The 107,425-nt window shown below is 40.0% G+C and overlaps 8 protein-coding genes, 2 long non-coding RNA genes and 2 pseudogenes across 12 annotated transcripts; 7 read left to right on the forward strand and 5 right to left on the reverse strand.

Moving 5' to 3' along the window:
- The first annotated feature begins 1,114 nt into the window (after positions 1 to 1,114).
- LOC137139645 (aerolysin-like protein) lies at positions 1,115 to 3,274 on the forward strand (annotated as a pseudogene).
- A 7,373-nt stretch (positions 3,275 to 10,647) lies between these two features.
- On the forward strand, positions 10,648 to 11,796 carry LOC137140256 (aerolysin-like protein). The gene has a single exon (XM_067528494.1). The coding sequence runs from the start codon at positions 10,663 to 10,665 to the stop codon at positions 11,602 to 11,604; it is 942 nt and encodes a 313-aa protein (XP_067384595.1). The 5' UTR covers positions 10,648 to 10,662; the 3' UTR covers positions 11,605 to 11,796.
- A 478-nt stretch (positions 11,797 to 12,274) lies between these two features.
- LOC137139319 (uncharacterized) lies at positions 12,275 to 14,975 on the forward strand (annotated as a pseudogene).
- Positions 14,976 to 16,566: 1,591 nt separating this feature from the next.
- Positions 16,567 to 19,356, reverse strand: LOC137140240 (endonuclease domain-containing 1 protein-like). Its single transcript, XM_067528471.1, has 2 exons — positions 19,011 to 19,356; positions 16,567 to 18,358 (listed from the first exon to the last, which is right to left on the reverse strand). Exons 1-2 carry the CDS (start codon positions 19,302 to 19,304, stop codon positions 16,937 to 16,939), a joined length of 1,716 nt encoding a protein of 571 aa, XP_067384572.1. The 5' UTR covers positions 19,305 to 19,356; the 3' UTR covers positions 16,567 to 16,936.
- Positions 19,357 to 28,077: 8,721 nt separating this feature from the next.
- LOC137139535 (vitelline membrane outer layer protein 1-like) lies at positions 28,078 to 30,132 on the forward strand. Its single transcript, XM_067526920.1, has 4 exons — positions 28,078 to 28,355; positions 28,706 to 28,821; positions 29,109 to 29,222; positions 29,834 to 30,132. The coding sequence occupies exons 1-4, from the start codon at positions 28,179 to 28,181 to the stop codon at positions 30,015 to 30,017; spliced, it is 591 nt and encodes a 196-aa protein (XP_067383021.1). The 5' UTR covers positions 28,078 to 28,178; the 3' UTR covers positions 30,018 to 30,132.
- Positions 30,133 to 31,913: 1,781 nt separating this feature from the next.
- LOC137139533 (uncharacterized) lies at positions 31,914 to 35,422 on the reverse strand. The gene is made up of 2 exons (XM_067526918.1): positions 35,015 to 35,422; positions 31,914 to 33,541 (listed from the first exon to the last, which is right to left on the reverse strand). Exons 1-2 carry the CDS (start codon positions 35,306 to 35,308, stop codon positions 32,162 to 32,164), a joined length of 1,674 nt encoding a protein of 557 aa, XP_067383019.1. The 5' UTR covers positions 35,309 to 35,422; the 3' UTR covers positions 31,914 to 32,161.
- Positions 35,423 to 36,058: 636 nt separating this feature from the next.
- LOC137139536 (uncharacterized) lies at positions 36,059 to 74,723 on the forward strand. 2 transcript variants are annotated; one of them, XR_010916335.1, is made up of 3 exons: positions 36,059 to 36,328; positions 49,793 to 50,544; positions 73,560 to 74,723. It is a non-coding gene; the product is annotated as an uncharacterized lncRNA (long non-coding RNA). The 2 variants fall into 2 exon arrangements; XR_010916334.1 differs by lacking the exon at positions 36,059 to 36,328 and adding an exon at positions 49,243 to 49,254.
- On the reverse strand, positions 51,873 to 55,340 carry LOC137139534 (uncharacterized). The gene is made up of 2 exons (XM_067526919.1): positions 54,968 to 55,340; positions 51,873 to 53,494 (listed from the first exon to the last, which is right to left on the reverse strand). The coding sequence occupies exons 1-2, from the start codon at positions 55,259 to 55,261 to the stop codon at positions 52,121 to 52,123; spliced, it is 1,668 nt and encodes a 555-aa protein (XP_067383020.1). The 5' UTR covers positions 55,262 to 55,340; the 3' UTR covers positions 51,873 to 52,120.
- A 7,614-nt stretch (positions 74,724 to 82,337) lies between the features above and the next one.
- LOC137140246 (vitelline membrane outer layer protein 1-like) lies at positions 82,338 to 84,474 on the reverse strand. The gene is made up of 4 exons (XM_067528482.1): positions 84,282 to 84,474; positions 84,040 to 84,158; positions 82,991 to 83,104; positions 82,338 to 82,865 (listed from the first exon to the last, which is right to left on the reverse strand). Exons 1-4 carry the CDS (start codon positions 84,447 to 84,449, stop codon positions 82,682 to 82,684), a joined length of 585 nt encoding a protein of 194 aa, XP_067384583.1. The 5' UTR covers positions 84,450 to 84,474; the 3' UTR covers positions 82,338 to 82,681.
- A 1,581-nt stretch (positions 84,475 to 86,055) lies between these two features.
- LOC137139928 (uncharacterized) lies at positions 86,056 to 87,732 on the reverse strand. Its single transcript, XR_010916410.1, has 3 exons — positions 87,387 to 87,732; positions 86,902 to 87,237; positions 86,056 to 86,805 (listed from the first exon to the last, which is right to left on the reverse strand). It is a non-coding gene; the product is annotated as an uncharacterized lncRNA (long non-coding RNA).
- Positions 87,733 to 95,570: 7,838 nt separating this feature from the next.
- LOC137140173 (vitelline membrane outer layer protein 1 homolog) lies at positions 95,571 to 98,297 on the forward strand. Of its 2 annotated transcripts, none has more exons than XM_067528341.1 (4): positions 95,571 to 95,783; positions 96,748 to 96,863; positions 97,466 to 97,585; positions 97,908 to 98,297. In XM_067528341.1, exons 1-4 carry the CDS (start codon positions 95,691 to 95,693, stop codon positions 98,137 to 98,139), a joined length of 561 nt encoding a protein of 186 aa, XP_067384442.1. In that variant the 5' UTR covers positions 95,571 to 95,690; the 3' UTR covers positions 98,140 to 98,297. The 2 variants fall into 2 exon arrangements, with proteins under 2 accessions (XP_067384442.1, XP_067384443.1); XM_067528342.1 differs by having other exon boundaries at positions 95,573 to 95,867.
- Positions 98,298 to 102,074: 3,777 nt separating this feature from the next.
- Positions 102,075 to 103,410, forward strand: LOC137140172 (vitelline membrane outer layer protein 1-like). Its single transcript, XM_067528339.1, has 4 exons — positions 102,075 to 102,312; positions 102,454 to 102,569; positions 102,765 to 102,878; positions 103,115 to 103,410. Exons 1-4 carry the CDS (start codon positions 102,145 to 102,147, stop codon positions 103,296 to 103,298), a joined length of 582 nt encoding a protein of 193 aa, XP_067384440.1. The 5' UTR covers positions 102,075 to 102,144; the 3' UTR covers positions 103,299 to 103,410.
- The last annotated feature ends 4,015 nt before the right edge of the window (positions 103,411 to 107,425 follow it).

Below are 107,425 nucleotides of genomic sequence, written 5' to 3' on the forward strand. Positions count from 1 at the left end.
TGCTGACAGCAGGCCAGTGACAGAATGTCTGCGTGTGTCCTAATTGTAACATAAGGACTCAATGACTTTGTCTCCCACCATAGTAACACATTGAATTGTCATTTATGAAACACCATGCACATGCAAAACCATCAACAACAACTCAAAGCATAATATCTAATTCATGTTTAAGTTGAGTTTAAGTAAAGATAAACCACACACACTGCATATACCTGCAGTCTTAGTATCTTCTGCACTAAACTTTTACTTTGAAACAAAGTAGTAAGTCTAAGCATGAAGCTTCATACCCAGAACTTTAAGGAGCTCTGCACCATCAACATCACCAGTGTAAATTTTGGCTCCTGATTCTAGCTTTGTTTTAACAAAGATGTATATTAGTTTTAATCCAAGTTTTAAAATTTTAGTCAAAAACACAAAGTGCACTTTAGCCCAGTTTTTGTCTGTGATGGTATCATTTTCGTCCTGTATTTAAATATTCCTAATTTCTCTTCATTTGGGGGCAATTACCCAACTTTGTAGTGCACAGTTACTATGGTTACATTTGTGGTTGTAGTCTATTACAAAAGTAGTTCAAAAGTTTTTTTTTCCAAATGCAGTATTAGATATACTGCATGTTAAACTTCCTTGCATTTCCATGTTGTCTTGCTGCTACATTTTTGTTACATAAAAAACTAAAAACTATTAAAAAATATTATTAATAGTAAAAAACTATTAAAACTTGACACAAACATAAGCAGTGGGCCCAGACTTCTGCCTCTTTTTAACTAAAACTAAGCGAAAAAAGCTCCTTCAAGGTGACTGACGTAGCCAGAGCGACTCTGCAGCGCATTACACAATATAAGCATCTTTTTTTGTCCTTATCAAAATGTTTATGGTGCAAGTGACCAACATTATGGTTTTAAACAAATCCTTTGTCTGTGACCTTTAAGAGGAAAATGCCATTTACAGACTATCCAGAAAAACTGTTGAATATGGAAAATTACTGTATATGGAGAAGGTAGTACTAAAAATGTTCAAGGTACTCTATTTATTTCTATCTATTTATTAGTTTTGCCTAAGTGGGATATTTAGTATTGTTGTTCTTTTTTCAGATTCACATCACACCAGAAAGATCATGTCTTACCTGACACCTGTGCAATTTATTGGTGGACAGGAGGCAGATACTTTAATTTCACTGGTGAATCCACTGGAGCCACGCTGAAAAAGATATGGGTGTGGGTTGGAGGGTGGCAGGTGAGGGCTATCCAGGTTTGGCTGACCGATGGTCAAAGTCAGCAGTTTGGACAGCCTGCTGGGAATCCTGCTCAGTTTGAGTTTGGAGATGGAGAGCAGATTTCCTCACTCTCACTGTGGGGCAACGGAGCTGGAACCCGTCTAGGTGCCATCAAATTCAAGACAAATCGCTCCCGTGAATTCTTCGCACATATGACAGATTGGGGACTGAAAACCGAGTACCCAGCAGACGTCGGTTCTGGAATTTGCTTGGGAGTTCTGGGCAGGGGAGGGTCAGACATAGATAGTTTAGGGTTTGTCTTCATCAACACCATCAAGTCTACTGTGCTGACCAATGTCAACTATCCCACCCTGCATCAAGTCATTCCACAGGTCGCTACCGAAGAGATCAAATCTCTTAGTTACACAAACAAGTCTGATGTCACTCAGTCGTACACAGTAGAAACCTCTAAAACAATAACCAAGAAATCATCATGGTCTGTGACTAACAAGTTGGAAGCCACCTTCAGTTTAGGGGTGAAAGCAGGAATTCCAGAGGTTGTGGAAGTTTCTGCAGAGTTTAGCTTAACAATGGGAGTAGAAAGCTCCTATGGGTTAGAGAATTCAGAAGAGAAAACAGAGCGCTTGTCTTTTCCAGTTCAAGTTCCTCCGAGGAAAACTGTGGTTGTCGATGTCACCATTGGTAGAGCCACCGTGGATCTCCCCTACACTGGCACAGTGGAAATAACCTGCTACAATGACAGTGTTCTGAGGTTCGACACCAAAGGGACCTACAAGGGCCTCAGCTACACCAGTGCTAAAACAGTGGTGACCGAAAAATGAATCCTCCAACATCAAGCAATTGACCAAAGATCAACTTTGAAGAGAAAATGAGTTTGTGTGTCCACGTCTTTTTCCCCACAGCAAAAATTCTCCCTGGTGTTACGTGGTATTTTCTGTTTCATTTATTTCTGAAACCAGAACTGAACATTAAGTGTTGTGCCAGGACATGTAAGTGACCTTGATGAGAACTGTACTCATAGCTTTGTATTGTCTTCAATAAATCCAGCTTTGTCCTGCAAAGTGAAAAGCAGATCAGAGGTGATCATCAGTGATTATCAGCCACAACTGCCATGATAATAACATATTTTGGCTTCGTCCCAGGTGATATCATTTTCTGTTGAGCCTCTCACTGCATTGAACTCATAGAAAAGTTTTTTTTTTAACAACAGGGGATCATGGTCCATTTCATTTGGCTTCTTTTGACTACAGTTTACAAAAAATGACTCATGTCAAAGTGAAAATAGAGCCGTGCAAAGTAATCTAAATGATAAAAAAAATCTAAAACTGAAAATAATTTATTGCATAAAGATTCATCACTGTTAAAGTAACTCCCCTAAATCACAAAACTACTTAAACAGAGAGATCAGAGATCAGAGCAGTAAATGTGTTTAAAGGACTGTAGTATTAATTGAACTGTATCTGTATAGTACTTTGCACTATTGTGTGAATTAGATTGTTCATTGTTGGTGTGGCAAGTTATATTAGCTAGTGACCCTGCTGAACATCGGGTTGGGTTTCGTCTTTTTCAGTCTGCTTTTGGTAATTTAACATATAGTTGTTGGGGTTGTTTTGTTTTTTGTCGTTTTGTATTGTTGGTCATTCATTTAGATGAATAACATGAAATAAATAACATGAGTTTGGAAGATACATTTAGTAACCCATCCATTGGCAGTTGGTTGACAGTCTGTGGAATTAATTAGTTGGTAAATAATTGTTTAGGGTCTTTTTTTTTTTTTTTTTCCTGTGAGTTCAGGGTCACCAAGAACCACATTTACAGGAGATGGAAACCCACTGTTCCTTTATGAAGCTTAATAGATTCCAATAAACAACTAGTAAACAAGCTGATCTCTACCAAATATTGAGATGATGAAGACTTATTGGGTTTGAACACATATGGCTTCAATGTGTTTGGCTGTACCTGGCGAACCTGCAGTTCTGTGGGTTTGTTGTAATGATTATTTACTCTTCTTCGACTAGCACTTGTTTTCTAGTTGCCACGATTAAATACTTACAACTATGTTGAATTGTTTTATTATTTTCTTTTTTTTTTTATCCTGATAACTTATGGTAACTTTTTTTCACCTACTAATTCCTCTATATTTGATAGTAAACTGACTGTTTTGGTTTCTACTGGAGTAAAAATGCTCCTGATTGGCTCTGTAGCTGTGGTTGAACTGTCACACAGCTGAGCTGCTGTTGCTCCTGAAGAGCACAGAGGCTGATGTTCAGCAGCATTTCTGGCTTATTAAATGTGCAGCTGAAATGTGTGAACGTCCAGTTACAGACTGTTACAAGTGAGAGGAAAAATGTTTTGATATTTAATGACAAGTACAATATTTTACTTTTATATGATACCAGATTTTGAATTGAACATTATCTTTCTCAATACTAGCAACATTGTACACGGAAGAAGTGAAATGACTGTGTCATTCATCTAAGCAATGTTTCTATATTGGATCGATCCAAATTTTAGATTTTCCATCAGAGGCTGTTTTTAGTTTGCTTTAAAGTAAAAAGCACCACTTCTGGTAACATGGGATCCGTTCACTAACCGGATGTTCCTGCTTCAGACCAGATGACAGGGTTTTGGCTGGGATTATTTTTTCCTTGCGTTGAAAGAATAGTGCGCACCGCAAAAGACAGCTCCTTTTCACAAGTGTTACGATTAGAAATGTTAATTTTGCACTGACAGCTTTATGATTAGTGTCATGGACACTAGCTGTACTGACTGGTGCCAATGTTAACTAGATAAGCTAACATACATTTTTTCACAAACTTGTAACAGAAGTTGCCAAGACTGTCACATCAAATTGAAATTTTATAAACGGCTACATTTAAGTAACGCAGGCCAAAGATATTGAAATGGGCCTCGTCAGAGTGTAACATTGAGACTAATGCTGTCGTGGCCATTATATTACTATTTCTTACTGTAAAAATGTTTTTAGGGTGAGCAATTATCAAAACATTGAAAAGTGGCTCAGTTTTTCAAAATACAGCAAAGGCTGGATTTCAAGTTTATTGGAAGTCCACTAGAGATCATCAGAGAAGTGGGTGCCCAGAAATCTGAAGGTGACAGTTTCCACAGGTTCTCTGTCATTGAGGAGGGGGGTGTGGTGTTGCCTGTGTCACCTGAAGTCCATGATGAGTTCCTCTGTTTAGTGGAAATTTGGTGTCAGGTTATTTTCTGAACACCAGACAGATAGTTACCCTATCTCAGCCTACTGGAGACCTGTCCAGGGCCTACACCCAATGACAGCTGGGACAGGCTCCAGGCCCCCTGTGACCTTGAACAGGATACATGGTTAAGAAAATAGATGTTTAACCATTGGTAACTATTATTTTTGTAATAAAAACATGATCCTTAAATTATCTTAATGTAAATAGGAGCTGTTAAAGTTTCTGGGTTTCACCTTCTGACCAGTCAGTGAAGAGTTGTGATTTCCTGAAGAAGACTGCCTGAAGGCTGAAGGGCCGTGCAGGGTGTGCTACAGCATAAATAGCAAAGCAAAGCTGTTTACAGGTTGAAACTGTCAGAAAGTTGATAATTCTACTATGTGTTTTTTATTGAGGTCAAAGTTGGTAGTGGAGTCGTACTGGAGTCCTTTATAAGAACAGATGGTTCTTATGGTGGCCAAAGTTCTAGGTCATTTTCTAAACAAGTAAAAACACAGAAAGTTGCTCAGCTGTGGAGAACTTTGCGCCTCTGTGTTATGTGCACTTCAAGACAGGTCTTGGGTAAAAAAGAAATGAGATACTAACCTTCTTTCTCTTAATAAAAACTTCAGAAAATTCAGAAGAAGTTGAAGTGTCATTATTTAAAAAATATAACTGTTCTGACTTTTGCTCTTAAAATTCTGACAGTAAAGACAGAATTAAAGAAACTTTAATTAAGTCTGACTTTAAATTCAAAATTTTTACTTTAAATTGAGAAAAAAGTCCGAATTCATGAACACCATCCAGTAACAATGACTCAACTTAAAAAGAAATCTACGTGAGAAAATAGCTGTGGGGCTGAGGTGCCGTTTGGAAAACTGTGTGTGGTGGATATGTCAGAACATGTTGGAAAATTAATCGGTCTTCAATTAAAAATATTCTTGCCAAGATAATAAATGACTTTCACACTGTGCTGCTCATCTTGAGAACACTATTTACACAGCTAACAGCGTTACATACAGGGCCTTGCAAAAGTTTCATACCCCTTGAACTTTTCCACATTTTTTCACGTTACAATCACAAACTTAATTACATTTTATTGAGAGTTTATGTCATAGACCAACACAAAGTGGTGCATAATTGTTAAGTGGAAGGAAAATGAAAAATGGGTTTTCAAAATCTTTTAACAAATAAATATCTGAAAAGTGTGGTCTGCCCCACATATTCAGCCCCCTTTTCTCCAATAGCCCCCCAACTAAAATGCTAAACTAACTAAAAAGCTATCGGTTCCACTGTAAATTTGGAACCATTAGGTGACTTCTGAAGGCATTCGTTCCAATGTAAGCAGTTGCCTCCAGGAGTCTAATCAGTAAATAGAGTCCACCTGTGTGTCCTTTAATCTCATATTGAAGATACCTGCTCTGTGAAGCCCTCAGAGGTTTGTTGGAGAACATCAGTGAACAAACAGCATCATGAAGTTCAAGGAACACACCAGACAGGTCACGGATAAAGTTGTGGAGAAGTTTAACGCAGGATTAGATTATAAGAAAATATCCAAAGCTTTGAACGTCTCACAGAGCATTTTAAAATCTGTCATCCAAAAATGGAAACAGTGTGGCACAACTGCAAACCTACCAAGACGTGTGTCACGGTCTCGTTTCCAGTTTTACTTCAGGTATTCATTTTGTTATCCCTCAGCACCACTTCCTATTGTTAGTCACTTTAGCTTCTTTCCTCTCCTTGTTAACCCTGATTGTGTTAACCTGTGCCCCTGTGTATTTATAGCCAGCGCTCCCCACTGTTCCTTGTTGTCTGTCCTCCTCTGTAAACATTCCTTTGGACATTCTGTGCCTTTGGACATTTTTCCCCTGCTTTTGGGTCCTAATACTAATTTAAATATACACGTAAGTAGGACAACATGAATTCCACTTAAACTGACAGGCTGGGGAAGCAGAGCATTAATCAGAGAAGCAGCCAAGAGGCTCATGTTAACTCTGGAGGAGCTGCAGAGATCCACAGCTCAGGTGGGAGAATCTGTCCAAGATTGGAAGAGTGGCAAGAACAAAACCATTGTTGAAAGAAAGACATAAGAAGTCCCCATAAGCCATGTGAGGGACACAGCAAACATGTGGATGAAGGTGCTCTGGTCAGATCAAAATGGAAGTTTGTGGCCTAAATGCAAAATGTTATATGTGGCAGAAACCTCACCCTGCACATCACCCTGAACACACCACCCCCACCGTGAAACATGGTGGTGGCAGCATCGTCTTGTGGGGATGTTTTTCTTTAGCAGGGACAGGGGAGCTGGTCAGAGTTGATGGGAAGATGGATGGACCCAAATACAGGATGATCTTAGAAGAAAACCTGTTAGTCTGCGAAAGACTTGAGACTGGGGAGGAGGTTCACCTTTCAGCAGGACAACAACCCTAAACATAAAAGAATTGTAAAGGATTTTGGTAACCATTTATAGTTTTCCTTCCACTTCAGAATTATGTAAATAATCCCACTCACTGTTTTAGACAAACCCTAAACCTTGTCCTTACGTACAGCATGGATACTGATAATTTAACAGTATTTCCTCATAACTCTCTTCTGTCTGACCATTTTCTAATAACATTTAAATTTACAATAATGGACTATACAGCAATTAGGGGAAAATTCCACTACAGCAGATGCTTAAGTGACATAGGACATAAAATAAGAATAGACCAAAATAGAACACATCAAATAATGACAACAGACAAAGATAAATGTACATCAGTCAGAGTAACCAATTATCCACAGTTCAGGCAGTCTCGTTCAATTTATGGTCAGAGTTGGGAAAAGCCTGTCTATACCTCATCTAAACCAACAACCTGTCTGCTGGACCCTATTCCAACTAGACTCCTCAAGAATCTGTTCTTTCTCTTAAATAGAGCTCAAGTTGGCCAGGAGGTCGGGGAGGTTCCAAGATAAGACTTTGTTGATCCCTGGGGGGTTTAGATGTGTCAAGTGTTACATTTCAGATTCCAACTAGACTGCTCAAGGAAGCTTTACCATTAATAGACACGTTCGTATTAGATATCATCAATCTATCTTTAGAAACAGGCTATGTACCACAGGCCTATAAGGAAGCTGTAATTAAACCACTACTTAAAAAACCCTGTCTTGACCCAGGTGTTTTAGCTAGTTACAGACCAATATCTAATCTCCCCTTTATTTCTAAAATAATTGAAAAAGTAGTTGCAAAACAATTATGTACATTGCTTGTTTTTTTTCTACAAAATGATGGCATCATCTATTAGTCATTCATATAAAATTTGTCTTTGTCTGTAAGTCAAACATCCTCGTCCTTTATTGCATCTCTGATGATGTGCTTTGAAGCTGAACTGCAGATTGATCGTGAGAAAGTGTACGTTTCAAACTTTTAAATAACACCTTTCAAGCTCTGGCTCTGACTTTGCAAATTGCCGGGGAAGTAAAGATTGCTGAAGAAGTAAAGGAGTTTAAGAAGAAACCACTGAAATAGATTTAAAGGAAGACAGAAAAAGGCTTTATACATGTCATCTTTATTTATACCTCCCTATTCTGGTATTTCAGGTTTTTCCTTTCCAAAGAAACAACACTGGGTTTACTGTCACTGAGCAGAGGACAAATACAAAAAATGTGCCAGAACCTCGCATGATTAAGCCGCGAAGTATCAAGATAGAAAACGGTTGCATAAGTTGTCCATATCTCCTATTATCAAAATTTAAAGCCAGTTCATAACTATTGGAAAAGTGCTGTGCAATCATTTTTGAATAGATTTAACAATGGACACAACTCTTTTGCAACAGTTAACTTGACGTGTGACCCAGCTTTTTATCATTACCGGTTACATATGCAGCAGTTTTTACTATGTATGTTCAATCAAAGCTTCAGACCTTATTTTTCCTTTATCACCCTCACACTGTTGGTCACTGTACCACATTTAACTCTTGTGAAATTTCAGACGAGCCTGATCCTGTCACAACTTGATTACATGTCTTAATTCTTCACCAACTGTATCAGTGCCAAAGTAGTAATCGTTCGACGGCATACTTGGTCTGTTTTATTGACTCCTGTCTAAGTTTTTTGTCAGTTTTTGTGTATTGATTCCCAACTTCTATTACCTGATTACATCAGTGTTGGAAAGACAGAAAAGCGAGATTATCAAAAACACTGACATCAATATACAGTAACTTGCAAAAGTATAAAATTTACAAAGTCATCTGAAGGCACTTCACTCAATAATGACAAGACTATAATGATGTATAGAGAGAACTTAACAAATACTATGACTTCAATTTTCAGAAATTTATGGAGTGTTTTCTAACAATGTTGCCTAAAGGAGACATATATAAAGTAAAAAGTATTGGTCCTGACACAGAACCTTGTGGAACTCCATAGCTAACCTTTGTGTGCATGGAGGATTCATCATTAACATGAAAAAATTGAAATCTATCAGATAACATTTAAACCAACCTAGTGCAGTTCCTTTAATCCCAATTTCATGTTCCAGTCTCTGTAATAAAATGTTATGATCAATGGTATCGAATGCAGCACTAAGATCTAACAGAACAAGTATAGAGATGAGTCCAGTATCTGAGGCCATGAGAAGATCGTTGGTGACTTTTACCAGTGCTGTTTCTGTACTATGATGAACTCTAAATCCTGACTGAAAGTCTTCATACAAATTATTCCTATGAAGGTGATCACATAATTGTTTTGCAACTACTTTTTCAATTATTTTAGAAATAAAGGGGAGATTAGATATTGGTCTGTAATTGGCTAAAACACCTGGATCAAGACAGGGTTTTTTAAGTAGTGGTTTAATTACAGCTACCTTATAGGCCTGTGGTACATAGCCTGTTTCTAAAGATAGATTGATGATATCTAATATGAACATGTCTATTAAGGGTAAAGCTTCCTTGACCAGGGTACTAATCTTGAGCTCTATGTAAGAGAGAGAACAGATTTTTCTGCTGGTTCACAGGGAGACACCCTTTTTACTGCTGGAAGTTCACAGCTGCCCAGCTGCTTACAACTTTGCTGTAAGTATCTCTAATATCTGAAAATTTCAATCTGTATATGAAGTTTTTGTGTTATCGTTCCCTAAACATTGCCAGGATTATGCTTGATTAGATTCGATGTTGTGATAACGGACTCAAACTTTCTGCCAAGATCATTGCACATGACACCTGTCACCTCGTGGAAGACCGACAGTTTATTGTGTGCAGTTAACTCAGCTAAACCCAATGGTTGGTATTTCTTTATTAGGACTGTCACAAACTGTCCCTGTGAACCAACAATTAATAAAAACATTAATTTACCAGTAATTTATCAGACAGTTGTTTTGAAATATTCTCTTAGTATCAAGGTTTAAATGTCTTATATAAGTGTATATATACCTTAAAATATTTGTTGAAACAATGATTGCTAGAGAGCCCTGTTTTTTCCATGCAGTAATACCTGCATGAAGCAGAATGGCAATAAAATAACTAGTACAAACTAAATCCTATGAGAAAAGAGATATTTAAACTAGTAGTGTTGACACAATTATTATTTATGAAAATACTCGTTACCGTCCATTGGTATAACTTCATATTTGTTTCTAATTTGAGTTTTTTTCTGCCAGATAGTCTACTGGGTCTTGTGTTCAATGAAACTTGGTTTTCACCTGAATGTAGTGCATTCATCACACAACACATTGTTTAGCATTTGTTTCTTAAGGATACTTTGTATTTAGTTTTAGCCTTGTTAGTTTCAATTCCCAAAATTAGAACTTGACACAAGCCTAAGCAACTGGTTCCAATTATTTTCACCTGACCTGGTCGATCTGACGCGCTTTTTGATGACCACAAGAGTATGTGAAAGGTAAAATGGCAACCGACATAGCCAGAGCGTTACCACTTTATCAGAGAATATCTACATTATTATTTCAAACAAATGCTTTGTCTATGGCGTTTAAGATCAAAATGTCCTAATGTCCTAAGGACTATGACAATTTGCAAAAAACTGTTCAACGTGGAAAATTACTGTATATGGAGAAGCTAGTACAAAGAAATTGTTGTTTTAACTCATGAACCATTACAAAGTTTTATATACATTTTTATATTTTCAAAGTAAAATTCATGAAACACTAACTCATATAAATCTTGATATTAAAAATATAAAATTATTCGTTTCATTTGTTGAGTAAAGTGTTTATTCTTTTTCTTTTTTAGATTAAAGATCATGTGTTACCTGACACCTGTGTTAATTATTGGTGGACAAGGAGGCAGTTACTTTGATTTCACTGGTGAAGCCACTGGAGCCACGCTGAAAAAGATATGGGTGTGGGTTGGAGGGTGGCAGGTGAAGGCTATCCAGGTTTGGCTGACTGATGGTCAAAGTCAGCAGTTTGGACAGCCTGCTGGGAATCCTGCTCAGTTTGAGTTTGAAGATGGAGAGCAGATTTCCTCACTCTCACTGTGGGGCAACGGAGCTGGAACCCGTCTAGGTGCCATCAAATTCAAGACAAATCGCTGCCGTGAATTCTTCGCATATATGACAGATTGGGGACTGAAAACCGAGTACCCAATAGACGTAGGTTCTGGAATTTGCTTAGGATTCATGGGCTGGTCAGGCGCAGACATTGATAGTTTGGGGTTTGTATTCATCAACACCATCAAGTCTACTGTGCTGACCAATGTCAACTATCCCACCCTGCATCAAGTCATTCCACAGGTCGCTACCGAAGAGATCAAATCTCTTAGTTACACAAACAATTCTGATGTCACTCAGTCGTACACAGTAGAAACCTCTAAAACAGTAACCAAGAAATCATCATGGTCTGTGACTAACAAGTTGGAAACAACCTTCAGTTTAGGGGTGAAAGCAGGAATTCCAGAGGTTGTGGAAGTTTCTGCAGGGTTTAGCTTAACAATGGGCGTAGAAAGCTCCTATGGGTTAGAGAATTCAGAAGAGAGGAGGGAGACCTTTTTTTTTCCAGTTCAAGTTCCTCCGAGGAAAACTGTGGTTGTCGATGTCACCATTGGTAGAGCCACCGTGGATCTCCCCTACACTGGCACAGTGGAAATAACCTGCTACAATGACAGTGTTCTGAGGTTCAACACCAAAGGGACCTACAAGGGCCTCAGCTACACCAGTGCTAAAACAGTGGTGACCGAAAAATGAATCCTCCAACATCAAGCAATCGACCAAAGATCAACTTTTTAAGAGAAAATGTGTTTGTGTGTGTCCAGGCTTTGAACCTATCCATAAACCATTTTCCCCTGAAATTAATTAATTTGAATCTTGCACCTAAAGCTTATTTTCTGTCTCAAACCATGAAAATAAACTGCCAAACAGATAATACCACTTTATAAACAGGAGGTGACGGCTGCTTCAATGATTATTACATTTTTTAATTGTTAATTTTTCAGTTATCTATGTCTTTCTTCGTATTTTACCTTCTCATTCTTTGCATACTATTATATCATTTACCTTATGAATTGTTTAGAGAGGTTCATTATTGTACTTTACTGATGGTTTGGTGAATACATCTTACATTAAATTTGCTTATCATGAACTATGAGGTCTTCTATATATCCACCAAGCTAGACAACAAGTGAAATTCAGACTTTCTGAAAGAACAGTATAACTGAATATCATCACCATATAAGTGATAAGACACATACTTAACACGCTGAATAATCCGAGAAAAAGGTGTCATATTCAATAAAAACAGCAAGGGACCTAAAACTGATCCCTGTGGTACTACACATGACAGAGGCATAGTGTCAGACATGATCAGGTTTATCACAACAGAAAAAGTGATATCAGTAAGATAGGAAGAAAACCACTCATGTGTAGAGCCAGACAAACCAATAAGATTTGGAGACAAGTTTCATGTTCAATTGTATCCAGTAAAACCAACACTGTGTACTGGCCTGAGTCCGTCACCATCAAAGTGTCACATGACACTTTAAGAAGGGCTGACTCTGTTGAGTGCATTTTCCGGAAACCTGCTTGAAATTTGTCCAAGAGCCTCTAGTTTAGGTGCACTAGGAAGGATAAATACTGTCTCTGATGTCCTGCACTTTACTGAAGAAAAAAAAAATCTGATACAGTACACAGACATTTGTGCAACTGAGGGCGAGACAATATTTGTAATGGTATCAAACAGGACTTTAGGATTTTTTTTAAGCATTTTTCACAAGGCGAGCCCTGCGGCTCGGACCCAGCGCTCAGCGCACTGTGACGTGCAACGACTTCTTAAACTCGTACGAGCTCGCGCTGAATCCACGCGACAGGGGCCTGGGCCTCGTGGGCACAGTCCAGAGCAGCAGGCCCAAGGCTTCCTCGGCAGTTCCTGGAGCTCCCGGGCCGCTGAGCTTCTCGGGGTTCGTTACCCTGGTGTCCTGCGTCAAAAGACGCAAGAACGTGCTGATCATGAGAACGTGCCACCGAGGGCCCGACGTGTGCGACGAGGAAGGCGAGAGGAGGAGGCTTCGCGCTGTGCTCGATTACAACGCGTGCTAGGGCGGCGTGGACAACTTGGACAAGCTCATCGCGACGTACAGCTGTCGGAGGGCCACCGCGCCGTGGCCGTCTAACACAACATGCTGGACGTGTCCGCTTACAACGCCTGCGTGTTGTGGCGCGAAACCCGCCCCGAGTGGATGGCCGGCAAGCGACACAAGAGGCGCCTCTTCCTCGAAGCTCTAAGCAAGGCCCTCGTGGAGCTGCACGTCCGCGCCAGGACCGCGCTCCCCAGAGCTCCCGCTGCCGCCGCGCTCATGTCCTCGCTCAGGCGACGAAGCTACTTAAAAAGCGAAAGAGGTGTCGGAGCTGTCCCAGAGTGAGGGACAGGAAAACCTGCACGCTCCGCGTCGCCTTTCGCAGCCACGTGTGAAGCTCCTGCGCTCGCCTGCACTCCGGGTCCCCTGTGATGCGCGCGTGTACGCGAGAGGCTCTGCTCTCGCTCGGGAGACGCCTTCATTGAGTTCATCCTTCTGTCTACAGTCTGGACTCCGCTACATTTATTGACCTGACTCTGCCCGACACTCTGGTTTTGTGAGTAACTGTAACTACCCATGAAGAATCAAGATGATCACAGGTCCTTGTAAACATTTCATTGTAAAGAGATGGTTTACTACACTATGTCTCTTCACTGAAGGGATTTTCATATGTATCAAATTCATGTGATTCATGTGTGAATCACGTTAATGTCACCAAAGGAGATTATGGGAGTCCAGAATTAAGGGACAATTCTTGGATTTATGCACTTTTTGTCATTGGAGTTTGATCTACAGTAGTGTCACTTAAGGGATTTTGGACTTCATGTCAGGGATTGGAGATTCACCACTAAAGAATTCTACACACTCACTGCCAGGCCTGTCTCTATTATGGATACAGACCCCTACATGTTCCCCAGCGGCCCCCTTTCCCATCGTTTCCTACCCTCTCATAAAATTACTTATCCTCGTACATCATAGAATCTAGACCCCTGCCTCTCCTCCAGACTCCACTCTCCTCTTCGCTCACTCTAGTAAGTCCTCTTTCTTTTAGACTCCATATCCCACAAGTCATTGCTGATTTATTAGACTTCGTGTTCTCACTCCTAGACTGGAGTTCAGTAAAAGTTATGATAAATGGGTAACATGTGTTTAATTGTGCAAATATTTAGCTGGAACACTAAGTCCCACCCACCGCGTGGCAAATCTGCTGATGTCAACCTCAGCAGGAAGAACATTTCAATGTGTTATTACACTGTCACTATGTACACTAACTAATGACATCATAAAGGCCACATCGAAAGTATTAAAAATGACCAGATATAACCTAGACTCCTAAGGGTTCAAAAAGTCAGCAGACTCAAGACAAAAGATCCACAGCTTTCGGTTTGTTCCTTCAGTGGTCGCCACGGCGAAAGGTGTTCCGCATGTTGATTTGGCATGAGTTTTTACGCCAAAACCCTTCCTGCTGCAGGCCTCCAGTTTTGTCTGGGTTCGGGACCGACACCAAGGTTGCCCTTGATGAAAGGTGAAATTCATTCTTGCGGCCTTCTGTATCCCAACCCAATGCTCTACTCATTGAGCCACCAGGCCCCTGAGTCAGACTCTACAAATGACAGAAACACAGCTACCTTTGAAACCAACAACAGTTCAGTAGATCTCCTGTCCTGGTTTAGTGCTTGTCCTAGCTCATCAAGTGAACATCTGGGTTTTAAATAGTCATTCCACTTAAAATACTGCCCCCTTGTTGAAACTGAACTACATGTCTATCTTTGTTAGGTCAAAGATGTGACCCATTAGGTAATCCATCCTTAATGTCAACCAACTATGCTTAATTGATTAATGAATTCATTGTTTAAAGTCTTGAAGAATCTCATTTAAGTTTTCAAATGTTTTTTACTTATTAAAGTTATGAAAACTGCCCCTTTTTTATGGCTCTTCTCTCTCGTTTTTTTCCTTCTAACTTCCACTCACTAGCCTCAATGTAGGTACCACATCAGCTCAGGGTCCAAAACTTGCAGATGATGAAAAATGTGTGATTGGCTCAACACATCATGAAGTGTCATGATTAGCTGAACAGCTAACAGATTTTGATTGAACACTCTATATTTAATCAAACGGAAACTTAAAATAAATCAATTATTACTTATATTTTTTTAATTATATTGAAAAATATTTAACTGCACAAGCCCAAGTCTTTGAGCTGTTGTTGTGTATTAGTTTTAATTTATTTTATTTCTTAATATTTTATGTAATTATTTTTACTAATATATTCTTACACCTACCAGATATTTATAATATTTTGAAAATATGTTAAAGCTACATTGATTGTACCTACCACTGATTAACTTGAAAAAGAAAAGAATATAAACTTGTTATCACTTCATATTTCTCTTTAGTGAGTGTACTTATGGAACTTTTTCTGTATTTAGCTTATTGTCTGCTGGTAACGTACAGCTGCAGTTCTAATGATAAAATGATTCATTTTATTTATAAAGCATTTTACATTGTAGGCAAATCTCAAAGTGCTAAACAAGGAGATTAAAAGCAATTATAAAACATGTAAAATGAACAAAAGTAGCCGTCCCATTAATACACTTCTCTGAACAGAAATCTCTTTAACTGCTTTTTGAAACAGTCCAGTCTGTGGCCCCATCAAGTTCTCCGAAAGCGGGTTCCAGAGCCGTGGAGCAGCTGCTGAGAAAGTGTGATCCCCCAATGTGTGGAGTTTGGTCCTGGAGGGGCAGAGACAGTGAGTATCTGTGGAGTGAAGGTGTTTTGGTTGTAGGTTGTGATCTGAGAAGTTCCTTTAGATAAAGTAAAATAGATACAGAGGTGGATCGGGAGCCAGTGAAGTGTCAGGCGGATAGAAGGGATGCGCTCATATTTCTGCAACCTCATAAGGATCCTGGTAGCACTGTTTGTTTTTTTTAAATGTGTTGGGGCTTTGGAGCTCAGAATCTCAGCTTCTAGATAGTGGATCTGGATCTCTTTGTCATATTGTAAAAATGAGACGTCCGACCTAACTGCATAATTGTTTTTACTTGTGAAGCTGTTTAAAATGCCGACAATGCCAGCTACATTAGCGTCCGCAATTTTTTTCAATAAATGCAGCCGATGGTGCACCGGAAGGTAGATGTGTGTGTGATAAAAGCTACTTAACAAGCTATGTTAATTTTGGTGTGCAAATTGACAATTAAGGAGAATTTGATGGTCTAAACAATAATTTAGAAAATGAAAATCCAACTTTGTACATAATGTGTGTAAACAGTGGATGCCTGTTGGAATGTTGAAGCATCTTGTTCTTACAGTAAACCATCACATTGTCTATTACATTTATAAAACCAGTAAATATTTGCTGAAATTTCTGTGGAAGATGATAAAAAGAAGCAGATGTCAATATCCGTGACACAGCCACTTGTGGTGCAGAAAGGAAGCTGGAGGGCGACAAAACGGCTTTGAAGCACTTCCTAGTCGTAAAATCTCAGAAGATCATGATAGTGAACTATGTATGACTTCAAAAGATCAGTGAAAGACCACTGCTCTTTTTGAGGCTTTATTGATAAGAAATAAGGGGATCTTCACCAATTAATGTAAAACGTGATCGGATGAGGACTCAAAGACCGTTGGAGGTCAGAGGGATGTTACAATGTCATGACTTCATTTTATTCATCACAATTTTCACTACACAGGTAACAATGATTGTAAACACATGTTTAAGCTTTGAGTTATCACTTATTTTTTTCACATTTCTTCATTTACAGAATGAACAAAATACAGCTTGTGTAGAACACAGCAAACAGACTGCATTTCTATTTATTTTCCACTGGTAAACACTATTAAGATGTTAACGAGAGGTCATTTATTCATAGATTCTATTCATCATGTTCCTTTCTTTAAACCAAGCTATAACAAGTAGGCTGTCCTTGTCATACTGTAATACTAATGGTGAGCATGGTGGTTGCTTATTTCTGTCTCTAACCAAAACAGAATAAACTGGCCAGAGACCATTATGTGGTACAGCAATAATCCCAGTAACTGTCTGTGGTGTCTGTGGTTTCACACCAAAGATAGCTTTTGCCATAGTAGTCGCATGGACTTTCCTGCTTGCAGGTCCTGCCATTTACAGCAGAGAAGCGATCAGCTCTTCTACAGCAATGTTCCCACTTCCCACCTTCAGGTTCACACCAGAAGTAAGATTCGCTATACTTAGCACAGTTACGTTCAGCACGGCAAGGCTTCCCACTCTTTGTGACTCCAAGTGGTGGTGGAGGGCTGCAATAATCCCAGCTGTGGTCAGTGTTGCACCAGTAGTAATCATAGCCATGTTTGCCGCAGGTGTGGTCACTCTTACACTTCTCTCCACTGACTGTAACATCAGAGTAGGTTGGTGAGCACGGTATCGTTGTGGATCCAGTGGAACAGTAGTAGTCTCCTGCTTCTTCATTGTACAGGCAGGAGGTGCTGCAACCGTCGGAATTCTCAGGAACAAGACTGCAAACCACTTCCTGCGATGTTTGTCTTCTATGTCGCAGCTCGTCATGACCGATCGATATTACAGGTCCATGGAAGGGTGCAGAACGCAAGCAAGCAAATCCAAAGACAAATTTTAATTTCTCCATCCCCCTGAACCATGCATCTATGCTATCATAGATGACATCTATTTTGGCCTCTCTTAGCCTTATTCTTTTTGAAGAATAGGAAGTACCTTCATCATCAGAATGGCTTAAAGCAGTGCGAATAGTGTTCATGACATCTGGAGACATGGTGAGACGATTACTCAATGGCAGCTGAATGTCATTGCGCAGCTTTTTAACAATTTTCTCGGTTTTACGCTTTTGGTTTGGAAATACGCAGTCATCTTCAAAAATTTTCAAATTGTTTCTCCTATAAAGGACAGAGAGACGACGTGCCAGCTCTTCTGGCTTTTTGACTTGAATGCTGCCATGGGGTTGGTTTACCCCTATGTAACCGAAAGAAAAATTTTCCTCTGGATCCCGTGGATGGATGTAACACACAGCTGTCCAAACATACGTAGGAACTGTCACCCTGTTATAATCCCGTGCATTAGGGTCATCAAAAAGCCCCTGCTTTGGTATTCGATTGCTTGAATCAGGTACAGCCCCTGTTACCAGGTAAGCAGTACCTAATGGATCTTGTTCTTTTAAAATCATCTGCAGACCAGCTTCCCACTTACTCCAGTGCACTCTGTTGAAGCAGGCATCCATGGGAGCGCTGTTGGTCAGGGTGAAGGTAGCTACACGTCCGTCATTACACATGAAGCTGTTTGGGTTCAGGTGGCCTCTGTCATATCCAGTGTTGCTGTAATCGGCATTAATGGCTTGACCGACCATTATGAATTGTGACTCCCTTGCTGTATCTGTTTTCATATTATCTGCGTTGGTGTAGGCTGCGTTCTCATCAATTGAGAGCTGAGGGAAAGATACATAATGAATTGGAGTTAGTTTATGTCAAAATTACTTTGTTTACTGACTTAATTTTTCATTGCATAAATATTTTTCTTTACAGCTTTGATCTTCAATGATGAAGCTTTGCTTACAATCAAGGACTGAAATTCATGACACTTTTGTTAAAAAAAAACTTCAGAAAATATAAAATACAAATACACCTGTACTATATTCTACAGTCCAATACAGAAGCTGTGACATGAATTCTACCTTTACAGTGTTATAATTTCTCAGTTTTTAGGTGGAAACTGTCAGAAAGTTGAAAATTCTATGTGCTTATTATTGAGGTCAAAGTGGGTTGTGGAGTTGTACTGGAGTGTGTTATATTAAGAGCTGGTTCTAAAGTTTTAAAGTTTTAATTTCCTAGTTGAAATCTGCTTTCGTCAAAATGTAACATCCTCACCTTCTTATTAGAGGTAAATATATTAAGTTTATAAAGCAAAATCCATTTTATTGAAGTTACCTACACAATTAAACTTAAAAAGTGTAACTGTTTCCTTCCAAATGTTTTAGGAAATAATAGTGTACACGAAGTCTAATGTTGCATAATGATAATTATGCCCAACTTTTAGCAAAGGTTTGAATACAGTTGGGCAGAACATGAGGAAATGTTTACCTGTGGTTCAATGAACCAGTTCGCTGTTTTCCGTTCTTGCTGGTTGGTGCAGCCAGAGTTAAATGTGTAGGCGCTGTACAGAGGGATCCTGTGGTGCTTGGAGTAGAGTGTAGCAAAGAAATAAATGCCATTCATCTTTTGACAAATTTTTTTAGCATTTTGATCAAAATCCCTCGGTTCTTTGCCTTTATAAAAGTACTGGGAACAGCTCTGAAAGCTGCTGACAACCTCTGCCTGTGTGTGAAAGGACAACACACTAAAGAGAGCAACAGTAAGAGAAGCCCAGAGGTTCATGATGAGAGTCTGAGTAGAGAAGGATGAGGGCAGGCAGATGTTTTATACAACTGTCACATGTTCTGCCTCAGTTGCTCCAGTCTTTATTGACAATTAATATCTGGTTGATGTGATGATGTAATTTGGATTTTGTCCCTGAAGAACTTTGCTTCCCCTTTACTACAACAAAACTATGTTGCTTGTGTAACCTGTGCACCTGCCCATTGCTCTAATTTATCAAACATTTAGTTTTTAGAAAATATTTACACAAATAAAACAATAGTTGGGAAATTCACCTGAACCTGGTGTCATTGACTTTTCTGGCACAAAATGAACTTGCAGGTTTGAGAGGCTAATGTAAATCATCATGTAAATCCATATTTATAAATGTGGGCATGTTTCATGTAAAGACACTTTGGTTTCAGACTCCACAGAAAGCACTGTGGCTTAATATTTTTTATATTAATGAATAACAATCACCCCCACAATAAATAACAATTACAGAAAGAATAATTCAGAAAACGGGAATGTGGTGAGTTGCTATAGTAGCAAAGCTTTAGTAAATGCTTGTCCACTACACTTTTGTTCACACTCTTTTTTAAAGCAATAATGATTTAAGACCTTATTGATTTCGTCCATGATATTTCTGTTCAATAACTTATTGAAATTATTTCAAGGCTGTGCCCTAAAAACTGCCTCACTACTAATCTATTGAGTTAAGTTGAGTCTAGACTCAAAGGTTACATGCAATACCAGCGCTACCAGGGCTGGTGTTTGCTCAATATATAACCTTCTTTAGGCCTCTGGGCAAAGTTTTTTGTCGCATAGACACAACTTATAGGGACAAACGCAAAAAATTGCTGCAATTTGTTACATCTAATTTTATTACTTTTTCTCAAAACACATTGCCAATTTTAAAATAAATTTATTTAAATCATAATATTTAATTTCACCCAATGCAAAAACATTACATGCACACAGAAACATAACATAACAGTACAACTTCTTTTTCTATACTATTATATTATAAAAGTATAATTTTTATTTAAAAAAAAAAAAATTATATTGTTGATTTTGTACAAACTAAAAATCAGAGGTTTCCATCAGCTGGTCTACAACTAAATTTCAACTGGAAAAATATAATGCTTAAATACAGGTTGGGATGCTCTTAGTGATTTGTAGGCTGATTGTGAACATGATTTGGTCCTGATGACTGATACGACCATGTAAACCAGGTCTGAGTGGGTCAGTGGGTGCTGAGAGCAGAAAAACCTCTGTGATATGTAAAGATTTTAGTCTTTAGATACAGACACAGCCAGTCGTTCTCATTTGTTTTTAGTTTTTAAACATGCTTCATATTTGTGGCCTCATCGGCGACCGATGACATCACAACAGATGGAGAAATTAAGTTATTTGTAAGCTTAAATCAGAAAGGTACTCAAACCACTTTCAAGCTGTATCTCAGTTGGTAAGACAGTCATCCATAAACCACAGGGACAGTGGTTTGACTCCTGGCTCCTCGTGGTTTTGTGTCAAAGTGTCCTTGGACAAGACAATGAACCCAGTGGGTCAGCTGAGCATTTTGGATGGCAGCCACTGCCATCGGTGTGTGTTCGTGTGTGTAAAAAAATGAATGAAAGCTACATTGTAAAGTGCTTTGGATAAATTTACCTTTCTCAGCCAAAACAACTGACAGTTAAGTAGAATATAAAGAAATCTTAACTGTATAGGCGCTGGGATCCTGTGGTGTGTGGAGTAGAGTTTGGCATAGAAAGACCTGCCACTCGTGCCCAGAGGAAGAGAAGCAGGACAGAACTCTCATTTTCTGTACTTTTTATGGACCTGTACATTGCAGCTTTGTGAGGTTGCTGATAAGTGAAACTGTTTGTCTGAGCCCACATTTAGTGGCAGCCATTTTTGTCCCAGAAAAGTAATTATTTGCCTTGCTCTTCTTAATCTTATCTTGTTTACATGCATGTTTTTGAGTTTAAACCTTGAAGGCTTGAAAGGTTGTTAATGAGTTGCCAGTGTTTGTCCTGATTTATGACCCCATTTACTGGCAGCTGTTTGGCCTGAGTTCAAGACTCTACCGAGAAACAATCCAGTATCTAAACATATTTTGATGAACATAGGCATGTTCCCCTGTAATGCAAATGCTTGCACTGAATGAACTCCATCCTCCCGACTGCTCCGTGTTTGGTACAGGTCGTGGAAGAGGACCTGCCATTGTACAGCGTGGCTATTTCTCCTGCAGGCAATTGAGTCAGGAATCCTTCAGTTCGTTTGAACACCAAATGTCTAAGTTTGGCACTTCTTCTTCTTTTCCTTTGGGCTGTTCCCTTTCAGGAGTCTCCACAGCGAATCATGTGCCTCCATCTAACTCTGTCCTCTGCATCCTCTTCTCTCACACCAACTAACTTCATGTCCTCTCTCACTACATCCATAAATCTCCTCTTTGCTCTTCCTCTAGACCTCCTGCCTGGCAGCTCCAACCTCAGCATCCTTCTACCAATATATTCACAGTTTCTCCTCTGAACATGTCCAAACTCAATCTGGCATCTCTGACTTTATCTCCAACACATCTAACATGATCTGTCCCTCTGATGTCCTCATTCCTGATCCTGTCCATCCTCGTCAAGTTCTGCTACCTCCAGCTCTGCCTCCTGTCTTTTCTTCAGTGCCACTGTCTTTAAGCCGAACAACATCTCTGGTCTCACCACCATCTTGAACATCTTTCCTTTCATTCTCGCACCTTCTTCACCTCTGCTCCCTGTAACCTCACCGTTCCACCTGGGTCCCTCTCATTGACACACATGTATTCTGTCTTGCTGCGGCTAAGCTTCATTCCTCTGTTTTCCAGAGCAGACCTCCAGCTCTCTAGATTTTCCTCCACCTGCTCCCTGCTCTCACTACAAATCACAATGTCATCTGCAAACATCATAGTCCAGGGAGATTCCTGTCTAACCTCATCTGTCAGTCTGTCCATCACCAGAGCAAACAAGAAGGGGCTCAGAGCTGATCCTTGATGCAGACCCACCTCCACCTTGAACTCCTCTGTCACACCTACAGCACCTCACCACGGCCTTACAGCTCTCATACATGTCCTGCACCACTCTAACATACTTCTCTGCCACTCCAGACGTCCTCATACAATACCACAGCTCCTCTCTCGGCACCCTGTCATACGCTTTTTCCAAATCTACGAAGACACAATGCAACTCCCTCTGACCCTCTCTGTACTTCTCCATCAGCATCCTCAAAGCAAATACTGCATCTGTTGGACTCTTTCTAGGCATGAAACCATATTGCTGCTCGCAAATGTTCACCTCTGCCCTTAGCCGAGCTTCCACTACTCTTTCCAACAACTTCATTGTGTGGCTCATGAGCTTTACTCCTCTGTAGTTGCCACAGCTCTGCACATCTCCCTTGTTCTTAAAAATTGGTACCAGTACACTTTTCCTCCAGTCCTCTGGCATCCTCTCACTCTCCAAGATCTTGTTAAACAAACTAGTCAGAAACTCTACTGCCACCTCTCCTAGACACTTCCATACCTCCACAGGTTTGTCATCAGGACCAACTGCCTTTCCGCTCTTCATCCTCTTCAACGTCCTTCTCACTTCACTCTTACTAATCTTTGCTACTTCCTGCTCCACACCAGTCACCTCTTCTACTCTTCGTTCCCTTTCATTTTCCTCGTTCATCAACTCTTCAAAGTTCTCCTTCCATCTTCCCATCACACTCCTGGCACCTGTCAATACATTTCCATCCTTATCTTTAATCACACTAACCTGCTGCACATCCTTCCCATTTCTATCTCTTTGTCTGCCCAACCTGTACAAATCCACTTCTCCCTCCTTAGTGTCCAACCTATCATACAAGTCCTCATATGCTCTTTGTTTGGCCTTTGCCACCTCTACCTTCACCTTACGCTGTATCTCCCTGTACTCCTGTCTACTCTCTTCAGTCCTCTCAGTGTCCCACTTCTTCTTAGCTAACCTCTTTCTCTGTATACAATCCTGAACTTCCTTGTTCCACCACCAAGTCTCCTTGTCCACTTTCCTCATTCCAGATGACACACCGAGTACCCTCCTACCTGTCTCCCTCATCACATTCGCTGTAGTGGTCCAGTCATCTGCAAGCACCTCCAAACCACCCAGAGCCTGTCTCAGCTCCTCCATGAAAACTACACAACATTCTTCCTTTTTCAACTTCCACCACTTCGTCCTCTGCTCTGCCTTCGTTCTCTTCATCTTCCTCACCACCAGCATCATTTTACACACCACCATCCTGTGTTGTCTGCCTCTTCTGGAAGAAAGTGTTCACTAAAGCCATTTCCATCCTCTTTGCAAAGTCTACCACCATCTGACCTTCTGCATTCCTGTCCTGAACACCAAACCTGCCCATCACATTCTCATCACCTCTGTTCCCTTCACCTACATGCCAATTGAAATCTGCACCAATCACCACTCTCTCACCTCTGGAGATGCCTCGCATCACTTCATCTAACTCACTCCAGAATTTCTCCTTCCCTTCTAACTCACATCCTACCTGTGGGGCATAACCACTCACGAAATTGAACATCACCCCTTCAATTTCCAGCTTTAGACTCATCAACCTGTCTGATACCCTAATCATCTTTAGAACATTCCTCACAAACTCCTCTTTCAGGATAACTCCTACTCCATTTCTCCTCCTATCTTCACCTATGGGTGTCGTTGTCACGATTCGCATGTTTGATTTGGCATGTGTTTATGTCGGATGCCGTTCCTGCAACAACCCTCTGCATTTATCCAGACTTCAGACTGGCACAAGAAGACACTGGCTTGTGCCCCCTTGCGGTTGCATTCTAAGGTTGGCACTACAAATTCTTTTTATTGTGTTTAAATCTACAGTCCTCCTGGTCCTGCGCGTGTGTTTTTAGATGAGTTTGCAGAGTTTTTATCCACCATTGTCAAATTGGAGTCTGTGTTAATAGCTGGTGATTTTAACATCCACATTGATGAAGCTTCCTGCAACACGGCATTAGAATTAATATCTTTGACAGAGTCCTTTAACTTCACGCACCATGTCTATGGTCCCACACACAAAGGGCCATACATTGGACTTGGATTTCAGTTTGGGCCTGTGTGTGGATCAAATATCTATGAACGATATTCAGGTGACTGATCACGGTTGTATTTTCTTTAATTTGTCCTTTTATATGGAGTCCCTTCCATCTAAGGTGATCACTCAACGACGTATTATAAATCAAGCTGCTGTTGATAGGTTTTGTTCTTTATTTGATCCAAGTTTTTTTAATGAGTGAACTGATGCTGAGTCATTAGTTCAGTCATTTAATAATCATTGTGTGTCTGTTTTTAATAATGTGGCACCACTTAAACATGGTCTTAATTCTCCTCAAAAACATTGTCCTTGCTAAATGAAAGCATCTTTAGTCTCAGGAGAAGTTGTAGAAGTAGAGAGTTTGTGGAAAACCTCTAATCTTGAATCACACAGATTACACTTTAAGGAGCGGATCACATCTCTCAATGTCACGATTAAACAGGTCAGATCAGATTATTTCTCCAATCTTATATCTACGAATAAGAAAAATCCACATTTCTGTTTGATACCATTAAAAATATTGTCAAGCCCTCAGCTCCACAAATGTCTGTATACTCTTAAGCTGACTGTAACAGATTTTTACATTTCTTTGTCAGTAAAGTGCAGGACATCAGGGACAGTATTTCTCCTTCCTGGCACAACTATACCAGAGGTTCTCCTCTCTACTCTTGCTCCTGTTTTTCTCCTGTCAGCCTACAGGACATTAAGGTTTTATTAAAAAAAGATGAAACCTTCTTCTAGCCCTGTTGACATTGTTCCAACGACTTTACTGCTAAACGCTACTGATTCGTTTGGTCCTTGTCTGGTAAATATGATAAACTTGTCTCTTCTTCTGGAACGGTCCCCTCCTTTTTTAAACAAGCTGCAGTGAACCCCATTGTTAAAAAGCCGAACCTGGATCCTTCTGACCTTATAAACTACAGGCCCATATCTAAACTGCCTTTCATGTCCAAAATTCTAGAAAAAGTGGTAGCCCACCAACTTTCCACTTATCTGCATCATCATCAAATCTTGGACAAGTTTCAATCAGGTTTCGGCAAAATGCACTCAACAGAGACAGCCCTTCTTAAAGTGTCAAGTGACATTTTGATTGCGGCGGACTCTATCTTACTGATAGAACTTTTTCTGTTGCAATAAACCAGATCATGTCTGACATTATGCCTCTGTCATGTGGAGTACCACAGGGATCAGTTTTAGGTCCCTTGCTGTTTTTATTGTATATGACACCTCTTGTTTGCATTATTCAGTGTTTTAACCATGTGTTTTATCACTTATATGCTGATGATATTCAGTAATATTGTTCTTTCAGGAAGACTGAGTTTCACTTGTTGTCTAGCTTGTTGGAATGTCTGTCTTGTATTAAGGAGTGGTTGGGCAGTAACTACCTTCAACTTGTGGAAAATATTATTAATGTTTTGTTTTATTTGTATAAATAATGTAGTTTCATATGTAACATGTGTTGTTATAGCGTAGAGAAGTGTATAGAATGTAACATGAGTAGAATGTTCTATAAACAATAGTAAAACTGAGCATAGTGAGTGGGGGAGTGTGAGAGATAAGGTGAGGAATGTATGGGAGTTGTCTTGCAGATGAAAGACCAGGGGGTTGCTCAAGAACAGAAACAACTTTTAATGTATACATCTCCTGATAAGGAAGACAACCTGGAAAGAGACACTCCCAGCAGGAAGCTGTAAAAACAGCAAAAGAGACTCTCTATATAAGATTGGGTCATGGGAGAGATAGTTAGTCAGACTTCTGCCCTGACACCCTCTGTTGTTGTTAGGGAAGAGAACTCTGACCCAGAGCTCTGTACATTTTGCATTTGTACCTTGTATTAATTAGATTATAGTATTAATTTTGTTATCATAGTATAAAGCATCTTAAAAGACAGTCGTAGTCCTCTCCTGATTTTGACCACGCTACAAACTGAATACAAAAAAGACAGAAACAGCAACATCTTGGTTCTTTGGGCTCCTCTGTTCAGTGAAGCCTCAGGAACCTCGGAGTTGTATTTGATCCATCTATGTCCTTAGATCAACATTCAGGACAGATGGTCAAAAACTGTTTCTATTACTTACAGAATATTTTTTAAATTAGGAAAATGTTGTCCAGTGTATATCTAGAGATGATCACTTAGGCTTTTACCTCATCTTGTTTGGACTATTGTAACTCACTCTTTACTTGTCTTAACAAACATGTTAAGTATTAAGTGTTAAGTATTTTACACTGCTTCTCATTCACACATTCACACTCACAATCACACACTCACACAACAATGGGAGAGCTGCTATGCAGTTGGGGTTCAGTGTCTTGCTCAAGGAACTTCAACATGTGACCAGAGGAGCCTGGGATCAAACCGACAACTGAGGAATTGTGGACGTGGAAGAGATTAAAACGGCTGGACCAATTGAAGACTGGTCTTGATATCACTGATATTGTCAATTGAGGAGCAGTGCCTAAAGACATCGGGGATGATACTGCATGCCCAAGAGGATCAGAGTTCCTGAGGTGGCCAGTTGAGGAGTGGCCAATAAAGACATGAATGTCCGGACTTTCCCAAGCTACCTCAGTGTTGAAACCAGCATAAGCATCTCACAAGGAAAGACATCAAGACTGCCAAGAACATTTCCAAGATTCCTGCCACAATTCTGCATAAAGATGCCAGGCAACTGGTTGTTTTGATTCCTGTAGAAGAGCAATAAAAGAACGTGATCTCCTTGGTTTAAATAACCAGGAGCTCAAGGAATCAGTCTCTAAGATTAAACAGATTAATTAATAATTATTAATGCTTGCAGTAATGTCCACACCATGAATCTAACAAGCAAAACTAAAAACCCTCTTTTTCAACTTGATGAGGCAGAAATAATGGGATTATTAAGGGAAGCAATATGTGGACTGTGCTAAAAATAAAACTAAAAACACCCTTTAAAGGAGCTGCTCCTCCACAGCTTCATCTCGATTTGTGTGCAACAGTTTGCAGTTTGTTGTTCAGAAAAGTCTAGTGCAGTAAGAGGATTCAAGTAATTATTGCCTCCACTGCCATGTGGCCTACATTGAGCACCAATCCTCATTAAGTTTGGAGACGCGTCGTATGCTGGACCTGCTCCATTTTTTTAATAAAGTCAAATAAAGGAGCCACATTGTACCATAGTTTGGTCAGTGAATGCACCAGTCTGTGCAAGTTGTGATCACAGTTGCCCTCATTTTGATGTTAAAGGAAACGGTTCTGATCCAGATTGTGTCCTGTGTCTCACATATCAGAGGACTTTGAGAGGCAGGCAGCCACTCAGAGGACAGCTCTGTCTACTCCATGCTGATGATAAACATGTTTTTAACAAGTTTTTTACTAATGTGACTTCTGTGCAGTCAATTGTTCTTTGATAATCAATTGATTAATGTTGCTTTCATGTTAAATTTATTCTTCTACTTTAGGAGTGATCTCATTCTCTCCTCCATCTAACAATTCACTGTTACCTGAAGTCCCTTTAAATAAAAACAGCCAAACATAAGCATAACCATTTCAGAAACAACCAGAAAAAAGCCACGTGATTTGATCCAGCATACAGAAAACAAATATGATTAAATAATAATATTCCCACTTGAGGTGAGCCACCTCGTGTGCACATGCTTCAGGCCAACTCTGGTTACACATTAATCACACAGAAGATAAAGTATATAATGTTGGTAACCAATGCTGGGCACTGATTTGGGATCCTTCAGTCTTTGCACAGAGTAACAACACTTTCAGCTTTATTTGCTTTTTGGCTGTTTAGCCAAACTTTCCACTAAGAAATGCAGCAGCTCTGTTTAATCATGTCACAAGTGTTCCTGCTGTCATGGATGCCCTGGGTAGGAGGGCAAAGCAGGCACTCCTACCAATTGATAGTGAGATACAGCACTTCCTGGGGGGATTGGGGACATATAGACATGTGTCCTGAAGGTTCCTACGCATCAGGGTTCAGCATCAAGGTGAGTGCGATGTTTGTGGCAGTTAGTTAGTTGGTTATTGTGTAGCTAGTAGAGTGTTTCTCTGAAAGTGGCCAGTTTAAATCAGTTTGGTTTGGTGCCATATCAGCCAGAAAGCAGCTAACAGTTAAAATGCTCAGATGGATTTGGATTTGCAGTAACCACGTTTGTTTAGTGCAGGTAAATGTAGTCAGTCACTGAACCCTTAGTTGCTCTCAGCAGTAGGTACAGCTCTGGCAAGGACGCCTCTAAAAATGCTAAATAAACAACCATTTTGAGATTTCACACACACACACAAACACACACACACACATTGATTGTGAATTGCTGTTCCCTGATTGGTTGTTTCCTAGGTGGAGCGTAACCAGGGTAGTGGAGACGACACAGCATTAAACGGCATCCGCTTGTACTGTGTCAACCCAAACAACAGAGTTGGTCCCTACACCACTGTGGAGTCTTCTGTAGGAAGGTGGGGTTGTCGTTCTCTCCTAGTCTCTCACACACACACACACACACAGACACACAAATGCTGTCATGATAATTGATGAATTTGTTACAACTTAATAAAAGGTTTTGATCACACGAGACACTGGGGAAACCAAGCAAAGCAAACCCACGTATAAACACACAGGGACTGTTACTGCTGAGCAGGCTGTGCAGCTAAAAAGTCATTTGTACTGCACTGACTTGTTCGGTGTGTCTCCTGTCCTAGTCAGATGTTTATGCTAATGCACTTTGTATCCTCTGCTACTCCAGATGGGGAGAATGGACCCCAGTGAAGTCGTGCAGCACTGGGTATCTGGCCTCTTTCATGCTCCGTGTTGAGCCTGCACAAGGAGATGGGGACGACACGTCCGTCAACAACTTAAAGTAAGTTCTCGATATGCTCCTCAGAACTGCATTAATGTCAAGTTATTGACTACATTTGTAACCAAACTGAGTGGGTTGATACTTTAAAGACCAAAGAGCAACCACTAACAATCCAGAGTCCAAGATATTGAGTTGTTTTCTATAAAAGCTTAGGACATAGACCAAAGACAATGTAGATACCTCTGTTTATATTCTGACTGAAAGACTTGAGTAGGAAAAATGCACAGACACAATAGGACACAGACAGATTTAGAGGTTTCTCTACAGCAACAAAACAAAATTCAAAATGGTGTGAAGGGATGGTCAGTCCTCTTACCCCACTGGAATTGCAACTGATAGAGAAAAAACGGGGTAAATTTTTAACCCTTTAAATCCTTTTTCCCCAGCTAAACAAAATAAGTCCACAACATTAGACTGTTGTAATGTTTAGTGCAGTTGTAGTTGTGTATCCAACACCCTAAATTCCCAGGTACAGTATCAGTCTCTGACCCGATTCGAAGTGGTTTATGAAAGGGGACCATATTTCAAAAAAATGTACCTCTTTTTATTGAGAACTTTAACTTTCAGTTGTGATATTGTTGAGTGTGTTACCGTTTGTGTGTGTGATGCAGGTTCATCTGCAGTGGCTCTGGTGCCCAGTTGGAGGGTCATGGAATGGAATGGGGATCGTGGGGCACTTGGAGCAATAAATGTCCTAAAGGTGCCATCTGTGGTTTGCAGACCCGTGTGGAGTCCCCTCAGGGCAACGGAGACGACACCTCCCTGAACGATGTGCAGTTCTTCTGCTGTAAATAACCGTGATTTCCTCAGCATCCAAACATTACTAAATGTATTGTAAAGAAAACTGTGTAAAATGTGCTTTTCTCTTTGTGGATTAACAAATGATGGATTACAGGCATCGTAGAAACTACCTGTTGCTGTTTGCAAGTGTTTTGGTCGGATACAGTTTAATATTGTTGTGGTATTACATAACTTTACCCACATGCTCTGTTTCACCTGAGTTTCGTCACCTCGAAACTCAGCGAAGCCTTTGTAGATCACCAGTCGTCATTACTGACAACATTTTTTCCATGTGATCAGACTCTGGTACGTGGTTCACTCATCAAATGAAACAAGCTTCTGTATCGTTTGACCATCTCTAGAAAAACGAGTGGAGTCTCTAACATCAGTCTCTATCTTTAACTTTAATATCACACTAACTCCATGAAACATTCAGAACATGTAAACACAGCCTCCCATGCTCAGCAAATTATCTTTATTTCCTCTCAGCAGAAAGCAGAATATATCTCACACATCTTTCATATACACAGAACTTTATACGCAAACTATAAACCGTCTCTTACAGCAGTCACAGATTATAAAGGTGACTGATTTATGCACTAACCGCTAACAAAGTCTGTTGTCTTGACTTTCTTTCTTTATTCCCACATCTTTACAGGTGTAAATAACCTTTTAACAGCATAAGGAAACTGTTTTGTCCATGTATATGGACACTGTACCAAAAATACTGACATACTTACAGGACGTTGCTGTAGAGCATTGCACAGTATTTCCAGTGTATATTTAATCACAGTACCTATACTGTAACACAAATTACAGTCAGAATTATGGTTCTATAATTGTCATTAGCATAGTAATAATACTGTAATTATCACAGTAAGAAGATGCTGTATTTTATATCATAGCAACTGCTGTCTGTTTATGGCCATTTTGCAGATTTTTTGGATATTTTCTGGTCGTTCATTTCGAGTTCATTTGCAGCTTTTTGTGATTGTCGTGCATCTCTTTCTGCTCATTTTGTGCCTTTTACCTGAGCTCTTTTAAGCAGAAAATTTGAACTTAACCTCAGAGGCTCTGGGTCATGGGCTCATGGGCCTGTGCCTGGTAGGCCCCTTTATTAATCCATGGCCATATCTGAACGTCCATGGAGCTCATTAGTTGACAGTGAATTAACTGTTTAGGGCATTTGAGAACCTAATTTGCTGTGTTTAAATATGTCTCCTTCTTTACCATATAGTGAGCTATAACTGGCTTGACAAGATTAATGACAAAACCATTGTTCTTTCCGAGGCTTTATTGATAATTAAGTAGATTTTCACTAAATAATGTAAAACGTATGAAGACATACAGACTGTTGGAGATCAGAGGTAAAATGTTATGAGATGAATCACAAGTTCAATGTGGTGTTTTACCACTTTGTTATACAAAAAGTTTAATTTTCAGTATATAGGCAACATTGATTGTATACAGATATCCAAGCTGTGAGAAGTATCAAAGAATCAGTTTTCAGCAAAGAAAAACAGAAACTATCCATGAAAATGTTCTTCTTTGAATCAATTATCTGAATGTTTTATTAAAAGCAAGCTTCAAACATATAGGCTGATTAATTTGGAGCAAACAAACACTTTATTATATGAGCACTGTCATAGAGAACGTGAAGTTGACATTACGCTCATGTTAAACTGTTGTGAGGTTTTCTCTGATTTCTGTTGGAATCTTTGTTTTGACTTTGTGTCATGATTCTGCAAAGAGTCAGAGCTGCTTCCACAGCAGGTCAGTAGAAGACTGCCGCCTTACCTTTGCTACCCAGAAACTGAGACACTTCACTTTGCAGGTAAAACTGTACTTGAATTAGCAGATTCTGCACCAAGCCACTGGAAAACTATTCAATATAAGTTAGTTTTTGTAAATACTGCTGCTTGCTACTGGATTTAATTTCCCTTTGCATGTCTCCATCATATTTTTAAAAATTAAACAACCTTTAAACCACTGTAGAAGTCAACAAGTAACAGGCTGCTTGGCTCACAAGATGGTGCCCACAACTCAGTTAACACGCCGTGTCTTCACATTCTCTATACTAATGCAGATTATGGTAGTTGCTTCTTATATTCTCTAAACAAAACAGATTATGGTTTCTGCATCTGGCGAGCAACAAATCTTCATTTGGTACAACAATACTCCCATTCGTTATCTGTGGTGTAGCACCAAATATAGCTTTTGCCGTAGTAGTCACATGGACTTTCCCTCTTGCAGGTCTTGCCATTAAGAGCAGAGAAGCGATTAGGTTTCCTACAACAATAGTCCCAATTCCCATCTTCACTTTCGCACCAGAAGTAAGATTTACCATAATTAGCACAGTTATGTTTACCACGGCAACGCTTTCCACTGTTTGTGACTCCAAGTGGTGGTGGAGGGCTGCAATAATCCCAGCTGCTATCAGTGTAGCAGGAGTAGTAATCATTGCCATGTTTGCCGCAGGTGTGGTCACTCCTACACTTTTCTCCGCTGACTGTTACATCAGAGTATCTCGGTGAACAAGGTTTTGTTATGCTTCCACTGGAACAGTAGTAGTCTTCAGTGTCGTGGTTGTACAGGCAGGGGGTGCTGCAACTTTCCAAATTATCAGGGACAAGACTGCAAACCACTTCCTGTGATGTTTGTCTTAATTTCTTGCCATGACTGATCGATGTTACAGGTCCAGACAAGGGTGTCGAAAGTGGGCAGGCAAATCCAGACTCCACCTTCATTTTCTCAAAGTCCCTCATCCATGTCTGCATGTCATCGTAGATTAAATCTATTTTGGCCTCTGATAACTTTACTTTGGGACGACCAGATTGGCTTAAACCGATGCGAATAGCATTCGTGATTTCCGGTGGACCACTGATTTTGTCGTACAGTCGGAGATCTATTTTACTGTACAGATTTTCAGTTATTTCCTCAGATCTTGAAAAAAAGCAGTGGTCACTAAAAATCTTCAATTCTTTGCTCCCATACTTTACAGACAGCTCCTGTGTCAGTTGTTCTACTGTTCTGACATAAATGCTGCCATAGTGTTTATTTTCCCCTATGAAAGCAAAAGAGAAAGACTTTTCATTCTGTGGGTGGATGTAACACACAGCTGTCCAAACCTGCGTAGGTACTGTCACCCTGTTAAAATTATTATGATCATCAGCGTTATCATCGTCCAGTTCACCCCTCCTCGGTATTCGATTGTTTGAAGGCACAGTCCCTGTCACCAGGTAGGCAGTACCTGATGGATCTTGGGCTTCTAAAATCTTTATCAATTCATCCTTGCGTTTTTTCCAGTGGACTCTGTAGAAGCAGGGATCCATGGGAGCGCTGTTAGTCAGGGTGAAGGTAGCTTTACGTCCATCTGTACTACAATGGAAGCTGCTGGGGTTCAGGTGGCCTCCATCATATCCAGTGTAACTATAATCTTCATTAGTGGCTTGTTTGACCTTGATGAGTTGTGACTCCTCTGCTGTATATAATTTCATGTTATTCATGTTGGTGTAGTCTCCATTCTCATCCTTCGAGAGCTGAGGGAAAGATACAAAAGTTGGCTTATGTTAAAATTAGATGTTTGTACTTGTAGGTTTACTGGGTTCACTTTTCATTACATAATTATTTTTAGCATTTTTTTGACAGTGGAGTTTTGCCTATAATCAGGGACTAAAACTGACTGAGATTTACTCAGAGATAAAAGTACTTTCATTGGTGGTAATTGCACACTTTTTGGCAAAATGGCAGCTGCCATTTCTTCACAATGGAGCCACAATAGCTCATTAATGCTTCTGAATGCTCAAATATGTAGGATTTATACTGCAGTAGTTTGATTAGGGATAGACACAAAATCATCAGCGGTACAGTGTGTTATGGTAAGTAAAAAAGTTGTCTGCATTAAAATTCAGTATCTCCTTACATATCACATGTATGTGACACATTTCAATACAGAAGAACAGTCTCATGAAATCGTAATGTGACACATGATGTTTTCATGCTTATGTTATTTGTACTGGATCTATGGTTTACAGATGGCCTTTCTGTACTTTCAATTCTTGTTAACACGTCCGCAACCACAACTAAAGGCAACATTTAGGGATCCTTCTTAAATCTGTGTAGCTACAGTACATGTCTCCTTCTATTAGTCTTTCTGCCTCTGTCTGTTTTTAATGAATGTTTCTGTCACACAGTGTATCACATTTTGCTGGATAGCTGGTCCACAAACTAAGTGCTCAAGTTAAAGTGCAACTATTGGCCTAAAACGTTTTCAATACAAGTAATACTTTAAATTTGTTACCTTAGTAAAACAGCTGTGCAGATTATCAAATGTCTACTTAAAATACAGAAGTAAAAGCACATCACTAAGAAAAAATGCAATGAATAAAAAATAAGGGTCAACGGTCAGTGGAGCTAATTTTAACCACTTTATGTGCTGACAGGGGATTAACCCATAATGATAATGATCACTAGTTCAGATTATTTCACGTATCCACATACAAGCCTCTTTACATGGATGCTAACACTACCTCATTTATCTGGTATCTTTAGATATGATTAAAACAGCATAAAGCTTTTGCAGTTACTCAAACTATTTTAAGTAGTGACAACATATGATCATTACTTTAGATTGTGTTTTTAAAATGTAATTGTAGATATCTTAAATGTTCATTCTTACTAGTCAGAATGCAGTTATAGATATCTGAAATGTAATTATGGATATTCAACTGAAAACTGTCAGATATTAAGATTTGCAATAAGTACTGCTAATATGTCAAGTCTTCTAAATAAGACATAAATAAGGAACTGACACTGTGCCTGGTTTAGTGAATAGATTCATGTTTAACTGGTGATTAATTTTCATGAAAAATGGAAAAAGTGGTAAATTATACCATATAATGAAGTTGTATAGAAATTGATGACATATAAAAAGTATAATATTGTTAAGGGAAAATTAATTTCTGCCAAATGTTAAGAACTCACAGTTTTGTAAAATATAAAGAAATATTAACCTGAGGTTCTATGAACCAGTTTCCACTTCTCCATCCCTCCACTTTACTGCAGTTATAATCAAATTTGTAGGCGCTGTACAGAGGGATCCTGTGGTACGTGGAGTAGAGTGTCGCGTACAAATGATTGCCATTCTTCTTCTGACAGATCTTTTTAGCATGTGGATCAAGACCTTTAGGTTCTTCACCTTTATAAAAGTACTGTGAACAGCTCTGAAAGCTGCTGACAACCTCTGCCTGTGTGTGAAAGGACAACACACTAAAGAGAGCAACAGTAAGAGAAGCCCAGAGGTTCATGATGAGAGTCTGAGTAGAGAAGGATGAGGGCAGGCAGATGTTTTATACAACTGTCACATGTTCTGCCTCAGTTGCTCCAGTCTTTATTGACAATTAATATCTGGTTGATGTGATGATGTAATTTGGATTTTGTCCCTGAAGAACTTTGCTTCCCCTTTACTACAACAAAACTATGTTGCTTGTGTAACCTGTGCACCTGCCCATTGCTCTAATTTATCAAACATTTAGTTTTTAGAAAATATTTACACAAATAAAACAATAGTTGGGAAATTCACCTGAACCTGGTGTCATTGACTTTTCTGGCACAAAATGAACTTGCAGGTTTGAGAGGCTAATGTAAATCATCATGTAAATCCATATTTATAAATGTGGGCATGTTTCATGTAAAGACACTTTGGTTTCAGACTCCACAGAAAGCACTGTGGCTTAATATTTTTTATATTAATGAATAACAATCACCCCCACAATAAATAACAATTACAGAAAGAATAATTCAGAAAACGGGGATGTGGTGAGTTGCTATAGTTTTAAAAAGGTAGCAAAGCTTTAGTAAATGCTTGTCCACTACACTTTTGTTCACACTCTTTTTCAAAGCAATAATGATTTAACACCTTATTGATTTTGTCCATCATATTTCTGTTCAATAACTTGTTGGAACTATTTCAAGGCTGTGCCCTAAAAACTGCCTCACTACTATTGTCACACTTGCAAAGTGCAGTCGATGGTAGTGGACCCAGAAAGAGAGACAGAACCAGGTTATTTAGGAAAGTGAGAATGGTTTATTGAGGGGAGGGTAGGTAACACGGGTAGAGACAGGGATAAGGAGAGGGCCGATGGGGAGCGATGTCCGGGGGAGGAGAGCCTGATCGGAGGAGCTTGAACCCAGTGCGGGGAAGAGGCGTAAAGGAAGACCAATGGTGACCGTGGAATTAGGTGCCGTGGAGACGAGGAGTTGAAGGGAATTGTTTGGACGCGGCAGGGCGGCCGGAGGTTCTGGGAGCAGGGAGACACAGAGAGCAGGTTAGTAAAACTATACAGCTTGATTCTTAGGAGCCTAGTGCACTCGAGTACCGTGGCAGTCCAAGTGCACTGGGGAGAAACAAACACACAAAACAGACAGAGAGAGAGAGAAAGAGGGGAGTGGAGGAAGGGAGAGCGGGTGCTGTGACAACTAGTTTATTGAGTTAATGAGTGGCTCGCAGTCTAGACTCAAAGGTTACATGCAATACCAGCGCTACCAGGTCTGGTGTTTGCTCAATATATAACCTTCTTTAGGCCTCTGGGCAAAGTTTTTTGCTGCATAGACAAAACTTATAGGGAGACATTACCAATTTTAAAATAGTTTTATTTTAATAAACCATAATAAATATTTAATTTCACGCAATGCAAAAAATTACATGCACACAGAAACATAAGTTTTAACAGTTCAACGTCTTTTTCACCTTTTTACAACTTAATGTTTTTCACCCTGGAAAAGACTAAAATTGACGATTATACTATTATATTATAAAAGTATAATTTTTATTTCTGAAAAAAAAAATTCTATTGTTGATTTAGTACAAACTAAAAATCTGAGGTTTACATCATCAGCCCGAAGTGATCAGAATGAAAATACAGTCAGCTGATGATTTCAAATACAAATCACCATTTATGTTCTACAGCTAAATTCCAACTGGAAAAATATGAACCCAATTGTAGACAACAAAAATGCTTGAAGAGAATCCAGCACATAAATGAAGGTCTTTTAAATAAGACGTTACATTTATCATTACATTAATAATCTGTCTGCTAAACCTGTTTTACATTTCTTCTAGTTTAAGACATTAGATGTGTAATGTGCTGCCTACAAAGAACTAAAACAAAGAAAAGTGACAGCGAGGGAAACACTACACAATAAGTGTATTCAGTATTATTTATATTTCCATAATCTTGACACGCATTTACATAATCATATGCAATATACAGTTTTCTGTTTTTCATTAGTTATGTTAGTCATTTCAGAGAAACTGAATGTCAAATGTCAAATAGGTTTTTCTTAATTACGATACAATGGTCTCTCTTACTTCACAGTATTTTTTTTTATATTGGCAGAAAATAGAACAAAACCCATGCTGTATTCAAATGAGTGCTTTGAGGTTGGGATGCTCTTAGTGATTTGTAGGCTCATTATGAACATGATTTGGTCCTGATGACTGATAAGACCATGTTAACCCGGTCTGAGTGGGTCAGTTGGTGCTGACAGCAGAAAAACCTCAGTGATATGTAAGGATTTTACTCTTTACATACAGACACAGCCAGTCGTTCTCATTTGTTTTTAGTTTTTTAACATGCTTCATATTTGTGGCCTCATCGGCGACCGATGACATCACAACAGATGGAGAAATTAAGTTATTTGTAAGCTTAAATCAGAAAGGTACTCAAACCACTTTCAAGCTGTATCTCAGTTGGTAAGACAGTCATCCATAAACCACAGGGACAGTGGTTTGACTCCTGGCTCCTCGTGGTTTTGTGTCAAAGTGTCCTTGGACAAGACAATGAACCCAGTGGGTCAGCTGAGCATTTTGGATGGCAGCCACTGCCATCGGTGTGTGTTCGTGTGTGTAAAAAAATGAATGAAAGCTACATTGTAAAGTGCTTTGGATAAATTTACCTTTCTCAGCCAAAACAACTGACAGTTAAGTAAAATATAAAGAAATCTTAACTGTATAGGCGCTGGGATCCTGTGGTGTGTGGAGTAGAGTTTGGCATAGAAAAACCTGCCACTCGTGCCCAGAGGAAGAGAAGCAGGACAGAACTCTCATTTTCTGTACTTCTTATGGACCTGTACATTGCAGCTTTGTTAGGTTGCTGATAAGTGAAACTGTTTGTCTGAGCCCACATTTAGTGGCAGCCATTTTTGTCCCAGAAAAGTAATTATTTGCCTTGCTCTTCTTAATCTTATCTTGTTTACATGCATGTTTTTGAGTTTAAACCTTGAAGGCTTGAAAGGTTGTTAATGAGTTGCCAGTGTTTGTCCTGATTTATGACCCCATTTACTGGCAGCTGTTTGGCCTGAGTTCAAGACTCTACTGACAAACAATCCAGTATCTAAACATATTTTGATGAACATAGGCATGTTCTCCTGTAATGCAAATGCTTGCACTGATTTAAACATTATTTAGTATTTTAAATATCCCTAATGATTCCTTGTTATGCTTATCCCAAAGGTGCTGTTCAGTGGCAACTGGCTAGAAGTTAAAACATTTAACTCTCAACTAAAAGGCTTCATTGGTGTCTGAATTCAGTCAAGCAAGAATTAGTGATTTGCAAACAAATGTGATGTTGTTAACCTAAAATAGAGTAAATAAAACTGATATTGGTTGCTTATCAACGATAATAGGAATGGGAAGTGATGGTTTCCAGGAAAACTGCATCTAGTTTTGCATGGAGTTGGTTGATTGATAACTGTACACTCAAGAAGATATCTCTGATTGATCTTCTCATCAGTCATGGAGAAGGAGGGTTTGCTCCTCAAAGAGTGAAACTTGTTGAAGACCTCCAACTTCCTGTTTGACAAGATCCTTCTCTGCTTTCTCGTACATTTGTGATTGTTCTTGTGTTATTTCTTACTGTATTAGCCCTGTCAGCTAATAATTGTGTGTCGGCTGCTATTAAGTAGGATCTGCACACGTTGTTTCACACCAAAGAGCTTATGGAGGACTATGTTACCTGGACCAGGTACAAACCGTTTTTCCCGCCCGTGCTCGTTGATGTCACCAGAGTAACTCCTGCTGTCTATGGGCCGTGGCAGGAGGAAAAAGGGAGGCTCCAGATCAGGTGTCCAGACGAGTTTGAGGAGATACCGGGCATCTCCGTTTACCCCGAGTGGGACCGGACCAGAACAGGTAGACCTACGGCAGGTTTCAATGCGTCAGGACATGGTGCAGTCATAGCCACTTCACCTCTACGATCTACACTACAGCTGAGCTTTTCCAACTCGACAGGCCCAGACACCGAGCCCACAGGAGCGGGTTCTGCGTCCCGTGTCTCTGTGTGGGGGAAGTAATGGAGCGGAACCTCTGGCCCATATGCTCCAGTCACCTGATTCGTGTTGCTCTGCTCAACGCTTGCTGCATAGAGAATAAAGCTTTTATACCGAATGATGTTTTTATCAAGGAAGGTTTAGACTTTATGTGCCTGACCGAGACCTGGCAGCGTGAGTCGGAATACATCCATCTGAATGAACTCCATCCTCCGGACATCTCCGTGTTTGGTACAGGTCGTGGAGGAGGACTTGCCATTGTACACCATGACTATTTCTCCTGCAGGCAATTGAGTCAGGAATCCTTCAGCTCGTTTGAAAACCAAATGTCTAAGTTTGGCACTACAAAGTGTTTTTATTGTGTTTAAATCTACAGACCTCCTGGTCCTGCGCGTGTGTTTTTAGATGAGTTTGCAGAGTTTTTATCCACTATTATCAAATTAGAGTCTGTGTTAATAGTTGTTGATTTTAACATCTACATAGATGCACCACAGCATTAGAATTAATATCTTTGACCGAGTCCTTTAACTTCACCCAGCATGTCTCCGGGCACATATACACAAAGGTCAAGTGACATTTTGATTGCGGCGGACTCTGGCCAGTACACAGTGTTGGTTTTATTGGATCTAACGTCAGCATTTTAAACAGTTGACCATAAAATTTTGCTAAATTGTCTCCAAAATCTTATTTTTTTGTCTGGCTCTACACAAGTGGATTTCTTCGTATCTTATGGATAGAACTTTTTCTGTTGTGATAAACCAGATCTTGTCTGACATTATGCCTCTGTCATGTCGAGTACCACAGGGGTCAGTTTTAGTTCCCTTGCAGTTTTTATTGTATATGACACCTCTTGCTTGGTTAATTCAGTGTTTTAAGTATGTGTCTTATAACTTATATGCTGATGATATTCAGTTATATTGTTCTTTCAGGGAGTCTGAGTTTCACTTGTTGTGTAGCCTGTTGGAATGTCTGTCTTGTATTAAGGAGTGGTTGGGCAGTAACTACCTTCAACTGAATCCAAAAAAGACAGAAACTTTGATTGTTGCCCCAGATAAGAAAATTCCACAAATCAGGCAACATCTTGATTCTTTGGCCTCCTCTGTTCAGTCAAACCTCAGGAACCTCAGAGTTGTATTTGTATCCATGTCCTTAGATCCACATTCAGGACAGATGGTTAAAAACTGTTTCCATCACTTAAGGAATATTTCTAAAATAAGGAAAATGTTGTCCAGTGTAGATTTAGAGATGATCATACAGGCTTTTATCTCATCTCATTTGGACTATAAGTTTCCAAATTGAAGCCTTAGCTTGACGCTCTCGTGTCACTCAGTCCACATCCACAAATCCACAGGACCACTCGATGAAATTGACATGTTTACTTAGACACACGTATAATGTGTACATAACAGTCTTCAACATGCAGAAATTTCAACAGAACATCATTGGCACGAAACACTCAAAAACAAAAAAAGAGAGAGACGTAAAGAAAGAGAGAGAGAGAGAGAGAGAGGTCAAAAAACTGTATGGCTCCACTGTCCTCTAATTTCCCCAAAAAACCCTGTTTTCGTAACCTGTCACCTGACTTCCCCTCCCTCTATTCTATCAGAATAAAAGTACTTATTTACTCAAAAATAACAATCATAGTTTCTTTCAGATATAAAGCATTTTGAAATCAACCAAACACAATTCCCATCAGAAAAATTAAACAAACTTGCTGAATATGGCAAATATTTCTTTCACTTATTTTAAGACTTTATCTATTAACTTAAATTGCTGTAATCAACCAAACATAAACTGCATTTAGGCTCCTACATTACCGGCCCCTAATTGTTATCAATGTCCTTGAAACAATTACTCAGATGTTTAACTTCAAATTAAACGAGCCTACATACTATGACAAAAAGTTAAATGTCACTTATTCAATCAAGTCTTCACTTTCTTGCCCAGTGTCAAGAGTACTTTCATTGTCCATAGTTTTAGAACTGTACATCAATTAGTTTTACATTCTTGTAGAAGACAAAGCTTTGTCACTGGACGACGAAGCTCATTGGTCTTGGTCTTGACCGTCACTTGACGCACCAGTCCTTTGTTATCTGGGAAAATCTCTACAATTCTTCCCAGTGGCCATGAATTTCTGGGTGCTGTGTCATCACCAATCAGCACCACATCGCCAACACGAAAGTTTCTGCCAGGTGAGCTCCATCGCTGACGTTCTTGTAGCTGCATGAGGTATTCTTTGCACCAACGTTTCCAGAAATTGTCTGCGAGATACTGAATTTGTCTCCACCTGCGTATTGCGTACTGATCATCCTTGTTGAAGACTCCAGGTGGTAACTCAGGCTTCACCTTAAGTAACAGGAGATGGTTGGGTGTTAAGGCCTCTAGGTCATTGAGGTCTGGAGATGCTTTTGTAATAGGCCTGCTGTTTATAATAGCCTCAGCTTCACACAGCAAGGTATGAAGACCTTCTTCATCCAAAGGTTGTTCCTTTACTGTGACATTCAAAATTTTTCTAACTGAGCGGATTAACCTCTCCCAGCTACCTCCATGGTGAGATCCAGCTGGTGGATTGAAATACCACTGAATGCCCCTTTGCTGTAACATTTTTGCGATGTTACTGGTGTTCCATTCCTTGAGTGATTTCTTTAACTCACTGTCAGCTGATCGGAAGTTGGTTCCATTATCAGAATACATCTCTCTTACTTGTCCTCTTCTGGCAAGGAATCTTCTAATGGCATTAAGACACGCATCAGTGTCAAGTGATGATGCTACCTCAAGATGCAAAGCTCGTATAGCAAGACATGTGAAAATAACCCCATATCTTTTTACTTTCCCTCTTCCCCTTTTTACCAGAAATGGACCAAAGTAGTCAACGCCTACTCTGGTGAATGGAGGGTCATCAGGCAAGACTCTGCATTTTGGTAAATCTGCCATAAGTTGCATACCAGTAGTTCCGTGCAGCCTTTTACATGTGACACACTTACTCAAGAATCTTCTTATGGCTCCATTTGCTCTGAGGATCCAGAATCTTTGACGTAGTTGAGCCAACATGTGATTCCGTCCAGAGTGAGCTGTAACATCATGAATGTGTCTCAGCACAAGCTTTGTGATGTGTGAATGCTTTGGCAAGATGGCTTGCTGTTTGGAGTCATCTGGCATTGCTGCTCGACTTAGCCTCCCTCCAACTCTTATGACTCCATCTTGAAGTACTGGGGCCAATTTATAGAGAGAGCTGCTCTTCTTCACCCTTTGATGTTTCTCAAGCATTATCAAGTCTTCTTTGAAACTTTGCCATTGACAGTATTTCAAGATCTCTTTTTCTGCTTCATTCAGATCTTCACAAGTTAGAGGTGTTCCTTTGAAAGTTTTCTTGAACTGTTTCATTCCATTATTTTCACTGGGTATGCCTGGCTTCTTTCCCTTTGCCGTCAGTTTCTTAAGCAAACCCTTCAGTTTCAAAAACCAGGCAACAGCACGCTTTAGTTTTGTCCAGGATGAGTAGTGGTTCATCAACTGGTCTACTGTATCTTTAGACTCCTGTACCTGAATGGCATGCACCTGATCTACCCTTTTGACTTCTAAGTCATCAAAATCCAACATTTTAGGATCTGGATTCTTGGGCCACTGATCTTGTGAGCTGAGCAAGAAATCTGGTCCTAAAAGCCAACTGTCACATTTTAGGAATGCTTCAACGGTTTGTCCTCTAGAGGCATGATCTGCTGGATTCAGAGTTGTATTGACATATCTCCACTGAGAAACCTGAGAGTAGCTCAAGATTACTGAGATCCTATTAGCAACAAATGTTTTGAACCTTGTGCCTTCACTGTTCAAATACTTTAACACAGCCGTGCTATCAGTCCAAAAGATCGATTCGTCAAGTTTTAGCTCAAGCTCTTTCTTCAGAAGCCTATCCATCTTGACTGCAACTGTGGCCGCAACCAATTCCATCCTTGGGATGGTTGGTGATTTTAATGGTGCAACCCTTGCCTTTGCTATCATCAGGTTGCATTCAACTTTACCACTTGCATTACGTAGCAGTAGGTAGCTTGTTGTTCCATAGGCATCCTCACTTGCATCAGCAAAATGATGCAGCTGTGCAGAGACTGGTGAACCAAACTGCCTTGTCTTCACACTTCTGTTGACTTCAAACTTCTCAAGTTGTTGCAAATCTGAAACCCACCTTGTCCAGCTCTTAATGACATCATCAGGTAGTTGTTCATCCCAGCTGAGTTTCCGCCGGCACAAATCTTGCAAGATTTTTTTGGCAGGCAGAACTATTGGTGCTAGAAATCCCAGCGGATCAAAAATAGAACTGACTAGGGAAAGCAAGCCCCTCCTAGTATGTGGTCGATCTTTGAGGTTGATCTTAAACTTGAACTTATCTGATTCCGCACACCACTGTATTCCCAGAGCCCTTTCCATTGGTAAGTTGCCTTCATCCAGATCCAAATTTTTAAACCATTGTGCTCTTTCCTCCTCAGGAATTGAGTTGAGCAACTTCCTGCTGTTACTTGACCATTTTGTTAGTCGAAATCCACCCTTTGCCAATATACTCCTCAAGTTGGAACACAGGGCGATTGCAGTATCTTCATTAGTGACTGACTTAAGACAGTCGTCCACGTAAAAGTTTTTCTTGATTGTCGTGGCAGCTTCTTGACCAAATTCATCCTCAAAATCTGTTGCACATTTCTGAAGTGCAAATGATGCAACACTTGGTGATGATGTAGCGCCAAAGATGTGGACCAGCATTTTGTGTTCAACAAGTTCCTGCTTGTAATTCCCATCAGGCCACCAGAGAAACCTGAAGAGATCTGTGTCTTCACTGCTGACTCTGACTTGGTGGAACATGGCCTCCACATCAGCCATGACCGCCACAATCTCCTGTCGAAACCTTAGGAGGACTCCTACCAATGAACTTGTTAAATCTGGTCCCTGCAGGAGTTGCTGGTTCAATGACCTCCCTTGAAAGCTTGCCCCACAGTCAAAGACAATGCGCAGTTTTTGCTTGACTGGATGTCTGACTCCATGATGAGGCAGATACCAAGTTCTTCCTTCAACTGGTTTACTTTCAGCACTGTTGAGTTTAATTGCATATCCCTTTTTAAGGACATCATCCATATATGCAACATATTCCTCATAAAACTTGACATCTCTTGTGAATCTTTTCCTTAAGTTTAGCGCACGTTGCTCTGCAACTACTCTGTTGTTTGGCATGCACAGTGTCTGGCTTCTCACAGGAAGGCAAACACTGTAATGGCCATCCACTAGCTTTACAGATTGAGACATCATATTAAGAAACTGGTGATCTTCCTTGGACATTTCAAGATCTTCGTTTTGTCCAGCATCAGGAAAATCCTGCTTAAACTGCAGCTGCCAGAGCTCTTCTAGTCTAGCTACTGATATTCGATTTGCAGTCACTTGTGTCAATCTGTTTCCATCCATTATGCCACCTCCACTTCTGAGCGGTCCATTTACTGTCCAACCCAATATTGTTTTCACAGCGTAAGGTCCATTTTCCACACTGCTCACCACTTGTAGTGGCTCCATCGCCTTGGGAACATTTGCTCCTATAAGTAATCCGACCTCTGCTTGAATAGAGGAAAGTTTTACCTCCTTCAGGTGGGGCCACCTGTCAACATCCTCTTGGCAGGGGATATTGTCCTTAGTTACAGGAATGGATTCTTGTGAATACACCTCTGGAAGTCCAAAAAAGTAGTCGCCATCCACGTTACTTACTTCTAGTCCAGTCACAATGCATGTGCTCACAACTGATTCACTTCCCATTGTTCGCAAAGAAATTTTTGTGCTGCGTCCATTCATGTTAAGTTGGTTTAACAGTGCTTCTGTAGCAAAAGTAGCTGAGCTACCTGGATCCAAGAACGCATAGGTCCTCACTGTCTTGGTTCCCTTTTCAGCCTTTACACACACTGGAATGATTGACAGAATACAATCTTCCTTACCGGCCCCAATGACACCAAAAGTTGCTTTCATTTGTACTAAGGCACTTGATACAGACTGTTGAGCACATGTTTCCATTGATGTTTCTTCTTGAGACTCTTTTGTGTTGATGTGCAATAGAGTAGGATGTATCCGGGAGCATTCTTGACATTGAACCTTGTCTTTGCAGCTGCTACTCATGTGACCATGTTTTAGACATGCAAAACACAGGCCTTTACCTTTCAAGAATTCAATTTTGTCCTTATGTGGCTTGCTCTTTAGTTTCTTGCAGACTGTAAGATTATGTTGTTCTCCCTTGCAGTAAATACAGGGCTTACTGATTGCATCCACTGGATTGGTCTGCATTTTCGATGTTGCTTGTTTATCATTTTCAGTCTTAACCTTGTTTTCCACTTTATGATCAACAACGGCTGTTGTGAACACCCTTTTAGGTTTGAATGTTTCTGTATATTGTGGTTTTGCCCTTTGTCTGACTGGGTCTCTAATGCTTGTAGTGGTGTCCTTAATATTTCCATAAAGTGGATGTAATATATACCTCACTTGCTGATTGACAAAGTCTACAAAATTCTTGAACTTCACTCTTTGCCTTGTTTTTTCTTGTAGGTCACAAGCATACTTTCTGAAAGTTTCTTTAAGTTTGTATGGAAGCTTATTAGCTAGTGCCTTTATGTTAGTTGTATTATCCAAGTCTTCCAAGTAATTAATATCTGACATTGCATTGGAACAGCCTGTGAGAAATAATGCAAAAGACTGTAGCGCAGCGCCATCTTCTGGCTTAATTGTCTGCCACTCCAAGGCCTCCTTTATGTAGGCTTCTGCTATCTTGTAGTCATCTCCAAAATACTCTTTCAGCATTTGTTTTGCTTTAGCATAACCTACTAAAGGTTCCATGTGAATGCAGCTCCTAACCAACTCATGTGGTTGTCCACTTGTGTACTGCAACAAAAATTGTAGACGATCACGATTGTCATCAGTACGATTTTCAATTCCATGCTCAATCGATCTGATAAAGGAATTATATTCAAGTGGATCTCCCTTGAACGTTGGAATGTTGATATCTGGGAGTAGAGACGCCTTGTGATTCTTTACAAGGTACTCTGAGACATTGACTTGCTGAGAAATAGCTTGGCACAGACTGTCAAGCACTTGTGCACCATTGTTTACTGTATTTAGTGCAGGCGAAGTCCGCTGAGGCAGTGGTGGATGCACATAACATCTGTTAGGTGTAGGTGAGGCGTACTGTGATGATGGGTGAAACGTAGTTTCCTTCTGAGTTTGACTAACATGATCACCAACTGCAAAACTGCTAACGTCTGTTTGTGCGTCTTCGTATTTTTTCAAAATGCCCATTTTTGCATCTGACTCAGCAAGAGCTGTCTGCATGGCATGCATTTCTTTCTTAGCTTTTATTACAGCTTCTAGTCTTTTTTGCTCAGCCACAAACTCTGCTTCTTCTTTTTCTATTGCCAACTTCTCCTCCAAAGCTGCAGCCTTTGCCTTTAAGGCAGCACGCTCCATTACGATCTTCATTGTGACTGAAGAAGATGTAGAAGAGATGCTTCCATGTTGTGATCTAGTCCTATTTGAGCATTTACTTGTTGACTTTGATGATGTAGATCTATTATCTGCATGTCTTAGTTGTCCTCCAGCTTCTTTGTCCAACTCAGAGCATTTCATCACATCTTTCATCCATCCTTCACATTTCCAAAAAAAATCATTCATGAATTTATTTTTTGGACCAAACCAATAATTCTGATCCTCCAAATATTCATCCTCAACCATAATTTGTTGCAACTGAGAGTTCAGGTCTGTAAATTCTTGCTGCAAAGAAGTAAAGTCAACTCGTAATTTATCTTTAACAATGTCAACATTTGCTTCATCCTCCAAATAATTCCTCAATTTGCTCTACCATTCTTGTTAGTTGAGATAGCTTCTGTCTGCGTGCATTGACTTAACTATTTTTGCGTTCTTCTACAGCCTTCTCAGTCATTCTTACTTTCTGTTTTCCACAATCCTGTTTTTCCATGACCAGCAAAGGTTTCCACACTTAATTAGTAAAAATATGAAGGCTGATTAATGAAGCTTTACATGAGTATTTTCAACTTTGTCTCTCCTGTTCCCCCGTTTTGCTTGCAGGAGTAGCCAGTGCGCACGTTAACACCTTATGTAAGTTAGGTTACGTGATTTACGTAACAGCAATTTGTGGAGAAGCACGGCGAATTAAACTTACAGTTTGTTCTGTGCAAATTGTCCTTCCATCGTTCCATCTTTTCCAAACTCCATTTATCCGTGAAAAGCAAGTTTTTTGACTAATATAAGTTTCCAAATTGAAGCCTTAGCTTGACGCTCTCGTGTCACTCAGTCCACATCCACAAATCCACAGGACCACTCGATGAAATTGACATGTTTACTTAGACACACGTATAATGTGTAAATAACAGTCTTCAACATGCAGAAATTTCAACAGAACATCATTGGCACGAAACACTCAAAAACAAAAAAAGAGAGAGACGTAAAGAAAGAGAGAGAGAGAGAGAGAGAGAGAGAGGTCAAAAAACTGTATGGCTCCACTGTCCTCTAATTTCCCCAAAAACCCTGTTTTCGTAACCTGTCACCTGACTTCCCCTCCCTCTATTCTATCAGAATAAAAGTACTTATTTACTCAAAAATAACAATCATAGTTTCTTTCAGATATAAAGCATTTTGAAATCAACCAAACACAATTCCCATCAGAAAAATTAAACAAACTTGCTGAATATGGCAAATATTTCTTTCACTTATTTTAAGACTTTATCTATTAACTTAAATTGCTGTAATCAACCAAACATAAACTGCATTTAGGCTCCTACATGGACTGTTCACTCCTCAAATGTCTTAACAAACGCGTTATAATTCCTCTTCAGATTGTTGAGAACTCAGCAGCGAGACTTTGAACTGGAACCAGTAGAAGATCCCACATCACACGGGTTTTATTTTCTCTTCACTGGTTACCAATCAAATTTAGAATTGATTTTACAATTTTGGTGCTAACTTATAGAGCCCTTCATGCCAACGCTCCTGAGTACATTTCTGACCTGTTGACCCCTTATGGCTCCTTTCTTTTCAGTCTGTGGCTCCCAGACTGTGGAACGCACTGCCCCAGACTGTCTATGACTGCGTGTGCAACTGAAGACAAGCTTTGTTGTAGTTGTGTTTTAATTTATATTTGAAGTTTTATTACCTGTAATATTTTCTTTTCTCTCTTCTTTTTTTACATTTTGTAAAGCAGTTTGTGATTTTATCTGTGAAAGGTGCTATAGAAATACATTTTACTTAGTTACTTACTTACCTTGTCCTATGGGTCCTATATGATGACCTCAATCAACTTTCAAAGAGGGAAGGGAAGATGCAGACAGGCCAAAACCTGCACCGATAAGACGTAAGACCAAAGACACCAACATAGTGACTAGAAGAGAATTGCTAAACCAAGTAGAGGGGCTCTATGACCCAATAGTTCTAGCCACATCTGCCAATTAGGAAGGAGCTTTTCTTGTCAGGAAAGCCCAAGACACATGCAATAAGCCAAATAAGCCACTCACAGGAGGTCTACTAGAGGAACCCATCAAACTGTTTCAGGAATATGCTGAGCTTATCTCCTTGAGTTAAATAATCAGGAGCTCAAGTTGGAGGTTGAACTTGGAAGGAAGTAATTTTAACCTAAAATGGGATAAATAAAACACCATTTTGTTGCTAAGCAAAGTTATGGGGAAGGGAAAGTGTTGTTAGGATCCCAAATCAGTGCCCAGCATTGGCAGCATTTTTTCCTGTATGCTGAATCAAATCATGTGGCTTGTGCTGCATATGTGCAGAAAGTTTTTTCACTGACCAAACTATGGTATAATGTGGCTCCTTTTATTTAATAAATAAATGGAGCAGGTCCAGGATATGAGCTTACTTTAAGTTGTTAACATGAAGTTAACAACTTAAAGTAAGTTCTCGATTTGCTCCTCAGAGCTGCATTAATGTCAAGTTATTGACTACATTTGTAACCAAACCGAGTGGGTTGATACTTTAAAGACCAAAGAGCAACCAGTAACAATCCAGAGTCCAAGATATTGAGTTGTTTTGTAGAAAAGCTTAGACCAAAGACAATGTAGATACCTCTGTTTATATTCTGACTGAAAGACTTGAGTAGGAAAAATGCACAGATACAATAGGACACAGACAGATTTAGAGGTTTCTCTATAGCAACAAAAAAAAAACGGGGTAAATTTTTAACCCTTTAAATCCTTTTTCCCCAGGTAAACAAAATAAGTCCACAACATTACACTGTTGTAATGTTTAGTGCAGTTGTAGTTGTGTATCCAACACCCTAAATTCCCAGGTACAGTATCAGTCTCTGACCCGATTCGAAGTGGTTTATGAAAGGGGACCATATTTCAAAAAAATGTACCTCTTTTTATTGAGAACTTTAACTTTCAGTTGTGATATTGTTGAGTGTGTTACCGTTTGTGTGTGTGATGCAGGTTCATCTGCAGTGGCTCTGGTGCCCAGTTGGAGGGTCATGGAATGGAATGGGGATCGTGGGGCACTTGGAGCAATAAATGTCCTAAAGGTGCCATCTGTGGTTTGCAGACCCGTGTGGAGTCCCCTCAGGGCAACGGAGACGACACCTCCCTGAACGATGTGCAGTTCTTCTGCTGTAAATAACCGTGATTTCCTCAGCATCCAAACATTACTAAATGTATTGTAAAGAAAACTGTGTAAAATGTGCTTTTCTCTTTGTGGATTAACAAATGATGGATTACAGGCATCGTAGAAACTACCTGTTGCTGTTTGCAAGTGTTTTGGTCGGATACAGTTTAATATTGTTGTGGTATTACATAACTTTACCCACATGCTCTGTTTCACCTGAGTTTCGTCACCTCGAAACTCAGCGAAGCCTTTGTAGATCACCAGTCGTCATTACTGACAACATTTTTTCCATGTGATCAGACTCTGGTACGTGGTTCACTCATCAAATGAAACAAGCTTCTGTATCGTTTGACCATCTCTAGAAAAACGAGTGGAGTCTCTAACATCAGTCTCTATCTTTAACTTTAATATCACACTAACTCCATGAAACATTCAGAACATGTAAACACAGCCTCCCATGCTCAGCAAATTATCTTTATTTCCTCTCAGCAGAAAGCAGAATATATCTCACACATCTTTCATATACACAGAACTTTATACGCAAACTATAAACCGTCTCTTACAGCAGTCACAGATTATAAAGGTGACTGATTTATGCACTAACCGCTAACAAAGTCTGTTGTCTTGACTTTCTTTCTTTATTCCCACATCTTTACAGGTGTAAATAACCTTTTAACAGCATAAGGAAACTGTTTTGTCCATGTATATGGACACTGTACCAAAAATACTGACATACTTACAGGACGTTGCTGTAGAGCATTGCACAGTATTTCCAGTGTATATTTAATCACAGTACCTATACTGTAACACAAATTACAGTCAGAATTATGGTTCTATAATTGTCATTAGCATAGTAATAATACTGTAATTATCACAGTAAGAAGATGCTGTATTTTATATCATAGCAACTGCTGTCTGTTTATGGCCATTTTGCAGATTTTTTGGATATTTTCTGGTCGTTCATTTCGAGTTCATTTGCAGCTTTTTGTGATTGTCGTGCATCTCTTTCTGCTCATTTTGTGCCTTTTACCTGAGCTCTTTTAAGCAGAAAATTTGAACTTAACCTCAGAGGCTCTGGGTCATGGGCTCATGGGCCTGTGCCTGGTAGGCCCCTTTATTAATCCATGGCCATATCTGAACGTCCATGGAGCTCATTAGTTGACAGTGAATTAACTGTTTAGGGCATTTGAGAACCTAATTTGCTGTGTTTAAATATGTCTCCTTCTTTACCATATAGTGAGCTATAACTGGCTTGACAAGATTAATGACAAAACCATTGTTCTTTCCGAGGCTTTATTGATAATTAAGTAGATTTTCACTAAATAATGTAAAACGTATGAAGACATACAGACTGTTGGAGATCAGAGGTAAAATGTTATGAGATGAATCACAAGTTCAATGTGGTGTTTTACCACTTTGTTATACAAAAAGTTTAATTTTCAGTATATAGGCAACATTGATTGTATACAGATATCCAAGCTGTGAGAAGTATCAAAGAATCAGTTTTCAGCAAAGAAAAACAGAAACTATCCATGAAAATGTTCTTCTTTGAATCAATTATCTGAATGTTTTATTAAAAGCAAGCTTCAAACATATAGGCTGATTAATTTGGAGCAAACAAACACTTTATTATATGAGCACTGTCATAGAGAACGTGAAGTTGACATTACGCTCATGTTAAACTGTTGTGAGGTTTTCTCTGATTTCTGTTGGAATCTTTGTTTTGACTTTGTGTCATGATTCTGCAAAGAGTCAGAGCTGCTTCCACAGCAGGTCAGTAGAAGACTGCCGCCTTACCTTTGCTACCCAGAAACTGAGACACTTCACTTTGCAGGTAAAACTGTACTTGAATTAGCAGATTCTGCACCAAGCCACTGGAAAACTATTCAATATAAGTTAGTTTTTGTAAATACTGCTGCTTGCTACTGGATTTAATTTCCCTTTGCATGTCTCCATCATATTTTTAAAAATTAAACAACCTTTAAACCACTGTAGAAGTCAACAAGTAACAGGCTGCTTGGCTCACAAGATGGTGCCCACAACTCAGTTAACACGCCGTGTCTTCACATTCTCTATACTAATGCAGATTATGGTAGTTGCTTCTTATATTCTCTAAACAAAACAGATTATGGTTTCTGCATCTGGCGAGCAACAAATCTTCATTTGGTACAACAATACTCCCATTCGTTATCTGTGGTGTAGCACCAAATATAGCTTTTGCCGTAGTAGTCACATGGACTTTCCCTCTTGCAGGTCTTGCCATTAAGAGCAGAGAAGCGATTAGGTTTCCTACAACAATAGTCCCAATTCCCATCTTCACTTTCGCACCAGAAGTAAGATTTACCATAATTAGCACAGTTATGTTTACCACGGCAACGCTTTCCACTGTTTGTGACTCCAAGTGGTGGTGGAGGGCTGCAATAATCCCAGCTGCTATCAGTGTAGCAGGAGTAGTAATCATTGCCATGTTTGCCGCAGGTGTGGTCACTCCTACACTTTTCTCCGCTGACTGTTACATCAGAGTATCTCGGTGAACAAGGTTTTGTTATGCTTCCACTGGAACAGTAGTAGTCTTCAGTGTCTTGGTTGTACAGGCAGGGGGTGCTGCAACTTTCCAAATTATCAGGGACAAGACTGCAAACCACTTCCTGTGATGTTTGTCTTAATTTCTTGCCATGACTGATCGATGTTACAGGTCCAGACAAGGGTGTCGAAAGTGGGCAGGTAAATCTAGACTCCTCCTTCATTTTGTCAAAGTCCCTCATCCATGTCTGCATGTCATCGTAGATTAAATCTATTTTGGCCTCTGATAACTTTACTTTGGGACGACCAGATTGGCTTAAACCGATGCGAATAGCATTCATGATTTCCGGTGGACCACTGATTTTGTCGTACAGTCGGAGATCTATTTTACTGTACAGATTTTCAGTTATTTCCTCAGATCTTGAAAAAAAGCAGTGGTCACTAAAAATCTTGAAATTGTTGCTCCCATACTTTACAGACAGCTCCTGTGTCAGTTGTTCTACTGTTCTGACATAAATGCTGCCATAGTGTTTATTTTCCCCTATGAAAGCAAAAGAGAAAGACTTTTCATTCTGTGGGTGGATGTAACACACAGCTGTCCAAACCTGCGTAGGTACTGTCACCCTGTTAAAATGATCGTCAGCGTTATCATCATCCAAATCACCCCGCATTGGAATTCGATTGTTTGAAGGCACAGTCCCTGTCACCAGGTAGGCAGTACCTGATGGATCTTGGGCTTCTAAAATCTTTATCAATTCATCCTCGCGTTTTTTCCAGTGGACTCTGTAGAAGCAGGGATCCATGGGAGCGCTGTTAGTCAGGGTGAAGGTAGCTTTACGTCCATCTGTACTACAATGGAAGCTGCTGGGGTTCAGGTGGCCTCCATCATATCCAGTGTAACTATAATCTTCATTAGTGGCTTGTTTGACCTTGATGAGTTGTGACTCCTCTGCTGTATATAATTTCATGTTATTCATGTTGGTGTAGTCTCCATTCTCATCCTTCGAGAGCTGAGGGAAAGATACAAAAGTTGGCTTATGTTAAAATTAGATGTTTGTACTTGTAGGTTTACTGGGTTCACTTTTCATTACATAATTATTTTTAGCATTTTTTTGACAGTGGAGTTTTGCCTATAATCAGGGACTAAAACTGACTGAGATTTACTCAGAGATAAAAGTACTTTCATTGGTGGTAATTGCACACTTTTTGGCAAAATGGCAGCTGCCATTTCTTCACAATGGAGCCACAATAGCTCATTAATGCTTCTGAATGCTCAAATATGTAGGATTTATACTGCAGTAGTTTGATTAGGGATAGACACAAAATCATCAGCGGTACAGTGTGTTATGGTAAGTAAAAAAGTTGTCTGCATTAAAATTCAGTATCTCCTTACATATCACATGTATGTGACACATTTCAATACAGAAGAACAGTCTCATGAAATCGTAATGTGACACATGATGTTTTCATGCTTATGTTATTTGTACTGGATCTATGGTTTACAGATGGCCTTTCTGTACTTTCAATTCTTGTTAACACGTCCGCAACCACAACTAAAGGCAACATTTAGGGATCCTTCTTAAATCTGTGTAGCTACAGTACATGTCTCCTTCTATTAGTCTTTCTGCCTCTGTCTGTTTTTAATGAATGTTTCTGTCACACAGTGTATCACATTTTGCTGGATAGCTGGTCCACAAACTAAGTGCTCAAGTTAAAGTGCAACTATTGGCCTAAAACGTTTTCAATACAAGTAATACTTTAAATTTGTTACCTTAGTAAAACAGCTGTGCAGATTATCAAATGTCTACTTAAAATACAGAAGTAAAAGCACATCACTAAGAAAAAATGCAATGAATAAAAAATAAGGGTCAACGGTCAGTGGAGCTAATTTTAACCACTTTATGTGCTGACAGGGGATTAACCCATAATGATAATGATCACTAGTTCAGATTATTTCACGTATCCACATACAAGCCTCTTTACATGGATGCTAACACTACCTCATTTATCTGGTATCTTTAGATATGATTAAAACAGCATAAAGCTTTTGCAGTTACTCAAACTATTTTAAGTAGTGACAACATATGATCATTACTTTAGATTGTGTTTTTAAAATGTAATTGTAGATATCTTAAATGTTCATTCTTACTAGTCAGAATGCAGTTATAGATATCTGAAATGTAATTATGGATATTCAACTGAAAACTGTCAGATATTAAGATTTGCAATAAGTACTGCTAATATGTCAAGTCTTCTAAATAAGACATAAATAAGGAACTGACACTGTGCCTGGTTTAGTGAATAGATTCATGTTTAACTGGTGATTAATTTTCATGAAAAATGGAAAAAGTGGTAAATTATACCATATAATGAAGTTGTATAGAAATTGATGACATATAAAAAGTATAATATTGTTAAGGGAAAATTAATTTCTGCCAAATGTTAAGAACTCACAGTTTTGTAAAATATAAAGAAATATTAACCTGAGGTTCTATGAACCAGTTTCCACTTCTCCATCCCTCCACTTTACTGCAGTTATAATCAAATTTGTAGGCGCTGTACAGAGGGATCCTGTGGTACGTGGAGTAGAGTGTCGCGTACAAATGATTGCCATTCTTCTTCTGACAGATCTTTTTAGCATGTGGATCAAGACCTTTAGGTTCTTCACCTTTATAAAAGTACTGTGAACAGCTCTGAAAGCTGCTGACAACCTCTGCCTGTGTGTGAAAGGACAACACACTAAAGAGAGCAACAGTAAGAGAAGCCCAGAGGTTCATGATGAGAGTCTGAGTAGAGAAGGATGAGGGCAGGCAGATGTTTTATACAACTGTCACATGTTCTGCCTCAGTTGCTCCAGTCTTTATTGACAATTAATATCTGGTTGATGTGATGATGTAATTTGGATTTTGTCCCTGAAGAACTTTGCTTCCCCTTTACTACAACAAAACTATGTTGCTTGTGTAACCTGTGCACCTGCCCATTGCTCTAATTTATCAAACATTTAGTTTTTAGAAAATATTTACACAAATAAAACAATAGTTGGGAAATTCACCTGAACCTGGTGTCATTGACTTTTCTGGCACAAAATGAACTTGCAGGTTTGAGAGGCTAATGTAAATCATCATGTAAATCCATATTTATAAATGTGGGCATGTTTCATGTAAAGACACTTTGGTTTCAGACTCCACAGAAAGCACTGTGGCTTAATATTTTTTATATTAATGAATAACAATCACCCCCACAATAAATAACAATTACAGAAAGAATAATTCAGAAAACGGGGATGTGGTGAGTTGCTATAGTTTTAAAAAGGTAGCAAAGCTTTAGTAAATGCTTGTCCACTACACTTTTGTTCACACTCTTTTTCAAAGCAATAATGATTTAACACCTTATTGATTTTGTCCATCATATTTCTGTTCAATAACTTGTTGGAACTATTTCAAGGCTGTGCCCTAAAAACTGCCTCACTACTATTGTCACACTTGCAAAGTGCAGTCGATGGTAGTGGACCCAGAAAGAGAGACAGAACCAGGTTATTTAGGAAAGTGAGAATGGTTTATTGAGGGGAGGGTAGGTAACACGGGTAGAGACAGGGATAAGGAGAGGGCCGATGGGGAGCGATGTCCGGGGGAGGAGAGCCTGATCGGAGGAGCTTGAACCCAGTGCGGGGAAGAGGCGTAAAGGAAGACCAATGGTGACCGTGGAATTAGGTGCCGTGGAGACGAGGAGTTGAAGGGAATTGTTTGGACGCGGCAGGGCGGCCGGAGGTTCTGGGAGCAGGGAGACACAGAGAGCAGGTTAGTAAAACTATACAGCTTGATTCTTAGGAGCCTAGTGCACTCGAGTACCGTGGCAGTCCAAGTGCACTGGGGAGAAACAAACACACAAAACAGACAGAGAGAGAGAGAAAGAGGGGAGTGGAGGAAGGGAGAGCGGGTGCTGTGACAACTAGTTTATTGAGTTAATGAGTGGCTCGCAGTCTAGACTCAAAGGTTACATGCAATACCAGCGCTACCAGGTCTGGTGTTTGCTCAATATATAACCTTCTTTAGGCCTCTGGGCAAAGTTTTTTGCTGCATAGACAAAACTTATAGGGAGACATTACCAATTTTAAAATAGTTTTATTTTAATAAACCATAATAAATATTTAATTTCACGCAATGCAAAAAATTACATGCACACAGAAACATAAGTTTTAACAGTTCAACGTCTTTTTCACCTTTTTACAACTTAATGTTTTTCACCCTGGAAAAGACTAAAATTGACGATTATACTATTATATTATAAAAGTATAATTTTTATTTCTGAAAAAAAAAATTCTATTGTTGATTTAGTACAAACTAAAAATCTGAGGTTTACATCATCAGCCCGAAGTGATCAGAATGAAAATACAGTCAGCTGATGATTTCAAATACAAATCACCATTTATGTTCTACAGCTAAATTCCAACTGGAAAAATATGAACCCAATTGTAGACAACAAAAATGCTTGAAGAGAATCCAGCACATAAATGAAGGTCTTTTAAATAAGACGTTACATTTATCATTACATTAATAATCTGTCTGCTAAACCTGTTTTACATTTCTTCTAGTTTAAGACATTAGATGTGTAATGTGCTGCCTACAAAGAACTAAAACAAAGAAAAGTGACAGCGAGGGAAACACTACACAATAAGTGTATTCAGTATTATTTATATTTCCATAATCTTGACACGCATTTACATAATCATATGCAATATACAGTTTTCTGTTTTTCATTAGTTATGTTAGTCATTTCAGAGAAACTGAATGTCAAATGTCAAATAGGTTTTTCTTAATTACGATACAATGGTCTCTCTTACTTCACAGTATTTTTTTTTATATTGGCAGAAAATAGAACAAAACCCATGCTGTATTCAAATGAGTGCTTTGAGGTTGGGATGCTCTTAGTGATTTGTAGGCTCATTATGAACATGATTTGGTCCTGATGACTGATAAGACCATGTTAACCCGGTCTGAGTGGGTCAGTTGGTGCTGACAGCAGAAAAACCTCAGTGATATGTAAGGATTTTACTCTTTACATACAGACACAGCCAGTCGTTCTCATTTGTTTTTAGTTTTTTAACATGCTTCATATTTGTGGCCTCATCGGCGACCGATGACATCACAACAGATGGAGAAATTAAGTTATTTGTAAGCTTAAATCAGAAAGGTACTCAAACCACTTTCAAGCTGTATCTCAGTTGGTAAGACAGTCATCCATAAACCACAGGGACAGTGGTTTGACTCCTGGCTCCTCGTGGTTTTGTGTCAAAGTGTCCTTGGACAAGACAATGAACCCAGTGGGTCAGCTGAGCATTTTGGATGGCAGCCACTGCCATCGGTGTGTGTTCGTGTGTGTAAAAAAATGAATGAAAGCTACATTGTAAAGTGCTTTGGATAAATTTACCTTTCTCAGCCAAAACAACTGACAGTTAAGTAAAATATAAAGAAATCTTAACTGTATAGGCGCTGGGATCCTGTGGTGTGTGGAGTAGAGTTTGGCATAGAAAAACCTGCCACTCGTGCCCAGAGGAAGAGAAGCAGGACAGAACTCTCATTTTCTGTACTTCTTATGGACCTGTACATTGCAGCTTTGTTAGGTTGCTGATAAGTGAAACTGTTTGTCTGAGCCCACATTTAGTGGCAGCCATTTTTGTCCCAGAAAAGTAATTATTTGCCTTGCTCTTCTTAATCTTATCTTGTTTACATGCATGTTTTTGAGTTTAAACCTTGAAGGCTTGAAAGGTTGTTAATGAGTTGCCAGTGTTTGTCCTGATTTATGACCCCATTTACTGGCAGCTGTTTGGCCTGAGTTCAAGACTCTACTGACAAACAATCCAGTATCTAAACATATTTTGATGAACATAGGCATGTTCTCCTGTAATGCAAATGCTTGCACTGATTTAAACATTATTTAGTATTTTAAATATCCCTAATGATTCCTTGTTATGCTTATCCCAAAGGTGCTGTTCAGTGGCAACTGGCTAGAAGTTAAAACATTTAACTCTCAACTAAAAGGCTTCATTGGTGTCTGAATTCAGTCAAGCAAGAATTAGTGATTTGCAAACAAATGTGATGTTGTTAACCTAAAATAGAGTAAATAAAACTGATATTGGTTGCTTATCAACGATAATAGGAATGGGAAGTGATGGTTTCCAGGAAAACTGCATCTAGTTTTGCATGGAGTTGGTTGATTGATAACTGTACACTCAAGAAGATATCTCTGATTGATCTTCTCATCAGTCATGGAGAAGGAGGGTTTGCTCCTCAAAGAGTGAAACTTGTTGAAGACCTCCAACTTCCTGTTTGACAAGATCCTTCTCTGCTTTCTCGTACATTTGTGATTGTTCTTGTGTTATTTCTTACTGTATTAGCCCTGTCAGCTAATAATTGTGTGTCGGCTGCTATTAAGTAGGATCTGCACACGTTGTTTCACACCAAAGAGCTTATGGAGGACTATGTTACCTGGACCAGGTACAAACCGTTTTTCCCGCCCGTGCTCGTTGATGTCACCAGAGTAACTCCTGCTGTCTATGGGCCGTGGCAGGAGGAAAAAGGGAGGCTCCAGATCAGGTGTCCAGACGAGTTTGAGGAGATACCGGGCATCTCCGTTTACCCCGAGTGGGACCGGACCAGAACAGGTAGACCTACGGCAGGTTTCAATGCGTCAGGACATGGTGCAGTCATAGCCACTTCACCTCTACGATCTACACTACAGCTGAGCTTTTCCAACTCGACAGGCCCAGACACCGAGCCCACAGGAGCGGGTTCTGCGTCCCGTGTCTCTGTGTGGGGGAAGTAATGGAGCGGAACCTCTGGCCCATATGCTCCAGTCACCTGATTCGTGTTGCTCTGCTCAACGCTTGCTGCATAGAGAATAAAGCTTTTATACCGAATGATGTTTTTATCAAGGAAGGTTTAGACTTTATGTGCCTGACCGAGACCTGGCAGCGTGAGTCGGAATACATCCATCTGAATGAACTCCATCCTCCGGACATCTCCGTGTTTGGTACAGGTCGTGGAGGAGGACTTGCCATTGTACACCATGACTATTTCTCCTGCAGGCAATTGAGTCAGGAATCCTTCAGCTCGTTTGAAAACCAAATGTCTAAGTTTGGCACTACAAAGTGTTTTTATTGTGTTTAAATCTACAGACCTCCTGGTCCTGCGCGTGTGTTTTTAGATGAGTTTGCAGAGTTTTTATCCACTATTATCAAATTAGAGTCTGTGTTAATAGTTGTTGATTTTAACATCTACATAGATGCACCACAGCATTAGAATTAATATCTTTGACCGAGTCCTTTAACTTCACCCAGCATGTCTCCGGGCACATATACACAAAGGTCAAGTGACATTTTGATTGCGGCGGACTCTGGCCAGTACACAGTGTTGGTTTTATTGGATCTAACGTCAGCATTTTAAACAGTTGACCATAAAATTTTGCTAAATTGTCTCCAAAATCTTATTTTTTTGTCTGGCTCTACACAAGTGGATTTCTTCGTATCTTATGGATAGAACTTTTTCTGTTGTGATAAACCAGATCTTGTCTGACATTATGCCTCTGTCATGTCGAGTACCACAGGGGTCAGTTTTAGTTCCCTTGCAGTTTTTATTGTATATGACACCTCTTGCTTGGTTAATTCAGTGTTTTAAGTATGTGTCTTATAACTTATATGCTGATGATATTCAGTTATATTGTTCTTTCAGGGAGTCTGAGTTTCACTTGTTGTGTAGCCTGTTGGAATGTCTGTCTTGTATTAAGGAGTGGTTGGGCAGTAACTACCTTCAACTGAATCCAAAAAAGACAGAAACTTTGATTGTTGCCCCAGATAAGAAAATTCCACAAATCAGGCAACATCTTGATTCTTTGGCCTCCTCTGTTCAGTCAAACCTCAGGAACCTCAGAGTTGTATTTGTATCCATGTCCTTAGATCCACATTCAGGACAGATGGTTAAAAACTGTTTCCATCACTTAAGGAATATTTCTAAAATAAGGAAAATGTTGTCCAGTGTAGATTTAGAGATGATCATACAGGCTTTTATCTCATCTCATTTGGACTATAAGTTTCCAAATTGAAGCCTTAGCTTGACGCTCTCGTGTCACTCAGTCCACATCCACAAATCCACAGGACCACTCGATGAAATTGACATGTTTACTTAGACACACGTATAATGTGTACATAACAGTCTTCAACATGCAGAAATTTCAACAGAACATCATTGGCACGAAACACTCAAAAACAAAAAAAGAGAGAGACGTAAAGAAAGAGAGAGAGAGAGAGAGAGAGGTCAAAAAACTGTATGGCTCCACTGTCCTCTAATTTCCCCAAAAAACCCTGTTTTCGTAACCTGTCACCTGACTTCCCCTCCCTCTATTCTATCAGAATAAAAGTACTTATTTACTCAAAAATAACAATCATAGTTTCTTTCAGATATAAAGCATTTTGAAATCAACCAAACACAATTCCCATCAGAAAAATTAAACAAACTTGCTGAATATGGCAAATATTTCTTTCACTTATTTTAAGACTTTATCTATTAACTTAAATTGCTGTAATCAACCAAACATAAACTGCATTTAGGCTCCTACATTACCGGCCCCTAATTGTTATCAATGTCCTTGAAACAATTACTCAGATGTTTAACTTCAAATTAAACGAGCCTACATACTATGACAAAAAGTTAAATGTCACTTATTCAATCAAGTCTTCACTTTCTTGCCCAGTGTCAAGAGTACTTTCATTGTCCATAGTTTTAGAACTGTACATCAATTAGTTTTACATTCTTGTAGAAGACAAAGCTTTGTCACTGGACGACGAAGCTCATTGGTCTTGGTCTTGACCGTCACTTGACGCACCAGTCCTTTGTTATCTGGGAAAATCTCTACAATTCTTCCCAGTGGCCATGAATTTCTGGGTGCTGTGTCATCACCAATCAGCACCACATCGCCAACACGAAAGTTTCTGCCAGGTGAGCTCCATCGCTGACGTTCTTGTAGCTGCATGAGGTATTCTTTGCACCAACGTTTCCAGAAATTGTCTGCGAGATACTGAATTTGTCTCCACCTGCGTATTGCGTACTGATCATCCTTGTTGAAGACTCCAGGTGGTAACTCAGGCTTCACCTTAAGTAACAGGAGATGGTTGGGTGTTAAGGCCTCTAGGTCATTGAGGTCTGGAGATGCTTTTGTAATAGGCCTGCTGTTTATAATAGCCTCAGCTTCACACAGCAAGGTATGAAGACCTTCTTCATCCAAAGGTTGTTCCTTTACTGTGACATTCAAAATTTTTCTAACTGAGCGGATTAACCTCTCCCAGCTACCTCCATGGTGAGATCCAGCTGGTGGATTGAAATACCACTGAATGCCCCTTTGCTGTAACATTTTTGCGATGTTACTGGTGTTCCATTCCTTGAGTGATTTCTTTAACTCACTGTCAGCTGATCGGAAGTTGGTTCCATTATCAGAATACATCTCTCTTACTTGTCCTCTTCTGGCAAGGAATCTTCTAATGGCATTAAGACACGCATCAGTGTCAAGTGATGATGCTACCTCAAGATGCAAAGCTCGTATAGCAAGACATGTGAAAATAACCCCATATCTTTTTACTTTCCCTCTTCCCCTTTTTACCAGAAATGGACCAAAGTAGTCAACGCCTACTCTGGTGAATGGAGGGTCATCAGGCAAGACTCTGCATTTTGGTAAATCTGCCATAAGTTGCATACCAGTAGTTCCGTGCAGCCTTTTACATGTGACACACTTACTCAAGAATCTTCTTATGGCTCCATTTGCTCTGAGGATCCAGAATCTTTGACGTAGTTGAGCCAACATGTGATTCCGTCCAGAGTGAGCTGTAACATCATGAATGTGTCTCAGCACAAGCTTTGTGATGTGTGAATGCTTTGGCAAGATGGCTTGCTGTTTGGAGTCATCTGGCATTGCTGCTCGACTTAGCCTCCCTCCAACTCTTATGACTCCATCTTGAAGTACTGGGGCCAATTTATAGAGAGAGCTGCTCTTCTTCACCCTTTGATGTTTCTCAAGCATTATCAAGTCTTCTTTGAAACTTTGCCATTGACAGTATTTCAAGATCTCTTTTTCTGCTTCATTCAGATCTTCACAAGTTAGAGGTGTTCCTTTGAAAGTTTTCTTGAACTGTTTCATTCCATTATTTTCACTGGGTATGCCTGGCTTCTTTCCCTTTGCCGTCAGTTTCTTAAGCAAACCCTTCAGTTTCAAAAACCAGGCAACAGCACGCTTTAGTTTTGTCCAGGATGAGTAGTGGTTCATCAACTGGTCTACTGTATCTTTAGACTCCTGTACCTGAATGGCATGCACCTGATCTACCCTTTTGACTTCTAAGTCATCAAAATCCAACATTTTAGGATCTGGATTCTTGGGCCACTGATCTTGTGAGCTGAGCAAGAAATCTGGTCCTAAAAGCCAACTGTCACATTTTAGGAATGCTTCAACGGTTTGTCCTCTAGAGGCATGATCTGCTGGATTCAGAGTTGTATTGACATATCTCCACTGAGAAACCTGAGAGTAGCTCAAGATTACTGAGATCCTATTAGCAACAAATGTTTTGAACCTTGTGCCTTCACTGTTCAAATACTTTAACACAGCCGTGCTATCAGTCCAAAAGATCGATTCGTCAAGTTTTAGCTCAAGCTCTTTCTTCAGAAGCCTATCCATCTTGACTGCAACTGTGGCCGCAACCAATTCCATCCTTGGGATGGTTGGTGATTTTAATGGTGCAACCCTTGCCTTTGCTATCATCAGGTTGCATTCAACTTTACCACTTGCATTACGTAGCAGTAGGTAGCTTGTTGTTCCATAGGCATCCTCACTTGCATCAGCAAAATGATGCAGCTGTGCAGAGACTGGTGAACCAAACTGCCTTGTCTTCACACTTCTGTTGACTTCAAACTTCTCAAGTTGTTGCAAATCTGAAACCCACCTTGTCCAGCTCTTAATGACATCATCAGGTAGTTGTTCATCCCAGCTGAGTTTCCGCCGGCACAAATCTTGCAAGATTTTTTTGGCAGGCAGAACTATTGGTGCTAGAAATCCCAGCGGATCAAAAATAGAACTGACTAGGGAAAGCAAGCCCCTCCTAGTATGTGGTCGATCTTTGAGGTTGATCTTAAACTTGAACTTATCTGATTCCGCACACCACTGTATTCCCAGAGCCCTTTCCATTGGTAAGTTGCCTTCATCCAGATCCAAATTTTTAAACCATTGTGCTCTTTCCTCCTCAGGAATTGAGTTGAGCAACTTCCTGCTGTTACTTGACCATTTTGTTAGTCGAAATCCACCCTTTGCCAATATACTCCTCAAGTTGGAACACAGGGCGATTGCAGTATCTTCATTAGTGACTGACTTAAGACAGTCGTCCACGTAAAAGTTTTTCTTGATTGTCGTGGCAGCTTCTTGACCAAATTCATCCTCAAAATCTGTTGCACATTTCTGAAGTGCAAATGATGCAACACTTGGTGATGATGTAGCGCCAAAGATGTGGACCAGCATTTTGTGTTCAACAAGTTCCTGCTTGTAATTCCCATCAGGCCACCAGAGAAACCTGAAGAGATCTGTGTCTTCACTGCTGACTCTGACTTGGTGGAACATGGCCTCCACATCAGCCATGACCGCCACAATCTCCTGTCGAAACCTTAGGAGGACTCCTACCAATGAACTTGTTAAATCTGGTCCCTGCAGGAGTTGCTGGTTCAATGACCTCCCTTGAAAGCTTGCCCCACAGTCAAAGACAATGCGCAGTTTTTGCTTGACTGGATGTCTGACTCCATGATGAGGCAGATACCAAGTTCTTCCTTCAACTGGTTTACTTTCAGCACTGTTGAGTTTAATTGCATATCCCTTTTTAAGGACATCATCCATATATGCAACATATTCCTCATAAAACTTGACATCTCTTGTGAATCTTTTCCTTAAGTTTAGCGCACGTTGCTCTGCAACTACTCTGTTGTTTGGCATGCACAGTGTCTGGCTTCTCACAGGAAGGCAAACACTGTAATGGCCATCCACTAGCTTTACAGATTGAGACATCATATTAAGAAACTGGTGATCTTCCTTGGACATTTCAAGATCTTCGTTTTGTCCAGCATCAGGAAAATCCTGCTTAAACTGCAGCTGCCAGAGCTCTTCTAGTCTAGCTACTGATATTCGATTTGCAGTCACTTGTGTCAATCTGTTTCCATCCATTATGCCACCTCCACTTCTGAGCGGTCCATTTACTGTCCAACCCAATATTGTTTTCACAGCGTAAGGTCCATTTTCCACACTGCTCACCACTTGTAGTGGCTCCATCGCCTTGGGAACATTTGCTCCTATAAGTAATCCGACCTCTGCTTGAATAGAGGAAAGTTTTACCTCCTTCAGGTGGGGCCACCTGTCAACATCCTCTTGGCAGGGGATATTGTCCTTAGTTACAGGAATGGATTCTTGTGAATACACCTCTGGAAGTCCAAAAAAGTAGTCGCCATCCACGTTACTTACTTCTAGTCCAGTCACAATGCATGTGCTCACAACTGATTCACTTCCCATTGTTCGCAAAGAAATTTTTGTGCTGCGTCCATTCATGTTAAGTTGGTTTAACAGTGCTTCTGTAGCAAAAGTAGCTGAGCTACCTGGATCCAAGAACGCATAGGTCCTCACTGTCTTGGTTCCCTTTTCAGCCTTTACACACACTGGAATGATTGACAGAATACAATCTTCCTTACCGGCCCCAATGACACCAAAAGTTGCTTTCATTTGTACTAAGGCACTTGATACAGACTGTTGAGCACATGTTTCCATTGATGTTTCTTCTTGAGACTCTTTTGTGTTGATGTGCAATAGAGTAGGATGTATCCGGGAGCATTCTTGACATTGAACCTTGTCTTTGCAGCTGCTACTCATGTGACCATGTTTTAGACATGCAAAACACAGGCCTTTACCTTTCAAGAATTCAATTTTGTCCTTATGTGGCTTGCTCTTTAGTTTCTTGCAGACTGTAAGATTATGTTGTTCTCCCTTGCAGTAAATACAGGGCTTACTGATTGCATCCACTGGATTGGTCTGCATTTTCGATGTTGCTTGTTTATCATTTTCAGTCTTAACCTTGTTTTCCACTTTATGATCAACAACGGCTGTTGTGAACACCCTTTTAGGTTTGAATGTTTCTGTATATTGTGGTTTTGCCCTTTGTCTGACTGGGTCTCTAATGCTTGTAGTGGTGTCCTTAATATTTCCATAAAGTGGATGTAATATATACCTCACTTGCTGATTGACAAAGTCTACAAAATTCTTGAACTTCACTCTTTGCCTTGTTTTTTCTTGTAGGTCACAAGCATACTTTCTGAAAGTTTCTTTAAGTTTGTATGGAAGCTTATTAGCTAGTGCCTTTATGTTAGTTGTATTATCCAAGTCTTCCAAGTAATTAATATCTGACATTGCATTGGAACAGCCTGTGAGAAATAATGCAAAAGACTGTAGCGCAGCGCCATCTTCTGGCTTAATTGTCTGCCACTCCAAGGCCTCCTTTATGTAGGCTTCTGCTATCTTGTAGTCATCTCCAAAATACTCTTTCAGCATTTGTTTTGCTTTAGCATAACCTACTAAAGGTTCCATGTGAATGCAGCTCCTAACCAACTCATGTGGTTGTCCACTTGTGTACTGCAACAAAAATTGTAGACGATCACGATTGTCATCAGTACGATTTTCAATTCCATGCTCAATCGATCTGATAAAGGAATTATATTCAAGTGGATCTCCCTTGAACGTTGGAATGTTGATATCTGGGAGTAGAGACGCCTTGTGATTCTTTACAAGGTACTCTGAGACATTGACTTGCTGAGAAATAGCTTGGCACAGACTGTCAAGCACTTGTGCACCATTGTTTACTGTATTTAGTGCAGGCGAAGTCCGCTGAGGCAGTGGTGGATGCACATAACATCTGTTAGGTGTAGGTGAGGCGTACTGTGATGATGGGTGAAACGTAGTTTCCTTCTGAGTTTGACTAACATGATCACCAACTGCAAAACTGCTAACGTCTGTTTGTGCGTCTTCGTATTTTTTCAAAATGCCCATTTTTGCATCTGACTCAGCAAGAGCTGTCTGCATGGCATGCATTTCTTTCTTAGCTTTTATTACAGCTTCTAGTCTTTTTTGCTCAGCCACAAACTCTGCTTCTTCTTTTTCTATTGCCAACTTCTCCTCCAAAGCTGCAGCCTTTGCCTTTAAGGCAGCACGCTCCATTACGATCTTCATTGTGACTGAAGAAGATGTAGAAGAGATGCTTCCATGTTGTGATCTAGTCCTATTTGAGCATTTACTTGTTGACTTTGATGATGTAGATCTATTATCTGCATGTCTTAGTTGTCCTCCAGCTTCTTTGTCCAACTCAGAGCATTTCATCACATCTTTCATCCATCCTTCACATTTCCAAAAAAAATCATTCATGAATTTATTTTTTGGACCAAACCAATAATTCTGATCCTCCAAATATTCATCCTCAACCATAATTTGTTGCAACTGAGAGTTCAGGTCTGTAAATTCTTGCTGCAAAGAAGTAAAGTCAACTCGTAATTTATCTTTAACAATGTCAACATTTGCTTCATCCTCCATTAATTCCTCAATTTGCTCTACCATTCTTGTTAGTTGAGATAGCTTCTGTCTGCGTGCATTGACTTAACTATTTTTGCGTTCTTCTACAGCCTTCTCAGTCATTCTTACTTTCTGTTTTCCACAATCCTGTTTTTCCATGACCAGCAAAGGTTTCCACACTTAATTAGTAAAAATATGAAGGCTGATTAATGAAGCTTTACATGAGTATTTTCAACTTTGTCTCTCCTGTTCCCCCGTTTTGCTTGCAGGAGTAGCCAGTGCGCACGTTAACACCTTATGTAAGTTAGGTTACGTGATTTACGTAACAGCAATTTGTGGAGAAGCACGGCGAATTAAACTTACAGTTTGTTCTGTGCAAATTGTCCTTCCATCGTTCCATCTTTTCCAAACTCCATTTATCCGTGAAAAGCAAGTTTTTTGACTAATATAAGTTTCCAAATTGAAGCCTTAGCTTGACGCTCTCGTGTCACTCAGTCCACATCCACAAATCCACAGGACCACTCGATGAAATTGACATGTTTACTTAGACACACGTATAATGTGTAAATAACAGTCTTCAACATGCAGAAATTTCAACAGAACATCATTGGCACGAAACACTCAAAAACAAAAAAAGAGAGAGACGTAAAGAAAGAGAGAGAGAGAGAGAGAGAGAGAGAGAGAGAGAGAGGTCAAAAAACTGTATGGCTCCACTGTCCTCTAATTTCCCCAAAAACCCTGTTTTCGTAACCTGTCACCTGACTTCCCCTCCCTCTATTCTATCAGAATAAAAGTACTTATTTACTCAAAAATAACAATCATAGTTTCTTTCAGATATAAAGCATTTTGAAATCAACCAAACACAATTCCCATCAGAAAAATTAAACAAACTTGCTGAATATGGCAAATATTTCTTTCACTTATTTTAAGACTTTATCTATTAACTTAAATTGCTGTAATCAACCAAACATAAACTGCATTTAGGCTCCTACATGGACTGTTCACTCCTCAAATGTCTTAACAAACGCGTTATAATTCCTCTTCAGATTGTTGAGAACTCAGCAGCGAGACTTTGAACTGGAACCAGTAGAAGATCCCACATCACACGGGTTTTATTTTCTCTTCACTGGTTACCAATCAAATTTAGAATTGATTTTACAATTTTGGTGCTAACTTATAGAGCCCTTCATGCCAACGCTCCTGAGTACATTTCTGACCTGTTGACCCCTTATGGCTCCTTTCTTTTCAGTCTGTGGCTCCCAGACTGTGGAACGCACTGCCCCAGACTGTCTATGACTGCGTGTGCAACTGAAGACAAGCTTTGTTGTAGTTGTGTTTTAATTTATATTTGAAGTTTTATTACCTGTAATATTTTCTTTTCTCTCTTCTTTTTTTACATTTTGTAAAGCAGTTTGTGATTTTATCTGTGAAAGGTGCTATAGAAATACATTTTACTTAGTTACTTACTTACCTTGTCCTATGGGTCCTATATGATGACCTCAATCAACTTTCAAAGAGGGAAGGGAAGATGCAGACAGGCCAAAACCTGCACCGATAAGACGTAAGACCAAAGACACCAACATAGTGACTAGAAGAGAATTGCTAAACCAAGTAGAGGGGCTCTATGACCCAATAGTTCTAGCCACATCTGCCAATTAGGAAGGAGCTTTTCTTGTCAGGAAAGCCCAAGACACATGCAATAAGCCAAATAAGCCACTCACAGGAGGTCTACTAGAGGAACCCATCAAACTGTTTCAGGAATATGCTGAGCTTATCTCCTTGAGTTAAATAATCAGGAGCTCAAGTTGGAGGTTGAACTTGGAAGGAAGTAATTTTAACCTAAAATGGGATAAATAAAACACCATTTTGTTGCTAAGCAAAGTTATGGGGAAGGGAAAGTGTTGTTAGGATCCCAAATCAGTGCCCAGCATTGGCAGCATTTTTTCCTGTATGCTGAATCAAATCATGTGGCTTGTGCTGCATATGTGCAGAAAGTTTTTTCACTGACCAAACTATGGTATAATGTGGCTCCTTTTATTTAATAAATAAATGGAGCAGGTCCAGGATATGAGCTTACTTTAAGTTGTTAACATGAAGTTAACAACTTAAAGTAAGTTCTCGATTTGCTCCTCAGAGCTGCATTAATGTCAAGTTATTGACTACATTTGTAACCAAACCGAGTGGGTTGATACTTTAAAGACCAAAGAGCAACCAGTAACAATCCAGAGTCCAAGATATTGAGTTGTTTTGTAGAAAAGCTTAGACCAAAGACAATGTAGATACCTCTGTTTATATTCTGACTGAAAGACTTGAGTAGGAAAAATGCACAGATACAATAGGACACAGACAGATTTAGAGGTTTCTCTATAGCAACAAAAAAAAAACGGGGTAAATTTTTAACCCTTTAAATCCTTTTTCCCCAGGTAAACAAAATAAGTCCACAACATTACACTGTTGTAATGTTTAGTGCAGTTGTAGTTGTGTATCCAACACCCTAAATTCCCAGGTACAGTATCAGTCTCTGACCCGATTCGAAGTGGTTTATGAAAGGGGACCATATTTCAAAAAAATGTACCTCTTTTTATTGAGAACTTTAACTTTCAGTTGTGATATTGTTGAGTGTGTTACCGTTTGTGTGTGTGATGCAGGTTCATCTGCAGTGGCTCTGGTGCCCAGTTGGAGGGTCATGGAATGGAATGGGGATCGTGGGGCACTTGGAGCAATAAATGTCCTAAAGGTGCCATCTGTGGTTTGCAGACCCGTGTGGAGTCCCCTCAGGGCAACGGAGACGACACCTCCCTGAACGATGTGCAGTTCTTCTGCTGTAAATAACCGTGATTTCCTCAGCATCCAAACATTACTAAATGTATTGTAAAGAAAACTGTGTAAAATGTGCTTTTCTCTTTGTGGATTAACAAATGATGGATTACAGGCATCGTAGAAACTACCTGTTGCTGTTTGCAAGTGTTTTGGTCGGATACAGTTTAATATTGTTGTGGTATTACATAACTTTACCCACATGCTCTGTTTCACCTGAGTTTCGTCACCTCGAACCTCAGCGAAGCCTTTGTAGATCACCAGTCATCATTACTGACAACATTTTTTCCATGTGATCAGACTCTGGTACGTGGTTCACTCATCAAATGAAACAAGCTTCTGTATCGTTTGACCATCTCTAGAAAAACGAGTGGAGTCTCTAACATCAGTCTCTATCTTTAACTTTAATATCACACTAACTCCATGAAACATTCAGAACATGTAAACACAGCCTCCCATGCTCAGCAAATTATCTTTATTTCCTCTCAGCAGAAAGCAGAATATATCTCACACATCTTTCATATACACAGAACTTTATACGCAAACTATAAACCGTCTCTTACAGCAGTCACAGATTATAAATTTTCTATCTGATTTAGTGCTTAGTACAGATAAAGTCATTATAGTGGGTGACTTTAACATTCATGTAGATGCTGACAGTAACTGCCTGAGCACTGCGTTTAATTCATTATTAGATTCAATTGGTTTTTCCCAAAATGTAAATAAACCCACTCACTGTTTCAGTCACACGTTAGACCTTGTCCTTACATATGGAATTGAAGCGGATAATTTAACCAGATTTCCTCACAACTCTCTTCTGTCTGACCATTTTTTAATAACATTTGAATTTACAATAACGGACTATACAACAGTTAGGGAAACATTCCACTATAGCAGATGCTTAAGTGAAAAAGCTGTCAACAAATTTAAAGAAAAGATTTCTTCATCATTTGCTTCACCACATGTTAATACAATGGAAAGTAGTCTCCTTAATGTTACTCCTGCACAAGTAGATTATCTTGTTGACAATTCTGCAGCCTCACTACGTACAATACTCGATAGTGTTGCCCCTCTGAAAAAGAAGGCAGTAAACCAGCAGAGGTGATCTCCTTGGTATAGTTCACAAACACGCAACTTAAAACAGGAAACACGAAAGTTAGAAAGGAAGTGGCGTTCCAGAAAGTTAGAACAATCTCATTTAGCCTGGAAAAAAAGTTTAAAAATGTACAAAAAAGCTCTCAGTGATGCCAGAACAGCATATTATTCATCATTAATAGAAGAAAATAAGAACAACCCCCGGTTTCTGTTCAGCACTGTAGCCAGGCTGACTAAGAGCCATAGTTCTGTTGAGCCTACTATTCCCTTAACTTTGAGCAGCAATGACTTCATGAGCTTCTTTATGAATAAAATTGTAGCTATTGGAGAACGAATTCACCAGATCCTCCCCCCAAAAATTACAGATAGATCTTCATGTTCAACAGTGCTAGAGTCATCGATAAGGCCCCACTCCCTGTTAGACTGCTTTTTACCCATAGATCTCTCTGAGCTAACTTCAATTATTACCTCATCTAAACCAACAACCTGTCTGCTAGACCCTATTCCAACTAAGCTGCTCAAGGAAGCTTTACCCTTAATAGATACGTTCATATTAGATATCATCAATCTATCTTTAGAAACAGGCTATGTACCACAGGCCTATAAGGTAGCTGTAATTAAACCATTACTTAAAAAACCCTGTCTTGACCCAGGTGTTTTAGCCAATTACAGACCAATATCTAATCTCCCCTTTATTTCTAAAATAATTGAAAAAGTAGTCGCAAAACAATTATGTGATCACCTTCATAGGAATAATTTGTATGAAGACTTTCAGTCAGGATTTAGAGTTCATCATAGTACAGAAACAGCACTGGTAAAAGTCACCAACGATCTTCTCATGGCCTCAGATAATGGACTCATCTCTATACTTGTTCTGTTAGATCTTAGTGCCGCATTTGATACCATTGATCATAACATTTTATTACAGAGACTGGAACATGAAATTGGAATTACAGGAACTGCACTAGGTTGGTTTAAATCCTATCTGTCTGATAGATTTCAATTTGTTCATGTTAATGATGAATCCTCCATGCACACAAAGGTTAGCTATGGAGTTCCACAAGGCTCTGTGTTAGGACCAATACTTTTTACTTTATATATGTCTCCTTTAGGCAACATTATTAGAAAACACTCCATAAATTTCCACTGTTATGCTGATGATACCCAGCTATATTTATCTATGGAACCAGATGAAAATAATCAATTAATAAAGCTTCAAGCCTACAAGACATAAAGGCCTGGATGTCCCACAGTTTTTTACTTTTAAACTCAGACAAAACTGAAGTCATAGTATTTGGGCCCAAAAATCTCAGAGATATGATGTCCAACCATATTGTTACCCTAGATGGCATAAGTCTGGCCTCCAGTACTACTGCAAGGAACCTTGGAGTTATTTTTGATCAGGATCTGTCCTTTAAGTCACATATAAAACAAATCTCTAGAACAGCCTTCTTCCACCTACGGAACATTGCCAAAATTAGGAGCATCCTGTCTCAAAGTGATGCCGAAAAACTGGTCCATGCATTTGTTACTTCTAGGTTGGACTACTGTAATTCCCTACTTTCAGGATGCCCCAGTAACTCCCTAAAGAGCCTGCAATTAATCCAAAATGCTGCAGCAAGAGTGCTGACTGGAACTAGCAAGAGAGATCATATTTCAGCTTCACTAGCTTCTCTCCATTGGCTTCCCATTAAATTTAGAATAAAATTTAAAACCCTGCTTCTTACATATAAAGCTCTGAATGGTCAGGCTCCATCATATATAGAAGACCTCATAGCACCATATCATCCCAGTAGACCACTTCGCTCTCAGAATGCAGGCCTACTTGTGGTTCCCAGAATTTCCAAAAGTAGAATGGGAGGTAGAGCCTTTAGCTATCAAGCTCCTCTTCTGTGGAACCAGCTCCCAGTTTAGATTCGGGAAGCAGACACCCTCTCTACTTTTAAGTCTAGGCTTAAAACCTTCCTCTTTAATAAAGCTTATAGTTAGTTATAGTTATGCTGCCATAGGCTTAGACTGCTGGGGGACCCACCCCCCAATGCACTGAGCTCCTTTCCTCCTCTTGACCATCTCTCCTCTCCTCTCACCCCGCAGTTGTCACCACTGTATGTCATTAACTCTGTGTGTTCTCTCCCGTAGTTGTCTTTGTCCTCCTCTGTCCCCCTCTCTCTGTCCCTTTCTGCAGGTTTCCCCCGGCTTTGAAGCTGTGTGTCTTCCAGCGTGCAGCTACTGGTCCTACCAATCTGCCCGATGTTTTGTTGTTGCTTTTGTTGCTCTGTTCTGTTCTCTCTCCCCTTTCCACTCACCCCAACCGGTCGAGGCAGATGGCCGTCCACCCTGAGCCTGGTTCTGCTGGAGGTTTCTTCCGTTAAAGGGAGTTTTTCCTCTCCACTGTTGCCTATGGCTTGCTCCAGGGGGAACTGTTGGGTTCTCTTTATATATCTTTATAATCTTGACTTTATTCTGTAAAGTGCCCTGAGATGACTTTGTTGTGAATTGGTGCTATATAAATAAAGTTGAATTGAATTGAATTGAATAAAGGTGACTGATTTATGCACTAACCGCTAACAAAGTCTGTTGTCTTCACTTTCTTTCTTTATTACTTAGCAGCTGCCCTCTGCTGCATCAAACATCTCCACATATTTACAGGTGTAAATAACCTTTTAACAGCATAAGGAAACTGTTTTGTCCATGTATATGGACACTGTACCAAAAATACTGTGACATTTATGGGACGTTGCTGTAGAACTTTGCACAGTATTTCCACTGTATATTTAATCACAGTACCTATACTGTAACACAAATTACAGTCAGAATTATGGTTCTATAATTGTTATTAGCATAATAATAATACTGTAATTATCAAAGTAAGATGATGCTTTATTTTATATCATAGCAACTGCTGTCTGTTTATGGCCATTTTGCAGCTTTTTTTGGATATTTTCTAGTTGTTAATTATTTGTGAGTTTATTTGCAGCATCTTGTGCTTGTTGTCTATTTCTGATCATTTGGAGCCTTTTATCTGACCTCTGTTAAACAGGAAATGTACCTCAGAGACTCTGGCTCGTGGGCCCATGGGACTGTGTCTCATAGGCCCCTTCAGCAATCCATCCGTGGCCATAGCTGGCAATCTGTGGAGCTCATTTAGTTTAGGGCTTTTGAGAATCCAATTTACTGTGTGCCTCCTTTTCCTTCTTTCTTAAATAGTGAGCTATGACTGGCTTCATAAGATTAATGACAGAAATCACAGTTCTTTATTAATAACAATGAATCAAGTTGATCTTCAGCAAATACTGTAAAAATTGATCAAGTGAAGACATACAGACTGTTGGAGATCTGAGCTAAAATGTTATCAGATTATTAATAAGTTTTACTATCATCTACTACCAAAGTTTAATTTTCAGTATACAGGCAACAGTGATTGTAAGATGTTCATGGTTCATTCATTCATCCAACATCAAAGTGTTTTATTTAAATCAACCTACTAAAATATAGGCTTAATAATTTGGAGCAAACATAGACACTACACGCTTACATATAGCATATGGTACCATATTTCAAATGGTACAACAATACTCCCAATCACGATCTGTCAGTTCTGTGGTGTAGCACCAACGATAGTCATAGCCGTAGTTGTCACATGGACTTTCCCTCTTGCAGGTCTTGCCCTTAAGAGCAGAGAAGCGATTAGGTTTCCTACAACAATAGTCCCACTTCCCATCTTCAGTTTCGCACCAGAAGTAAGATTTGCCATATTTAGCACAGTTACGTTCAGCAAGGCAACGCTTCCCGCTTTTTGTGACTCCAAGTGGTGGTGGAGGGCTGCAATAACCCCAGCTGCTATCAGTGTAGCAGGAGTAGTAATCATTGCCATGTTTGCCGCAGGTGTGGTCACTCCTACACTTTTCTCCGCTGACTGTTACATCAGAGTATCTCGGTGAACAAGGTTTTATTGTGGCTCCACTGGAACAGTAGTAGTCTTCAGCGTCTTCGTTGTACAGGCAGGGGGTGCTGCAACCTTCCAAATTATCAGAGACAAGTCTGCAAACCACTTCCTGTGATGTTTGTCTTCTCTGCTGAAGCTCGTCGTGACCGATGGATATCACAGACCCAGACAATGGGGTAGAAAGTGGGCAGGTAAATCTAGACAACAGCATAATTTTGTCAAAGTCACTCATCCATGTCTCCATGTCATCGTAGATTAAATCTATTTTGGCCTCTGATAACTTTACTTTGGGACGACCAGATTGGCTTAAACCGATGTGAATAGCGTTCATGATTTCCGGTGGACCACTGATTTCATCACCCAGTCGCAGCTCAATTTTACTGTGCAGCATTTGAGCTATTTCCTCAGATCTAGGAAAAAAGCAGTGGTCTTTAAAAATCTTCAAATTGTTGCTCTCATACTTTACAGACAGCTCCTGTGTCAGTTGTTCTACTGTTCTGACATAAATGCTGCCATAGTGTTTATTTTCCCCTATGAAAGCAAAAGAGAAAGACTTTTCATTCTGTGGGTGGATGTAACACACAGCTGTCCAAACCTGCGTAGGTACTGTCACCCTGTTGAAATGATTGTCAGCGTTATCATCGTCCAGTTCACCCCTCCTCGGTATTCGATTGTTTGAAGGCACAGTCCCTGTCACCAGGTAGGCAGTACCTGATGGATCTTCGCCTCCTAAAATCTTTATCACAGCAGCCTCACGGTTTTTCCAGTGGACTCTGTAGAAGCAGGGATCCATGGGAGCGCTGTTAGTCAGGGTGAAGGTAGCTTTACGTCCATCTGTACTACAATGGAAGCTGCTGGGGTTCAGGTGGCCTTTAGCATATTCAGTGCTGCTATAATCTTCATTAATGGCTTGTTTGACCTTGATGGCTTTTGACTCTTCTCCTGTATATGATTTCATACTATCTATGTGTGTGTGGTCTGCGTCCTGATCCTTTGAGAGCTAAGGGAAACATACACAATGAATAGGAGTTAGCTTATGTTAAAATGACTTTTATCTATTTGTTCATTTCATGACTTTAGTTTTCATTGCACAATTCAACAATTTTTAGCATTATTTTGACCGTGGAGCATTTCTTATAATCAAGGTCTGAAACTCAAGATTTACTCAGAGGCAAAGCTACTTTTCAAGATGTAAGTGTATCTTGGATTTGCTTATTGACAGTCCACAGGTGGTTAGGATGGGAGTGAGTACAGTAACTACTCAAGGCTGGTGCCTCAGCCCCAAAATCTACACTCTGTACACGGTCATCATCATCATCATCATCATCATCATCATCATCATAAAATATGCAGATGACACAACTAACTTGGGCCTCATCAAATGAGGCATTTGATTTGTTTTTGGTTCTACTGTATGTATTATTTAAAATGCAAATGCAAACAGCGGTTTGGTTAGAGTTCGAGACAAAAACATCAGGGGTAGATTGGGTTAGAGTTAGTAAAAATGCTACAGTCTTCCATAAAAACTGTCCTTAACGTCCTAAAGGACGTACTGTGTAGAGTACAGTGTCGTGAATACTGCAGTTTTTCATGCTTATGCTATTTGTTCTGGTTTTTTCTTGTTTTTCGAAAACCTTTGAATAACTTATGTGTTGTTAAGTTCTGCTGTGCTTTCAATTCTGTCTTGTTAACACAACCACAACTAAAGGCAACATTTTGGAAACATGTCCATCCTCAAATCTATGTAGCTACAGTATATGTCTCTGCAGTTGTTCCTCTCTGCTTCTGTCTGTTTTTCATGAATCTATCACTCTCCTCTTTACACAGTGTATCGTGTACCACAGTTGGTAGAAGTACATAAATTCAATACTCAAGTTAAGCTGAAGGTATAAAACGTTTTTGCTACAAGTACCACTTCATTTGTTACTGATTTAAAAGTACTAACCAGGTTAACAAAGTAAAAACAAAAGTAAAAGTATTTCACTAAGGATTTTACAATACTGATTGTGGTATTTATTTATGGCAAAACATGTACAGTAATAAATAAATAAAAATGCTCAAAGATCAGTGTTGATAAAGGTGAAGATGATTTCATCTAATTTATGTTCTGACAGGTGGTTTACAGTTCAGGAGATGTTGTTCGATGGGCTTTGACATGCGTTGTGAATTAAACTATCCGTTCAATGATCCTCATTTGAAGACACGTTTTACCATGAATTCAGCAGCTTTATGTCTGAAAATAGTTAGATAGGCCAGAGTTAGACCATTAGTCCAAGGGGTTTCACTCTAGCTCCTGCACAGTAAATGCAGAACCCTGTAGAAAATTACTACATACTACAAATGTTATGAGCTGCGTCACTATTTGTGTTGTTAGTGTTTGGGAATGTTTTTGAGGTCTCTCTCTCGCTGTGTGTCCTCCCCCTTGTGTGGTTTTTGTGGGTGTGTATGTGGGTGTGTCCAAGGGATGGGCCACAGGTGGGGTCCATGGATTGGCCCATTTGAATTAATTGCTGCCGCCTGATTGGACAAGATGGTACCACAAACGTCATGTACCCCAGATGACAGCAGCTCTCCACCTCTGCCACTGCATTCTGTGCTTTGTGTGTTTGCATAGATATGTCGGTTAAGTATGTGAATAAATATGTATTTTGCTCATTGTTCTCCTGTGTGTTTGGCCTGGTTAGGTAAGGTAGGGTTTTTGCTTGAGGTTTTAATTTGTTGTTCTGGGCACTGCTCATCTCTGAAGCAAAGAAACTGTTACCATATGGTTTTTTGGAACTTTGGTTGTGCTGGTTTTGTTTTCCCTCCCTAGACCCAGAGGGAAGGAGGAACTGACTATGTCTGATCCTGATTTATTAAAGATGTTCATGTGTCACTAGTGATTTGTTTTCATTAAAAAAATTGGAAAAAATAATAAATTATGAGTATAATTATGTGTAAAGTAATGTGATTGTAATGTTTAACACAACTGTAATTAGAAATGTAGTGGAGTGAAACTCAAAGTAGCCTTAAATAAATCTACTTAAGTACAGAATTGTGAAAAATAGACTTACAGGAATAAAGTAAAACTAAATTTTTGCCAAAGGTTAAGAACTCACAGTTTAGCAAAATATAAAGAAACATTTACCTGAGATTCAACAAACCAGTTTCCACTTCTCCATCCCTCCACTTTACTGCAGCCATATTCAAATGTGTAGGCGCTGTACAGAGGGATCCTGTGGTACGCGGAGTAGAGTGTAGCATAGAAATCACTGCCGTTTACTGATTTTGTGAGAGTAAACTGGATTTTGTCCCTTGTGAACTTTGTTTCTCTTTTAAAGCAAATACTAAATATATATTGTAGGTGTAGTAAACCTAGACCTTTTTCACTTTTTGAACATTTTGCTGTAATCAGAAACTTCTTTTTCTTCGGGCTGTTCTAATCATGTTAATCATGTGCCTCCATCTAACTCTGTCCTCTGCATCCTCTTCACTCACACCAACTAACTTCATGTCCTCTCTCACTACATCCATAAATCTCCTCTTTGGTCTTCCTCTAGACCTCCTGCCTGGCAGCTCCAACCTCAGCATCCTTCTACCGATATATTCACATTTTCTCCTCTGAACATGTCCAAACCACCTCAATCTGGCCTCTCTGACTTTATCTCCAAAACATCTAACATGAGCTGTCCCTCTGATGTCCTCATTCCTGATCCTGTCCATCCTCGTCAGTCCCAAATAGAACCTCAACATCTTAAGCTCTGCTACCTCCAGCTCTGCCTCATGTCTTTTCTTCAGTGCCACTGTCTCTAAGCCGAACAACATCTCTGGTCTCACCACCGTCTTGAACATCTTTCCTTTCATTCTCGCTGATGCTCTTTTATCACACAACACACCTGACACTTTTCTCCACCCGTTCCAACCTGCCTGCATTCGCCTCTTCACCTCTTTTCCACACTCTCTGTTGCTCTGAACCGTTGACCCTAAGTACTTAAAGTCCTGCACCTTCTTCACCTCTGCTCCCTGTAACCTCACAGTTCCACCTGGGTCCCTCTCATTCACACACATGTATTCTGTCTTGCTGCGGCTGAGCTTCATTCCTCTGTTTTCCAGAGCAGACCTCCACCTCTCTAGATTTTCCTTCACCTGCTCCCTGCTCTCACTACAGATCACAATGTCATCTGCAAACATCATAGTCCATGGAGATTCCTGTCTAACCTCATCTGTCAGCCTGTCCATCACCAGAGCAAACAAGAAGGGGCTCAGACCTGGTCCTTGATGCAGACCCACCTCCACCTAGAACTCCTCTGTCACACCTACCTCACCACGGTCTTACAGCTCTCATACATGCAACAGCAGGAGAGCAGAAGCTCTCTAAGATATTCAAATGTTGTTTGACAAATTGCAACCCGCTGTGTCTTCTGTCTGCCACTCTACCATAAAGGTTTAATTGATGATATTTTTACTTCTGTGTACATCTACAAAGCCTGACTTAATAGTTGTTTGATCCCATATGCAGTGTGAATTTGGGGACCTTATTGTCCTGATCCGGCCTGTAACAAAAACCTTGACACATATATATGCAGATTTGTGCCTTTGTAAACTATATCCAATTTTGTACAGGTGCACTCCAGTCAGTTTCTGGACTCGTCTCAAGTAACATTAAAAGAAATACTTGTGTAAAAAAAGAATGTGTAGCTTTACATTTTTACATAACTGCAAACATCTTGAAAAATTTTTTTTATTTTTATTTTATTTTATTTTATTTTTTTTATTTTAAAAAAGTTAAGGTCTCTGAATATTTCTTGATGTGACCGTAGGTGTTTTTGGAATAAATATTGCAGGTTTGCTGGTTAGTTTCCAGTGTTTCTCCTGTTTGTTTGACCCCACAGCTCTAATTTACTGGCAATTGTTTGGCTTAAGTGCAACACTCTGCTGGGAACCACCTTGCAAACACGTTTTAAAGTATAAAGTATCACGATAATTGAAATATGCATATAGTTCCTACTTAAGTATTGTAGCAGGGGGGACTTTAAACTTTGTGACACACATCGCTGGATGACACCAGAAATTGCAAAGTGTGTCTTGACATTCTTGATCCATCACTATGGTTTATTTTATAAGCTTGAAGTTTTAGTTGTGCTTAGTTTGCGTAGTTACACCTTGTGTTAATCAGGCTCCTCTTAAAACCTGAGCATTCTGCAGTCAGTCATTACACTTGAGACAGAATTATTGCTGTGGACTCAGTGAGGTCTTGTAGACCTGGTCTTTACCAGGTGCCATAGTCACTGTTCTGTGGTTGTTGAAGCCTCGGAGCTTAAAAACACTTCATCCACCCGTCAGAACCTATGTGACTGTTTCATTAAGATCAGTCAGAAATAACAGATGTTATAAATAACTGCTACCTATGTGTTATATGCCTTTACCTCCAGTGTTACACAGAACCTGTGTGTGCTCTGTTCTCTAAAGCAGATTCACACACCATGTCAGTAAACGTGTGTAATGTCATGGGGCATTAAACTGTACGTGTAGATCACATATTACAAGTCGTGGGGGTTTTTTTGTTCAACAAAGGGAAAATCACTTTTTTACACATGGCTTAATTTACTTTACAACAGATTTAGTAACGTTTGAATGCTGACAACAGATTTGAGTTAGTTACAGCAGAGGAACTGCACATCGTTCAGAGCGGTGTCGTCTCCATCAACCTGAGGACCCTCCACACAGATGGCCCCTTCAGAACATTTATTGATCCAGCTGCCCCATGATCTCCATCTCAAATATACTTTAATTTTTAATGTCCTCAGTACAAACAGGGTTTGTACACTAATAAAATTGTGTTTACATAGTGTATCTGTGCAGAGTGTTGAGTGAGAACAAATAATTGGCAGTAAATGAGAGTTGTGAGGTCAGACATTATGAACAAAGACTCGGAACTAAACAGCACACATTCAACCCTGCAATGGTTATTCCAACTGCAGTCACGTCAGAAAATATTCAGAGCCCTTCACTTTTACACATTTTACTGCATTGTACGTTTATTATAAAGTTACAAAATAATGTCGGGGTTTGTTTTTTATGTTTGCAAATGTAAGTAAAACTTTAAAGCTACAAATTCCTGTTAACAAAAGTATTTAGACTCGTTGACTCCAAATTCTGTTTCCTTTATTTTTCCTTGAAATGAGTCTAGAAGTTGACTGGGGTTCATCCGTGGCAAATTGAAAGCATTGACATAGCTTGGAAAGGCACAAACCTGACCAACCAGGCTGCCATGATCTGACATGCAATTCACACTGCATGTCAGATCAAACAAACAAACTAAAGGTCAGGCTTTGTAGAACCCTAACCCAACCAAAGCCCAGACTGCAACCCCACAGAAGATCTGTGGAGAGACCTGAAGTTGTTCACTCCCTGACACTTCCAGTCCAAAACGAAACCACTGTGTAACTGAATAAGACAAAATCTGACTTTTCTGATTGAGTAAGATTAGTTTCACCACTTTAATAAAGACATCAAATATGTTTTATTGCATTTTATTGCAATGGCATTTATCCCATTTTGTGGCAGAAAAGAGAGTTTCACTTTATTGTCACTTCTAACAACAGGGCCAAGCAGCTGTTTCAGGTGCAGGTACACGAATGAAAAAATACATTACTCACAAAAAGTTAGAAATATTTGATTTTCCAGTGAAATTAATGCAGAAGTGATATATCAGGAAAGAAGGGCCTTTAAGTAGCAGCATGCAATGGTGGTTTCTTCATCTCAAACACTGTATTGTGGGTAAACCACAACAAAAAGGTCAAAGTCTCAGTAACTTGTCCCGTGACCTTCAGCATCTTGGTCTCAAATGTCAGAATGTGAACAGCGTGATGAAGAGAAGTGTTTAAATATGAATTGTCATTGAAGCAGAACATTTAGTGGCTGATTCATTCATCAGACACTTGTGATTTTTGCGGTTAATCACCTTGTTAGAAAACAGCATGTTACGCAATAAGTACTGGAACATTGAACATTGGACATGTGCATTCATGTCTCACTCTCACCCAGTTTGACTGAAGTGAATCAATATTGATAGTAGCTCCGCTTCTATTTGGTTTCTTTTTTTTTTTTTCTTATAATGACCTACTTACACAGCTGTAAGAGGAAACTATCTCAGTTATGTGTCACAGGTTTCGTCATTGTAATAATTGCATTCCACTCATTTCCTTTGATGTCTAAATCCATTTTTTAAAAAGTTATAAAAGCAACAGTGATGTGTGTGTGTGTAACAGGTTCTACACTAGTGTCTAACTGAAGCTTCTGAAGAAGGTGTGAACCTCACAATACTCAACAACATAAATATTTCTGCGGCTTTTCTCTGTGGCTGTGAACAGAAGGACACTTTATGACAGACCTTTGTTTTTTTGCAGTTTTATTTTGTGATAAACTTTATTTACATTTTCATTCTGCATCTGATTCTAAACATACATATTATGATGAGTCAGCAAGAGATGACACACACACACAGATATTTCTCGTTTCCCATCACCACCTGCTCTGTAACAGTGGGTCTTGTATTCAAACACATGTTAGTAAAGTGTAATATCATGGTTACATTAAACTGACCAAGACACTTACAAACAGCATTTGGTAAATCACATATTACACGTAATCTGTCATTTTCTTTATGCAATAAAGAAAAAAACACTTTTCTTTACATTAGACTTGGTAACGTTTGAATGCTGAGAACAGATTTGAGTTAGTTACAGCAGAGGAACTGCACATCGTTCAGAGCGGTGTCGTCTCCATCACCCTGAGGACCCTCCACACGGGTCTGCAAACCACAGATGGCCCCTTTAGAACATTTACTGCTCCAGCTGCCCCATGTTCCCCATGTCAAACCGTCACCTTCCAACTGAACACCAGAGCCACTGCACAGGAACCTGCAGATGTAACAGACAAACGGTTCAGTATATAAAATCGATGCTGTACTGTGTGTGTCTGTGTCTTAAGCTGATGTAAGAACCTTGATGCTTAAAACGTAATATACTGTTTATCTTTAACTTACTTAATGTTGTTGGCGGCGGTGTCGTCTCCATCTCCTATCGAAGGTTCAACACGGAGCATGAAAGAGACCAGACGCTGAGCCAAACACCATTTCACTGAGGTCCACTCTCCCCATCTGGAGGATCAGAGGATATAAAGTGCATCAGTTTAGCAGCACAGGCTGGTCAGCAGTAACAGCCCCTGTGTGTTTAGACACTTCCTTCACTCACTCTGGTTTATGTCACGTGGAAACAGACTTGTCTGTTATCAGCCACAGCATGAATTTAGTTTACATATTTTATTTATGTCCTTGATTTCATTTATTTGTTCTTATTAACACCAGGTTTGAACTATGTTTCACTTCATGTTGAGACTTTTAGACACATTGTTACGAGGACACGCAGGAAAGTAGATTAAGTCAAACTTAAAGTTTAGAGGTGGTGTTTTGTGATATGTGATCCAAGCTTAGATTTGTTTTATTCAGTTGGATTCATCCCTCTTTTGTGTATTTAGATTTATGTCCTGCCATGTATTTTTCTTTCCGTATGGTTGAGGCAGGTGGGGGTGGAGATTATCCTAGTTGCTGTTGGGCAAGATGTTGGGTTTACCCTGGACAGGTCTGCAGTCTGTCTCAGGGCCAACACAGTGAGACATGCACAGACAGACAACCATTCACACCACAGTTAATTTAGAGTCTCCCATGTCTTTGGACAGTGGGTGGAAACCGGAGGAAACACAGGGAGAACATGCAAACATTACATAGCGAGGCTGCAGCCAGTGGATTTGAACCAGAACCCTTTTAGCTGTGAGGCAGCAGGGCCACAGCCTGGATTCCTTGTTTGAACGATCACACAGTGCCAGTACAAAAGTACAGCATTAGTCGTTTGAGAGGCAGATTCAACACTATCATACCCACAATGCATCTAGCAGCTGGTGCCAACTTGATGGCTCATGGCGACTTAGTGTCATGCTGACCGGCAGAGCTGGCAGAGCCACCAAACCTGCCTGAACTAAACCAATAAATAAAGACCAAACACACACATGTAACTACAGAAACAGAAATTCACCCACCTCCCCACTGAAGACTCGATGATGCTGTATTGACCATTTACGTTGTTGTTTGGGTTGACGCAGTACAAGCGGATGCCGTTTAGTGCTGTGTCATCTCCACGGCCCTGCTTACCCTCCACCTGGGAAACAACCAATCAGTGAACACCAGTACACATGTCGGTGTGTGTGTGTGTGTGTGTGTGTGTGTTGTAATGAGAACTGGTTGTTCCCACACAATAAAGTGCTACAAATATCAGACTCACCTTGAGGCTGAAGCCTGAAGCGTAGTAGCCTTCAGGACACAACTCCATGCGTCCCCACTCCCCCCATGGACCACCGTTCCCCACTGTCAGATGCCTGCTTTGCCCTGTTACCCAGGGCATCCATGACAGCAGGAACAAGTGTGAGATGATTAAACAGAGCTGCTGCATCTTGTGGTAAATCTGTGCAGAGCATTGGTTAAGCAGCATTTATATGCTTCCTCTTCTGTGTGGTTAATGAGTAATGTGAAGACCTGGAGCCACTCAATAAATCTACCATGATAAAAGGAGTGAACAGCTGACTTTGCAAGATTCTTCATTTTTCTTATCATCCTTAAAAAGTAAAAAGTGTAAAAGACAGGTGTTTACTAAAACTATAGAAGACAAATGCTATTAATATTAATAGTACAGAAACTAACTTCTCTTTTGATTAAAATATTAGATTGGTGTGTAACATATTTAATATTCTGAACGATTATATCTGCAATTAGGATTTCTAGGTTCTTCATTAATTAAAAATATAAGTTGGTTTCACTCTATTGCACCTTTAATGGTTTTTAGAATTTGAATATTAAAAGTTCTACTTTAATGTTTTCTAGCATCAGTGCAAACACTATTTTAGAAAAAGTACAAATGAAAGTTTGATCACATGAAAACATGTCTACGCTCATAAAACTGTGTTTACGTATTGTTTCCGGGCAGAGTCCAAACTAAACAACTGCCAGTAAATGAAAGCTGTGCATTCAGACAAACACTGGCAACTAACCAGCAAACATTCAACCCTGCTATCTTTATTCCAAAAGAACACATGCAGTATTCAGCCCAGAAACAACACGTAAACACAATTTTTCGAGCTCCTGAACTTTGGATTAATAATCTCAATTGTTTTGTGTTATCCTGGGAATGGAAGCGCTAGTGAATGAAAAAGTGTTCTCCACTTCAGTGCACCTTGGAGTGTGGGCATGGGGGCAACTGTCATTATTCAAACATTCACAATCAGAGTTTACTGGTAAAGTGACTCGCAGATCAAGATCATATGCAAAACAATAAATAAAATAAAATCATTTTTCCAGGGTTGTTCATCCAGTACCTTGTAATTACAGAATATGTAGCTCATAGTTAAAAGTAGCTACATTGTAAATTCTCCATGTGGTGCCTCCAAACACTTATTAAGTATCATATATGTACCATGTAACTTTACAATAGATGCCTCTTAGTTATTAAATACTGAAGGTTTTCATTCATTTTCCCCAAACTTCTTTTGTGGTTACCAGGTTCCTACATTTATGTATTTATGCGCATTACACAGGTACAACATTATTACTAAAAGTTCCCAGCAGATCCAGCTTAACTGCAGGAAGTTCAGGCTGTAATTTAAAAACTTTAGGTGTCTGTTTTAGAATAAACACTGCAGGGTTGAAAGTTTCCAGGTTAGTTGCCAGTGTCTGTCCTGTTTGTCTGACTGCACAGCTTTCAGCTTTACCAGCAGTGGTTTACTTTGGACTCTGCCCAGAAACAATTCCTAAACACTTTTATGAGCGTAGGCATGTTTTCTTATAATCGTGTCAGTATTTTTATCTAATTTATGGCTATTTGTCATTTTTAAACAGCAGAGTGTTCTGATCTACTCTAGTTATATAATTGATGCTAATAAAAAATTTAAATTTACAATCTTGCTAAGTGAGATCTTCAGTTTTTTAGATTCTGTAGAGGTAATGAGTGTCTCCCAGTTTACATGTGTCTCAGGACACCCCACATCCTCAAGTTGGGAAATGACGAACCATAAGTTAAATCCAGGTCAAGTGTGTGTAAAGAAATGAGAAATGAGTCAATGAGGCTTAAAAAGTCCTTAGACATTGTTTTATTTGGACAACGCACATGTGCAGGTCTTAATCATACTCATGATTTCAGCCAACAATTCATAAAATTCATTTAGAAAGATGATAGAAAGTTCCGAAACATCACTGGACTCACCGAAGCGTAACCACGTCTCTATCAAACAAACAGAATCCAAACCTTTTGAGGTGTCCTCAAAAATCCTTAAGGATCAAAGTTTTGTTCACTAGAGACCTGGCATTTAAGAGCTGCCTGGGCAGGAGGGCTGATGGTCCTGGGGGCCCAGCAAAGACGCCACAGGTTCTTCAGATTTACGCTGCGCTGCCTGGAGCGAGGAGCCCAGGGACGGCGGGGCTGGAACATCTCCTCCAGGTCAACAACAGCTACCTGCCAGGCACTGACAGGCTCTAGTGAGCACTGGGAGGGAAAGAGGCCATGAACCACTCTGAACTCATCCAACGAGTCCACAGGACAGGACGTGGATCACACAGCTTTCCCTGACTAGAAATCCTGATTAAATCCTCCAAATTCTTGGCCGAACATCAGAGATCCAGGAGCGTATGGCGATTGTAAACAGCACAGCACAAACACGAACCAAGCTTCCAGTGGCAGACGGTGATGGCTGATCCTCCAGATGGGGAGACTGGACCCCAGTGAAGTGGTGCTTGTCTCAGTATCTGCAGTGTTGAACCTTCGCAAGGATGCGGTGACAACACAGTTAAGTAAGTTCACCATATGCTTATTCATCATCTTCACAACCAAATGTGTTTAAGAGAAAGCCACTGACCTCCAGTGTCTATTAAATCTATTAAAAACAAATCATCCAGAAACACATCTTCAGTGGATGGTATATTATTTCATTGTGAAAACAAAGACTCTAGTAAATATTGTCCACACTCTTTGGAGTCTCTGTGATTCCTGCTTACTGTTCACCAGCTGCAAAATGAGAAAGTGCCGAATCGGAGCATGTGGTGCAACATATGCGCCTGTGGTGAAGGAGGTAGAGCGGTTGTCCACCAATCTCCCAATTGTTGGTTCCATCCCTGGCTCCTCTCATCACATGTCAAAGTGTCCTTGAGCAAGCAACTGGTCCCAGTCCTTCTGATGCTTTGTTAAGAGGACACTGAAAGAAAGTGTTACTCTTACTGTCATGTAAAGACTCTCAGTTTTTTAAGCTTTGTTCAATCTAGTGCAAAGAAAATTAAACCAGAATGTGTAAAAAAGTGATTTTCCCTTTGTTGAATAAAAAAGGTAAGAATATATGTGACCTACCTGATGCTGTTTGTGCAGTTTAATAAATGCTCTGCGCTTATAAAACACTTTTCTACCTTTTGGCACTTTACACTGCTTGAATCCCCAAATCTTACAAATATAATAAAACATAACCGTGATATTACACTTTACTAAACCCGTTTTAAAGAACAGAGCAGACACAGCTGTTCTGTGTGACGCTGGATAATAATCTGTATACCTGAGCACAGGTACGGCTCCTTTTTAACACCAGTTATTTCTAACTGTTCTAAATGAAACAGTGAAATAACTTGTGATGGGCGGATGAAGTGTTGAAGCTCAGAGGCTCCTAACAACCACAGCACAGTGACATCTGGTGGCTTGGAACCAGATGTTCTCCTGTACATTAAGATTCATACATTTGCTGAGATCTTTAAATAAAGTTCATATTATGTCATATTATGTCATATTATGAAATATTTATGTTGTAATGGGGGAGCAAACACACACACACACACACTCACACACACAATGTTTTTATTCACTGGCTTCAAGTCTACGCCGGCAAATGTGAACATTTACTGTTTGACAGAGATTTGATCTCTGGGCTGTGCAGACACGTCTGGAGCTTTCAGCAGAAAACTAACCAGAGAAGCAAACTACAGATTTGAACCCACTCTTACTAAAATAATAATTTGAGTTCACACAATTCAGCTCCATGACCCGAAACCCCAAGTCCAGCATGTAGAGGCTGAGTGAATGTGGTCTGCACTCTGTGGAGGAGAGTCATGGTTTCAGAGACACTGTAGAAGGACAGAATGCCTGCTCTGTGATCCAGGTACAGTCCTACTCTGAAGGACTCAGGACCTGAGACGGGAATTTTGATATTGTTGTATGACAATAAATATTTGTTATGGTAACAATGACCAGGATTTATGGTTGTTTCCAAATGCACATTCATTCAACGTCCCTGCTCTACTGGTGTCCTTGTATGCAGCTGCCACAGAGACCCCTTCGCCTGTCCACTTAGACTCTCTCTGCTCAGGACCTGGTGATAATCAGTGAATCTGTCTTGATGACTAAAATAAGACAGTTTCTTCCTGAGAAATGTTATTTTCCTCACACAGTAACAGCTCTGTGGGCCACCACAGGCACCACAGGACACATCTCCAGGTCCAGCACAGCCGTCATCAGCAGGAGCCGCATGGAGTCCAGTCTTCGTCAGCTCCTCCACCAAAACTGCTAGCATGGTGTTTTTCACCCGGACAGGTCTCAGTGTGAAGGTCTGTCTACACTGATTGCAGCTGGGGCTTCTCTTCTCAGCTTCTTCATCCCAGTGACTTTTCATACACTTCATGCAGTAGCTGTGTCCACAGGGATGTGTCTCCGGATCCTTCAGCAGATCCAGACAGATGGACCAAGAGAAGGTTTCTTGGTCCATCTGTCCATTTCAACTCTCAGCAGCAGAGACTCAGCTTCTATTTCTCAGAACTGAAACTAGTTTGAACTCTGATCAAATCTGATCTCTGTGTTTGTGCAGCTTCACCACATGTTGGTTACAACCATCTTCAAACTGTTGATCTGACAGTGGAGGGAACATGTGACCAGATTGGAGTTTCCTTCCTGTGTTTGAGTAGAGGGAGCAGTCTTTAGGTTTTGATTCACGGAGCTGTTAAACAGCTACTACATAGAGATATTGTGTCTAAGCATTTCAAATGAAAAAAAGAGCTTGTAGCAGCTGAATTCTTCTAAAGATTAGATCCCAATCTACCATAATTCAGTTTTATGAACCTTTTCAGTGATTAAATACAACTGTAGAAGAAACAAAATTATCTCTCTTCTTATTTTGATGAAGAATCACAGTGATTCTGAAGATGAACAGAGAAAACTGACTTCTTAAATTTATTTATTTATTTGGATTATGACATATGTTTTTTTTTTTACTAAAGGAAATGTTTTTCCATTTGTGTAGCCTGTCTGATTGGAGGGTATTAATAATATTTTTATTAATTTATTTAAAAATAAATAAATAAATAATAATGTCATGTCATGATCTGGCCCTCATTCTCACTTCCTGTCTAGACTTTTATTTTGTAACCCTTTTCTCCACTTCCTGTTCCCAGTTTGTTTTCCACCTTTACCACTCGTCAACGTTCACAATTGTTTTCATCTGTTCCCTGTCTTTCAAAACCCAGCTCTGCCCTTGTTTCCCTGTCAGGTCATTGTGGTTGTCACACACGCCGTCTTCGAGTTTACCTGACTCGTGGTTTGTGAATTCCTGAGGACTTCTGTTATCTGTTTCTTGGTTTGAGGTTTGGTCTTGTTTTTATTGTTCTTATTTGTAGCTCTGTCACATTGACTTCGTTGTTAGTTAAATGTCGGCCGGTTTGTTTTTCCTTTCAATTCCCCACCTGCTTTGTTTGTGCACGTGGTCATTTATTGGTCTTTACTTTGATGCCTTTTATATTGTTTGTCACTTTATTCCACTCGGTCACCAACTAAGTTTGATTTTTGTTCAGCTTGCAGTTTGTCTCTACCTGCAATATTCCTCCTTAGTCGTCCTGCCCCACTTCCTGTCTAGTATTTACTTTTCCCCTGGTGTGTGTTTCCTTCGTGAGGAGTGAATGTTTCTATTGGTGAAAGGTCTGGACTGCAGACGGGCCAGTCAGCACTCTGACTCTTCTCCTGCAAAGTCCTGCTGTTGTGATGGAGGCAGTATGTGGTGTATCACTGTCTTGCTGAAATATGCAAGTCCTTAAAGTGATGTCTGGATGGGAGCATATGTTGCTCTAAAACCTCTATGTACTTTTCAGCATTGATGGAGACTTTGAAGCTGTGTAAGATGCCCACACCATAGCAACTAATGCACCTCCATACCATCAGAGATGCAGGCTTTTGAACTGTCTGCTGATAACAAGCTGGATGGTCCTTCTCGTCTTTAGTCAGCAGGACATGGTAGTTTCCAAAAAAGTTCAAATTTGGATTCATCTAACCACAGAACAGTTTTCCATTTTGCTTCAGACAATTTTAAATGAGCTTTGACCCAAAGAACACAGCAGCATTTCTGGATCATGTTCAAATTTGGCTTTTCTTTGCAAGATACAGCTTTAACTTACATTTGTAGATTGAACAGTAAACTGTTCACAGACAGTGATTTCTGGAAGTGTTCCTGAGTCCATGCAGTGATGTCCATTAGGGAATCAGACCTGTTTTTAATGCAGTGCTGCCTGAGGGCCCGAAGATCACATGCATCCAGTTTTGACCTTCAGCCTTGTCCCTGTGCACAGAGATTCCTCCTCATTCTCTCTTTTGAGGATATTATAAACTGTAGATGGTGGGATCTTCAAAGTCTTCGCAATTTTTACGTTAAACATTTTTCTGAAATTGTTTGTCATAGATTGGTAAACCTCTGTCCATCTTTACATTTGACAGTCTCCTCCTCTCTGTAATGCTCCTTTTATACCCGGTCATGTTACTGATCTGTTGCCCATTAACCTAATTAGTTGCTGCCATCAAGTTCAAAATATTTTCCATGAAATGGTAAAATGTCTCAGTTTCAACATCTGATGTTTATGTTCTATTGTGAATAAAATACGGCTTGATGACATTTGCAAATCATTGAACTCTGTTTTATTTAGGTTTTACACATTGTCCTAACTTTTTTTGCAATTGGCGAACATTTCCTGTATTTGGCTGTGTTCCTCCTTCTCCCAACTCTGTAGCCCTGTAGCATGATGCTGCCCCCACCGGACTTTACAGTAGTGATTTTAGCAGGTGATGAGTGCTTGGTGTTCATCAGACAGAGCTTCAGGTTTTACCCAAAGTGTGTAATTTTTGGAACCTCAAACACCTGAGTCTTTTAAATGATGTTTGACAAACTCCTACAGGCTGTATCTTCTGTCTGACCACTCACTCATGAAGGTCTAATTGGTGGAGTCTTACTGGGATGTTTGTTGTTCTTCCATCTCTGCAGAGAACTTCTGAAGTTCTGTTACATTGACCGTTGGGTTCCTGGTCATTTTGATATTGTTGTATGACAATAAATATTTGTTATGGTAACAATGACCAGGATTTATGGTTGTTTCCAAATGCACATTCATTCAACGTCCCTGCTCTACTGGTGTCCTTGTATGCAGCTGCCACAGAGACCCCTTCGCCTGTCCACTTAGACTCTCTCTGCTCAGGACCTGGTGATAATCAGTGAATCTGTCTTGATGACTAAAATAAGACAGTTTCTTCCTGAGAAATGTTATTTTCCTCACACAGTAACAGCTCTGTGGGCCACCACAGGCACCACAGGACACATCTCCAGGTCCAGCACAGCCGTCATCAGCAGGAGCCGCATGGAGTCCAGTCTTCGTCAGCTCCTCCACCAAAACTGCTAGCATGGTGTTTTTCACCCGGACAGGTCTCAGTGTGAAGGTCTGTCTACACTGATTGCAGCTGGGGCTTCTCTTCTCAGCTTCTTCATCCCAGTGACTTTTCATACACTTCATGCAGTAGCTGTGTCCACAGGGATGTGTCTCCGGATCCTTCAGCAGATCCAGACAGATGGACCAAGAGAAGGTTTCTTGGTCCATCTGTCCATTTCAACTCTCAGCAGCAGAGACTCAGCTTCTATTTCTCAGAACTGAAACTAGTTTGAACTCTGATCAAATCTGATCTCTGTGTTTGTGCAGCTTCACCACATGTTGGTTACAACCATCTTCAAACTGTTGATCTGACAGTGGAGGGAACATGTGACCAGATTGGAGTTTCCTTCCTGTGTTTGAGTAGAGGGAGCAGTCTTTAGGTTTTGATTCACGGAGCTGTTAAACAGCTACTACATAGAGATATTGTGTCTAAGCATTTCAAATGAAGAAAAGAGCTCGTAGCAGCTGAATTCTTCTAAAGATTAGATCCCAATCTACCATAATTCAGTTTTATGAACCTTTTCAGTGATTAAATACAACTGTAGAAGAAACAAAATTATCTCCTTTCTTATTTTGATGAAGAATCACAGTGATTCTGAAGATGAACAGAGAAAACTGACTTCTTAAATTTATTTATTTATTTGGATTATGACATATGTTTTTTTTTTTACTAAAGGAAATGTTTTTCCATTTGTGTAGCCTGTCTGATTGGAGGGTATTAATAATATTTTTATTAATTTATTTAAAAATAAATAAATAAATAATAATGTCATGTCATGATCTGGCCCTCATTCTCACTTCCTGTCTGGACTTTTATTTTGTAACCCTTTTCTCCACTTCCTGTTCCCAGTTTGTTTTCCACCTTCACCACCCGTCCACAATTGTTTTCACCTGTTCCCTGTCTTTTAAAACCCAGCTCTGCCCTTGATTCTCTGTCAGGTGATTGTGGTTGTCACACACGCCGTCTTCGAGTTTACCTGACTCGTGGTTTGTGAATTCCTGACTCTTGTTCCTGTGGACTTCTGTTATCTGTTTCTTGGTCTGAGGTCTGAGGTTTGAGGTTTGAGGTTTGGTCTTGTTTTTATCGTTCTTATTTGTAGCTCTGTCACATTGACGTCGTTGTTAGTTAAATGTGCCCCGGTTTGTTTTTCCTTTCAATTCCCCACCTGCTTTGTTTGTGCATGTGGTCATCTATTGGTCTTTACTTTGATGCCTTTTATATTGTTTGTCACTTTATTCCACTCGATCAGTCACCAACTAAGTTTGATTTTTGTTCAGTTTGCAGTTTGTCTCTTCCTGCAATATTCCTCCTTAGTCGTCCTGCCCCACTTCCTGTCTAGTATTTACTTCTCCCCTGGTGTGTGTTTCCTTCGTGATGAGTGAATGTTTCTATTGGTGAAAGGTCTGGACTGCAGACGGGCCAGTCAGCACTCTGACTCTTCTCCTGCAAAGTCCTGCTGTTGTGATGGAGGCAGTATGTGGTGTATCACTGTCTTGCTGAAATATGCAAGTCCTTAAAGTGATGTCTGGATGGGAGCATATGTTGCTCTAAAACCTCTATGTACTTTTCAGCATTGATGGAGACTTTGAAGCTGTGTAAGATGCCCACACCATAGCAACTAATGCACCTCCATACCATCAGAGATGCAGGCTTTTGAACTGTCTGCTGATAACAAGCTGGATGGTCCTTCTCGTCTTTAGTCAGCAGGACATGGTAGTTTCCAAAAAAGTTCAAATTTGGATTCATCTAACCACAGAACAGTTTTCCATTTTGCTTCAGACAATTTTAAATGAGCTTTGACCCAAAGAACACAGCAGCATTTCTGGATCATGTTCAAATTTGGCTTTTCTTTGCAAGATACAGCTTTAACTTACATTTGTAGATTGAACAGTAAACTGTTCACAGACAGTGATTTCTGGAAGTGTTCCTGAGTCCATGCAGTGATGTCCATTAGGGAATCAGACCTGTTTTTAATGCAGTGCTGCCTGAGGGCCCGAAGATCACATGCATCCAGTTTTGACCTTCAGCCTTGTCCCTGTGCACAGAGATTCCTCCTCATTCTCTCTTTTGAGGATATTATAAACTGTAGATGGTGGGATCTTCAAAGTCTTCGCAATTTTTACGTTAAACATTTTTCTGAAATTGTTTGTCATAGATTGGTAAACCTCTGTCCATCTTTACATTTGACAGTCTCCTCCTCTCTGTAATGCTCCTTTTATACCCGGTCATGTTACTGATCTGTTGCCCATTAACCTAATTAGTTGCTGCCATCAAGTTCAAAATATTTGCCATGAAATGGTAAAATGTCTCATTTTCAACATCTGATGTTTATGTTCTATTGTGAATAAAATACGGGTTGATGACATTTGCAAATCATTGAACTCTGTTTTATTTAGGTTTTACACATTGTCCTAACTTTTTTTGCAATTGGCGAACATTTCCTGTATTTGGCTGTGTTCCTCCTTCTCCCAACTCTGTAGCCCTGTAGCATGATGCTGCCCCCACCGGACTTTACAGTAGTGATTTTAGCAGGTGATGAGTGCTTGGTGTTCATCAGACAGAGCTTCAGGTTTTACCCAAAGTGTGTAATTTTTGGAACCTCAAACACCTGAGTCTTTTAAATGATGTTTGACAAACTCCTACAGGCTGTATCTTCTGTCTGACCACTCACTCATGAAGGTCTAATTGGTGGAGTCTTACTGGGATGTTTGTTGTTCTTCCATCTCTGCAGAGAACTTCTGAAGTTCTGTTACATTGACCGTTGGGTTCCTGGTCACCTCCCTGCCCAAGGTCCTTCTTGTCCCAGATGTGGAGTCCAGTTTGTGACTACAGTTTTAAGTATTTTATGGCTGTGTTTAGGTTACAGCAGCTGGTTAGTCACCTCCTCCATCTTTAACCCTAACATCAGTGGTTTTCTGAACCTAACCAGACACAAGAATCAGGATCCTCTCGGGTCTTTGGCTTGACATTCCAGTGCTTTGTAGAGCCACCACCCTCCCAAACCACCTCATTGCAACATCCTTTACCCGAATATCATTTCAATATTTTAATCAATGTGTTGCATCAGAACATGGGTCATTAAGGTGCACAGTTTGTTTTCCATTTTAAAATAAATGTACAATGCAGTAAAAAGTGAGTCTGAATACTTAATTCTGACTGTAGGTGAGTTTGGAATAAACATTGAAGGGCTGAAGGTTTGCTGGTTAGTTGCCAGTGTTTTTCTGACCCCCCTCAGGGGGTCCACCTTGTTTACTGGAAGCTGGTTGGTTTGGACTCTGACTGGAAACAATATGTAAATATTGTTTTATGAGCAAAGGCATGTTTTCATGTAATCAGACTTTGGTTTTCACTTTTTCTAAAACATTGATTGCACTGATGGCAGAAAACAATTTGAATATACCAATTTTTAGTATCATAAGAAAAGTGTTTGATAGCAACTCCCCCCCCCCCTCAACTGCAATGGAGCTCAGTTTCTTTGCAGAATCTAAGATTTTTTTTTTTTTTTTATTGCAGAAACAATGATTCACTAGTATTTCATTAGCAGTTTATTTAAAAAATTGTTGAGGTCTGTAATTGTGTCAGTAAACACATGATGTCCAAGACAATGACAATAAAATAAAAGTTTTATTTTATTAAACAGTTTTGCTAAGTAAGCTGCTCATATATTATTGATTTTGTGTATCGTCTTTTTGTCCAGCACATTACTGTGCCCACACTTAGATTGGTTCACTTCTGGCTGATGAGTCTAGGCTCCCAGTCTAGAGTTGTGTGTTACTAATTAACCACACAGAAGATGGAGTATATAAATGTTGGGTAACCAATGCTGTGCACAGATTAGGGAGCTCTTTCTGTTTCTCTGCACGGAAACGACACTTTCAGCTGGTTTATTGTTTTCGCTCTTTCTCAGACTTCAGCCACACTTTCCACCACGAGATGCAGCCGCTCTGTTTGATCATCTCACACTTGTTCCTGCTGTCATGGATGCCCTGGGTAGGAGGGTCAATCATAATACAGCACCGGCTGAAGGTGGGATACAGCACTGATTGGGGGGATTGGGGAGATTGGGACATGTGTCCTGAAGGCTACTATGCTTCAGGATTCAGCCTCAAGGTGAGTCTATTCATTAAAAGGAACAAGTAAAGTTAAAGGGCAACTTCACCAATTTTCCACTTGACTGCAGTGTAGGGTGTAAATGTACATTAATGCTTTTAAACTTCCCTCTGACGTCCCTATATTCAAATATTTTGCCGCTTCTAGCTGAAAAACTCCTCCAGATGACATCACCAAGAGTAGTTTTTCAGATGAAAAACAGGCTAACTATGATTACAATCAATCTGAACTGAAGGTTCCTCCAAGTGATGTCGTCTGGAGGCATGTTTCAGCTAGAGGTAGAGAGATATTTTGATATAGGAAAGTCAAAGGGAAGCTTAAAGGCATTTGTGTAGGTGTACTACCCAAAACTAGAACCAAAAGAAGCGAGTTGAAAATCCGTGAAGGCGTCCTTTCATATAAATATTAGCTAATATAACATAAATAAAATTATCAAATGTTAAGGAAGATTATGAAGCTGCAGTGACCAAATATTGCTACCCAAACATTCATGGGTCCTACTCACTGAGCCTGAAGCTAAAACCAGCTTCATTAATACACAACATTCGCTGCACCTGAGCAGATCGCAGTTAAAAACTCACCTCTTCATGCTTTGGCTGAATCCACTTGGTCAGAATGTGGCTAATGATCTTTCTGTCCACACATCTTCTACCACATACTCTGCTCCACATTAGCTCCTTCAAATATGATTTCTCTCCAACTTTTACTGCTCTGCACCTTCCTGCTGCAGACTGTCATTTCCAACTGTCCATCATCAGAGTCTGGGTGAGTGTAACATGGAAGAAAACTAGAAAACAGGCAAGACGTTTGCAAAGAAACTGCTAATAACTTTATGAAATTGATGAGGCAACATATTACCTGTTGATTGATTGTTTGCTAGGTGGAGGATTTCGAGGACAGTGGAGATGAAACTGCACTAAACGGCATCCGCTTGTACTGTGTCAACCCGAACAACAGACGTGGTCGCTACGCCACTGTGGAGTCTGAGATGGGAAGGTGGATGGTTTCTCTGTCTTTTCCTCCTCTAAACATTCACATACAGATGCTGTTGTGTTTCATGATTGAATTCTAACAATGAAAGTAAAGTTTTATCAGCATTAAGGTGCTGTTGAGGATTTTTCAGATGATATAAACTATAGTGGGTTTTGTTAAATTTTGATACCAGCACCGATAACTGATTTCGGTTCCAGAATGATACTTTTCTCAATACCAATCAAGTTTGACAAAAAGAAAATAACTAATAATGACTAATAAATATGCCATCTTTGTAGTTTTATTTTTTCATCACAACCTAACAAACTTGTCTGCTTACATCAATGCATGGAAATCTATGAAAGCTGGATTTGAAGTAGGAGCCTGCAGGTTAAGGTTAGGTTCCCTAATGAGCCACGTCCCCACTAACAGGTGTTGAATGCTGCATTCCTATTGGCTCAATGATGCAGATGAGATTTAATCCTTGGGTATTGACATTTGGTTGCATGAAATTAGTGCAGATTAATGTGAAAGCCCAGTGAACACGTGTACAAACACCCTGAGGGTCTTACAGCTGAGCAGGCTGTGCTGGTAAACCACTGCACTTTGTTGCTCTGCTCCTGCAGGTGGGGGAAGTGGACACACGTGACGTGGTGTAACACTGGGTTTCTAGACTCGTTCAAGCTCCGTGTTGAACCTCAACAATTCTTCCTATTCGGTGACAACACAGCTGTCAACAACATAAAGTAAGTTATAGAAATGCTCCTCAGAACAACATTAACTGTCATGTTATTATAGCAAAACATGCACAATAATCAATATCTTATCCTCATTGTAGGGATGAACCCTCTTTTAATACCAGTTAATTTGAGTTAAAGCTTAAGACAGACCGCACACAATGCAGAAACAGCAAATTAATTTAGTGAAATGCTTGTTTACAACCATGCAAAGAAAAAATACACAATAATAAGTTTACACTTTTTTTGCCATGTAAACACTTAAATCTTCAGTTATGGTCGTCAAAGGGTGAAGTGTGTAACCGTGTGTGTGTACTATTGATCTCTGCAGGTTCAGATGCAGTGGCTCTCGTGCTGAGCTGGAAGGGGATGGAATGGCATGGGGATCGTGGGGCTCCTGGAGCGATAAATGTCCTAATGGTTACATCTGTGGTTTGAAGACGCGTGTGGAGGCTCCTCAGGGCATTGGAGACGACACTGCTCTAAATGATGTGCAATTTCTCTGCTGCATTTACCCAACACCCACCTATTTAAATTTAAGAGGATCATTCATAAATAGATAGTGATGAGAAACATCTCTGTGGGGTCTGCATGACTTATGACTTATCACCTGCTCTGATAAGTTCTTCACCTCCTATGACATCTGTACGTTCAGAACCCAACATTTGCTGAGATCTTTAAATAAAGATTATCACAAAATAAAACTTTGTAGCAAAACAAATATACGTCGTAACTCTGAGTGTTAATCACATTTGCTGATGTTCTTACTCATATTATTCTCATATTTTTCCTATTTTGTCATCAAGTCTGGGAGCGAACCACAGTTGAGCTGATTTTACTGTAATCTGCATACAGTTGCACTCAAAATGACTCAACCCCTATTGAAGATTAGGGGTTTTGGCAAATTTCACAGCTCTAGTTCAATGAACAAATCAAAAATGCTTTTTTGGTTTAAGACAAATCAGAAAACACACACTTACGAACACTTAAGAAATATGTTGACGTGTAAGACACACAACAAATATGAAATATGTGCAAAGAGACTAAACCACGATATAAATAAAATAAGAAGTGAGTTTGCAATGGGAGGTAGTTCACCTTAAAAAAGTGAGAGTGACTATCTGTGGGTTGGGGGGCTTATCTGGGCTGGGATTTGGTTGCTGTGCAGCAGGCCGACCGCAGTGGCGAAGAAACTGTTCTTGTGATGTGAGGTCCTGGTTTTGATGGACTAGAGGGGGGGGGGGGACCTTTAACAGTTCATGTCCGGGATGAGAGGGGCCGGCTGCAATCGGGGCTGCCCTAATTCGGGTCCTGAAGACGGACAGCTGCTGGAGAGCTGGAGGCTGCAGCCAATAACCTGTAGGCGAACTGCAGGTGGTCCAGAAGGGCGTCTGTAATGTCCTTGAGGTGGGACGAGATGAGGCGCTCAAAAAGACTTCATGACCACAGAAGTCAGGGCAATGGGTCTATAACCATTAAGTCCCCTGATCCTCACCTTTTTAGGGGCTGGTATGATGGCTGAGGTCTTAAAGCAGAAATTGCATGAAGGGTATTTTATACTGCAGTATGACTGAATATTTTAATCACCTCATCATGGTGAGAGCAGATGTTCCCCTGCAGGTTCTTGCAGGGATCAGCAAGTTCATGTTTCTTAAATGAAGCTACATTGGAATGAGTCTGGAGGTGTTTCTCACAGTATGGAACCAGACACCCTGGAAGGGACTTGAAGGCTTTTCTCTTCCTCCCTGTGCAGACATCACAGGCCACATCTTCAGAATCCAGTCTTCTTCAGCTCCTCCACTAAAACTGATAACATGGTGTTTTTCACCAGGACAGGTCTCGGTGTGAAGGTCTGTCTACACTGAGGGCAGCTGGGCTTCTCTTCTAAGCCTCTTCAAAACTCCCAGACTTACAAACTTAAGCCATGATCTCCTATAAAACACTTTTATTAAATCTTCTATTGATTCCATCTATTCAAGGGGAAAACATTGAGTTTTTATTCTGATAAAGTTGTTAAATTGCTACAGTCTGGGCTTTGGTTGGACCATTCAGGGACAGTCAGAGACATGTCTTGAAGACATTGCAGTGTTGTCTTAGCAGTTTTGCTTTTTGTTTGTATTATGCTACTGAAGACAGGAACAATTGTGAATGGGCTGTTCAGTTATTTTCATGGGGGGCACATGGTAAAATACCTTTAAAGATGTATAAAGAAAAGACTTTTCGGACTTTTCTTTTATTGCGATAAAACCAAGAAAAATGGTACGTTAAAATTTGGAGAGACACAGTTGAAATTATGAGAAGTCATATGTTGCGTTCGTACCCTCTACAACAGCCACCAACATCACAACCACTACTACCACTGCTAACAGCACCAGATCCCGTCCGTGATATCAGAGAACGAAAGATGCTCCAGAGGATCCGTGTGTTTCTGGACAGGAGCAGAGAAAAACTGGCTTCTTATGTCAAGCATTTGACCTCTTCTTGTTTTATTTTTCCTCTTTTACTCTATGAATAAAGCTTCCATACATGTAGCCTGTCTGATTGGAGGACGAAATAATCAACAGCAATGTCCGGAGGGTGAACAGTTCACAGTCCTGCAAAGTCATTTTTCTACAAATAGTTTGATTCGTTTGTTATGTGTGACACATTCTGTTCCCTGCTTACTAGAAATATGTTTACTTTTAAATACTACATCTGTATTTGTTAGAGAAGAAACATGGATTAACCTGCGGTAACAAATGAATTTGTAGCTGCGTGAACAATTTTTTTTCATTTTGCACTTTTTTTTTTTTTACCTTTTAGTCTTTGAGCTCCACCTCTTTGGTGAACGACTTAAGAAATTCCGACTTTGGAACAACAATGTATTTGCGTAGACTGTCAGTAAGGTATTTTATCTGGAAGCTGCCAAAAGTTGAACATTGACGAGAATCAAGAAATGATAGAGATGGAGGGAGAACTGCTTTCTGGTCTAGTGTTTGCTTTGAAAAGGAGGAGGATAAAAGCAAGAAACACAACCTACAGTACACTGCTTAACTGTCCAACCTTCTTCTAAGTTACATACTGTCAAGTATTTTCAGCTTTGACAATTTTTAATTGTTAAATTTTTCTCATCATGTGGTAGCGAGGTGACGGGCACAACATTTTAAAAGCATCTGAATTCTTCCTGAAGCATTTTTAGAGTCACCAAAATGGCCACCAAGGCTCAGGCTGATGATGGGAAACTAAAGCCAAAGACCATCTCTCACCATCGGACAGCTGTCAGACTCTGAACAAGCTCTGCCTGTGTGTAAATGGACAACACAACAAGCAGCAACGGTAAGAAAAGCTGAGAGGATCACGATGAGAAATTGATTTATTCAATCAGCTGTCACATGGTCAGTTGCTCCATTCTTTATGAAGTGATAACCCATTGTCCCTGTGGATGATGTGATTATGTAAATTTGTTTTTGGGTTCATTTTAGTTCAGGGCTTTGTCTTTAAAGACCTGTTGTGCTGGGGGTTCGTGCCTTTTACCCATTTTGTGAGAATAATTCTGATTTTGTCCCTCATGGGCTTTTTTACCTTTTAAGTCAAGCAAGAAATATCTCATTTATGGCAAATATGTTTTGTATTGTTTTTTTTAGAAAATTTTACAGTAAAATAATCCTGTTAGTTCATTGAGTATATTTTTTTCATTAGTGTATCTGTACCGGGGTGGCTATAGCTCAGTTGGTAAAGGCAGTTGCTTACGGACCACAGGGTGAGTGGTTCAATCCACGGCCCTGGCTATATGTCGTAGTGTCCCTGGGCAAGACCCTGAACCTAACAGCCCATTTCCCCTCCCCAGCGATGCAGTGCCGGTCCAAGCCCGGTAGAAATTGGGGAGGGTTGTGTCAGGAAGGGCATCCGGTGTAAAAACTGTGCCAAATCAACATACGGACAATGATCTGCTGTGGTGACCCCGAACACACGGGATAAGCCGAAAGGAGAGTAGTAGTAGTGTATCTGTACCTGAAGACATCTCCCTGACCCTCGTGTCATTTCCACAAAATGAGATTTACTGTTTAACAGAGCCAACTAGAAAGAAATACTGTAATTTCTTTTCTGACTGATGTTTTTTTTTTAAATAAAAGTCACTTTTTACATTTTTCTCATTAAATTACAAACTGATACATTTTGCTACATTGAAAATTGATTTTAAAATAGAAAAAACGCATTTGTTCCCATTATTCTACACCACAAGATAATGACATCTTGTTTGTAAAAATGTAAGTAAATATGAAAATATTCAAATTAAAACCATGTAACAAGCTTCTCAAGTGAGCTGTTCACATATTATTGATTATTGTGTAGATTATTTCTACACTACTGTTTCTGTCCAGCTCACTGTTTCTTTTAATCATTAGAGTTAATGAATGGCTCCCAATCTGCACTCATGTGTCAATCATTGCCCAACAGAAGATAACCTAGAGTATATAAATGCTAAGAAACACATCTTCTACCTTCTACCTTTGTGCAGAGTAGCAACACTTTCATCTTTAGTTTCTCTGTTCTCTGTTTGGCTCTTCAGCCACACTTTCCACCACAAGATGCAGCTTCTGTACTCAACCATCTCACACTTGTTGCTGCTGTCGTTGATGAGCTGGGTAAGAGGGCAAAGCAGTCTTCTGATGGTGGGGAACGGTGGTCAGTGGGGGAATTGGGGACCAATGGAGGTGTGTCCTGAAGGTTTTCGTGCATCGGGTTTCAGCATCAAGGTGAGTCTGATGTTTGTAGAGGCGAATGACGCAGCTCGACCATGAATCTGAAAGTGGCCAGTTTATATTGAGCTTTGTTGGTAAATTCTCTCGCACACACATTTATTGAGTAATGTTGTCTCCTGATTGGTTGTTTCCCAGGTGGAGCGTAACCAGGGTAGTGGAGACGACACGGCGCTAAACGGCATCCGCTTGTACTGTGTCAACCCAAACAACAGAGATGGTCACTACACCACTGTGGAGTCTTCTGTTGGAAGGTGGGGTTGTGTCTGTCTCTGTTTCTGTCTCTTCCTCCTCCAAACACACACCACGTTCTGTGCTTTTCCCCGTGAACTAAACATCAGTGGGTGAAACAAGCAAAGCAAACACACGTATAAACACACCGGGACTGTTACTGCTGATCAGGCTGTGCCCTCATCAACTGATGGTCTTTGTATCCTCTGATCCTGCAGTTGGGGAGAGTGGACCCCAGTGAGGTGGTGCAACTCAGGGTATCTGTTGTCTTTCATGCTCAGTGTTGAGCCTTCACAAGGACGAGGGGACGACACAGCCGCCAACAACATAAAGTGAGTTCATGATACGAGTCTTACGACTGCATTACCTGTCACATTGATTACATTTGTAACCAAACTATTTAAAATGACCCCCATGTTGAGTCAATTGATTTGTTGAGGGGCAACTGAAATTACAGTTGCTGGAGAGAAAATGGAGGAACTGTTTTTGCCATGTAAAGACTTTAACTTTACGTTTGTGGTCCTCAAAATGTGGAGTGTGTAACCGCTTGTGCTTGTGGCATCTGCAGGTTCCTGTGCAGTGGCTCTGGTGTTCAGTTGGAGGGTAACGGTATGACATGGGGATCCTGGGGCAGCTGGAGCCTTAAATGTTCTAGAGGTGCCATCTGTGGTTTGCAGACCCGTGTGGAGGGTCCTCAGGGTGATGGAGACGACACCGCTCTGAACGATGTGAAATTCCTCTGCTGTAACTAACACAAACTTTACTAAATCATGTTGTTCAACTGCTGTGATGAGATATTCACCTCATGTGGATCCTGCACATTCTGAATCACACGTTTGATACTAAATAAACAATGCAACAATGGTCAATGTGTCGTCCTGTTAAACAACCACAGTGCTTTCAAAGGTGAATGTTGGTGGTGACTTTGGTTGGTTAATCTGCCTGGTGGCAACTGCTAGAAAAAGCAACTCTGCTTGTGACCACCACCTTGTCCTTCTGGCTCCTGGGGTGGCCAATCAGATTTTAGGCTTGGCTGTGCCCAGACCACCCCCTCTGCTCTGCCCCTGGTGGGAGTTAAATCAAACAACTAAGATGACAAAGAATCGACCTTTTGCATATCTAGGACCACGTTAACAGAGTTTTTCTTAACGGTGAATAAAATTTCATCTCTAAATTAAAAGGGTCATGGTTCTCTAGAACAATTAACTTTCAGTAGAATTAATATCTGAGGATCCATGTCTTTTACTGCTCACTGATGTTTCTGTGTAGTCACACCTCTGCAGTTCAGCTTTTCTCCACCAGAGGCCGATGTTCTGCACCAGTGAAACTGATGGACCAACCCGCCCTTCAGTTTTACATTAACACACAATCGTCAGAGGTTAAAGGTCAGTGCTATACATGTAATGCACATTCCTGTGTCTTTGGAACAGTGCTCTTCATCCTTTTTCTGGCCACGTGAACAAACACACAAGTTCATAGAAATGTTGCACGAATGTTGCAATAACGAGGGAAGAAATTCCAAGCTCTGGCAAAACTTCAGCTTGTGCATTTAGATCATACATGTTAGCCGGATGTTATCGGGTCTGCGTGCAAAGAAGTGACACACACACACACAGACAGCTTTCAAAAAGTAGGTTGCATGACGTAATAATAATCAGTAGTTTGATGTAGATGAACGGATTCAGTGAATGTGTGTATAAAACACATAGTTTGTGTTGAGTGTGTGTGTTTTAGAGAAGTCAACACTTGAAATGTGCATGGCCTCTGCAGTGTTTGCCAAATGGGAGGTGGAGTGTGTGTGTGTGTGTGTGTGTCTCATTCAGTTTCACAGGCCAACAGGTGTGTTCCCATGATGCACCAGTCCAAATATCTTTGTCGTGTGTCACTGACCTGGTATGTAACTATAATACTGAGGCTTCACTCACCAAAGACTTGAACTTTACCCATTTACGTCTCAGGTTGTGACTGAATCAATAGAAAATACATTAAACTGAAATACACAGGTTTTCATAGAACACCTGGATATTTCATTAACGAGGCCTCTGTGTTTGAAAGTCTGAACCATAAGCTGAGCTTCCAAACACCAGCGTTGAACCTACAGGTGCTGTCAGGTGCTCTGACACAATCAGGGAGTGCACAGTATGTTTAAGGAAGCAGGATGTTGCTTCATTGGCTCGTGTAAAGATAATCTTTACCACCTGTCTGTGTTGGTGGTTCTGGCTCATTGGTAAATCCACCACATGAGAAGTTAAATATCTGAAAAGAAGTCTGGATGTATTCTTCATCTCTACTTTAGACACTAATACATAAATCTGTTCCTCTCTGGGCCTGTTTGAGCCATCGCTTCAGGGCCAGTGTCCATATCTGCAGGGATTTAATGAACCAAAGATTCTGCAGGACTAGTTGTCAGAGGGTATTTCATTAAATTGTAGTACATTCATGTGAGTGTGGTGTTGTCTTCAGAAGTGTGCAGAAATGCACCAGGAAGAAACATCTGTCAGAAAGCCAAGAATGACAGTTTTCACAGGTGTGGAAAGAGTGAAACAGGAAGAAGTGGGAGTCCGTGACTAATAAAGATACACAGTGTGGGTCTGACTCATTACTGCATCATATTTCTCTCCTCTGCTTCAACTGCAACATATTTACTATTAAAAGCTTTGTTCTATCACTGCTTGTAGTTCAAAGCCTCATTCACTGTGTAATTAGCAAAAACCTGGACAAAGAACATTAATTAACATCAGTGTGAACATTAGAACATTAGCCAATAAAACAACAAAAAACATTAACAAACAAAACCAGACTCTATAACAGGACAGAGCAAATAAAAAGTGTCACGGTGGACGAAAACAAAAAGCTCCGAAGGTGAGAATCAGGTAAAGTTTGGAATAAAAACGTGAGCTACTTCTATTGAATACTTTTGCATTTGGCCTTTGATTGTACCTGTGAAGGAGAAGAGCAGCCATTTTAAAATATAAGAGAATATTAGAGAAAAAAGAGAAAATCAATCAGTTCCAATCAGGACAATTAGATAAGTGCTGAAAATGAAAGAAACCACTGGTGCACTGAGCAACACACTGTACATAAACCGGGTCAGTCCACCTGTAATATGCATCTCACTCGATGACGGCTCCTTAACTAGTACAAATAATTTCCCAGTTGTTTTTCGACTATAATTCTAAATTCCTTTTAGCTACATTATGTGGCAATAATACATGTTTGAGGAAGTTTTAACTTCTGTGGCTCCAGTAGGTTAAAGTGGACGTCTAACCCTGACTAACATTATAAAGAGTCTGAAACATTCAAAAACAACTTCTGTTTCATCCATTCAAGACACATAAGTGGTTCTGAACCTGTTCTAATAAAACAGTGAACAAGAACAAATCATTTGACCTAAGTAAACATAATTCAGGCATAACATTACAACCACCTGTGCAATTTAATACAATCAGCTAATACAGCAGCTCTGCCATGAATCCTGCTTTTACAAGGTTAGAATTTCAAAAGAAAGGTAATAATTTCTTTATTATTGAGGTAAAAGTGGGTAGTGGAGTCGTACCAGAGAACTTTATGAGCAGAGGTGGTAGTAATGTTTTGGCCACTATATTTAACCAAGTGATTATATAATATATATTAATACAAACCCTATCGTAATATATGAGATTCTGTTGATCCCACAGATCCTCAGGAACAGAGAGAGGTACTTCAGAGTCAGTGTGACTGCTGCTGCCACACCCCTGACCTGGTTCAGCAGTGGAAAATGGCTTTCCAGGATTTTCCAGAAGATTAAGCTTAATATCATTAATGCTTTTAACCGCTTTGTGTGTGTGTGTGTATTTTGTGTGTTCACAGCCTGCATTTAAAAGCGCAGACAAACCATCGCGTCTCACATGTCACCTGGCAGGTTTTCAGGACATGCACTAATATGTTTGACTCGTCTGGGTGTCGAGTCTGTCAGCGCTGAGCAAATTAAATAGAGTGGAGGCTGAGGAGCCAAAGGAAAAGACAAGATTTTAATGTAATTAACACAATTATTTCGAGTTTTTGTGATGAAGGACAGAGCCGGTGGGATAAGTTCATGTAAAAGGCATAAACCTGCCCTACAGACAGATGATGCTGCAGCTTTCACCCATTGTGTTTCTTTAGTCTCCCTCATCTCAACCACTGGTCTCACTTTGATGTTTTGTTTGAATAAAACTTGAAGCGTTTTAATCGACAGCCTGACGGTTTGAAAAGTTCCAGCCTGCGACTATCGACCGACCAGGTGAGTCTTCGAGTTTGGTTTGGACACATTGTCCTGCTCAGTCTCCTGCAGAGCTATATAAGGTTTGTCAGGGTGTGCAGTGGAAAGACATGGAGGGCAGCACGGGTCAGTGGACACACACACACACACACACCTTATATGGGAGAGAAAGTCGGTGGAAAATGTCGGTGAGGAACAACAGAGCGTGAAATTCCTCCTTTGCCTCAAATCCAGTCTAAATCTCCCAGAGCTGACAGTCATGTTTGGTTTGGAGTCGACCATAACGCTGCAGCTCAAAGACAACCTCAAAAATCTAAATACACAATCTAGTGTCCACCTGGGATCTAACCCACATTCATCCACAGACGCATCAAACCTCATGTGTTGTGCTTCTTCTTCTGTCCTTAACAGGACGTATCTTATCGTCTGTGACACTTTTCAGGCTGAATTATTTGTTTCAGAATATTCTTATTGACCACGTTATGTTTGCAGATGGTTTGGTGATATTTCTGTCCGTACGTGATCATCTTCAGCAGCTGATGAGGGTTTGCTCATAGTATGGTATTGAATTTAATATAACACTAGGAGTAATATGATCGTAAGGAGTAAAGAGGAGTCACATAAAAGCTGTAATATGGA

Source organism: Channa argus, chromosome 13 (assembly GCF_033026475.1).
Source record: "Channa argus isolate prfri chromosome 13, Channa argus male v1.0, whole genome shotgun sequence".
In the NCBI taxonomy this organism is placed as follows: domain Eukaryota; kingdom Metazoa; phylum Chordata; class Actinopteri; order Anabantiformes; family Channidae; genus Channa; species Channa argus.

Bases quoted from the DNA above. Each gene is read 5' to 3' on its own strand.
- LOC137139535 (XM_067526920.1), top strand. From the start codon at position 28,179: ATGCAGCAGCTCTGTTTAATCATGTCACAAGTGTTCCTGCTGTCATGG. The intron at 28,356-28,705 runs GTGAGTGCGATG...GTTGTTTCCTAG, and splicing joins CATCAGGGTTCAGCATCAAG to GTGGAGCGTAACCAGGGTAG. The intron at 29,223-29,833 runs GTAAGTTCTCGA...TGTGTGATGCAG, and splicing joins ACGTCCGTCAACAACTTAAA to GTTCATCTGCAGTGGCTCTG.
- LOC137140256 (XM_067528494.1), top strand. From the start codon at position 10,663: ATGTGTTACCTGACACCTGTGTTAATTATTGGTGGACAAGGAGGCAGT.
- LOC137140172 (XM_067528339.1), top strand. From the start codon at position 102,145: ATGCAGCTTCTGTACTCAACCATCTCACACTTGTTGCTGCTGTCGTTG. The intron at 102,570-102,764 runs GTGGGGTTGTGT...CTGATCCTGCAG, and splicing joins GTGGAGTCTTCTGTTGGAAG to TTGGGGAGAGTGGACCCCAG. The intron at 102,879-103,114 runs GTGAGTTCATGA...TGGCATCTGCAG, and splicing joins ACAGCCGCCAACAACATAAA to GTTCCTGTGCAGTGGCTCTG.
- LOC137139534 (XM_067526919.1), bottom strand. From the start codon at position 55,261: ATGAACCTCTGGGCTTCTCTTACTGTTGCTCTCTTTAGTGTGTTGTCC. The intron at 53,495-54,967 runs GTTAATATTTCT...TCTTTCCCTCAG, and splicing joins ACTGGTTCATAGAACCTCAG to CTCTCGAAGGATGAGAATGG.
- LOC137140246 (XM_067528482.1), bottom strand. From the start codon at position 84,449: ATGCAGCAGCTCTGTTTAATCATCTCACACTTGTTCCTGCTGTCATGG. The intron at 84,159-84,281 runs GTGAGTCTGATA...GTTGTTTCCCAG, and splicing joins CTTCAGGCTTCAGCCTCAAG to GTGGAGGGTAAGCAGGGCCG. The intron at 82,866-82,990 runs GTAAGTTAAAGA...TTACATCTGCAG, and splicing joins ACCGCCGCCAACAACATTAA to GTTCCTGTGCAGTGGCTCTG.
- LOC137140240 (XM_067528471.1), bottom strand. From the start codon at position 19,304: ATGAACCTCTGGGCTTCTCTTACTGTTGCTCTCTTTAGTGTGTTGTCC. The intron at 18,359-19,010 runs GTAAACATTTCC...TCTTTCCCTCAG, and splicing joins ACTGGTTCATTGAACCACAG to CTCTCAATTGATGAGAACGC.
- LOC137140173 (XM_067528342.1), top strand. From the start codon at position 95,691: ATGCAGCCGCTCTGTTTGATCATCTCACACTTGTTCCTGCTGTCATGG. The intron at 96,864-97,465 runs GTGGATGGTTTC...CTGCTCCTGCAG, and splicing joins GTGGAGTCTGAGATGGGAAG to GTGGGGGAAGTGGACACACG. The intron at 97,586-97,907 runs GTAAGTTATAGA...TGATCTCTGCAG, and splicing joins ACAGCTGTCAACAACATAAA to GTTCAGATGCAGTGGCTCTC.
- LOC137139533 (XM_067526918.1), bottom strand. From the start codon at position 35,308: ATGAACCTCTGGGCTTCTCTTACTGTTGCTCTCTTTAGTGTGTTGTCC. The intron at 33,542-35,014 runs GTTAATATTTCT...TCTTTCCCTCAG, and splicing joins ACTGGTTCATAGAACCTCAG to CTCTCGAAGGATGAGAATGG.